This window comes from Gobius niger (genome assembly GCF_951799975.1).
Source record: "Gobius niger genome assembly, chromosome: 20".
NCBI lineage: Eukaryota > Metazoa > Chordata > Actinopteri > Gobiiformes > Gobiidae > Gobius > Gobius niger.
The window spans coordinates 911,325-1,033,220 of record NC_136871.1 but is presented as its reverse complement, the minus strand read 5'-3'; the positions used below and the strand labels follow the sequence as shown (position 1 = coordinate 1,033,220).

At 39.4% G+C, this 121,896-nt stretch overlaps 1 protein-coding gene across 1 annotated transcript; it reads right to left on the bottom strand.

Moving 5' to 3' along the window:
* Nucleotides 1-18,286: 18,286 nt before the first annotated feature.
* Nucleotides 18,287-79,414, bottom strand: slc6a6b (solute carrier family 6 member 6b; the record flags this gene model as incomplete). Its single annotated transcript, XM_079579270.1, has 14 exons — nucleotides 18,287-18,740; nucleotides 20,080-20,250; nucleotides 21,721-21,821; nucleotides 23,766-23,868; nucleotides 26,044-26,181; nucleotides 29,569-29,681; nucleotides 36,527-36,651; nucleotides 36,784-36,887; nucleotides 38,693-38,827; nucleotides 46,192-46,324; nucleotides 47,837-47,991; nucleotides 59,331-59,419; nucleotides 76,372-76,506; nucleotides 79,186-79,414. The coding sequence occupies 14 exons, from the start codon at nucleotides 79,412-79,414 to the stop codon at nucleotides 18,582-18,584; spliced, it is 1,890 nt and encodes a 629-aa protein (XP_079435396.1). The 3' UTR covers nucleotides 18,287-18,581.
* Nucleotides 79,415-121,896: the final 42,482 nt, after the last annotated feature.

Below are 121,896 nucleotides of genomic sequence, written 5' to 3'. Positions count from 1 at the left end.
TGATCGGACCAAGTTTGCTTTGCTTGTTTGAGGACATTTCAGACCAGTTCTAGGGTAAATCTCGCCTGAAATAAGAAAGTAAAATCGCCAATGAGATAAGACCAATTTTTTTTCCCCATTGGCAAAGAAAATGACCTGAAATAAGGACGAAATGTATCGAAACGAGTCAGAAACATCTCAGAACAAGTGAAATAATCTGGGACAAACGCCCAAGAACAACTTAACTAGACAAAACAACTAAAATCTGGATTATTATGCTCAAATTGAGATGTTTATGCTGATCTAGTTAAATACTTTTAATAAATAAATAAATGTCCATAATCCGGATCCTGAAGGTTTTTGGAATCAGGAGCCTTTTCTCCGACTCACACCCGGGACACAACAGTTCTACAAAATCTGAATAGGCAATCAGATGTTATCTTTTTATAATTTCACAATGCTGGGTTTTATTTCTTCTTGTGGGGAAATTGGTGTATAATTGTTACCCATATAAATGACTTGAATCCATTTAAATATCAAACTGATAATGAAATAAAACACTTTCCAAACCCTCAGTCCAGTTATAAACAGATCAGCTCCGGCTTCACACAGTCCCAGTCATAGAGGCCTCTTTGTCCAGTCACATGTTTGCAATTATCTAATCATAATGTGTTTTATGAAGCAGATGATTTCGTTATATCAGGAACAGAACAAGCTCCATGTGTGATGCGTTTTCAGCTCTTCTCGTCCCACAGAGACGATGCTCGTGTGAGATAAGGGTTTGAAACCGTCTCTGCTTTTTATTCCTTTGTGTTGTTGAAAACTGTCCAGGGAACGTAACACACTGTTTATATCAAATCACTCACAGGGCTGGGACCTGTAAACAAGGCAGTGTGGGATGAAAAAAAGTTCAAAATTCATAATATTGTCTCTTTTCTGGTTCTAGACAACACATATTTGAGTAGGTAAAGTATCATTCAGGTAAACCCTTGTTAAGGCAAACACACGTAACATTTTCTACTTTTACCCTCAGTAAAAACATGTTCCAATGAGCAGCTCAGCCCTGAAAATGCTGTTTTTTCCGTGGGTAATGAAAGATGGACCTGGATGAGGAATAACCTGTTTAAATCTCAAATCTCACAGCCTTTAGTCGAGATCTCCATGGAGACGAACCCACTCCTGTTGAAGTTCTGGAGTTCTGATGAAAAGATCTGTCATAAAATAACCGTAGCCCGTCTTAACACCAAAAATGTAAAGAAAACCTGTTTTTGTGTTTAGTTTTTGTTTATAATTATGAAACTAGACTCTCTAATACTTTATGTGGTTTTGGCAGCTCTGTGATGAACAGAAGTGAAATAAATGACAATCCATCCATTTTCTTCTGTTTATCCGGGGCCGGGTCGCGGAGGCAGCGTCTCAGCAGAGACGCCCAGACTTCCCGATCCACACACACCTCCTTTCTTTTTTTCTTTCTTTCTTTTTCCTTTTTTTCTTTTTTCCTTTTTTTCTTTTTCTCTGTTTTTCTTTATTTCTTTTTTCTGTTTTTCTTGTTTCCTTTTTTCCTTTTTTTCTCTTTTCTTTTTTCCTTTAATTTTTTTTACTTTTTTTCATTTTTTTTATTTTCCTTTTTTTCCTTTTTTCTTGTTTTCTCTTTTCTTTTTTCCTTTCTTTTTTATCTTTTTTTTTACTTGTTTTCCTTTTTTCTTTTATTCTACTTTCTTTTTTCCTGTTTTTTTTGGTTCTTTTTTCTTTCTTTTTTTCTTTTTCTTTCTTTCCTTTCTTTCAGACATTTCATTTATTATTGCGTTTCTTGTTGAGTCTGAGGGGGCGTGGTCTCTCTCTCTCTCTGGAGCGCGTTTGACAAAGCAGAGCGGCTTCACATGGACAGATCGAAGCAGTTAGTCCAAGGACGACTGAGAAACATCCTGTTAAAGTCTTCAATCCAAGCCTCTCCCTCTCTCCTCTATAGCTCCAAAACAGGTAGTAGTTCGAAATCCGCGCAGTAATCTTCACTTTACTGCGCGGATGCCAAACTACTCCTGGTATTATTACGCCTTACAATATAGTCCCCCCTTTTATTCGCTTAGAAAATCTACATTGTTTAATTGTGTGTAATTATACTTTGTAGTGGAACACTTCACGTAACCATATTTAAATAGGGGAAACGTGGAAGAGCTTGGTAGCTTCTATCTTGACCTGTTTTGGAGCTATAGAGGAGAGAGGGAGAGGCTAAATGCTAACGCCGTCTGCGCTGTGTTTACGTGACTGAAGATCAGACAGGTCCTAAAGAACTCGTCACAGCTCAGGTAAGAACATATCTCAGTGTGGAAAAACGCTGGCCTGTTCCTTTAAGGAAGTTGACAATGAACAACAAGTTTATTTATAGAGCAAAGGGTCAATTACAAGAAGCCAAATCAATCCATCAGACAAACATTTATCATGAATCCATTTCATTAAAAGTGTAAATCTAATCCTTTCAGCGTCATGAGCAGCTGAACAGAATGATAAAAACAGTTTCTCAGAGACGTGTTCAGTGGGAAAGCGAGCTCAGGATCCGTGTTGTGAAGCGAGCGGATGTTTTGTGTTTCCCGTAAACCCGGACTCCGGCTCGGACTTGGCGCTCCTTCACACGGCGAGGACGTCCATGTGATCAACGCCGGCTCCAACGCTGCATTACAGGATTAAAACGCTTCCTGATTTCTGTTTTGTGTTGGAAAAGTTTGGGTTACGTAACAGGCTTTGAGACTCGTGATGTGATTTTACGCAATCTGTTGTTTTTCTAAAGCCTGGATTGTCCCGGGTTCGCTCGTCTCCTCCATGAAAAGGAAAACAGTTTAATGAAGAATGAAGAATCAATCTAAAGTTTTTAACAATCAGATTGAACTGTTACATTAGTGTTTCTATAACATCAAACCAAATCAAATTTATCATTAAAAAAACCTTTATTCAAGCGACGTTAACCTCTTACCTCCTGCCTTAACCATTTACTTAAGTTCAGCTTTACCCAAATCCCAAAGCTTGCAGCTTATAGGCCAGTGTAGAGCTCCATTTGAAAAAGAAGACCTAAAAAACTCATTTAAACTGATCTTTTTCCTTTTTATGGCACTTTTCTGTTAGTCTTTGGTGGAATTTTGTCGCTTTTTACATCACATTTTCGTCACTTTTTTGTCACTTTTTCGTCACTTTTTCGTCACTTTTTCATCACTTTTCTGTCATTTTTTCGTCACTTTTTCATCATTTTTTTGTCACTTTTTCGTCACTTTTTCATCATTTTTCTGTCATTTTTTCGTCATTTTTCTGTCACTTTTTCATCACTTTTTCATCACTTTTTCATCACTTTTCGGTCATTTTTTTGTCACTTTTTCGTCACTTTTTCATCACTTTTCTGTCATTTTTTCGTCACTTTTTCATCATTTTTTTGTCACTTTTTCGTCACTTTTTCATCATTTTTCTGTCATTTTTTCGTCATTTTTCTGTCACTTTTTCATCACTTTTTCATCACTTTTTCATCACTTTTTCATCACTTTTCTGTCATTTTTTCGTCCTTTTTTTGTCACTTTTTCATCACTTTTCTGTCATTTTTTCATCACTTTTTCATCACTTTTTTGTCATTTTTTCATCACTTTTCTGTCATTTTTTCATCACTTTTTCATCACTTCTGTCATTTTTTCATCACTTTTCTGTCATTTTTTCATCACTTTTCTGTCATTTTTTTGTCACTTTTCTGTCATTTTTTTGTCACTTTTTCGTCACTTTTTCATCATTTTTCTGTCATTTTTTCGTCATTTTTCTGTCATTTTTTCATCACTTTTTCATCACTTTTTCATCACTTTTCTGTCATTTTTTCGTCCTTTTTTTGTCACTTTTTCATCACTTTTCTGTCATTTTTTCATCACTTTTTCATCACTTTTTTGTCATTTTTTCATCACTTTTCTGTCATTTTTTTGTCACTTTTTCGTCACTTTTTCATCACTTTTCTGTCATTTTTTCGTCACTTTTTCATCACTTTTCTGTCATTTTTTCGTCACTTTTTCATCATTTTTTTGTCACTTTTTCATCACTTTTTCATCACTTTTCTGTCATTTTTTCGTCCTTTTTTTGTCACTTTTTCATCACTTTTCTGTCATTTTTTCATCACTTTTTCATCACTTTTCTGTCATTTTTTCATCACTTTTCTGTCATTTTTTCATCACTTTTCTGTCATTTTTTCATCACTTTTCTGTCATTTTTTCATCACTTTTCTGTCATTTTTTCATCACTTTTCTGTCATTTTTTCGTCATTTTTTGTCACTTTTTTGTCATTTTTCTGTCATTTTTTCATCACTTTTCTGTCACTTTTTCATCACTTTTTCATCACTTTTCTGTCATTTTTTCGTCCTTTTTTTGTCACTTTTTCATCACTTTTCTGTCATTTTTTCATCACTTTTTCATCACTTTTTTGTCATTTTTTCATCACTTTTCTGTCATTTTTTCGTCCTTTTTTGACACTTTTTTGTCATTTTTTCATCACTTTTCTGTCACTTTTTCATCACTTTTTCATCACTTTTCTGTCATTTTTTCGTCCTTTTTTTGTCACTTTTTCATCACTTTTCTGTCATTTTTTCATCACTTTTTCATCACTTTTTTGTCATTTTTTCATCACTTCTGTCATTTTTTCATCACTTTTTCATCACTTTTCTGTCATTTTTTCATCACTTTTTCATCACTTTTCTGTCATTTTTTCATCACTTTTCTGTCATTTTTTCATCACTTTTCTGTCACTTTTTCATCATTTTTCTGTCATTTTTTCGTCATTTTTTTGTCACTTTTTTGTCATTTTTCTGTCATTTTTTCATCACTTTTCTGTCATTTTTTTCATCACTTTTTCATCACTTTTTTGTCATTTTTTCAAACCCCTTTCTGTTATTTTTTCGTCCTTTTTTGACACTTTTTCATCACTTTTCTGTCATTTTTTCATCACTTTTTCATCACTTTTTTGTCATTTTTTCATCACTTTTCTGTCATTTTTTCGTCCTTTTTTGACACTTTTTTGTCATTTTTTCATCACTTTTTTGTCACTTTTTCGTCACTTTTTGGTGGTCCAGTTCATGTGTATGTTTTTACATTGTGCTCTGATCGCTCCCACTTTACGCTTGTCTTCGATCAAACGTCCCCAATCACAACACAATTTATACATGTCTTGTTTAAAGCAGCACCTGTAACTTTTCACCCAATAAACAAAATAAAAAACAAGCATTTATTTTATTACAGAAGTTTTATTGTTGATGAAAATACCTTGAAATGACCAAACAAACGTGTCTCACTCAGAAGGTTTGACTCCACAGGGGGCGGGGCAGGTTCTAGAATGTGATGATGTCACCGGACCCACGGGGGGAGGAGCCAGTTTTTCCTATTAACAGCTTTACACTTTCACAAGTCGTATCTAAAAAGCAACACCCTCAGCACCCTGGGTTCCCACGGCCTTGTTGCTATGTTACCACATCACATAACTTAAGATATTAGTTCCAATTATGACTAAGATTTCTTTTCCTTTCACATTATTAGCTCCTGACAGGCCTGACAGAGCTCATCCTTTTACACTGTGAGAGGATTCATGTGGAAAAGTCACGTAAATAAAATGTACTTGGGCAAACGCTGTGTCTGCACGGGAGTGGTTCTCCCCCAGGTTTCTCTTTGTCCCGCTGTGGGTTTCCCTCGCCCTGTAGGAGAGTCTGAGGGCGTGGTTCTCCCCGAGGTTTCTCTTTTGTCCCGCTGTAGGTTTCCCTCGCCCTGTAGGAGAGCCTGAGGGCGTGGTTCTCCCCTTCTCGTCACCATCTGCCGCTGCCTCTTATTTGGACATTACATTTATAAAGCACTTTTCTTCCTCATCAGGCACGACATGGACATCACCCCTGCTGGACACTGTGGCTCGGACATGGCTTTGTTTTTTCTTTTGTTTCATTGTCTTTAATATTTGTTGTGAGGCAGCTGCTGCTGTGATATCGGACGACAAAACAGTTGACTGACTGATTGATTGATTGATTGATTGATTGATTACAATAGGTTCCAAACAGGCTATAGTTTAGCCTGTTTGGGAAACACAGTTTTTCACTCTTTTTAGCCATATTCATGGCGAAATAAAAAAAAAACATATATCACACACAGGTTAGCATAGCGCCTTTATTTTCCATCAGTTTTTTTTTCTTTTTACATTTCTGGTAGGTTTTCTTGACTTAACGTATGTCGTAACCTACCAGAATCCACCGCTCAATAATTTATCCTAGAGCGTCCTAGATGTCAACACTTATTGCTGATTGAATGGCCAAATAACCTACATTGATTTATCGGTAACGCTTTAGAATACAGCCCACAAGCTCCAGGTGTAAGTACGGGGAACAAGAAAGTAATTACACATGTAAGTACAGGGACTCTGACAACGTGTAACGGGGGAACAACGTGTAACAAGGAAGTACAGAGTGGTACAAGGGGGAATAATGTGTAACTTTGTACTTCCTTGTTACACATTGTCCCCCTGTTACACGTTGTAAGAGTACCTGTACTTACATGTGTAATTACTTTCTTGTTCCCGTACTTACACCTGGAGCTCACGGGTTGTATCTAAAGCGTTACCGATTTATTTTGTTTTTATTGAATCAATTAGTCAAAGTTTATTTCTAGAGCAGTCGTTCTCAACCTTTTGGAGCCACGACCCCCATTTTAACAGTGAAAGGGATTCGTGAGCCCCCACTCGGGTCACACCGTGAGGAATAGAAATAGTGGCCGACATAATTCTGAACCTCTTAACTCCCGCCTGAACCGAGAGGATCTTTTTCCTCACGTCATCACACTTTTTTTTTTGTCACATTTTTGTCATTATTTTTAAACATTTTTTATCACATTTTAATCACATTTTTGTCGCATTTTTGTCATTTTTTGTCCTTTTTTTTGTCTTTTTGGTCCTTTTTTTTGTCTTTTTAAAAAAAAAAAATTATCACATTTTTGTCATTTTTTTTTATCAATTTTTTATCACATTTTTGTTACATTTTTTGTCATTTTTTGTCATTTTTTGTCAATTTTTTATCACATTTTTATCACATTTTTGTCACATTTTTGTCAATTTTTATCACATTTTTGTCACATTTTTGTCACATTTTTGTCACATTTTTGTCACATTTTTGTCACATTTTGTCACATTTTTGTCACATTTTTATCACATTTTTGTCACATTTTTGTCACATTTTTGTCACATTTTTGTCACATTTTTGTCACATTTTTGTCACATTTTTGTCACATTTTTATCACATTTTTGTCACATTTTTGTCATTTTTTGTCATTTTGTTTGTCAAATTTTTGTCACATTTTTCTCACATTTTTGTCATTTTATTGTCACATTTTTTGTCACATTTTTTGTCGCATTTTTTGTCAATTTTTCGTCACTTCTTGTCAATGTTTTCTCACTTTTTTGTCCCATTTCCATCATTGCTCTTACCTGTTTTCCAGAAGCTTTTGGATTGGGGTAAAGCCAAACTGGAGAAAATGTGCTCGGTTCAGGTGGGAGTTAAGGGGTATAAAAAAAACGGCTAAAATGGCTAAAATGAAATTCATCAAACTACAAACAAACAATGTCCCTCTGGTAAAACAGCAAACACACATGACTATTCTCTGCATAGACTGAGCTTCAATAAAACAACAACACACTGGAAATACTTTCAGAAGACATTTTTTTATTATCAAATAAAAAGGTTTACATCTTTGTAAAACCTGTTCAAACACACATTTTTTTTTCTTAATTTTTGTAGCTTACAAGTTGGCCATTGAAAATAAAATAAAATCCTTTCGATTAAAAAAATGTTTTCAACAAGAATCAAAAACATTTCCCCGTTGTACATTCTCCAAAAGGGTCGAGCGGTTTCAACAGCTTTACAAAGGACAGACACACACCACAGTAGAGAATATCTAACAGCAGGACTCAGTTTCCCACAATCCCTAGCGAGGAGAATCTGTAACTGTTGCCGTAACTGCGGTTCTATGAGTAACGAAAGTCGCTGGATCGAGTCCGTTTGGAAATGTAATGTTTATAGAAACGCACTGAAAGTTACGTGAGAATATCATGTCGCGTATACAAACGGAAAAACATATCAAACAGTTTATTACAAATTTGAAAAGATTAAGAAGCAGCTTTTTCGTAGAAACTCAAGTCGCCTGCTGTCGTTTTCGATAACGCTCTAAGGCAGCAGTGTTACGTGAATCACGAGGAGTATGAAAGATGTCGGATGGCGATGACGGACAGAGTTGTTTTCCCCCAAAAGCGGCCATTTTGTTTTACAATGAATCCCAGCGTTACGTGAAATCTCCGATCCATTAAGCGTCGATAGACCTTTGTTTGTTGAAAATGTGTAAATAAATAAACACATTTTCACTCAGCAATCCACATTTTAGAAAGTTCCAATAAATAAGAAACTATAAAATTGGATTTAGATACAGACGTGTGGCCCGGCCGAGGGGGGAGAAGATGAAGATACAGTTAGCTTCCTGGTTAGCATTGTCCGTTTTCTGATGGATTTTAAACCTATTTATCAGACACCAATAAAGTCAAGTCTGAACCAGGTCCATATGGATGTTATGTACAGAGCCGTGGGAAGATGTGTTAGTTAGGGGGCGCTGAGGGACAAAATTTACCCCCAAAATACTTTTTCTGTGCATAAATCCTATTGATTAACCTCTTAACTCTCGCCTGAACCGAGAGCATTTTCTCCAGTTCAGCTTTACCCAAATCCTGTAGGCCAGTGTAACGCCTCATCTGAAAGACCTACAAAACTAAATGGATCTTTTTCCATCAAGGCAGATTTTTTTTTCATCACTTTTTTTGTTTGGCAGTCGACTCATTTTTGTCAAAGTTTAGTGACTTTTTTGTCACTTTTTCGTCAAATTATTTGCATTTTTTTGGCAAATTCTTAGCACTTTTTCGTCCTTTTTTTAGACATTTTTCTTCACTTTTTCGGCCATTTTTTATAAATTTTTGGTCAAATTTTTGTCCATTTTTGTAAATTTTTTGTCCATTTTCTCTCAATTTTTTTCACATTTCCATCATTGTTTTCGTCTAATTTTTGTCAAAGTTTCTTTTTTGTCACTTTTTCGTCAAATTTTTGTCCATTTTTTATAAATTTTTCGTCACTTTTTCGGCCATTTTTTCTCACTTTTTCTTCACTTTTTCAGCCATTTTTTCTCACTTTTTGGTCAAATTTTTCTCACTTTTTTGTCACATTTTTGTCAATTTTTGTCAATTTTTTGTCAATTTTTTCCTCATTTTTTTCACATTTCCATCATTGTTTTCGTCTCATTTTCGTCAAATTTTTCTCACTTTTTCGTCAAATTTTTCTCACTTTTTCGTCAAATTTTTCTCACTTTTTTGTCATTTTTTGTCAATTTTTTCTCAATTTTTTCTCCATTTTTCCACATTTCCATCTGTGTTTTCGTCTCAGTTTTGTTGCTATTTTCCCACCTTTTTTCCAGAAGCTTTCGGATTGGGGTAAAGCTGGAGAGTTAAGGGGTTAATATTGTCTGCAGTTCACAAACCATCCACCAGGGGGTTCCCACGGCCTTGGTTGTTTAACACCAGATTGTTCAATAGAAACGTAACTTACTAGCTAATGTTAGCATATGTAGCATGAAACTAGCGTTAGCTTCCTGGTTAGCATTGTCTGTTTAAGTATTCATGGGCTGCTCCGCTACATGTCTCTGTTTCTTTATTCAGTAGAAAAATATATTCATACTTCAGTGTTTGTTAAAGTAATGGTGGAGAAATGTGTTCTTCTTCTTCTTTGTTTCCCCCCTCTGGCCGCTTCCAACATGACCATATATGGGCAATTCCAAACACGTCGCCTGTATCTCTCGAGTCTACAAATCCCGACATAAATTTAACATTTTCTCGCAGATATTTAGAAACAACTCTGGTGTTGTTGTGGACGAGCTGCACAAGTGGAGTAGCTGCACTTCAGATCCCACAATGCTTTGCGAGACCGGACGGGATTCACGCGATTCACGTGGCTCGCTTTCGGGAAAACAAGCCTCTCGTAGCGCGTTAGCATAAACGAGACGGTCGTATGCAGCTACAGACAGCGGGCTTTAGTGGCAGTGTCTTTGCATTTCAAAATAAAAGCTTCTCCAAAACAAAAGCGATCAGAATGTTTTCCAGATTCAGGTTGATTTGCGTTTCAAAACTAGGACACGTTTGTTTTTTTTTGGTCGCAGAGTTTAAGCAGTGTTTAAAAACGGAACTCGAGTACCACGTGTTTTTGTGTGTGTGTTTTTTTTTTTGGAATAAACAGCTCGAACATTGAACGTTTTCTACAAAGTATTGCACATACAAGTTGCAGTTTTTTTGTTGTTTTGTTGATTGACAGTCTGATAAAAGAGGTACAAATATATTTGGAATACAAAAGGCAAACGCGCAAAAAGACACACGGTTTATAAATGACAAAACACAAAACAAATAGTTACCGAATATAAAATAAAAATGTTTTCGTCAGGCTAAAAAAAAGAAGAAGAAGAGAAAATAAATCTTTAGGAAACCCTTCGTCCACCCGGAGGCGACTTTCACATTTCGACATTCATGTGCATCGTTGCTAACTGCTAACGCTAATGCTTCAAAGAAATAAAAACGACGACGACAAATCCAAACGGGTTTAGGCTAATGCACGGGGAGTGTGTCAAGGCAAAGGCTTCTGAAAACACGGAGACTGCATTCGTGATGAGTCCGGCTCGGGTTTCGCGGTGGGAGATTATCGCACAAATGTGAAGAGATGGTTCAGTTTTCCACAAGTCTATGTTTCAAAACCAGTGGTTTCCAAAGTGTGGTCCGGGGACACTGCAGAGGGGAATATCAAGCATGGTCTTAAATGACTTGAATTGAGGAAATGTTTCTTGTTTTGAGCGGTTTTCACTCATTCAGACACTTTTCCTGATCAAGTTTGCTTTGCTTGTTTGAGGACATTTCAGACCAGTTCTAGGGTAAATCTCGCTTGAAATAAGAAAGTAAAATTGCCAATGAGATAAGACCAATTTTCTTTCCCCATTGGCAAAGAAAATGACCTGAAATAAGGACGAAATGTATCGAAACGAGTCAGAAACATCTCAGAACAAGTGAAATAATCCAGGACAAATGCCCAACAACTTCTTAACCAGTCACAACAACTAAAATCTGGATTATTGTGCTCAAACTGAGATGTTTATACTGATCTAGTTAATCACTTTTTACAGTGAAGGCCAGTGTTAATTTCGTCGACTAAAATATTTAGTCTTAATTTTAGTCAAAGTGATATTTTTGTGACTAAAATTGGACTAAAACTAAATTAAAAGTTTCTCACGAGACTAAAACTGTGACTAAAATGTCCAGATATTTTAGTCGACTAAAATAAGACTAAATAAAAATGAAAAGGAGAGACTAAAATTATCCAAACTTCTATTGTGTAATTTAGAACATTTTACGTCATCACATTTTTTTTTTTCACATTTTTTTTACATTTTTTATCACATTTTTATCAAATTTTTGTCGCATTTTTGTCATTTTTTGTCAATTTCTTGTGACATTTTTGTGACATTTTTGTGACATTTTTGCCACTTTTTCATCAATTTTTCGTCACTTTTTGTCAATGTTTTCTCACTTTTTTGTCCCATTTCCATCATTGCCTTTTTTCCAGAAGCTTTTGGATTGGGGTAAAGCCAAACTGGAGAAAATGTGCTCGGTTCAGGCGGGAGTTAAGGGGCAAAAAAAAAAACACTTTACTTAAATCAAGCGACATTTAAGTAAAATCTCCACAATGTTTCACTAAATAAGAATGTTTTCCTTAAATTATTCCATTTTCTGAGGACGTTTTGCTTAATTCTAGTTATTTATTTGCTTAAATTTAGTGTTTCTTTCTTGTTTTATGATGAGAAAAATATTCTAGAAACAAGAATTCTTAGCAAGAAAAAAATGCTGACCCATTGGCAGAATTTTTTCCGTAAAACAAGACAAAACGACTTATTTTAAGATTTTTTTCCTCGTTTTTAGTCGGGCACTACTTGTACCGTCAGTTGTTAATGATGTGGATCCAGGCTGATTCATGGGGCTCAAATTCACCTGTTTTCAGCGGAAGGCGAAACCAGAGCACCTTGGGAAAAAACCCTAAACAGTTTGTGCAAGAATCTCTTCAGTGAAACCAGAGTCGAACTGTAAAAAAAAAAAAAAAGTAGAATAAAAAAAAGAGTTGCAATGAGCTACACTGTCTCTGATGGAAAAAACGTCTGAAAAACGTGATTATGATATGAAAAAAGCTCATATGAATTGGTCTCAATGATTTTCTGTGCTCATAAATTGCTCCCCCCTCCCCCCCCCCCTTTATTATGTTCTTCTTCCAACAAGCAAAAGACCCTGATATTAGGACATGGCAGTGTCGCTGGCCTTCGATATGAATCCCGATTGCTCGAATAAGGTGCGACGACGACTCGACTCTCTCTGTGCTTCTGAACGTTTCCCTTCTGAACGTTTCTCTGGGACTTTCTGAACGTGGTGCAGGAGATACGAGAGCACAAGAGAGGAGCTCCTGAGAGATGGGCTGGTGACACTTAGGCAAATCAAAAACAAAACAGAAAATGCTCGATACAGAGATATAACATGAGCGCGTACATCAACGTCACAATGGTCGTTTTCCGTTCGTCGACACAGTTCGGACAAAGGTGGTTTCAGATCTTTGGCCACGTTGAAGGTTTGCTGGTTCATCCAAAGCACAATTTATTACGACGATTGCGATTGGATTTCTGTTGTAAAGGTTTGAGTGCAAGATTACGGGGGCTAACGCTAACGCTAACGCTGCTACGTGGAAGTTCTATGATTAGGCGCGTTGTGTGGTTAAGTTAAAGCGGACGTTTCATGCATGATTGAGGCGTTTCATGATTCAAAGCGATGTCTGTGCGAGGACAGGGCGGCGACGCTGAGACGAAGAGTGTTTCTGCTAACTTTCTGCTAAAGTGAGGACACAATAGGCGATTTTATCCGTCTTTAGAGATTTCGTAAACACAGGCAAATTGTGCGATTACAGAAAGGCATCAAGGACTGCTTTAAAGTAAGTGACTTGGTTGTTTCAGCTCAAATAAATGTTTCCCCCCCCCCTTTTTTGGACTATTTTTCCCCCTACAGGATGATGAAGATGAAGATGAAGTCACTTTTGCTTTGTTGTTATGGAACAGTTTCCGTGGCGACTGTGTTAATTTTGACATATTTTATTTTAGTTTTAGTTTTAGTCTTTTGACTAAAATGTAATTTAATTTTAGTCGAGATTTGGTCTATAGTTTAGATTGAGTGTATCTCAGATTCTGACGTTTAATCAAAGAAAACCGTGCTATTAGCATTAGCCTCAGCGGCCAATCAAAAGATGGCTGCCACGTCAAAGAGCATCATGTCCAGTGTTAATTTTGACATAACATATTTTATTTTAGTTTTAGTCTTAGTCTTATGACTAAAATGTAATTTAATTTTAGTCAAGATTTAGTCTAAAAAAACTTTTCAATTTTAGTCTAGTTTTAGTCGACTAAAATTCCATGTCAATTTTGTCGACTCAATTTAAGACTAATTTAGTGGACTTTGCATTGATAATATTGATTCTAATCATATTTAATCTTGTTCCTCTGCTTCATGGAGCTGCTCCACATGAACAAAGCTCAGAGCTGTTTGGATGATTTTAGTCTCTCCTTTTCATTTTTATTTAGTCTGATTTTAGTCGACTCAAATATCTGGACATTTTAGTCACAGTTTTAGTCTCATGAAAAACTTTTAATTTAGTTTTAGTCCAATTTTAGTCACAAAAATATCACTTTGACTAAAATTAAGACTAAATATTTTTGTCGACGAAATGAACACTGCATGGCGACAAGGCAAAGCACAAATTGTCCCTCTTTTTAGCCATTTCCTGGTGAAATATGAACTTATTTATCACATACAAATAAAGTCAAGTCTAAATCGGGTCCATATGGATGTTTATTCACAGCAGATTGTTCAGTAGAAGCAAAAAAACCTGCAGTTGTAGCCAGCACTAGCTAGCGTTAGCATTAGCACATTCTCCGTTATTCATGTATTTATGGGCTGTTGAACCACTTTGCTCCTCCCCATGTCTTTGTATCGTTATTTATTAGAAAACTATACACATAATTCAGCGTTTGTTTAAGTAGTTTTTGAATAATTAGAGAAAGTTTTCCCCCTTAAATGTTTTCCATTAATGAGTGATTCCAGAGACGGCGTCTGTATCTATGAATGAGCCTTAAGTTCCTCATTTTTTTTCAACATTTAACACAATTTCCCCCCATTTTTCACACATTTCTTGAGGATGAACCCGATATTGTACATTTGCACATCCTCTACACTTATTGTTCTGTTTTCTGGTTCTAGATAACGAATATTTTAGTAGAGGTAATGGAAAAAGCACTGTAAGGTTTCGAAAAACAAGTATCGTTGAAGTACTTTTTGAGGCAGTGTGAAAAATGGGGGAAATGAAGAAGTGGGACATATTTCCGGTGGATTTAATGAGACGAAAACGGATCGAAGGCTGGACATAAAATCAGCGCAGGAACAGAAGGAAGGAGGTGGATTTGTTTGTGCCGCTGTCATCATAGGGAAATGACAAGGGCGCGAGGACAAGCTGCCGTGTTCAGTCATTATCGGGTGTTATTGCTCCTCCTATGTGTCCACGTCTCTCCTTTGTGTCCGAATCCGGCGGCATAAGAAGCAGCGTGTCCTCTGCCCGAGCACAGAACTGCCATGACAGGAATTTCCGCGGGGCATCAACAGTCATCGAATCAACTGCGCTAAAAATAAGGCCTTAAATGTCATCAAAACACATTAACTTTGATTCCAAGAGGCCTCACATCTACATTGCTTTGGAAACTGTGACATCGCTCGACTCATCTCTGCATGAAACGTCCACTTTTAATTCCGCTCGGTCCGTCTAGGTCTCAAACAACATGGCGCTCGAACCAAATTTATCCAAACTGTGCCGCAAAGACATGCTTAGTTGATAGAACAAGGTCCAAAAAGCAGCTGCTTGGAGCATATCGGTTGCTGACAAGGTTAAGTGCCCTTCAAATCAAAATACTGTGCACTGGTATATATATATGTACAGAAAAACAAAAGCTTTAAACCCAAGTCCCCGGCACATTTATAGAGACAACGATTTGGACATTTCCCACGTCAGACTGATGGAGTTTTCCAACGGGCCGCCTCTGCAAAACGCACGGCAAAGCAAAAGACCTTTCTTCAGATGCAAAACTACAGTAATCATCATCAATAGTGAATATCAACAACATTATAGTCGTAAATATAAAAGTCTTAACATTGAAAGAGGACAAAAAGTAGTTGTAAAGATAACGATAATGTCCAAAGTTGTAAGCCGCGAAAGGAAAAGCCTATATCGTAAAACTTGTCTAGGGCGGAGAAAGATATAGAGAAAAATAGACATATCGACCGATAAGCTACGACTGTTACGTTTACGTCACAAATAGCCTACACTCAAGGGTTGGACCGCCACACTTCAAATCCTTTCGGAAAAAAAACGTCCCATTTCAGTGCTTTCCGTCGTCAGCAACAGAACAGGTGAGTACAGTAGAGTAAGGCGGTGGCAGATTGGTGCTAAGGTGCGATCGAGAACTTTCGGGGCTCGTAGCGGTGAAAGGGGCTTTTGTTTTGAAGGTCCCACAGGAATAGGGTTTGAATTTGTGGATGGAAAATGAATGATCGATTGCTGCATTCATGTGGCCCTGAAATCTGGAGAAGAAACGTCCTGATAACCAGATTAGGAACAGTTTTTAGCACTCGCCGCTAAATCTGTTAAGCTAATTATTTATTAATGTTTTATTAATGTTTGTGTTTTGTTTTTGTTTTTCTCTCGTGGAAGTCTGTAAACTGGGTTAGGCTTTATAAGTTTTCACTTCAGCCTAAACCCTTTCGGTCGTGTTGTTCACAAAGAATTGGAAATGTATTTACGTTTAAAGGAATGAACTGACCGAATAAACTACTACTACTACTAATATAGGCCAGATCAAGTTTTAGTAACTGACCGAGTAGCCAAGCTTGTAACTTGACAAAACTACAGTTATTTGCTTTTCAAAATCACATAGGAAGTTGTACAGTTCTTTGAAAAAGTGTATTTAGGCTAAAGGCTAAGTAAATTGCTAGTTTAGCACTTAGCATCTAAGCTATGTTCAACGCTAGCTCATAACTAGCTTCTAATTTGTTGCAACAGGAAAGGAGGCCACATGAATGAAGCAGAATCGGCATATTTGGTAAATGGAAAGTGAATGATCGATTGCTGCATTCATGTGGCCCTGAAATCTGGAGAAGAAACATCCTGATAACCAGATTAGAAACAGTAAAAAAAAAAAAGATGACGTTTTTTAGCACTCGCGGCTAAACCTGTTAAGCTAATACAGGCCAGATCAGGTTTTCGACCTAGTAGCCAAGCTTGTAACTTGACGAAACCATAGTTATTTGCTTTTCAAAATCACATTGGAAGTTGTACGGTGCTTTGAAAAAGTGTCATTTAGGCTAAAGGCTGAGTACGTTGCTAGTTTAGCACTTAGCGTACAAGCTACGTCCAACGCTAGCTCATAACTAGCTTCTAATTTGTTTGGTCGCAACATGAAAGGAGGCCACGTGAATGAAGCAGAATCGGCATATTTTCAGGGCTAGTTGCGGCAGAAGAGCTTTTATTTTGAAGGCCGTGAATGATGGATTGCTGCGTTCATGTGGCCTTTAAATCCTGAGAGGAAATGCCCTGAAATGAGTTGATAACCAGATTACAAACAGTCGAAAAGGGAAGTGAAGATTTTTAGCACAGCGCTAATCTTGCTATGCTAAAATATCTTGTTTAAGTACCTGATAATTTAGGCTTAAGTTGCTAGTTTTGCACTTAGCGTATGAGCTATGTCCAACGCTAGCTCATGACTAGCTTCTAGTTCATTTGGTTGCAACATGGAACCTACATTGTTTGGAAAAAGGAGTGGCAAAGGGGCTTTATTTTGAAGGTCCCATAGTAATAGGGTTTAAATTTAAAAGTGGAGAGTGAATGATTACTGAAAATAGTCAAAAACCTGATTACAAACATTTAACGTTTTTTAGAACTCACCGCTAATCTTGTTAAGCTAACCTATACCTATTTTTAGTAGGCAAGCTTGTAAAAAAATAACACAGGAAGTTGCACCGTTCTTTGTTGAAGCATAAAAGCACAACTAAAGAAGTGTAATTTAGGCTAAAAGTTAAATAAGTTGCTAGTTTAGCGCTTAGCAATGAAGCTATGTCCAACGCTAGCTCATAACTAGCTTCTAGTTCATTCGGTTGCAACATGGAGCTTACATTTTTGGAAAAAGGAGTGGCAAAGGGGCTTTTATTTTGAAGGTCTCATAGCAATAGGGTTTAAATTTAAAAGTGGAGAGTGAATGATTGCTGAAATTAGTCAAAAACCTGATTACAAACATTTTTTTCAAGTTTTTTAGAACTCACTGCTAATCTTGTTAAGCTAACATATACCTATTTTTAGTAGGCAAGCTTGTAAAAAAATAACACAGGAAGTTGCACAGTTCTTTGTTGAAGCATAAAAGCACAACTAAAGAAGTGTAATTTAGGCTAAAAGCTAAATAAGTTGCTAGTTTAGCGCTTAGCATTGAAGCTATGTCCAACGCTAGCTCGTAACTAGCTTCTAATTTGTTTGTTGTGGAAAAAGGAGACCACAAGAATGAAGCAAAATAGTCATATTTTCCATCATCGATCAATCGAAACTGCTTTTCAGCCTTTCGTGGTCCCAAAAGAATGGAATCGTCATGGCTTTGTTTCTGATTTCGTGTCATACATTCAATCACATGGCGGCAGAGTTTCTTTGGACGAAGCCGGTGGAACGTTTCTTTTTTTTTCTTCAAACTAGTGGCAAAGGTCAATCTTGCTCCTCCAAGAACATCACATATTTGTAGTGCTTTTTTTGAAATAAATTATTCATAAGATATGGCACGAGATTAGCGGTGGCCAAAACGTACAGCTCGGTAAACATCGTACAGTAGATCGGATTTAGCTGCTGCTGGTTTTTTGGGACTCGTTTCCCGGAAAACGAGTGCGGTTTAGTCAGATGTTTCAAAGAAGGGAACGACTTGAGTTCGAAATAGATTTGAAATGCGGTACCCTCATCATGGAGAACGCCCTCGCCTGACCAGCCACGGCGTGATTCGTTTTCGGTGGGATACGTGAAGTGTGACTGGACGCCTCTAGACGAACCGAAAACCTGTTTCTTTTTTGTTTGTTTGCAGTTTGGAAAAGGGAGATGTTTGGTCAGGCAAAAACACAACAGATTTCCATGATATCGTACAATGGGGGCCCCTTAAAAAAACGAATCGGTGACTGGTCAGGCTCACAGAAACTACCACTACTTTTCCAAACGATTATCCTAAGCATTTTTTTTAATATTTTTTTTTCCTAAACCCTTTTGAGTCCACCAAGACGCACAGACATGACATAAAGACAAAAGCTAGCTCCGAAAGCGAGGACAGAGGAGGAGGAGGAGGAGTTTTCTCACGGAGAGCGCCCCCTACAGCGGCGGTTGTCGGCGGGTCTACATCATGGTCTCGACGATGGTGTGGCTGGGCGCCTTGAGCAGCAGCCCCTTGTTCATGTTGGGGTCCAGCGGGTACTTGAGCTCCTTCAGCCCGCGGTGGCCTGCGGGACGAGAGCTGGCGCCACCGCGCACCGGGGCCGCCACCGCCTTGATCCTCTGCGGGGAGAGAGGGGGAGGCGTCAGAAGAGAAGGCTGGGCAAAATCGTATCATGGTTATACTGCTGTAGACAGAGCCGTGGGAAGATGTTTTAGTTAGGGGGCGCGGAGGGACAAAATTTACCCCCAAAATACTTTTTCTGTGCATAAATCCTATTTATTAACCTCTTAACTCCCGCCTGAACCGAGAGCATTTTCTCCAGTTCAGCTTTACCCAAATCCTGTAGGCCAGTGTAACGCCTCATGTGAAAAACCTACAAAACTAAATGGATCTTTTTCCTCACGTCAGATTTTTTTTCATCACTTTTTTTGTCGGACAGTCGACTCATTTTTGTCACATTTTCGTGACTTTTTTGCCACTTTTTCGTCAAAATTATTCGAATTTTTTTGTCACATTTTTGTCCATTTTTGTCATTTTTTGTACTTTTGTTTGTCACTTTTTCGTCCATTGTTTCCTCAATTTTTCGTCAAATTTTTCTCACTTTTTCGTCAAATTTTTGTCATTTTTTGTACATTTTTTGTCACTTTTTCGTAATTTTTTTCCTCCATTTTTCATCAATTTTTTCTCATTTTTTGTCAATTTTTTCGCATTTCTTTGTCAATTTCTTAAAAGTTTTTTGTCCATTTTTTCTCAATTTTTCGTCAAATTTTTCTCACTTTTTTGTCACTTTTTTATCACTTTTTTGTAAATGTTTTCTCACTTTTTTCACATTTTCATCATTGTTTTCGTCTCATATTTCAGCATTTGTTAAAGTAGTTTTTGAATAATTAAAGAAAGTTTAGATTTTTCTCCCCCTTCCCCTTAACTGTTTTCAAACATGACCATATATGGGCGATTCCAGAGATGCCGTCTGTATCTATAGCTTTCCTTATCACAGCAACAGACGTCACCATTTAAAAGTGATTAAAAGATAATAATATAATAACTGCTTGCTCTCGGTTGCCGTGACACCAGCAGCAGTGTTATCTTGCAGCCAAACACAAGCCACAAACACTTTTAAATGGCTTCCTTTTAAAGCCATTAAAAGGAATTCGCCCCATTTCCGGTGTCAATTTATTGCCAAATATACTGTATTGTTCTCATAATATCTCTCATTTACACCATGTTATAAACTTTAGGCCGGTCAGTTATACCTGAGACCACACTCAGACATGTTTTGACTGCGGAAGCAAAAGGTTGGCTCTTTTACATTGTTTATTAAAGACGGGGTAATCTCAAACTCGTCTCAATCACGATCTTACTCTTTGTTGGTAAGAAAATGAATATTAATGTAAATCTGCACTTCCTGATCTTCAAGCCCCTCCTCTTGCTCCCCTTGGCTGTGCAGCTGTTACTGACCTCGATGAGCGGCCCGTCGGAGCGGATGATCTTGATGACCACCACCATGGGGATGCAGATCATGGAGGCCAGGGCCAGAGTCCAGCCCAGACCAATGGCCCAGTCCGGGTACTCGTAGACCTTGTTGTACGTCAATGGCTTGTATCTGACCAAGGAGAAAATGAAGCACCCCTGCACACAGCAGCACGGCACGGCATGAGTATTTCAGCAAGGAAGTAAAAGTACAAGTAGTCAAGCAAAATCATTACTTTATGAGTGACAGAAGTTTCTCAAAGCGCTGCACTGTGACCTGCTCGACCGTCAGAGTCATTCATGCCCCAGATTGAATCAATTTAATGCTTTTTAATGACTTTAAGGCACAGTTAAAGGAACAGGCCAGCGTTTTTCCACACTGAGATATGTTCTTACCTGAGCTGTGACGAGTTCTTTAGGACCTGTCTGATCTTCAGTCACGTAAACACAGCGCAGACGGCGTTAGCATTTAGCCTCTCCCTCTCTCCTCTATAGCTCCAAAACAGGTCAAGATAGAAGCTACCAAGCTCTTCCACGTTTCCCCTATTTAAATATGGTTACGTGAAGTGTTACACTACAAAGTATAATTACACACAATTAAACAATGTGGATTTTCTAAGCGGATAAAAGGGGGAACTATATTGTAAGGCGTAATAATACCAGGAGTAGTTTGAATTTTTGTCCTTTTTTTGTCCTTTTTTTGTCCTTTTTTTGTCCTTTTTTTGTAGTTTTTTTCTAAAAAATGTTTCATTTTTTTTCATTTTTTGTTTGTCTTTTTTTTTATTTTTCGTCTTTTTTTTCTTCTTTTTTTTTGTAAATTTTTCGTCATTTTTGGTGTTTTTTTGTAATTTTTTTGTAAATTTTTTTTCTTTTCTTTTTTCTTTTTTTCGTCTTTTTTTTATTTATTTATTTATTTTTCATTTTTTTTTCATTTTTTTGGTCATTTTTTGTCCTTTTTTTTGTCATTTTTTTGTTATTTTTTTCTCATTTTTTTGTCCTTTTTTGGAAATTTTTTGTCATTTTTTTGTCAATTTTTTGGTTATTTTTTGGTCCGTTTTTTTTATAATTTTTTGTCCGTTTTTTTGTAATTTAGCATCTGCACAGTAAAGTGAAGATTACTGCGCGGATTTCAAACTACTCCTGGTATTATTACGCCTTACAATATAGTTCCCCCTTTTATCCGCTTAGAAAATCCACATTGTTTAATTGTGTGTAATTATACTTTGTAGTGGAACACTTCACGTAACCATATTTAAATAGAGAAAACGTGGAAGAGCTTGGTAGCTTCTATCTTGACCTGTTTTGGAGCTATAGAGGAGAGAGGGAGAGGCTAAATGCTAACGCCGTCTGCGCTGTGTTTACGTGACTGAAGATCAGACAGGTCCTAAAGAACTCGTCACAGCTCAGGTAAGAACATATCTCAGTATGGGAAAACGCTGGCCTGTTCCTTTAATTCATCTTCACACTTAATCATAACAAATTTCTTCAATAACTCTTTTCAAACTGAGGACTCTGCTAAACCCACACACCAAAACGTTTCCAAACATCTGGTGACACGTGCTCTGAAAAGGCAGTAAAGGAAGTGCAGGAGTAAACATCAGGCAGGAGCACGGGGGCCCCGACACGTACCACACACAGCAACGGAGTGATGACGGACCAGCTCCACTTCATCCAAGGGTTTGGTCTGTAGCCAATCATGTCCTCAATTGCATCATAGAAATTATCAACGCCTGCAACAAAGAATGAGTGATTATGTTCATGAGAGTTTGTGTCTTTGTAGAACCTCTTTGCAGATGATCAAATGCTACGAGCTCATGAGGGTGAGCAGAGCCGTGGGAGGATGTTTTAGTTAGGGGGCGCTGAGGGACAACATTTACCCCCAAAATACTTTTTCTGTGCATGAATCCTATTTATTAACCTCTTAACTCCCGCCTGAACCGAGAGCATTTTCTCCAGTTCAGCTTTACCCAAATCCTGTAGGCCAGTGTAACGCCTCATTTGAAAGACCTACAAAACTAAATGGATCTTTTTCCTCACGTCAGATTTTTTTGCATCACTTTTTTTGTCGGGCAGTCGACTCATTTATGTCAAAGTTTCGTCCATTTTATGTCACTTTTTTGTCAAATTATTCGCATTTTTTTGTCAAATTCTTATCACTTTTTTCGGCCATTTTTTCTCAATTTTTCGTCAAATTTTTGTCCATTTTATGTCACTTTTTCGTAAAATTTTTCTCACTTTTTTGTCAAATTTTTGTCATTTTTTCTCAATTTTTTGTCACTTTTTCGTCCATTTCTTCTCCATTTTTCGTCAAATTTTTCTCACTTTTTTGTCCATTTTTATCCATTTTTTCTCAATTTTTCGTCAAATTTTCGTCCATTTATGTCACTTTTTTGTCAATTTTTGGTCTTTTTTTCTACATTTTTTGTCACTTTTTTGTCAAATTATTCTCATTTTTTTGTTAAATTCTTGTCACTTTTTTGTCCTTTTTTTTGTGAAATTTTTCGTCAAATTATTCACATTTTTTTTTCCACATTTTTCTTACTTTTTCGTCCATTTTTTCCTCAATTTTTCATCAAATGTTTATCACTTTTTCCATCAAATTTTTGTCAATTTTTGTAAATGTTTTCTCACTTTTTTCACATTTTCATCCTTGTTTTCGTCTCAGTTTTGTCGCTATTTTCACCTTTTTTCCAGAAGCTTTTGGATTGGGGTAAAGCTGGAGAAAATGTGCTCGGTTCAGGTGGGAGTTAAGGGGTTGATATTGCCTGCAGTTCACAAACTATCCACCAAAAATAAATATCCACAGAGTATAACACATGAAGTATAAAATGTGTTTTCAATGTGGTTCTTGGAATTAAGTATCAAACAGAGCCCAGCGCGGTGATAAAAATGTACTTTCAGTGACTTCCCTGTGGTACGAGAACTCCAAAAGTACCACAGTTTACCTCTGTTTTTTCTACTTCTGTCATGGGCATTTCTATCCCACTTTGTACTTACTACTCAATTACTCAATTCAATTAGAAGCTTTTTTATTAAAATGAGATTTAAAGTGATAGTCTGTAAGTTTAAATGTTTTACACTTTTAATAGATCATGTATAATTGACTGTCTGGGCCTGAAATTTGACGTAACTTAAGTAATATTAAATAACAATATCTTTTCTAAAGTCCCTCCTTTCCTGCGAACTGGCCTGTCAGGTCCAATAGATACAGACGGCATCTCTGGAATCGCCCATATATGGTCATTTTTTAAAACAGTTAAGGGGGAAACAATTTAGAAAAAATCTAAACTTTCTCTAATTATTCAAAAACTACTTTAACAAATGCTGAATTATGAATATAGTTTCTACTAAATAAAGATACAAAGACATGGAGAGGAGCAAAGTGGTTCAACAGCCCATAAATACATGAATAACGGAGAATGCTAACTTGATGCTACATGTTAGCATCGGGCTAATGCTTACAGTTAGCTAGCGCTTGCTACAACTGCCGTTTTTTCACTGAGAAAATATCCATATGGGCCCGATTTACGCTTGACTTTATTTATGTGATAAATAAGTTCATATTCCACCAGAAAATGGCTAAAAAGAGGGAAAATTGTGTTTCTCTAAAGATGCCACGCCCCCTTCTGTGACGAGACGGCGTCTGTATCTATGGCTGTGGTGTGAGGACTCACCATAAACCCAGGCAACAGCGACGCATTCAAAGAATGCCACCCACAGGAGGCAAACACCGCTGGCTGCGTAGTAGTCGAACAGCTGGAACACATACATGCCACCCTGGGGGAGCAGGAGGCAAACGTCAGACACTCAGAGAAATACTCATTTAAAGGGATGTTTCAGGGTTTTTTACATCATGTCCTCGTTATCCAGAGTGTTGCTGATTTCTGGAGAGATTTTCTTTTATTGTACTTCATGCAGTTTTTATATTTGAAGAGTTTCGTGGTGCTAGGCTAGTGCAAGGCTAGTGCATGTCTATGGTATCAGCTAGCCTGCATTAAAAACAGTGTGACCCGCTCCACAGAGCACTTGAGGCAAATCACTTATAACACCAGACTAACCATATAAATGCCTGTCGATTTTCCCCATTTTTCTTTTTCAAACTACCCCTTTTTTTTCTCTTTTTCCCAATTATTTCCAATTTTTCCCCATTTTTTTCTTTTTTTTTAACTTCCCCCTTTTTTTGCTCCTCATTTTACCAATTATTCCACTTTTCCCCCAATTACTCCTCATTTTTCCCAATTTTTTTCCATGTTTTTTTTCAAATTTCCCTTTGTTCTTTCTCCTTTTTTTCCCCCATTTTTGCCACTTTTCCCCCCCATGTTTCTCTTGTTTATTTATTCAAATGTTCCCGTTTTATCGCTTCCACCAACGATATAAATGTTCGTGTCGATAGAATAATATAACTGACCTGCATCACATGAACGATCGCATTCTGAGGGACTATTTTCTCGCAGATCACTCCGCCGCTGCATAGCTTATACAACCACGAAGCTGATGCTGCTCAAATATAAGGTATTTTAAATGCAAAATGGTGGCGTTATCAGTGATTTGCCTCAGGTGCTCTGTGGAGCGGGTCAGGCTGTTTCTAATGCAGGCTAGCTGATACCATAGACATGCACTAGCCTAGCACTAGCCTAGCGCCACTAAGCTCTTCAAACATAACACTCTGGATAACGAGGAAATGAGGCCCTATGTCAAACATCCTGAAACATCCCTTTAACAACATTTATATAATTGCTACAGGGTTATTTGTGTTCAAGTCTTTACAGGAAGTGACATTTACATGAGAGGTTTGGTCAGAAAGGTCGTCTGGATGACGCTGGCGCTTCTTGCTTTGGTTAATGACGGGAATAAGAGAAAATAAAGTGTCTGGTTTTAGCGCATGTTGAACCTTTGTGCAGACGACGAGCACGACTAAGTCAGTGCCGTCTATTATTACACACGGCCGAGGGAAGTTCCCACGACTCCTTTAATTTCCCCCTTTTTTTTGCTCCTCCTTTTCCCAATTATTCCACTTTCCCCCAAATTTTCCCCTTTTTTTCCCATGTTTTTTTTTCTAATTTCACTTTGTTCTTTCTGCTCTTTTTCCCCAATTTTTTCCATGTTTTTACTGTTTCTTTTTTCCAAATTTCCCTACTTTTTTTTTGGTCCTCTTCCCCCCCAATTTTTCCCCCCATGTTTTTTTCATTTCCCTTTTTTTTGCTACTCTTTTTCCCAATTATTCCACTTTTCACCCCCAATTTTTCCCCACCCCCAAAATGGTTAAAATGACTCTATGGACACAGACATGTATATGGTTAGTCTGATGTTAGAAGTGATTTGCCTCAGTCACACTGTTTTTAATGCAGGCTAGCTGATACCATAGACATGCACTAGCCTTGCATTAGCCTAGCGCCACGAAACTCTTCAAATATAAAAACTGCATGAATTATCTGAAACATCCCTTTAACAACATTTATATAACTGCTACAGGGTTATTTGTGTTCAAGTCTTTACAGGAAGTGACATTTCCATGAGAGGTTTGGTCAGAAAGGTCGTCTGGATGATGCTGGCGCTTCTTGCTTTGTTTAGTGACGGGAATAAGAGAAAATAAAGTGTCTTGTTTTAGCGCATGTTGAACCTTTGTGCAGACGACGAGCACGACTAAGTCAGCGCCGTGTATTATTACACACGGCCGAGGGAAGTTCCCACGACTCCAATCCAAAACAGTCCCTCCCGGCGGACCCCAAACACGGCCTGTTTTTCCTACACGTCCAATTCTGCAGAAAAAAACGCCCAGTGATTTTCCATCCGCCTCGAGGAGCTTCATCTGCGGCGCCAAAATCCGAGACTTTACCAAACACTGAATAACTGAGCTGTTCCGTCGTGTGTGAATGTGAGAACTCGTGAGTCACCGTGGGGCGGCTGTTGCTATGATGCTGTTGCTATGATGCGGTTGCCGTGCTGCGTTACCTTGGTGACCATGGTGAGTCCGAGCAGGTAACTCATGCAGCAGAGCACAGCGATGAAGATCTCCCTGCGGTAACCCTTCCTTAGGAAGGACGGATACAGATCAACCAGAGAAGTGATCTGCCCTTCCACCTCCACAAACTGCAATACAAGAGAGGAGATACTTTAAATACTGAAGTACAAGTACTTTTATAACACTGCCCTTCCACCTCCACAAACTGCAACACAAGAGAGGAGATACTTTAAATACTGAAGTACAAGTACTTTTATAACACTGCCCTTCCACCTCCACAAACTGCAACACAAGAGAGGAGATACTTTAAATACTGAAGTACAAATACTTTTATAACACTGCCCTTCCACCTCCACAAACTGCAATACAGGAGAGGATATACTTTTAAAAAAGTATCTTGGACAAAAATTTGAGAAAAAAGTCAGAAAAAATTGACGAAAAATTGAGAAAAAGTGACAAAAAAGGGATGAGAATTTGACAAAAAAAATGTGAATAATTTGACGAAAAAGTGACAAAAAAATGGACAAAAAAATGACAAAAAATGACAAAAATTTGACGAAAAAGTGACAAAAAAATGGACAAAAAATTGAGAAAAAAGTCAGAAAAATTTGACGAAAATTGGCAACACAGGAGAGGATACTTTTAATACTGCGATAGAGAAGTACAAATACTTTTATAACCCTGCCCTTCCACCTCCACAAACTGCAATACAAGAGGAGATACTTTAAATACTGCGATAGAGAAGTACAAATACTTTTACAACACTGCCCTTCCACCTCCACAAGTGTCACATGTTCGGCATCGACAAACGCGAACAGAAATAACATAAAAGAAAGTTGATTTTTGCTTGGGATGAAAATGCAATAAACAAGTCACCAACTAAATCTGCCAGTTCAAGAGCTTCAGTTATATTTCCGTCATGATGATAATAATAAAAGTGACTCTGAAAGATCTCCCAGTCTCCCAGTTCATGTTGGTGACACTGAAGCAGCAGCTGTGAGCGTCTGCAGGAGCCGCCTCTGTCTCCTGTGCTGGGCTTTGTTGAACATTTATAGAGAGTGTTTTTGGGGGGGGGCGGCTAAGTTTAGACAGGCATTAACACGCTGGTATGTTTAGTCTGTAAGAACCCGTGTGCGCTGGAGCGAGAGGGAACACACGCCTCATCATCAGCCCCTTCAGCTCCACGTGGTCAAACTGGGCCCTGCTCCTGCTCTGCCCCGATTGGATCAAATTAGGGATGTTTGGGAAACCCTGTTGTGACATTGGCCTGTTCCAAAACGACACCGCTTAATCCCTTAACTCCCACCTGAACCCGAGCACATTTTCCCCAGCTTTACCCCAATCCAAAAGCTTCTGGAAAAAAAGGTGTGAAAATAGGGACAAAACTGAGACGAAAACAAGGATGAAAATGTGAAAAAAGCGACAAAAAAGTGACGAAAAATTGACAAAAAAATGAGAAGAAAAATTGAGAAAAAGTGACAAAAAAGTGATAAGAATTTGACAAAAAAATGGGAAGAAAAATTGAGAAAAAGTGACAAAAAAGTGATAAGAATTTGACAAAAAAATGCGAATAATTTGACAAAAAAGTGACAAAAAAATAATCTTGTGGGCCAATAGTTTGTGTTTCGAGCTCTTTTTCCTTTGTGGTAATTTACTGTATTTGCAATTTTTTCTTTATCTTTCTTTGTTTATTTCGGTGCTCACGGCCATAACCCATGGTCTGGAGCACAAGTTCACAAAAACAAAACAGAACAAAGTAATAATATCATTTTAACAGAAGAAGAACCTTTTTCAAAAAGGAACCAAATTTACTAATCACATTTTGACTTTGATTTTGCATAAGTGAAATTAATTTAAACATTGAAGGGTGTCTTACATAAAATGTTGACAAATATTTTTCTCTATTAATGACAACTTCCACATTTGAACATTCAAACAGTAAAGGAAACTCATCACCGACAACATTATCATTACAGAGATTACAATAACGATGCCTTTGTATCGGCCACTACTTTTGCCAGTCGATTATTTCCGGTTCTTACACAATGTGGCTACGCTAGTTCCTCTGACCTGAAGGTGTGAGCACCAGTACTTCCTGTCTATATTAGTATGTATATATGAAAAAGAGGCAAAAATGTGACAAAAAAAAAATGACGAAAAAATGACCAAAATGTGACCAAAATGCGATAAAACATTGACGAAAAAAAGGACAAAAATGTGATACAAATTTGACCCAAAAAATTGACAGAAAAGGACAAAATTTTGACAATTTTTTTTTTTTTTATGTGATAAAAAATGAACAAAAAAATGGCAAAAATTTGACTTAAAAAAAGACAAAAAAATGATTAAAAAAACATTACGAAAAAATAAAAACAAATGTGACAAAAAAAATGACAAAAAAGTTACAAAAATGAGTTTAATGCCCAACAAAAAAATGATGGAAAAAAAAATGTGATGACGTGAGGAAAAAGATCCTCTCGGTTCAGGCGGGAGTTACAGAGTTTAAATTAGCCTTTAGCTTCAAGACAAACTTACTGATCCTTATAAACATAAACATAAACGTCTCCTCTATGGAAATATTTCTACCAGGAACTCACCGGTCTGAGCTAATCTTAATGGAAATGAACACGAACAGGAAGTACTAGCGCCCACAGCTTCAGGTCAGAGGAACTAGCATAGCCATACCGTGCAACAAGCCGAAAAATCGGCTTGTTGCACAATGTGGCTACGCTAGTTCCTCTGACCTGAAGGTGTGAGCACCAGTACTTCCTGTCTGTATTAGTATGTATATATGAAAAAGAGGCAAAAATGTGACACAAAAAAAAGACGAAAAAATGACCAAAATGTGACAAAAATGCGATAAAACATTGACGAAAAAAAGGACAAAAATGTGATACAAATTTGACCCAGAAAAGGACAAAATTTTGACAATTTTTTTTAAAAAATGTGATAAAAAATGGACAAAAAAATGGCAAAAATTTGACTTAAAAAAAGACCAAAAAAATGATTAAAAAAACATTACGAAAAAATAAAAACAAATGTGACAAAAAAATGACAAAAAAGTTACAAAAATGAGTTTAATGCCCAACAAAAAAATGATGGAAAAAAAAATCTGATGACGTGAGGAAAAAGATCCTCTCGGTTCAGGCGGGAGTTACAAAGTTTAAATTAGCCTTTAGCTTCAAGACAAACTCCCTGATCCTTATAAACATAAACGTCTCCTCTATGGAAATATTTCTACCAGGAACTCACTGGTCTGAGCTAATCTTAATGGAAATTAATACAAACAGGAAGTACTAGCGCCCACAGCTTCAGCTCAGAGGAACTAGCGTAGCCACATTGTGCAACAAGCCGATTGCGTTCTTGAAGGAGCCGTTATAATTGAAGAGAACACCTAAATATTTAAAACATTGTACCATCTCCAGTCTTTCTCCATTGCATATAATACATTTAATTTTGTGCCCAAATACTGTTACTACTACCACTACTTCACCCAAACGAACAGTGCGACTCACCTGACTGTCGAGGCCAAGCAGCAGCAGCATAATAAAAAAGAGGATGGCCCAGACAGTCGGGAAAGGCATCATGGTGACTGCCTTGGGGTACGCGATGAACGCCAGCCCGGGACCTGAAGCGGGGGAGCCAGGAGGGGTGGGGGGGGGCGGGGCGAGGGAGGGAGCAAACAAACAAGAGAGAGAGAAAAAAAGCCACGTTAGCATCACGCGACGGGCTCATCTGATCTGCGGCCGCCGTCGGACCGAAGCCCGCGCAGCAGACGGGCAGACCAGACCGGACATGGTTAGGGCTAAACTCACTAGCATGTGGCTAACACGGCTAACTATTACACTACGGGGTAAAAAAAACATGTCTAACTGTACTTACCCAGAGTTCCCTACCAGGTACTTTAAATACAAAACTACATGGGCTACTACAGAGTCTGTGTCTTTGACTATATCAGTATTTTCAAAGGATGTTTGTTTAGCTGTGGAAGTAAGTACAGGTAAGTATAAGTACAATGGTTACACAAAGTACTTCAGCCAAAGTAAACAATAAAACAAACCCAATGAGCACAGTGATCTGGAAATAGTTGAGAGTTTTTGCCTCGGGACAGATATGGAAGCGTCAGTGTGGAGGAGGGACATGCGGGGCAGGGCTGCACAATTATTACAATCCAAGAGAAATCTCTGTTTAAACTATCTATGATCACACCCCAAAAAAATATTAATGACACTTTGCCAAGGGCTGGTACCGTTACATTGTCTTCGATACCAGTACTTTAACGATACTTGGTTTTCGATAACGATACCGGAACGATTATTAAAGTGTTAGTATAGTCATATAGAACAATAAAACAGATTAATATGTTCATTTCATTATCCTTTGATTGAATTTATTTACATTAGTATCATTTATTTGAGATTAAATGATCAACAGACATTCTTTAACTAACTAAACACTTTTCAACTTTTTTCTTAATTATTCCCCAAATTTCAAGCTATTTTTTTCTGTTTTTCCCAATTTTCTTTTTGTTCTTCTTTTTTTTCTCCATTTCCCTCTTAATTTGTTTTTCAATTTTCCACTTTTTTTATTTTTCCACTTTTTTTTTAATTTTCCACTTTTTTTCCCACTTTTTTTTTTTTCCAATTTTCCACTTTTTTTTAATTTTTTTAGTTTTTTTAATGGCTGCTCATAAAGGGCTGGCACCGTTACATTTTCTTCGATACCAGTACTTTAACGATACTTGGTTTTCGATACCGATACCGGAACGATAGTTTTTTCGATGCCTGTAGTGTAAAAGTACTAGCCTAGTCATATAGAACAATAAAACAGATTAATATGTTCATTTATTCATTTTTCTTTGATTGGATTTATTTACATTAGTATCATTTATTTGAGATTAAACGACCAACAAACATTCTTTCACTAAAAAAGGCACAAAAAACACTTTTTTTTTTCTGTTTTTTCCAGATTTTCTTTTTTTTTCTCCATGTCCCAATTATTATTATTATTTTTTTAAATTTTCCCCCAATTACTCCCCCTCTTAATTTGTTTTATTTTCTTCAAAATTGTCCCCTTTTTTTTATTTTTCCCCCTTTTTTTTCAATTTTTCACTTTTTTTTTCTCGATTTTTTTCCATCTTTTTTTTAAAATAAATTTTCCCCAAATTACCCCGCCCCCCTTTTTTCCCCCAATTTCTCTCAATTCTTTTTTTTTTTTTTCACTTTTTCCCCCAATGTTTTTCTTATCTATTTATTTAATTATTAGTATTTGTATTATTTATTTACAGAACATATTTCATTAGAACTGCTGGAACAAAAACTCTCAAAACTTTAAATATATTGAGAATCGATGCTTTAGAAAATATAACTATGACTCATTTAGCTGGAAAACATCTTTTGTAAAAACTATAATTTAATGAAGAAATGTTCGGCAGTTTGACTGGTTGGCACGGCAACACTTTTCATCCACTTCCTGTCCAATAAGGAAGGGTTAGTGTTAGATGTTCTGCTCTGGAGGGACAGTCTGCTGTGAAAACGTGAGATATCATGGCACAAATTAAGGTTAGGGCCAGGGAAATGATTAACCTCTTAACTCCCTCATTTTTGTAAATTTTTTGTCATTTTTAATCACATTTTTGTCATTTTTTCGTCACTTTTTTCGTCCATTTTTAATCAATTTTTTGTCACTTTTTTCGTATTTTTTGGTCATTTTTATCACATTTTTGTCATTTTTTCGTCAATTTTTCGTCCATTTTTCGTCAATGTTTTGTCACATTTTTGTCATTTTTTTGTCACTTTTTTCGTCCATTTTTAATCAATTTTTTGTCACATTTTTGTCACTTTTTTGTATTTTTTGGTCATTTTTATCACATTTTTGTCATTTTTTCGTCAATTTTTAATCAATTTTTTGTCACTTTTTTTGTCACATTTGTGTCATTTTTTTGTCAATTTCTTGTGACATTTTTGTGACATTTTTGCCACTTTTTCATAAATTTTTCATCCCTTTTTTGTCACATTTCCATCATTGTTTTGTTGCTATTTTCACACCATTTTTCCAGAAGCTTTTGGACTGGAGTAAAGCCAAACTGGAGAAAATGTGCTCGGTTCAGGCGGGAGTTAAGGGGTTAACTTTAAGGATTAGGATTATTTGTATTTTTAGACAAACCAGCTCATAGATCTATACAAACTCACAGCAGACCGTCCCTCCGGAGCAGACGATCTAGCACTAAACATAAGGAAGTGAAGCTGTAAACATCACAGAAATGGTCAAACTAAAAGAAAGCTGGTTTTATTCCTGCAGGATCTTTGGATCGATTAAGGTTTGCGATGTTTGGACTTTGGGAAAGCTTTGTCTGTGTTTGCATCTTTACATTTATCCTTCTTTTTAAGCTAAATTGTGCAGCCCTTATAAAGATGGATCTTCAAATTCAACAGTCACCAAGTGCAGTCACCAAATCCATAAATGTCTCAACTTCCAAAAACTCTGAACTATTCGAACACTAGAAAAACATCTTAAACTGTACAACAGATGCGTATGATTCACATTTCCCAGCGTTTGGAAAAAGTAAACCAGTTCATCAGAGCTCAGAGTCAAAGTAAGTCTCCACCTAAAGACTTCACTCCCACATTTTGCATCGTCCCAGTGTCGTGTTTAGGAGAAATGCAAAATGATGTTGGTAAAACAGCAGCAGATACAACTCGGGTCAAATGACATACGCCTTTTTTTTAAGCAATAGTTGTTTTTTCTTTCTTTCTTTCTTTCGTTCTTTTTTTTCTTTTAAATCAAAGGCGTAGTTTTGAGGTGTTGAAGTGAACCAAAGAAGTGAAGGACCATGAAGCAGACAGAGTTCACTTTTTGAGGCATCCATCCAACCAAACACCGCTGACTCACAGCACAATGTGACAGGGCTGTGTGAAACAGAGCAGCTCTGCTCAGTGCACTGTCAAAACAGGGTCATACTCAGGAGGTTACATGTTAAATACAAGGTTATTCAAGTACAAGGTGTATCCGTCCACTACAGACTAGCATACGGGCTAACAAACTGCTTTGGGGATTAAGAAAAACCTTTATTCGTCCCACAGTCGGAATAACTGACTTAACTCAAGGTAAATCGGCTTGTTGCACAATGTGGCTACGCTAGTTCCTCTGAGCTGAAGCTGTGGGCGCTAGCACTTCCTGTTTGTATTCATTTCCATTAGGATGAGCTCAGACCGGTGAGTTTCTGGTAGAAATATTTCCATAGAGGAGACTTTTATGTTTGTGAGGATCAGGGAGTTTGTCTTGAAGCTAAAGGCTAATTTAAACTCTTAACTCCCGCCTGAACCGAGAGGATCTTTTTTCCTCACGTCGTCAGATTATTTTTTTTCATCATTTTTGTCACTTTTTTGGTCACTTTATTTTTTTAATTTTTTTTTATTTTTTGTCAATTTTTTATCACATTTTTGTAATTTTTTTTGTCACATTTTTGCCATTTTTTGTCAATTTCTTGTGACATTTTTGTGACATTTTTGCCACTTTTTCATAAATTTTTCGTCACTTTTTTGGTCACTTTTTTGGTCACTTTTTTGGTAACTTTTTTTTTTTGTTTGTCAATTTTTTATCACATTTTTGTAATTTTTTTGTCACATTTTTGCCATTTTTTTGTCAAATTTGTATCAATTTTTTATCAAATTTTTGTCAATTTTTTGTGACATTTTTGCCACTTTTTCATCAATTTTTCGTCACTTTTTTTTTTCATTTTTTTGTCAAATTTTTATCACATTTTTATCATTTTTTGTCACATTTTTTTCATTTTTTTCATTTTTTTCTTCAATTTTTTATCACATTTTTTTCATTTTTTTTGTCACATTTTTGCCATTTTTTGTCCATTTTTTTTATCACATTTTTGTAATTTTTTGGTCATTTTTTTGTCACATTTTTGTCATTTTTCGTCAATTTTTTGTCAATTTCTTTGTGACATTTTTGCCACTTTTCCATCATTGTTTTCGTCGAGAAAATGTGCTCGGTTCAGGTGGGAGTTAAGGGGTTAATGCTTTACACAACTTGAAATAGTGCCTTTTTATATATTTTCATAGCATGTTAGCCTTTAGCTTCAAGACAAACTCTCGATCCTTCATGATCACAGGCGTCTCTGATCTGAACTTCATGATTTGAACACAGTAAATGATCGTCTACCGGGAACTCACCGCCCACAACGTAATCTTTAGAAAATATGATTATTATTCCAGGAAAAGAAAACAGACAGGAAGTCCAGGCGCTCACACCTTCAGGTCAGAGGAGCTAGCATAGCCACACCGCGCAACAAGCCAATTACAATCATACTGTTTTACTGAAATGCTGATCTATTCTTCAATGACTTAGAGAATAAATAACTCTAACATTTAACATAATTTGGGGGAACTATAGCCTACAGTTTGAGTAACATCTGATATTTCAGATGATTCAGTATTGACAATATGTACAAAAGTAATTCTAACCTTTCTTTTTCATCCTGTCACCCTCTGTCCACTTATCGCTTATTTGTATTAAAGGGATGTTTCAGGATGTTTGACATAGGGCCGCATTTCCTAGTTATCCAGAGTGTTGTTGATTTCTGGAGATGTTTTTTGTAATTCATGCAGTTCTTATATTTGAAGAGTGGAGCTAGGCTAGTGCAAGGCTAGCACATTTAGCGGTATCAGATACGTGTGACCCGCTCCACAGAGCACCTGAGGCAAATCACTTATAACGCCAGAGTAACCATATACATGTCTGTGTGGATTTCACCCATTTTTTTTTATTTCCCCCTTTTTTCTCCTCTTTTTCCCATTTTTTCCACTTTTACCCCCAATTTTTCCCAATTTTTTCCATGTTTTTTTTTTGTTTCCCCCTTTTTTTTGCTCTTCTTTTCATCCACTTTCCCCCCAAAATTTTCCCAACTTTTTCCATGTTTTTTTTATTTTTTATTTCCCACTTTTTTTTGTCCTCTTTTTCCCCATTTTTTCCATGTTTTTACTTTTTTTTCCTCAAAATTTCCCACTTTTTTTTGTACTTTTTTCCCCCATTTTTTCCACTTTTACCCCCAAATTTTCCCCATTTTTCCATGTATTTTTATTTTATTTCCCCCTTTTTTTTGCTCCTCCTTTTCCCAATTATTCCACTTTTTCCCCAATTTTCCCCCATTTTTTCCCCCATGTTTTTTTCATTTCCCTTTTTTTTGCCACTCTTTTTCCCAATTATTCCACTTTTCCCCAAAATGTCCCCCCTTTTTTTTCCATGTTTTTTTTTCTAATTTCACTTTATTCTTTCTGCTCTTTTCCCCAATTTTTTCCATGTTTTTACTTTTTTTTTTTTTTTTTTAAATTTCCCACTTTTTTTGGTCCTCTTCCCCCCCAATTTTTCCCCCATGTTTTTTTCATTTCCCTTTATTTTGCTACTCTTTTTCCTAATTATTCCACTTTTCACCCCCAATTTTTCCCCACCCCCAAAATGGTTAAAATGACTCTATGGACACAGACATTGATATGGTGAGTCTGGTGTTATCAGTGATTTGCCTCAGGTGCTTCACACTGTTTTTAATGCAGGCTAGCTGATACCATAGACATGCACTAGCCTTGCATTAGCCTAGCACCGCTAAGCTCTTCAAACATAAGAACTGCATGAACTACAAAAGAAACATCTCCATAAATCAGCAACACTCTGGATAACGAGTAAACGAGGCCCTGTGTCAAACACCCTTTAACTGTAAATGACTTTATATGGACATAATTAACACTTAGCTAAAGCTGCTACTGGAACGGTCGACTATAATTTGCATCCGCTCACCTAAGCTCCACCTACGGGGCTTTTTTTCCGTCTTTGTTTACTACAAAATGTATGAAGGAGCAATGGTATTTTAATACAAACACAGCATTTACATTTTATAATCACAAAGCAAAAAGCATGTGCTCATTAATGGGAAAGAACCACAGCAATGGAAAAAAAACACCAGTTCGAAAAAAAACAAGCTTTTTGTCGGCATCTGGCACAAGATGCACCGTGTCCTTTCGCCTACTCCGCTCGCGGCTAGCATCTACGCTAGCTCCGGCAAAAACGAAAAAACAACACAGCTTTTTTCCTCTCAGTTGTCATCGCTAAGTAACGGGTTCCTGCACCTCCTTTTTGTTTTGTTTTTGTCTGTCCTCCTTGGTTACTGCTTCTTCGCCTTCTGTTCTCGTTGCTGCTAAGCTAACGTGGCTAACATGCACTCTAAATTCGTCGAGGTGTTTGATTGCGGAAAACTTCCATATTCCGATGCCGTCATTTTTTTTGAATAGGATCCATTCATATCCAATGACCAAATGGTTTTGTTTTGTCTTTTCGTTGCTGTTTTTGTTTTGTTTTGTTTTTTTCTCTTTAAGCGTAGGGATTCACTTGTTATTTCATTAGTTGAACCAGGAAGCAGCGCCCACCACCGCTGCCGCCTTTTTTTTTTTTTTTTACAGACCCGCGTACCTGACTCTGCCACATCAGCAATGTCCACCCCTTGCTCTTGTGCCATGAAGCCCAGGACGGAAAATATTGCGAATCCAGACACAAAACTGGTACCACTGTTGAGGGCTCCCAGCAGCAAACAGTCCCTAAGTCACACATATGTCATGGAGGAGGATTTGTTAATGAACACAACAGTCACCCCTTTTAAACCCGCTAAATGGCTAATGCTAAACAGCCCCCGCTAATAGCACAGACCCCCCGCCCGAGCGATGCCTCACCTGTAGCAGTTGTATTTGTACTTGTTGTAGCTCCCCAGGGAGGTCATGGCACCCAAGCATATGGCGTAGGAGAAGAAGATCTGGGTGCCGGCGTCGATCCACACCTGCCGGGGAGGGGGGGGGGGGGGGGAGAGAGCGGGGACAAAAAGGCTGAGGCCTGCTGATGTGGGAGGCATAGAAGTCACAGCGCGAGCTATAGCTAACTGAGCCCAGGGGCCGGACTGGGACCGAAAACCGGCCCTGGACTCTGGTCGGCCTGGTCCAAATCAGTGTAAATGTGACACTTCCACAAATACATGTGTGAACCTCTGACTTAACCCAGAGCAGTTTCTCCAGTTCGGCTTTACCCAAATCTAAAAGCTTCTTGACTGGAGAGCAAATCTAGAAAAGTGACGGGAACTTTTTGTCACTTTTTCGCTGTGTTTTTGTCACTTTTTTGTTGCTGTTCCAGCGTATATTTGTTTTTGGATGATTTTCTCTTAACCCCTTAACCCCCACCTGAACCGAGCACATTTTCTCCAGTTTGGCTTTACCCCAATCCAAAAGCTTCTGGAAAAAAGTGTGGAAAATAGCGACAAAACTGAGACGAAAACAATGATGGAAATGTGACAAAAAAGTGACGAAAAATTGATGAAAAAAATGTGACAGTAATTTGATAAAAATAAAAAAAAATGACAAAAAATGACAAAAAGTAACAAAAAAATAAAATAAAAATGTGACAAAAATTTGACAAAAAACGACAAAAAACGATTAAAAAAATGACAAAAAAAAAAAAAGAAAAAAATTGAAAAAAGAAAAAAAAATGACAAAAATGACAAAAAAGAAAAAAAAAAGAAAAAAAAAATTATGAAAAAAAAGGAAAAAAACAAACAAAAAGGAAACAATGACAAAAAAAGTGACAAAAAATGAAAAAAATTACACAAATAAAAAAATGAAAAAAATGAAAAAAACATTAAATAAAAAAAATTACTAAAAAGTGACAAAAAATGACTAAAAAAAAATAAAAATCCAAAATAAACATAAAAACATTTTTTAAAAATAAACGACAAAAATAAATGATAAAAAAAAGGAAAAAAATAAAATAAAAAGAAAGGGACAAAAAAAAGAAAAAAAAATGAGTTACAAAAATGAGTTGAATACCCAACAAAAAAATGCTGGGAAAAAAATCAGATGACGTGAGGAAACAGATCCTCTCGGTTCAGGCGGGAGTTAAGAGGTTAAGCTTTTAGATTTGGGTAAAGCTCGGTTTCGCCCGGGGGTAAGGGTCAGGTAAAGTGAGAGGCCAGGCCGGTGGCCCTAGAGCCAGTGGCCCCTCTGTGCTCTTCCAGAATGGACATACGGCCAGTCCGCCCCTGCTATAGGATGAAGTTTAATGGCCACTGGATGTGTATCCGACCCCACCACAAAAAGTAGAAATGTAACATGTATACACTAATTCTTCACTAAAGTAAAATCTGAAAAGGTCTGTATACTTATTCACGTTTTCCCACAAGGCTTAAAGGCACTATACCTGATTTTTTTTTTCTCATAGTGGAACAAATTGTGCTTTGTCCTCCTTTAGTGTATTATGAAAAAGATCTATGTAATTACGAATCATTTGTATCAGTTTCATGAACTCTCAGGCGAGTTTTCTAGCATTTCTGCGAGAATATATTACAAATATGTTAGGAAAGTTAAGAATGAGTTTGGTTTAGTGGCCTCTTTCATTGTTTATAATAAAAAACAATCAGGTACAGGGCCTTTAATGTGGATGATGGGTTGACAACAGCTGAAAACCCCTGGATCGTTCATAGTTTGGGATGTTTGGTGGCTAAAAAGCAGGCTAACGAATGCACGATGTATTGAACGATAACCCTAACGTTTCTGCTGAAGCATTTTAGCTCCACGACCGACAGCGGGAGCTTCTTACCTCCGGATCCTTGAGACGGTTCAGGTCGGGGTACAGGTAAAACTTGATTCCTTCGGCAGCACCGGGCAAAGTCACCCCGCGGATCAGCAGCACGATCAGCATCACGAAGGGGAACGTGGCAGTGATGTAGACCACCTGCACAGACCCGGCAAAGAGGTTTGGAAAACGCTCACGGGGCTCGAAAACTGAGAAACACTATTCATGCAGCTTTGTTTTACATTTTAATGTCATCGTAAGCAAAAGATGACAAGTGTTCGGGCTGTTGAAGACTCTGGTGTAGAAGATCTGCAGCTGTGTGTAGCTAACGTCTAAACAATTAAAGGGGGGGTATTATGCAGAATCTACTGTTTCAAGCTTTCCATCCTGTTATTCTGTCACTCCCTCATTAAAAACATGGCTGAAGTGTTGCCTTGGCACATTCACGTATTTCTGAGTCATCTGTAAAAACTCTGATGGCGGCCATTTTAGGGATAGGTTTTTGTCACATTTTTGTTGAGTTTTTGTCATTTTTTTGTTGAGTTTTTGTCATTTTTTGTTGAATTTTTGTCACATTTTTGTTGAATTTTTGTCATTTTTTTGTTGAGTTTTTGTCATTTTTTTGTTTAATTTTTGTCATTTTTTTGTTTAATTTTTGTCATTTTTTTGTTTAATTTTTGTCATTTTTTTGTTGAATTTTTGTCATTTTTTTTGTTGAATTTTTGTCACATTTTTGTTGAATTTTTGTCATTGTTTTGTTGAATTTTTGTCATTTTTTTGTTGAATTTTTGTCATTTTTTGTTGAATAATTTTTGTCATTTTTTTGTTGAGTTTCTTTCATTTTTTTGTTGAATTTTTGTCACTTTTTAGTTGAATTTTTGTCACGTTTTTGTTGAATTTTTGGCTGACGGCGGCCATTTTAGGGATAGGTTTGCCTGAGTCCTCCTAGGAACGCCCCCACCTCCTGGAGACGCCTCCGAGCTTTGGTCACCAGCCGAGTAACCAACCACTGCTCCTCAGCAGAACCCCCTCCCCACTGATGCCACAGACAGCGTGTGGAGGGGGCGTGTCTAAAGGCTCAGAGGTTCTTAAAGAGACAGAGGCCTATTTCAAGACATTCACTACAGCCATTTTGAGAGAGACATTTTATACAAGGCAGTTATTCTAATTTACTGCATTTACAGACCAACAGAAGGTTTGTCATCATTGTAGTGTGATATAGACTGGTGCTGTGGGACTGAAACAAGCAGAACACCCCCTCTTTAAAGCAGAACACCCCCTCTTTAACACAAGAGAATGGGGATGGCGAAGGAAAAACAACTCTACTCAGTGCCATCATTACTATTTTCAGTTTGTATTTTACCAGAATGATTGGGGAATTTGCGATGGAAAACTGACCCAGGAAAACTTTACAGGCGTCTGGGAAACACCGAAACATCCTGAGCAAAGATTTCTCACTGTCTGTCGTTTTCGCCGTTCTTTACAAATCTAGAAAACAACGTGGATTGAGATTTATTGTGCTTTTGTGGTTTATAATCCTCCACAATCCTCCAGTCACTCCCAGATGTCTCTTTCTACAGCCTCAGTCTCGGTATTGATTAGTGGGACTGAGGCGAATGAACCAGATCAAGTGCGGTCACTTTTCAAGGGAAGACATTCTAGCGCGGGACGGCCTGCGCTTGGCCTTTCCTATGGTTTTGTTTTGCTTTTATAGTATTTTGTGACTGATCCCAAAGTGTTTGTTGATATGAATTGGCCCCTAAACTGAAAACTGTTGTTCAAAGTAGGGCTGAAACGACTAATCGATTATTGAAATAGTCGACAACTATTTCAGTAATCAAGTAATCGTTTTCTGGTTCACACAGACTCAAATAGAGAAATAATGACATGAAAATGTAGTATTTTTGATGAAAACCTACTTTGTTTTTCATAGTAAGGGTCTGTGGTGTTTTGTACATTGTAAATTTCATAAATATCCGTCTGTGTCTCGTCCAATCAGAAGCAGAATTAGCGCCAAGAGCCTCGAACAGACATTTACTTTAAGTTTCCTCCATCGTCCACTTTAGCGTTATGTGATAATTTCTTCTTTTGTTTTAAATCCAATTTTCCTACACCATTCACAGCCATCGCAAAAATATTCGATAGATTAATCGATGACAAAATAATCGTTAGTTGCAGCCCTAGTTCAAAGCATTGTATTGTTAAGATCCTTAAGAAAAGTCGAGATAGGACGTGGCGGCCATCTTGTGATTGGCCGCTGATGCTAATGGTAATAGCACGGTTTTCTTTGATTAAACGTCAGAATCTGAGATACACTCATTGATTTTGATTTGTTTTATCGCTGGCAAGTCTAGGTATCTGAGGTCTGACATATTTACTCTGAAACAACGACTTTTGTGTATCTTTATCCTTCTAAAGTCTAAAGTTAGGGCATGATTTACCAGGCGTTTGCTCATGTACAAAGTAACACGTGCAGATGTGGATCAGCAGCAAAGCCTTTTATGCAGTTTTTGCTCCCGCAGCAATCTCTCGTTTACATATCAGATTTCAATACTGTAACACAGGCAACATCAAATGGTAACTCAAGTAAAAGATGCCAACAAAATAGCTTGTTTTATTTTTCAGCCTGCACCTGCCATTTAGCACCTTTCTTGATGAATGACCCCCTTAGTGTATTCACTGTCTCCACTTGACTAATTTAACGAGCTAAATATTGGTCAAAGTCTGTCTCTTTACGTCTTTCAGCTTGTGCTTAAACAAACTAAAGGACTGTTTGAGAAGGAGCTTAATCGTATGTAATAATAAAATGCAATATGATTGTAAAAAGGTCAAATGTTTGCACTTACAGTATAATGTAATGTTGATGTAACCCACATAAAATCGTGCCTTTTTAGAATAAAATTAAATATAAAATTTCTAGTCTGCCGTGGCCGCAACACGTGACCACACCCGCGCGCACCTTTTTCCCTCGCGAGATGTCCGTAGCCAATCACATCACAGTAGGGCTCCTATACAAGCTTCCTGTTTCCTCTCTCCGGCAGAAGGTGGGAGAGAAGCAACAGGACGGCTGCAACAGGTTCGTAAACTCACTCTATTTCGCTGTAGTTTTCCGTTGATTTAAACTAAACCTCCGTTGTACATTTCACGCTTGTAGAGTCCGCTAACCGCCGCCGTAGACGCTGGGGTTCTCGCTGTGGGACAGATTATTGAGTGGAAATCGGTGAGTTGATGCATCAATGTGTTGTTTTGATGTAGCGCATTGCCTTGTTTTGAAACTGTCATGTTTGGATACCTGTAATGTTTATGTGTGTGCGCAACACACTTTGTAGGTGTTTTGAGACCCATGTTGTATGTTTGTGTACACTGGAAGAGAAAAAAGTCTAGCTAGCGTTCGTTTACGATGTTTACGATGTTTATTGATTTGGTCCTGTTTATCCGAACAGACCAGTTGCCCTGTCGAGTCCACTTGTGATGGCGAGCTGAGCCTAGAGCCCGGAGAAACAACCCAAACCTCTTCTGCGGTCTGGTAGGAGCCGTTGTGGCGCAGTCCTCTCCCACCTTTTCCTTCTCCGCCTTCCGCGTCCACACGAACTGAACTGTTAACGCGTATGGACTAACTCACACTTGGAAATAACCCCAATGGACACTAAGCCATTCTTTGTAATGGTGTAAGAATTCAAACTTATTGTGGACGTAGTGTCGGTTAGGCGGGAGCGACGCGTTTTGGGTTTTTTGGACTGACCTATTTTTGTTTTGTTTTGTTTGATGCTGGTTGTTGTTTGTTGAAATAACCATGCTGTCTAAGTAATGAAAACACATTGTACTTCTATACCATAGTTTGTCTATGTGCTCCTGCAGGAATGTAAATATGTACATTTTGTAAATGCCCCTTTTTCCACTTAATAAGGTATCACGTAAACGCAATAAGGCTCTGTGTATTGTTTCTGCACCTACACCTCCATGAGCGGATCTAGCTTCTGGTCCAGCCCAATTGAACCAGTATATTTAAATCATACATGCTACATTATACAATCATGTAATCCAGTTTGAAATAGTTTGCATGTTTATAAGAGGAAAATCTATGTCGAATGTAGTCAGTTAAAATGACAAAAGGTCTGTGCTACTGTCACAAAATGGCCGCCAGAGCAGTGTTAATGTCGTCGACTAAAATATTTAGCCTTAATTTTAGTCAAAGTGATATTTTTGTGACTAAAATTGGACTAAAACTAAATTAAAAGTTCCTCATGAGACTAAAACTGTGACTAAAATGTCCAGATATTTGAGTCGACTAAAATCAGACTAAATAAAGATGAAAAGGAGAGACTAAAATCATCCAAACTTGTATTGAGCGTCTGAAAGAGCCTCAGATCATGTTTAAAGGATCAGCTCTGAGCTTTGTTCATGTGGAGCAGAAACATGAAGCAGAGGAACAACATTAAACATGATTAGAATCAATATTATCAATGGAGTTTTATTGTATCGTCTCATATACAGAGTTCAGGACTGTGATGTCAAGTCGCAAAGCATCATTTTGCAGCAATAAACAAACTAATGGAGATTTTAAAAGGTAAAATACCGGCGTTATCGTTCACACATGAGTCATTTATCAAGAAAGTTGTTAAATAGTGGATGCAAGCTCAACAGTAACATCCTATTTTTAATTTACCTTTTGATAGACAAGTAATTCTGCTGGTCCACTTCTGTACAGTCTGTTTGGTAAATGACCACCTTAGATGTATTTACCAGTAGTGGCTCAGCAGCTAACGGAGTTGTTCCACAGCTTTTTTTCCTCCACCTTTTATACTGTTTTTAGCTCATGTTAGTCTGTGTGGAAAACATATGCTAATAGCCACAAACAGGGGTGGATCTCCGTGGCAACCGTGGATTTTCCTGAACTCTATTACTGTCCTGGTACATGTGGTCCAACGCTACAAAAACAAAACTTCAGAACGTCAGAACCACTGCCCGTTTCAAACATCCGTGTGCGGGACGTGTTTCTGGAGTCTGAGGGAGAGAGAGCCCGAAATAAATCTCATTCAGTGGGTGTCGGCGCAAATATGTGACTCATTAAGTGACCTCAAGTTCGTAAGTCGTCCCCAGGCCCAAAGCAACTGCATGAAAACAACTGTTGTTTACACAGGAGTAGGGCTGTGCAATTAATCGAAATTCGATTACGATTTCGATTACAACAGTAAACGATTACAAAATTAGCATAATCGCAAAAAATCGATTGTATTTTTTTTTTTTTTAAATTTTCAATTTTTTAAACTTTTTTTTTTTTTTTTTCACATTTTTTTCCTAATTTTAAATTTTTGGATTTTTGTCACTTTTTTGATGGATTTTTGTCTTTTCTGCTGGATTTTTGTAATTTTTTAGCTGGATTTTTTATCATTTTTTTGATGGATTTTTGTCATTTTTTTAATGGATTTTTGTCATTTTTTTTGCTGGATTTTTGTCATTTTTTTTGATGGATTTTTTTGCTGGATTTTTTATCATTTTTTTTGATGGGTTTTTTTGCTGGATTTTTTATCATTTTTTTTGATGGATTTTTGTCACTTTTTTTGCTGGATTTTTGTCATTTTTTGCTGGATTTTTTATCATTTTTTTGATGGATTTTTGTCATTTTTTTGATGGATTTTTGTCTTTTTTTGCTGGATTTTTGTCATTTTTTTGGCTGGATTTTTGTCTTTTTTTGCTGGATTTTTTATCATTTTTTTGATGGATTTTTGTCACTTTTTTGCTGGATTTTTGTCATTTTTTGCTGGATTTTTGTCACATTTTTGCTGGATTTTTGTCTTTTTTTGCTGGATTTTTGTCTTTTTTTTGCTGGATTTTTGTCTTTTTTTTATGGATTTTTGCCACTTTTTTGCTGGATTTTTGTCACTTTTTTGATGGATTTTTTTTAAAGGCAACAAATAATCGTTTGAATAATCGTGATTTCAATAATGACAAAAATAATCGTGATTATTATTTTTTCAATAATCGAGCAGCCCTAACACAGGAGCGAACGCAATCACTTCCTTTTAATATCAGACACACTGACACTCTCTTTTAAGAGGAAAATAACAAGCACAGAAGACTAGACTTACTGTACAGGAGGAACATCAACAGTGCAGTTTCAACTCTCTTCAATGAAACACATTAACAGTGCTTATGCTTTGTCCATGAAATTAAGAGTTTTTTGTAATAGTTTTGTGAATTGTAATCTTTATTTTACCCAGGACGACTTGTCCAGAGCTAATATACAGTAGATCCAGATCCAGAATAAGAATGACTTATATTAGACCTGTCACAATAGCACGATTTGTAGTTTGATACATCGCTCAGGATCCCCTTTTGAAGCCTTTTCCCAGCCGTGCTACGACCCTCCTCCACCCCTCTCTCCGCCTGGCCTCCACTCGGCTCCTCTTCCACCACCTCCAGGGTCCAGACTCCGGGGAAGAATCTGGCTATCGTTCATCAACGCCGTGCATTTCATGTTGTTCGTTCAGTCTGAGCCCCAATAATGATCCATGTTCGTTAATAAAACATTCTGTCTCTGAGTGTTTTCAGGTTGAATTGCTTTAGGTTATTTTTTTTGAAAAGGCTAAAATGTGCTTAAGCCTAATGTTTGGACACCTGTAGTCAAAGCAAAGCAGCAACATCTCCAAGGGCACGTCCTGCTTCCCGCAAAGCTACGCAAGTCAAGGGTTTCTCATTTGGAAGAAGCTGCTTTAAAGGAACAGGCCACCGTTTTTACATACTGAGAGATGACAAAAAAACCACAACAAAATTACAAAAAAATGACAAAAAATGACAAAAAAAATGACCAACAAAAAGACAAAAAATGATGAAAAAATGATGAAAAAATTATAAAAAATTATGAAAAATGACAAAAAAATGACAGAAAAATGACAAAAAATGACACAAAAAATGACGAAAAATGATGAAAAAATGACAAAAAAATGACAGAAAAATGACAAAAAAATGACAAAAAAAATGACACAAAATTTACAACAAAATGACAAAAAAAATGACAAAAAATGACAAAAAAATGACACAAAACACAAGTTGGAAATCCGCGCAGTAATCTTCACTTTACTGTGCGGATGCCAAACTACTCCTGGTATTATTACGCCTTACAATATAGTTCCCCTTTTATCCGCTTAGAAAATCCACATGGTTTAATTGTGTGTAATTATACTTTGTAGTGGAACACTTCACGTAACCATATTTAAATAGGGGAAACGTGGAAGAGCTTGGTAGCTTCTATCTTGACCTGTTTTGGAGCTATAGAGGAGAGAGGGAGAGGCTAAATGCTAACGCCGTCTGCGCTGTGTTTACGTGACTGAAGATCAGACAGGTCCTAAAGAACTCGTCACAGCTCAGGTAAGAACATATCTCAGTGTGGAGAAACAGTGGCCTAAGATAAACCCGTGCAGTCGACCACATTCATATGTAAAGTCTATTGTTCCAGGATTATGGGAGCTCCTGGTATGTTCCTCATGATTCCGATAAGATATAGATATGTCTGTGTGAAGTACCTTTCCGGTGGACTTGACCCCCTTCCAGATGCAGAAGAAGCAGATGACCCAGACCAGCAGCAGACACAGGGCCAGGTCCCATTTGATCGGACCAATATCCTCGATCCCATTGCTGATTCCCAGAACGTTGTGTCTGCAAAGTCAAACGCACAAGATCTCGTTTAGACCGGGGTCAAGACGCAGCACGGTCCTGGGTTTGTGTCCTCCAAGAATACAGACCAAACCAAAGCTGACGCCATTTGTTCTTGGTGTTTTCTCAATGAGCTGTTCATAGTTTTCTCAATTAACTACTAACAAACTATTAACCGTCTGTTGATAGTTTACCAGACTGTTAAGTTATTCATCCCTGGAATAGTTTAACCGTCGTAAAGCTCACCCTCCAATCATCCCTTTAATGCGAGACACTTTAGGTGAAAGTATTGATGTTTCCCGCAGTGGTGGAAGTGGAGATTTGTATCTGTTTTCCTCCCTTTACATCTTAGTTTTCATGTCAGATATAAAAATGATGATGTTTATTTGATGATGTTTTGTCTGCGAGGTGGGGGCGACCCGGAAGTAGAAAGGCCGTCTTTCCCGCGGGTTTTCATTCATAAATATTGACAGATTTGACATCCACGTGTCCTGCTAAGGGGCCCCGTGATGACGCTTTCACCCAAATATGGTGTTTTTCCTCCTACGAGACGCTGGAGCGGAAAAGTGGAAGAACGGGCCGAGCATGCGCACTCGCTACAAAACTTCAGGGCTGGTTTTCTCTGAATGAGAGAAGCCGCACTCGGGCAGAGCCTGAGCCCTTATAGAAGCTCCCCCAGACTCCACACTTTACAGGCTGAGACCTCACATTTTTGTCATTTAAACAAAACAAAAAAAACTTTTTTCTTTTCTTTTTTTTGTCACATTTTTTTGTCACATTTTTTTGTCACATTTTTGTCATTTTTTTTGTAATTTTTCTGTCAATTTTTGTCATTTTTTTTGTCATTTTTTTGTCATTTTTTTGTCATTTTTTTGTCATTTTTTTTGTCATTTTTTGTCATTTTTTGTCATTTTTTTGTCATTTTTTTGTAAATTTTTGTCATTTTTTTGTCATTTTTTTGTCATTTTTTGTCATTTTTTGTCAATTTTTTGTCCATTTTTTGTCCATTTTTTGTCCATTTTTTGTCATTTTTTACAGTCTGAGACCTAACAATATTCTGAAGGTTTTTTCAGAGGGATTTTTTAATATCTAATTCCTAGCCTGATTTATTCAGCTTTGAAACCAAAAAAACGGGCGGAATTTGTTTGTTTTCTTGCCTTAACACTTGTATTACCCTCACAGGGACTACGGAACTTACGGACTTATTTAGTACTGCTTTAATATGCCTCTACAAGTGCTATATATTTCTGAAAGAGTTTGACATGAGTATAAAAGACTGGCTCGGCCCAGCACTTGAAATGCAAAGAAGGATGGGTTCATTTTTATTCATTACTGAGGTTTAGAATAGAAAATCTAGTGGGAACTGAACCCGAAATGTTGTTGCTTTGAGGCGTGAAGAACAATAACTTACAAGGACATCGATACAACTCAAGCAATCCTCTCATACATTCAATCACTCTGAAACAGAATCACTTTCATGTCAGGACAGAGAGAAATGGGACGGGTTCGACTCACTCCCAGAACTCGGTGACGGGGGAGGTGAAGTTGGACAGGTTGGTGGCGTTGATGGCCATCCACAGGGATTTGTTCTTGCGTACGGTGTCCTCAACACAGCGGGGCGTGTTCCAGGGCTGGTTACAGCGAGCCCAGGGCAGCTCTGGCTGGAAGCACTGCGGAAACACAACAGACGAGAAGATGTGGGTCAAAATGAGACTGGACAGCAGCAACCATCGAAACAACCTTTGAACGTTTCTCCTGGTTTTATTACAACATCAAAAACTGTTCACATTTGAAAGGACAACTTAAGGTCAGCACACACTACAAGACTTTTCTAGTGGTAAACGATTTTATATAGAATGGGGGGTTCACACTACACGACTGAGAATCGTCAGAGCGACTCACGATTCTGACAAACAGCTGATGTTTTATAACACAGCGCGTCTGTCGTCTCTACGGCTTCAAAACTGAGCCCAGATCAGCAAAGACAGGCCTGTGTTTGTGAGCGCGGGATAACGTGCGTGTCCCGATCGGTCAACGGTGTCAACGATGTCACAACACCGCAGCGCTAGCTTACTGCTACTACCAAGCTTCAACTGGGCTATAGTTCTGTCACGTGGAGATAAAAGTCGGCGACAGGAAGAAGCGGGACGTGTTTCAGTGGATTTAATAAGAAAAGGAGACGGACCTCAGCCCAGAGATGGAGGAGACAGGTGAAGGTGAAGCTAAACAGTTCGTCTCCAAACTCAGTAAGAGCCGCTAAACTCTGCTCGTGGTTGAAATGTAGCTGGAAAAGGTGGTTGTGGTGAACTTTTGCTGATATAAAGTCGTGCTGTTTCGTGTGTGGGGCTGTGGCCGTGAAATGAGTCGTTTGTGCCGCTGGTTTAATAGAGAACTAGACGCGACTCGATTAGACTCGGCACGACTGAGAATCAGAGCGAAATCGGGCTTAAAAGTCGTGTAGTGTGAGCTGAGCTTTCGCAGCTTGAGTATCGTCGACATGAAGCTAATAACAGATCCCAAAAACATCAGGTCGACGTTGACGTTTGAAAAGCACGAGCCTTTTACAAACACAACTAATCTGTGGCTTCTGTAGACGCATATATTCTGCTCTGGGTTGAACACACAGATTTATGATTTTTGAACAGAAGAGGAAAGTGTCCGTGTGCTTCGGGGAGCGGGAGATGATGAAGAGTGAGTGCGGAGGCTAACAGCTCGATGCTAACCAGAGGAATCAGCAAAGATCTTCACAGTCACGGGGATGTAAGGTCTCCGATCCGGGGCGCCCGTGAATCGTACGTGGTTTAGTGAAGCACAAACATGTGGTGGACAGGAACAGGATGGACAATGAGAAGCAAAGGATCAGCTGCTCCGTCCGTCCAGAACCTTCCACTGCAGGGTGTTCTGAGTGAACTTTGAGTCAACTTCAGTGAAAGGATGGTGATCTGCTGACCGTTTGAGGAGCTCATCCTCCTTCCTTCCTTCCTTCCTTCCTGCCTTCCATTCATCCTTCCATCCTTCCTTCTGTCTGTCTATCCCAGTGTTTTTCAACCTCTTTTTGAGCCAAGGCACATTTTTTTCATCGAGCAAATCCCGAGGCACCACCACAATATAAAAAAACATAACCATGTAGCCTATATTCCATCGTTCACATCAAAGTGTCTTGAATAGGAACACTGTATAGTCTCACTACCCACAATGCCACAGTCACCGCCACCTGCCGCATCCATGCATCACTAATATCACCTAATATGGAGTATTTATTACATGGTTGCTCTGCTCCAGACAGAACAAACACTCCAAAACGGTACAATATTTGCGGAAAACAATGAATTTGTTTTCAAAAACAACTACACTGCAAAAAGTATTAACTAGATCAGTATAAACATCTCAATTTGAGCACAATAATCCAAATTTTAGTTGTTTTGACTGGTTAAGAAGTTGTTGGGCGTTTGTTCCAGATTATTTCACCTGTTCTGAGATGTTTCTGACTCGTTTCGATACATTTCGTCCTTATTTCAGGTCATTTTCTTTGTTCTTATCTCATTGGCAATTTTACTTTCTTATTTCAAGCGAGATTTACCCTAGAACTGGTCTGAAATGTCCTCAAACAAGCAAAGCAAACTCGGTCCGATCAGGAAAAGCGTCTAAATGAGTGAAGACCGCTCAAAACAAGAAACATTTCCTCAATTCAACTCATTTAAGACTTCCTTCCTTCCTTCTGTCTATCCATCTATCTATCCATCCTTCCTTCCTAACGTCCTTCCTTCCTTCCTTCCTTCCTTCCTTCCTTCCTTCCTTCCTTCCTTCCTCCGTGTTAGTGAAGGACTTCCTCTCCTCAGACCTGACTCCGGGACATCTGAAAGCTTCTCTCGGTTCTCGCCTTCGTGCTCTGAAACCTTCCCCTGCGTGGCTCGAGTATTATCTTATCTCAAACAAAGTACATTTCATATCATCAGAAAGATACACACCGCGTCCTTCCTTCCGTTCAGCGTCCTGATAAGTGCTGTTTTATGAAGCGCTCTAATCAAAGCTCCTCCACCTGTAAACAACACCTTTTTGAATGCTTTTGTTCTGGGCTTAGGGGCGGATCAGAGCCGCCTTTGTGCTCAGCGAGACCTGTGCCTTCAGAGAGGCTCGGCGTGTTTTTATTTGGATTAATGCTGCTCCATCAAAGAGAAGACATGGACGAGGCCTGCAATTTCTAACATGAAAGGCAGGCTCATCCCGGACGGAGAAAACACAATGTCTAATTCATAAAGAAAATCAACACGGCTTTGTACAATCAGCTCATTCACATCATCACTGAAGTCATTGTAACGCCAGGAGTTTATGGGCCAATAGTTATTTTATCTTATCTTGAGCCTGGGTTTTTCTTTCATCAGACCAGTGGAGCCGTGCACACCCAGAAGACACAGTGTTCCCATTGCTCTATCTGTTCCTGAGGTTGGAGTCTTGCGTTCCAACAATGGTGGAGACATGGTGTGCCAGTGTTAAAGAGCACGGGGGGAGAGTCCACGCTGGCGGAACGTGATCAAAACACCCACCGCCAACAGCCTTTGCGATGCCCAATCCCGCAATCCCGTCAGACCTGAAGCTCAGCAGGGAAGGGCCTGGTCGGTGCTTGGATGGGAGACCGTTTGGCGACACCGGGAAGCCTAACGAATGGAGTGAGTGAGTGAGTGGTTGGTGGTGGTCGGAGCGGCCGATGGCGCAGACTGGTTGCCTCGCTTCCGTCAGTCTACCCCAGGGCAGCTGTGGCTACAATAGTAGCTTACCACCACCGAGTATGGAGTGAATGAATAATGCAATGTAAAGTCTTTGAGTGTCCAGAAAAGCGCTAAATAAAACCAATGCATTATTTTTAATTTTAAATGTTGTTTATGTATTTAATTTCACATTAACATTGTTTAATTGACCAGTTAATTATATAAAAAGTTTTAGAAATGTATATTGATTGGAATACATTCACCCATATGAAATGACCAGTATCGGTATCGGTATCGTATCGACAAAAAAGACCCCAAAAGTATCAGTATCGCATCGATTCCAAAAAATGTGGTATCGCCCGTCCCTAATAGGGGCTGGTGCAATGTGATGTGGGCTCCAACAGCCGCCCCCACGACCCGGCAACGGAAAAGGATGGATGGATGCAATGTACAAACTATCCACCAGGGGCTGCTGCAGCACCCTCAGCACCCTGGGTTCCCACGGCCTTGTTTTTCAATCAAAAATACATCAATTTCAATGTTGTTTACAGGTAGAGGAGCTTTGATTAAAGCAGCACTTATCAGGACGCTGAACGGAAGGACGCGGTGTTTCTGATATGAAATGTACTTGGTTGTTTGAGATAAGATAATACTCGAGCCAGGCTGGGGACGGTTTCAGAGTGCGAGGGCGAGAACCGAGAGAAGCTTTCAGATGTCCCGCTTCCATCAGAGTTTGGAGTCAGGTCTGAGGAGAGGAAAGCCTTCACAAACACTGGATTTTGTAGTTTTTTTTTTTTACAGTTTTACAAAATGTAAAGAATATATAAAGAATATTATCTTGCAACCCCCACTCTGGGAACCACTGGACTCGACCTGGCTGGATGTTTTCCGATTCCTCCCCAAGCTTTATCTCACACAGTCCGTACCAGACGGGAATGTTTTAATAATAATAATAATGCATTGGTTTTATTTAGCGCTTTTCTGGACACTCAAAGACTTTACATTGCACTATTCATTCACTCCATACTTGGTGGTGGTAAGCTATTATTGTAGCCACAGCTGCCCTGGGGTAGACTGACGGAAGCGAGGCAACCAGTCTGCGCCATCGGCCGCTCCGACCACCACCACTCACTCACTCACTACATTCGCTAGGCTTCCTGGTGTTTCCCAAACCGTCTCCCATCCAAGCACCGACCAGGCCCTTCCCTGCTGAGCTTCCAAGGTCTGACGGGATTGGGCAGAGCAAAGACGGTCTGACATAAATACTTAATAATACTTAAATGACAAACAGAACCTAAACCAGAATGATCAGCCTGGCTCAGTTCGATCCTTTGCTGTTGTGACTGTTTGACTCAGAACAAAGAAATAAATCATCCGTTTGTGTTGATAATCGCTGCCCCGCCTTCTTTTTACATATGCAAATTAGTATCGATACTTTTTACCCAATATCGATACTTAAAAAGTAGCCGTTTGGTATCGATATATCAATACTTTGGTATCGATCCGCCCATCCCCAGCCCCTATGGCTCCTCCTGCAGGTGGTGGGTCCACAGAAGGACGGCCTCACGGTTCTAACCGGGCCTGTTGGTCTCTCATAAGGAGCTTCTGACCCGCTCTGTGTCTGACCCGTCACCGAGGACCTTGGGAGACTCTACAGGGGCACGAAGACCCCGACAACAGAGCTCCAGGATCAAACCCCTCCACCACGTTAAGATGGCGGCTCCAGGAGGGGACAGTGCAAGCAATAAAAAACAAACAGGAAATAAGCACTAAAAAGGCATTATTGGGGGCGATAATCATCTTTAACACCCACCTACCAAAATATGTTCCCACGGCTCTGTTGAAAAACTTATATTTTAGTGAAATTAAGCTATATATCAAAATACTGTATTCAAACTAACATCATTAAACCACATTTAAAATATTTGTGCACCTTATATTACTATATTCAAGTTACATTTTGCAGAGTTGGGTCCTGAGTTGTTGGTTGAGGGATTTTGGGGGTCGAGGCCTGAAAAGTTTGGGAACCCCTGGTCTAGTCTACAGTCGGCGTCTAGAAAGACAAGATCAGGCTCATTAACTTTTAGGCTCAGTGGTCACTGTGGTCAGTGTTTTCAGACTTTATTGGCCCCTTTAGGGTGAGACACTTAAGGTGAAAGTATTGCTGTTTCTCGCAGTGGTGGAATGCTGTTTCTCGCAGTGGTGGAAGTGGAGATTGTATCTGTTTTCCTCCCTTTACATCTTAGTTTTCATGTCAGATATAAAAATGATGATGTTTATTTGATGATGTTTTGTCTGCGAGGTGGGGGCGACCCGGAAGTAGAAAGGCACGTCTTTCCCGCGGGTTTTCATTCATAAATATTGACAGATTTTTACCTCCACGTGTCCTGCTAAGGGGCCCCGTGATGACGCTTTCACCCAAATATGGTGTTTTTCCTCCTACGAGACGCTGGAGCGGAAAAGTGGAAGAACGGGCCGAGCATGCGCACTCGCTACAAAAACTTCAGGGCTGGTTTTCTCTGAATGAGAGAAGCCGCACTCGGGCAGAGCCTGAGCCCTTATAGAAGCTCCCACAGACTCCACACTTTACAGGCTGAGACACAACAACATTCGGAAAGGTTTTTTGTCACATTTTGTCACATTTTTAAAATATTTTTTTTCATTTTTTTGTAATTTTTTTGGTCACATTTTTTTTTTCATTTTTTCGGGCGAATTTTTGTCATTTTTTGTCATTTTTTGTCATTTTTTGTCACATTTTTGTCATTTTTTTGTCGTTTTTTTGTAGTTTTTTTGACACATTTTTGTCATTTTTTTGTCTTTTTTTGTCTTTTTTGTCTATTTTTGTCAATTTTTTGTCATTTTCTTGTCATTTTTTGTCATTTTTTGTCAAATTTTTTGTCATTTTTTGGTCATTTTTCAGAGGGATTTTTTAATATCTAATTCCTCGCCTGATTTATTCAGCTTTGAAACCAAAAAAACAGGCGGAATTTGAGTTTTTACAGATTTTTTCACTGATGATTAGTTTATTGAAAAACTAAACAAAATATCCAAAATCCCCTCTGAGAAAATCTGTCACTAATATGTCAATAAAATAAAACCATAACATTTAATCTGGCCCAAAATATAGGCAATTTTGGCCATTTTAATGCTCAAAATGCCTTATTTTTATGTGAAAACATAAAATGACAGAAAAAATGCAATACTTTTTTTTCTCATATTTATATCTGTGATGTTCAGCAAAAGTTTCAAATTGAAATCACTACATTTATTTATTTTCCCTGTTCACCTGCAGTGTCTCACCTTAATGTGGGGAAAAATGTCTTCAGTCTTTAGTGTTGACATTATGCCTTTTTAATCTGTGAAACATGAACCTCCGCTAAAGGGGCCCAGGTGCTCCAGACTTTGCTGCTCTTTTGTATCTAAACGTTACGTTCATAAAGCCGTTTGTAGTAGTTGTTTCTTGGGCTCGACAGTTCTTGGAACCAGCGCCTCCGGAGACACCTGGAGCTCACGGATCCTCGGGGAGCTACACGCGCTACATTTAGCCTCGCTGTCGTACCTCGCAGTCTTACGGGACGAGGCCGTGAATATTAATGAGCGCTCGACATTTAGAAATAGCTGCAGATGTAAAAGTGAGCGCTCGGATCTCAGAATCGTCCAGTTCCTTTTCCATTGTTGCATCGTTGCCACAGCAATAAAGACTGCTGGGGATTTGTATTTACCAGATTATACCATATACAAACTCAACCTGGGTCTGGTAAAATGGCCGCTGTGGAGTTCTTCTGACAATGACTTTAGCTTTATACGTCTTATCACTGTTTAATTGAACAATACATGCTATACAGCTGATGATCTAAAGCAGTGGTTCTCAACCTTTTGGAGCCGCGGCCCCCATTATAACAGTTAAAGGGGTTCGCGACCCCCGTCCGGGTCACACCCTGAGAAAGAGGAACATTAGCCGACATCAGGGGGAGGCAGGTTTTCTTGGCGGAGGTCGATTTTCTTCATTGTAAAAAGACCAAGGGCCGGACTGTTATGGCACATTTAGTTAGTTAAGTTGGTGACCACACTGGCGTCCTGTTCTTGGGTCCCCTGCTGGGCCTTTGACTAAACTAGGTAGAGAGACCGGCCATTCCTGGACCCCAGACGAGGCCCTCGCACCTTTAGACAAAGGTCCCAAATGGCCCATCTCCCCAACAGCACAAAGATCTCCTTCTGCCTCCAAACGCCACCATGATTTCATTCCCATGTAAGTGTCTTTTGGTGGCTGCATTAACATCTCCAACTGTATTACCTTTTCTCTGTGTTTCTGGGCTTCCCTTTGTTGTGCATGACCCCTGTCCTGCTGCTCTGTCTGTGGCGCTCACCTATAAAGGTAATGCCAGGGCTGAGCAGAGCAGAGCTTAACATGAACTCGTGTCATGGGTAACTTCTCCGCAATGCATTGTGTAATAAAACTTCACATCTTGACTAGACAAACATCTCTTGAGCTTTATTAAGCAAGAAAATCCACAACAGGACCCAAAAGTAAAGCACCATTTTCTACAAACGCCAGCTTCTCTGTGCATGATCATGGCCGTACTGTTAAACAACACCAGTCTGGTATCGGGGGAAAAGTTTAGGTTCTACTGATCTAAAGCAGGTACCGAGAAAAAAACAAAAACAAAACAGGCTTCGATGCCGTTGCCAAGGACAACATTAAAGGAACACACTTTGTTGTTTCAGCTCAAATCAAATTATTTGTTTTTCCCATTTTTTTCCCCTATAGATACAGACGGCATCTCTGGAATCGCCCATATATGGTCATGTTTGAAAACAGTTAAGGGGGAAAACAATTTGGAGAAAAGTCTAAACTTTCTCTAATTATTCAAAAACTACTTCAACAAATGCAGAATTATGAATATAGTTTCTACTAAATAAAGATACAAAGACATGGGGAGGAGCAAAGTGGTTCAACAGCCCATAAATACATAAAAAACGGAGAAGGCTAACATGATGCTACAGGTTAGCATCGGGCTAATGCTAACGGTTAGCTAGCACTAGCTACAACTGTCGTTTTTTCGCTTCTACTGAACAATCTGCTGTGAGATAATATCCATATGGGCCCGATTTACACTTGACTTTATTTGTATGTGACAAATAAGTTGATATTCCACCAGAAAATGGCTAAAAAGAGGGAAAATTGTGTTTCTCTAAAGATTCTATTTTCCCCCTTGGCGAGGCCACGCCCCCTTCTATGACGAGATGCGTCTGTATCTATGTTTTCAATTTCTTTTTTCCCCATTTCACCCAATCTTTTTTTCTTTCTTATTTTTTTTAATTGTTTTTTCCGTCTTGCTAATTTTCCCAAATTGATTCCCTATTTTTTTCCCCTTTTTTCCCCAAAACAATTGTAACACATTTTTTCCTTTAGCCACATTTTCCTTCCACACATCATGGTTCTGTTTTCTGGTTCTCGACGCCACAATATTTTAATATCGATATTTAATAAAGCATCGTACCTGCCCTACACATGACCTAAGGGTGTTTTGCTTAGAAATTTGGAAAGATTTGACTTTGATTTTGCACATTATTAGAGTATTCAAACAGGAATCTGATTTGTGTAATATCATCTTCAAAATCATTAAGAAAAATCCTGAGGGCCAGAGCTTCTGTTGCAGCCCTACTCAAAACTGCATGAATATTGGTTTAAAGCTCAAGAAAGTCGATTTTGCAGGATGTGTCCACGTGAAGGAGTAATACAATTTTTCAAGATAAACAATAACAACTAGAAATGCAATGGCTGCGCCATTGCGATTGACTGCGGAATTGCGGGAAGCGAATGCAGAAATTGCATTAACTGTTCAAATTGCATAAATTGCCTAATTTGCATAATCGTATTTGCATAAACTGGTAAAATGCATAGAATGTCATGTTACATAAACTGTATAAACTGCATAAAGTGGTAAAATGCATGAATGGGATAATTCGCATAAATCCTAAATGGCATAAACTCTTAAGTTGCATAAACGCTTTAAAATGCATAAACTGGTTAAATCCCATAAAGTGGTTACTTTGCATAAATTATTAATGTTGCATAAACGTTTATATTCCATAAACTGGTCAAACTGTTGAAATGGCCTCAGTGCTTGATTGGCAGAAGCACAAATGGCTGAAAGGCCTGGAGTCTCCTGATTGGCTGGATTCGCACATACACACCAATGCAAAGATTTCAAACTCTCGTATAAAAAAACTGGAAATCTGCAGAAGGCTATTTTTTTCTCAAAACCCACAAGTTGCAGAAGCTGAACATGCACAAAGTGCAGAAATTGCATAAAATGCAGAAAAAAGTGCAGAAAAGCATGGATTTGCGGAAGCCCCATTATAAGTCAATGGGAAAAATCTCTGACATTTTGGCCGATTGCGGAAAAACCGTAAGTGGCAGAAGTCCCAAAAGTAACAGCACCTTCTCCTCAACATGAGGAACAAAAGTAACAGCACCTTCTCCTCAACATGCGGAACGTTTTGATGCATAACTTGCATAAATTGCACAAAGCATGAAGGTGCTGAAAGCTCTAGAAAATCGGGAAAAAGATGGAAGAGGAATAATAATAAAGAACATGAAAACCAATAATTGACTGCGGAAGAATTCCACAGTCAATCAATAACAATTGCACTACCAAGTCTTGCCAATGAAATCTATCCCACAAAGCCACATGGACCAAAGAAAACCCTGTCCTGTGCTTTTCCCCCCCACGCTGCTACTGTTTACGCTACGTGTGGACTTTCACCTCGCATTATCTAATCTCGATTAATCACTTCCAGAACGGTCACTGAGAAACTCCGCTGTTTTTATTGACTCGCTTTATCGGCACTAATGTGGTTCATGACCTGCAGTTTTCTCGGTTAATTACTAACGTCGGTAACTAATTGAGAACTGGCCCCGACGTGGAGAGATTTGCCGAAGTGTGACCGTAAAGTTACCTGAAAACTACGGAAAGTAATTAGCTAGCGCAGATGGTTTGAAAAAGGCATTTGGTCCCGTATGCACTTACTAAGTGACAGTGGCAATCTTTTGTCCTTTGAAGAGTTTTCTATGAAATATAGTTTGCAAACACACTACAAAAAGTCAATATCAAGCATTGGCTTAAATGACTTGAATTGAGGAAATGTTTCTTGTTTTGAGCGGTTTTCACTCATTTAGACACTTTTCCTGATCGGACCGAGTTTGCTTTGCTTGTTTGAGGACATTTCAGACCAGTTCTAGGGTAAATCTCGCTTGAAATAAGAAAGTAAAACTGTCAATGAGATAAGACCAATGTTCTTTCCCCATTGGCAAAGAAAATGACCTGAAATAAGGACGAAATGTATCGAAACGAGTCAGAAACATCTCAGAACAAGTGAAATAATCTGGGACAAACGCCCAACAACTTCTTAACCAGTCACAACAACTAAATTTGGATTATTATGCTCAAATTGAGATGTTTATACTGATCTAGTTAAATACTTTTTGCAGTGCAGAAAAGGAAAGATTACCTAAAAATCACTCAGGCCGTCCCCCAAAATACTTAGTCTACAGTTTCCTTCTTGTTTACTAATCCTAGCTGTAAATCCCTGTGTCTTCCTAAACTTTTGGTAAATGGAATTAACATTACTTCTCCAAACTGTAAAATTCAAAACCTCTTCACTAAGATCCTTTTCCCTTTTATCTCAAACAAGTACTTTCGGGCATTTCCCCGTCCAAAGACCTTCTTCGACATCGTTTTGGGGGAAGATAACTGTTGTACTTTTTGTGTTGTTGATATTGAATCTACAGAACACTTGTTTTATGACTGTATGTCCTCTTATGACATCCATTATTGGCTTTTCCCGAAGATTCCCAATTTACAGGACTTTTCAAGCAAGGACATTATTTTTGGAATTTTAAAAAAGGACAGCAATATAGAACTTGTTTTAAATGCTATCATTATATTGGGTCAATTCTTCATCCACAAATGTCGATTCTTAAAAACAAAACCATCATTTGTCACTTTTCACAAAGAACTGTCTCTATTTTTCTCCTCCGTTTCCTTCTTGGAAAAAAACACTGGTGTGAACCTGAAAAACATCATTGATGATCTGGACTTAATGAGCGACCGCTAGTATTGGAATTCACTTTTTTTTGTTTGTTTTGTTTTTGTGTTTATGTCCTGCTCTGACTTAACAATTTGTAATACATTCCTGCCATATTTGTTGTATTGCACATGTTAATAAAAAATAAATAAATAAATAAAAATTAGCTAGCGCAGCGTAGCATTTCACAAACAGACTGGTGTCAGACTTACCTGGAACAGATAGTAGACGCCCCAGGCCAGGATGACAATGTAGTAGATGTTGAGCAGAGACACGATCACGATGGAGGCGTAACCAATCCCTGTAAACACACAGAGAGCGGAAATGCTAGGTTAGCATCATCGTTAGCACTCCCGGTTTCATCCCATGTGAGGTTGGGGTTAGGTGTCAGGGATTAGGGTTATGATTAGGAACGGCAAATGGGATTCAAGTTGTGTTGTACTAGATCTTGCACATATTTTTAGAAGGTCTTGGCTTTCAAATGAGCGCTCGCACTCTCATATACGCTGTAAGCTCGACTGGCAATTAGAGAAAACAACTCTAAACCTCACCCTAACCTTAGGGTGCAGGCCGTCATCAGAACGGCCTGCAGATGGCGCTGAAACATGTAAAGGTAAAAGATCTTTAACATCTCTAACCTTAGTGTCTGACAAAACCAACCTAAAAAGTGAGACTAGAACACAAGTAGACACAATGAACGTTACGAAGTTTAGTTCTTTAAGTTTGGGAACCACTAGATTAGCCGCGAGTGCACAACCACACTCTGTGCCACGCCCTGATGTTGAAACATTCTCCTCTTTCTCCTCTTGTTTCTGTAGAGAACATAAAGATCTCAGGCCTGTGTCAGGGCCGGACTGGGACTGAAAAACAGCCCTGGACTCTGACCAGCCCGGCCCAAATTAGCGTAAATGCGACACTTCCATAAATACATATTTAAACCTCTTACCCCCCGCCTTAACATTAACGAGTGCATTTTCCCCAGGTCGACTTTTTATTTTTATTTATTTATTTATTACTTTATTTTTATCATCAGCAAAAAGAACAGGAAAGGTGGTCATAGAAACAGAAGCAAAATCATGAATAATAAATAATAACGGTCCCAAGATTGAACCTTGTGGTGCACCATACTCCACGGAATTCCTTTTAGATTCATGTTTTTTTATACCGGGCTTGTGACAAAGTGGGTTTGTCCCATTGTGTGTGTGTTTGTTATTTTTTGTTTTTTGTTTCGTTTGCAACACACACCAGCCAACAATAACCCTCAGATTCATGTATATGTTACTAATTTATATCACATTGTCCATTTAAAACGTTTATTAATTTACTCAGACATTTACCTGGACCATCTGGTGGGGAGAAAGGAAGGGGCGTGGTCTGTGTCGGCCATTTTAAAATCTTGGGCTGGACCATGTGGCCGGGGGAAACTGGTTAAACTTTGCTTTGTGTTTCCTTTTGTGTATGATTTTGATTTGTATCTTTGTTGTTTTGAACGCTTATCATTTGTCACTAAACTTATTCATTTTTTTGTACAAGGATCACTTGCCAGATAAAGTTATTGTTGGGACTCAATGAACTAATGGTACTTTCTGGTGGGAGGTCCGTTCCCATTAGGGGAGGAAGTATAAAACCGGACTGCTTCTAGTCACAGGGGGCCATTTTGTATCTGTGTGTCAGAAGTTCTGTTTGCGTGAGCAATAAATGTCTGGTGAGAACTCTACCTTTGTTAAGTCTGCCTGCCCATTTCAACCCCTCGTGGCCGGCTTCCCCACAGGGCTTTACCCAAATCTAAAAGCTTCTCGACTGGAGAGCAACAATGTAACGCCTCATTTGAAAGCTAAGACCTACAAAAGCGACGGAAAGTTTTTGTCACATCTTTTTGGCATATTTTTGTTGTTTTTTTTTCATTATTCTGGCACGGTAGCACAGCGGTTAGTGCTCTCGCTTCACAGCTAGAAGGTCCGGGTTCGATTCCCACCAGGGACGGGGCCTTTCTGTGTGGAGTTTACATGTTCTCCCCGTGTCTGCGTAGGTTTCCTCCGGGTACTCCGGTTTCCCCTACCACTAAAAACATGCACAATAGGCCAGGATGAATGGTGTGTGTGAGTGAATGTATGGTGGTGTCAGAGGGTCCGTTGGCGCCATAGACTGTAAAAAATAATGGACGTCTTATGCTCACTCCTCCGCGTTTACCAGAATGACCACGGCCGTGGGGCAATTCATGGCGGATTTACAGACTCCTCCTCCCCAGCTCTGATGAAGCATGTTCCTAAAAAGGGCATAAAGGCGGGATCTTCACCGTAGACTCGGCCCTTGCGTGACGTGTAGCTCGCGCTGCTCCAATGCTAACAGTCCGAGCCTCATTAAGGACCAGATTTCAAAAATTCATATTACGAAAACCAGCCTGGTTTCATATATTGTGATTAACCCAGTGTTATCTCAGGAGGAAGATCTAGCCTAGTCTAGTGTTGAAACAATTGAAACCAGGCTTTAAAGTAGTTTTTAACGTGTCTAAACTCCAATGCTTTTCAATGGGGGCCTAGCGGCGATATGGAGGTACTGCAGCAACGGCGGAGCAATGGCGGCCCCCACGTTTGTGGTCAAAAAGCAGGGCAGCCAGCGGCCATTGGTTGGCGCAGACGTATGTAGTCACGAAAGCGCTTCTGACAGTCTCCCCCAGGGGAAACTGATGCTACAAACGTAGCTTTCCACCACCGAGTATGGAGTGAATGTACAATTGTCTCATGTAAAGCGCTTTGTGACTATATGTCTGTGAAAGGCGCTATATAAATAAAGATCTTCTTCTTCTTCTTCTTCTTCTTCTTCTTTCTATCATTTTTTGTTGCCTTTTTATCACATTTTTTGTTGCTTTTCCGGCACATTTTTGTTTTGTTTTCATCCTCTCTTTCTCGCTATTTTGATGCTTTTCTTTTTAGCTTTTAGATTTGGGTAAAGCTCGGTTGAGGCGGGACCGGTGGCTCTAGAGACCGAGACGAGAGGGAAACTCCTTTTCGCCGACACAAATCCCGTGCTACGCTCGGTCGGGGATTTGAGGAAGAAACTTTAAAAAAAACTCCTCTGCTCGTGAAAGAGACCTTTAAAAAGCCGTGATGTCGTGATGTGACACACGCCTGACACAGCCGTGACTCTCAGGCTCGGGTCACGCTACCTTTTATTCAATACTGAAGATCGCATTCTTAATCCTGACCATTGTTTTCAGTCACAGGATTTTAGGACTTTTACAACAAAAACTAAACCAAACTGCCTCCATGCTGCATAACTAACATAGAGTTATTTTCCGTCCATGTCCTTTTGCCCTAAACAAATGAGAGACAAACATTCACTTCTGCTTTACAGTTTTACCGATCTTAAGACTGCTTCCTGTTTCACAACTTCTCCTTTTCTACTTCCTGTCACGGAACTGCATCTTGTAACTAAAATAAAATCAGCACTACTTTTTTTAGGTTTGGCTAAAGCAAGAGACACGGGTTTTTTCCACTTCATTATCCCTTTAAGGCGATTACATTTGAGATTTTCTACACTTGCATTCGATTTCTCCTCCCAAACAGTTACTCTGATGTGTGAGAGAAACAGCTCAGAGTCTCATCATTGACCGGTGATAAATCAGTGTTTTCCCTCCACGCGTCTCACCTTAACATATTCCAGGTATTTAAGACAGTTTGTGCCGCTCTCATTAACACATTAGTCACCGGCTGGAGAGCATCGTCATGAGAAGACTGTGATTTAAAAACATATTGATAAGAAGGAAAAACATGAACCTCTAAAAATCTGATGTTTGGTCGATTGATTTGTGTAAAATGTTAAAAACTAATGTTAAAGTCCATATGACAGGTTTAATGCTTCTGAAAATATGACTTATTTAAATGGAAAACATCAGCTGTAAGTTCAGTAGTTCCGTAATGATCATTTATTTCAGTGAAGCCGACATTTTAAAGGAGTAATGTTTAGATTTTTCTCCAAATTGTTTTCCCCCTTAACTGTTTTCAAACATGACCAGGGGGAAAACAATTTTGAAAAAATGTAAATTTTCTCTAATTATTCAAAAACTACTTATTCAAATGCTGAATTATGAATATAGTTTCTACTAAATAAAGATACAAAGACATGGGGAGGAGCAAAGTGGTTCAACAGCCCATAAATACATGAATACGGAGAATGCTAACTTGATGCTACATGTTAGCATCGGGCTAATGCTAACACTTGCTAGCGCTTGCTACAACTGCCGTTTTTTCGCTTCTACTGAACAATCTGCTGTGAGAAAATATCCATATGGACCCGATTTACACTTGACTTTATTTATGTGATAAATAAGTTCATATTCCACCAGAAAACGGCTAAAAAGAGTGAGAATTGTGTTTCTCTAAAGATTCTATTTTCCCCCTCGGCGAAGCCACGCCCCCTTCTATGACGAGATGCCGTCTGTGTCTATTTTCTGGTGGAATATGAACTTATTTATCACATAAATAAAGTCAGGTGTAAATCGGGCCCATATGGATATTTTCTCACAGCAGATTGTTCAGTAGAAGTGAAAAAACAGCGGTCATAGCAAGCGCTAGCTAACTGTTAGCATTAGCCCGATGCTAACATGTAGCATCAAGTTAGCATTCTCCGTTATTCATGTATTTATGGGCTGTTGAACCACTTTGCTCCTCCCCATGTCTTTGTATCTTTATTTAGTAGAAACTATTTTCATAATTCAGCATTTGTTAAAGTTTGAATAATTAGAGAAAGTTTAGATTTTTCTCCAACTTGTTTTCCCCCTTAACTGTTTTAAAAAATGACCATATATGGGCGATTCCAGAGATGCCGTCGGTATCTATACAGACGGCATCTCTGGAATCGCCCATATAAACAACAATTTGGAGAATAATCTAAACTTTCTCCAATAGGTATCGTTCACGTGACATCACAACATTCTAAAGAGCCGATAGTTTAACATGGAGGCGGAGCAACTGACGGTAACTATGGTAACTGTGGTAACTATGGTAACTGACCAAATGCATATTTTTATGTCTGTGTTTTTTGGCTCATATCTCAGTCATTACTGGAAGAATCCACATGAAACAAAAACTGTCACAAAGTCCATGATCTCCTCTGTCGGCTCATATGAACTAATGTACAATTAATTTCTCAGAAAAACATGAAAAAGTGGTGACAATATGCGAGAACATGAGCGTGATGTTGTCCAATAGAAAAGACTTTCAGACATAAAAATAATATCACAGGTTTGAGAATCCAATCAGATCAAACACTGATTTTAGTTTTGGAGATTTCTTACAAAAACTGCATTTCTTCCATAGAGTTGTATTGGCCCCGCCCTCCACCTGACATTATGACATCATCACATTCTAAATCGTGAACGCCGCGTATTATTCAAAAACTACTTTTATGCTGAATCATGAATAAAGTTTCTACTAAATAAAGATACAAAGACATGGAGAGGAGCAAAGTGAGTCAACAGCCCATAAACACATGAATAACAGAGATGCTAACATGACGCTACATGTGCTAATGAATAAACGTCCATATCCATTGCCAGAAAATGGCTAAAAAGAGTGACTGTGTTTCCCCCTTGGCGAGGCCCCGCCCCCTTCTATGACGCGATGCCGTTTGTATCTACATCACTTCCTGTCAGTGTCCAAAAAGGAAGTGAAAAAAACCACAATGGCCAAAAGAAAGCAACATAACAACAACGTGAAAAGGCGAGTGTGAAGCCTCATTTGAAAGCTAAGTCCAGCGAAACTCGTCTAAATGAATCCTTTTCCTCGCGTTGTCGTCATGTTAAAAAGTTTGAAACGTAACATTTGCCTCTTTGAAAGGTCCGGTGTTTTTCCGTTATCCTTGGGGGGAAGGTTGTCACCGCTGAGTTTATCTGGAGTATGTTGAAAATGCCGTTACCCTCGGCCTTGAGACGGAGATAAGTCTGAGATAAGAACTGTTGTGGTTCACACTGACACGGAGGCCGATAACACATGGAGGTAAATCACGCTTTCAAACAGATAAAGGCCGATAAAAGCTGCAAACTGGGCCTCTGCGCGTCAGGAGTGAGAGATCCAGCCAGAAGATTTGTCAAATATCTACATTTTTGTTTTGTGTGAGTGAGCAAAACACCCGATAGTTGTTTTTAAGCATCGGTTTGTCCTGAATGCATGAACTACACTGTGATAATGTCAGAAGAGAGTCCAAATAAAGGCCCTAAATGTCATTAAAAAGCATTCAATGGGATTCAAACTTTCATTAAATCTAATTTTCTTGAAAAGATGATGATATTCGACGATGTGATGGAGATAAGTATTTATATTTATCGAGGTTCGAGAGCCGGACCACACCTCCTATACGCCTCTTCCGCCCGCCGGCCTATTTAAGCCCCCCGACTACAAACCTCGTCCTCTCGTTCGGAGTTTCCGGCCCCTCCCTCCCTCCCTTCTAATATTTTTTCTGCTATTTCTACAGGTAGGGGACGAGAGCCCGTGAGCTTCCCCATCTGAAGCCCCAAAACGACTACGCCACGTTCTAAAATAAACATATTTTCATCACATCATACCTGAGGTTGTGGTTCTTGTGAGCGAAATGAAAGTAATGCACAAAAGTAGGGTCTGAAACTGATCATCTGCAGTTTTGGCTGAAATACGTTTTTCCTCTTAAGGCGAGACGCTGCAGGTGAACAGGGGAAAACAAATAAATGTAGAGATGTCAATTTGAAACTTTCGCTGAACATCACAGATATAAATGTGAGAAAAAAATGTGTTGCATAATGTCATTTTATGTTTTAAAAATAAGGCATTTTGAGCATTAAAATGGCCAAAATTGCCTATAATTTGGGAAATCAAAATAAAGAATTGATCCAGATTAAATGTTATGGTTTTATTTTATTGACATATTAGTAACTCACATTTTCTCAGAGGGGATTTTGGATATTTTGTTTAGTTTTTCAATAAACTAATCATCAGTGAAAAAATCTGTAAAAACTCAAATTCCGCCTGTTTTTTTTGTTTCAAAGCTGAATAAATCAGGCTAGGAATTAGATATTAAAAAATCCCTCTGAAAAAACCTTCAGACTCTTGTTGTGTCTCAGCCTGTAAAGTTTGGAGTCTGTGGGAGCTTCTATAAGGGCTCAGGCTCTGCCCGAGTGCGGCTTCTCTCATTCAGAGAAAACCAGCCCTGAAGTTTTGTAGCGAGTGCGCATGCTCGGCCCGTTCTTCCACTTTTCCGCTCCAGCGTCTCGTAGGAGGAAAAACACCATATTTGGGTGAAAGCGTCATCACGGGGCCCCTTAGCAGGACACGTGGATGTGACTCATTTTGTAACTTTTCTGTCATTTTTTTTGGTCATTTTTTGTCACATTTTTTTTTTATTTTTTGTCAATTTTTTGTATTTTTTGTGTCAAATTTTTATCACATTTTTTGTCATTTTTTCAATCAATTTTTTGTCAATTTTTTATCACATTTTTGTCACATTTTGTCATTTTTTTGGTCATTTTTTTGTCATTTTTTTGTCATTTTTTCGTCATTTTTTCGTCATTTTTTCGTCATTTTTTAAATCAAATTTTGTCATTTTTGTGCCAATTTTTATAAAATTTTGTCATTTTTTTGCCAATTTTCTGTCTCATTTTTTGTATTTTTTCCGTCAATTTTTTATCACATTTTTGTCACATTTTGTCATTTTTTTGTCATTTTTTCGTCATTTTTTTATCAAATTTTTGTCAAATTTTGTCTTTTTTTTTTGTCATTTTTTGTCAATATTTTGTCATTTTATCGTCATTTTATCGTCATTTTTTTAATCCATTTTTTGTAATATTTTTGTCATGCTCGGCCCGTTCTTCCACTTTTCCGCTCCAGCGTCTCGTAGGAGGAAAAACACCATATTTGGGTGAAAGCGTCATCACGGGGCCCCTTAGCAGGACACGTGGATGTCAAATCTGTCAATATTTATGAATGAAAACCCGCGGGAAAGACGGCCTTTCTACGCGGCGCAGCAGCTACTTCCGGGTTGTTTTCAGTGTATTATAGGAGTAAGAGCAGCCACTGGAGAAGACTCAAAGATTCCTCAAAGCTCGTTTCCCCCGGGTGGTGTGAGCTCTTCCCCGGCTCCTCTCAAGTGTGTGCTGATGCGTCCGACGGGTCACGTGACCACGGCGGGCCCGGGCCATTGGAGCTGCTCAAACAAACAGAGCAGTGTCCTCCATGATGTCACTGCGCGCTGACCCCGACTGACCCCCGCACTCGCCAAACATCTCGTCCAGACCCGGCTGAACAGAGACGACTGTGTACACACGGTCTGGAGTTTACAGTACGGGAAACATGTGGAGAGAGGAGGCAAGACCTGAAACTGCAGAGCTGCCGTGCAAAAAGTCATTTACTAGATTAGTTTAGATCTCAATTTGCGCATTATAATCCAATTTTTTGTTGTTTTCATTAGTTAAGATGTAGTTGGGCATTTGTCCTAGATTATTTCACTTGTTCTGAGATGTTTCTGACTCGTTTCGATACATTTCGTCCTTATTTCAGGTCATTTTCTTTGCCAATGGGGAAAGAAAAATGGTCTTGTCCCATTGGCAGTTCTACTTTCTGATTTCAAGCGAGATTTACCCTAGAACTGGTCTGAAATGTCCTCAAACAAGCAAAGCAAACTTGGTCAGATCAGGAAAAAGGTCTAAATGAGTGAAAACCGCTCAAAATAAGTTATATTTCCTCAATTCAAGTCAATGCTTGATATTCACTTTTTGTAGTGTACAGTGTAAAGCTTCATTTGAAAGATACAGACCGACAAAAGTGGTCGCAACTTTTTTGTCATGTTGTTGCCGCGACATTTTCGTCTCATTTTTGTCTCATTTTTGTCTCTTTAATGTCAAGTTTTTAACAGTTTACATGTTGCTTTTTCATCGCTTTTTTGTCCTGTTTTCGCCACTTTTTTGTTGAATTTTTGTGGCTTTATTGAACAGGTTTTTCTCACCTTTTTGTTGTGTTTTTGTGACTTTTTTCGTTGCTTTTGTCACGTTATTGCCATGTTTTCATCATCGTTGTTGCCGCGACATTTTCGTCTCATTTTTGTCTCATTTTTGTCTCATTTTTGCCTCTTTAATGTCAAGTTTTTAACGGTTTACATGTTGCTTTTTCATCGCTTTTTTGTTGAATTTTTGTAGCTTTATTTAACAGATTTTTGCGTCAATTTTTTGCCTTTCTTTACTGCTTTTTCATCCTGTTTTGGCCACTTTTTTGTTAAATCTTTGTAGCTTTATTGAAGAGATTTTTGTCACCTTTTTGTTGTGTTTTTGTGGCTTTATTTATAGATTTTTGCGTCACTTTTTGGCCTCTTTTTTTACTGCTTTTTTGTCCTGTTTTCGTCTCATTTTTGTCTCTTTAATGTCAAGTTTTTAGCGTTTTGCATGTTGCATTGTCATCGCTTTTTTATGCTTTTTTGTTGAATTTTTGTTGAATTTTTGTAGCTTTATTGAACAAGTTTTTGTCACCTTTTTGTTGTGTTTTTGTGACATTTTGTTGCTTTTTTTCATTGCTTTTTGTGACGTTATTGCCATGTTTTCATCATCGTTGTTGCCGCGACATTTTGGTCTCATTTTCGTCTCATTTTTGTCTCATTTTTGTCTCTTTAATGTCATGTTGCATTTTCATCGCTTTTTTATGCTTTGTGGTTGAATTTTTGTTGAATTTTTGCAGCTTTACTTTATAGATTTTAGCGTCACTTTTTGGCCTTTCTTTACTGCTTTTTTGTCCTGTTTTCACCACTTTTTTGTTGAATTTTTGTAGCTTTATTGAACAGGTTTTTGTCACCTTTTTGTTGTGTTTTTGTGACTTTTTTTGTTGCTTTTTTTCATTGCTTTTTGTCATGTTTTCATCATCGTTGTTGCCGCGACATTTTGGTCTCATTTTTGTCTCTTTAATGTCAAGTTTTTAACGTTTTACATGTTGCATCTTCATCGCTTTTTTATGCTTTGTGGTTGAATTTTTGTTGAATTTTTGCAGCTTTACTTTATAGATTTTTGCGTCACTTTTTGGCCTCTTTTTTACTGCTTTTTTGTCCTGTTTTCACCACTTTTTTGTTGAATTTTTGTAGCTTTATTGAACAGATTTTTGTCACCTTTTTGTTGTGTTTTTGTGACTTTTTTGTTGCTTTTTTTCATTGCTTTTTGTCGCATTATTGCCATGTTTTCATCATCGTTGTTGCCGCGACATTTTCGTCTCATTTTTGTCTCTTTGGTGTCAAGTTTTTAGCGGTTTACATGTTGCTTTTTCATCGCTTTTTTGTTGAATTTTTGTAGCTTTATTTAACAGATTTTTGCGTCACTTTTTAGCCTCTTTTTTACTGCTTTTTTGTCCTGTTTTCACCACTTTTTTGTTGAATTTCGTAGCTTTATTGAACAGGTTTTTCTCACCTGTTTTTTTGTCGCATTATTGCCATGTTTTGCTGCGTTTTCATCGCCGTTGTTGCTGCTGTTTTGATGCTTTTGTTGTTGTTGAAGCTTTTAGATTTGGGTAAAGCCAAACTATAGAAAATGTGCTGGGCTCAGGTGGGGGTTAAGAGGTTAAACAAGAAACTCATTGATTCACTGCTTCCAAAACTAACAGTTTAAGCTCAAACACTTTTGACTTTTACAGCTTTTAACCAGGAGGAAAAGGGTAGTGCAACTCGAACTGTCACTCTGGGGTGGGAGGGGCTTAAGGCGGCTCATTTTGAGAAGCAGGAAGTGAAACTACACCTTTGTTTTGTGGATTTTCTAACCAACACAGTGCTTGAAACATTATTATCAAATACAAAGCACATTACCCCCTGTTTATGTAGCAGTACTGAATACATTAGTACTAGCTTTTAATGCAGTTAGCTTTGCCCGCAAGCCTGTTAGCTTCTTCTTCGTGATTCAATTAGTGTGTATTGGTGACTCCGACCCAGAGGCAGGAAAGTTGCAATTGTGGTTTTCTGTCCAGAGACACGAGGGGGAGATGAAAGACCCCCAAAGCGTCCCATCAACACTTGTATCACCCCCAGAAATACATTGATTAAGGTAAACAAGTTATCACATTTTTGTAATTTTTTTGTCACATTTTTGTAATTTTTTTGTCACATTTTTGTCGTTTTTTTGTCGTTTTTTTGTCACATTTTTGTCACATTTTTGTCATTTTTTTGTCAAAATTTTGTCATTTTTTTGTCGAAATTTTGTCATTTTTTGTCACATTTTTGTCATTTTTTTGTCACATTTTTGTCATTTTTTTGTCATTTTTTTGTCACATTTTTGTCTTTTTTTTGTCACATTTTTGTCTTTTTTTTGTCATTTTTTGTCACATTTTCGTCATTTTTTTGTCACATTTTTGTCATTTTTTTGTCACATTTTTGTCATTTTTTGTCACATTTTTGTCTTTTTTTTGTCATATTCTTGTCATTTTTTGTCATTTTTTTATAAAATTTTTGCCACTTTTTCATCAATTTTTCATCACTTTTTTCTCAATGTTTTCTCACGTCTTTGTCACATTTCCATCATTGTTTTCGTCTCAGTTTTGTTGCTTTTTTTCCAGAAGCTTTTGGATTGGGGTAAAGCCAAACTGGAGAACATGTGCTCGGTTCAGGTGGGAGTTAAGGGGTTAAAGGGTCACTTTAATAGAATAGACACGCTAGTTCATAAAGTTGATACAAATGCTTTAAAATGAGATGCACAAATGTCTGAGTTTATAACATACGGAATAATAAAAAATAAAAATAGCATTTATATCCACGTTTTTCCTACAGTTCTACTCGAAGACACAATCCCAGTTTCTTCCTCTTCCCTTTCCAGATGCAACTGCGTTTCCCTCACACGGCCGCCTTATTCCTTAACTTCATTTTGGCTGTTGCTAGGCGACCGAACCAACCTCCTCCTCCTCCTCCTCCTCCTCCTCCTCCTCCTGCTGCTCCCGCAACAAAGACATGAAGTCGGTGTGTCAGAAACGCTCTGAAAAAAGGCCACCGGAGTCTGATTAAAGCCTCTCGTTACGCACAGATCCGGTGCACGCTCTGACTGCGTGTCCCGTCCATTCCCAACGCTCCGCCAAGCCTTTGTTTTCGCTTCCGCGCTCGCCAGTTGTTTCGCCGCGGAGCGATGTGTTGCCGCGCTGTTGCCAACGGCGACGGCAAACGGTCCGGGACATCGTGTACACGTCTGGAGCGTGAGCGTGTGTGTGTGTGTGTGTGTGTGTGTGAGTCAAAATGTCTCCGAAAAAAGAGGAGGAAATGTACAGCTTTACCCGGGACAAATCATCGCCACACACTGCGTTCCAAATGATTATGCAAATTGGATTTTTGTGTAAAAAAAAACAATAATAATAATGAAACTCATGGATGGTGTCGTGTCTTGGGGCTCTTTGAATCACTGACATTAATCTCAGAGACCTGGGATGATCAGTTTTCAGGTTAAGCCCAGTTAAGGGAAAAACTACTGAAAAAGGATGTTCCACTTTATTAAGCAGATCATCCTTTTCAAGCAATATGGGAAAGAAAAAGGGTCTTTCTGCTGAAGAAAAGTATGAAATAGGTATGAAAACCTTCGATATTTCATGAAAGATGAAGCGTAATCATCGAACTGATAAGAGATTTGTGGATGATTCAGACACACACTTTTTTTTGATTGAAATAGCTTTTGATTTCAGTAAATATGACCTAATGCGACATGACCATTTTCAGTTAAAGGAACAGGCCGGCGTTTTTCCACACTGAGATATGTTCTTACCTGAGCTGTGACGAGTTCTTTAGGACCTGTCTGATCTTCAGTCACGTAAACACAGCGCAGACGGCGTTAGCATTTAGCCTCTCCCTCTCTCCTCTATAGCTCCAAAACAGGTCAAGATAGAAGCTACCAAGCTCTTCCACGTTTCCCCTATTTAAATATGGTTACGTGAAGTGTTCCACTACAAAGTATAATTACACACAATTAAACAATGTGGATTTTCTAAGCGGATAAAAGGGGGAACTATATTGTAAGGCGTAATAATACCAGGAGTAGTTTGGCATCTGCACAGTAAAGTGAAGATTACTGCGCGGATTTCGAACTCGTGTTTTTAGTGATTTTTTTGTGTTTTTTTGTGATTTTTCGTCATTTTTTTTGTTATTTTTTTGTTATTTTTTTGTTATTTTTTTGTTATTTTTTGTTATTTTTCGTCATTTTTTTTGTTATTTTTTTGTTATTTTTTTGTTATTTTTTTGTTATTTTTTTGTTATTTTTTTGTTATTTTTTTGTGATTTTTTGTCACAAAGTTTATTGTTTTTTCATCATTTTTTTGTAAATTTGTTTTCATTTTTTTGTTAGTTTTTTTTGTCAGTTTTTTGTGATTTTTTGTGATTTTTTTGTGTTTTTTTTTTTCTTTTTCGTCATTTTTTCGTCCTTTTGTTGTGGTTTTTTGTCATCTCTCAGTATGGAAAAAACGGTGGCCTATTCCTTTAAAGCAGCTTCTTCCAAATTTCGAACTACTCCTGGTATTATTACGCCTTACAATATAGTCCCCCCTTTTATCCGCTTAGAAAATCCACATTGTTTAATTGTGTGTAATTATACTTTGTAGTGGAACACTTCACGTAACCATATTTAAATAGAGAAAACGTGGAAGAGCTTGGTAGCTTCTATCTTGACCTGTTTTGGAGCTATAGAGGAGAGAGGGAGAGGCTAAATGCTAACGCCGTCTGTGCTGTGTTTACGTGACTGAAGATCAGACAGGTCCTAAAGAACTCGTCACAGCTCAGGTAAGAACATATCTCAGTGTGGAGAAACGCTGGCCTCCTCAGTGACCGACTAGCGGCGTGAGCAGAAATCAAAGTGTGTCGGGCTTGATTTCGCGCTTTGGAGACGGCGTGCGTTTAGCGGAGGCTCTGCTTTCTCGCGGCGTTGAAAGGGAGGGTCACGTTCTGTCAGCTCGTGGCTCTTTCTCGGTGATCGAATTACAGAGACAGCGCTGGAGAAGATTCCGGTTACAATCTGCAAACAGCAGGAGGGAAAAGGCCGACGATTTGACCCAACGAGTCTCAGACGAGATCAAACGTTGCAGACAAACACAGACCCATTCTCTCATTGGAAAACGACTGAGCGTCTCTGGGAACCCCCCTTAACTGTAATCACGGCTTAACAGTGTAGCTCTAACGCGATCGCTGCACACAATACTTTATAATTGGTCTGTAATTACTCGTGAATGGGGCTAAATTGCCTCGTGTTGGGCCTCTCTCCGCCTCTCCTCCCCCCCCCCGTGCACGCCGGAAACGAGGTCAATGCGTTCGCTACTATGTCCCGCCCCCTCGTGTAATATTCATAAACAAGCGTTCACGTCCAGCGGCGTTTGTGCATCCGCCACATCGTCTCCGTGCAATATCAGGCTCTCACGACTGTCTGTTCTCATGTTTAAAGGGATATTTCAGGATTTTTGACACAGGGCCTCATTTATATCACTTATATCATCAGTCTGGTGTTATCAGTGATTTGCCTCAGGTGCTCTGGAGCGGGACAGACTGTTTTTAATGCAGGCGAGCTCAGTGTTTTTCCACCACTGTGTGCCGTGAGATATTGTCTGCTGTGCCGTGGGAAATGATCCAATCTCACCTCGATGTTTTTTTTTTAAAACAAATGCATTATTATCCACAAATAATGCACCGTTTTCGAGTGTCTGTGCCGTCTAGTGATCAGCAGAGTAACCATATTATACTCTTCCATATTTCTTTGAGACAAGAGGGCGGCTGTTAGGGCGGCTGGGGGCGGGTTTGTTGATGGGGAGGTCCTGCCCTCTTCAACTGGCCCGCTCTACACCCGGCTTTTTAACGCACCACTCGACGTAGGGGTCACATCATACACTGTACATAATAAAAGATATATAAATAATAATAATACATTAAAAATGCACATAGATTAAAATTGTGTTGAGCCTGGTAATGACGACTGGAGCAACAAGAACACGGACTATAATACGTGTATTAATGTGCCCTTATGTCATGAAAACTAGTGAACGTGGCTGATATTTGGCATTAGAAACTGAAAGAAACATATGAATGGTCGCTTTGTTACTTGCTTTGTAGCGATCTTGCAGGAAATAGTAATAGTGTAATAGTGTTTGCTTCTGTTATTATGTGAATAGTTCAAACAGTGGTTGTGAGTCAAAAAGCTGTTCTGAAAGGAAACGAGCTCTACATTTTTTGTTTTGCTTCTTTGCTCTTGTTCCTTGTTGTTGTTTTGTTTACACTGATTATACTGTGAGAAATGAAAAGTTCATCATTTTGAGTTGGGAGGAGGCGCTCATAAGCTTTTGCTTCAGCCGACTCCTTTTGAGCAAAATGTGTGCTCAAATAAAGTGAGTTAGTGATGTATTGAGGCGTTGTGGCGAGTGAGACTATACGGTGTTCCGAGTCAAGACACTTTGATGAGAACATTTTCTGCTGCTGGTGCCTCGTGATTATTTCAATGAAAACAATGCGCCTTGGCTCAACAAACGCTCAAACAAAAACATTGGACTAGCTGATATCGTAGACATGCGCTAGCCTTGCATTAGCCTTGCATTAGCCTAGCGCCACGAAACTCTTCAAATAGAAGAACTGCATGAATTACTAAACAATAAAGATCTCCATAAATCAGCAACACTCTGGATAATGAGGAAATGAGGCCCTATATCAAACATGAAACATCCCTTTAAGCCTCATTTCTACATTACATCTTCCCCTTATGTGTCACTGCTGGACACACAATATCTGATTTAATTGTGTGTAATCTTGATCTAGGGCTCGGTTCAGTCGGATGTTGGTCATATCCATAGAAATCACAGAAACTCTGTTAGCTAAGCCTGTTCCTACAAATGGTGAAATGTCCTTTTTGTAACATTTATATGATTTCCGTGGTTTCTCCATCATTGTCATGTTATGAGATAATGTCTGGTGGCCGTTGGCTGTGTGTCCGACGCCACAAAAAGCAGGAATTTAAAGGAACAGGCCACCGTTTTTACATACTGAGATATGTTCTTACCTAACCTTAGTGGAGTTAATATATCCCCGTCTGGTCTTTGTCCGTGCGCTCACACATACGCAGCCTCTCCCACATGTCACATAGCTCCAAAAAAGCTCACGATAGAAGCTACCAAGCTCTTCCACGTGTTCCCTATTTAAATAAAGTTACGTCAAGTGTTTTCATGCCAAGTATATTTACACAGAAATGTAACATGTGGATTTTATAAGCAGATAAAAAGGGGGACTATATTGTGAGGCGTAATGATACAGGAGCAGTAACTCCTAAAGACTTCCCGCTCACTTCCGTCAGTAGAAGCTGCGTGACTTGTAGAGCAGCAGAACAGTTGAAGAAGCCTGGATAACTTGTGAACGATGCCTTTTACGTGCATCGTGCCGGGCTGTGATAACAAGCAGAAAGTATATAGTGTAGTAATGTTTCACAGATTTCCAACTCACCCCGGACGACGACACAGGACTCAGGAGCTCCACCATGAGGTAGGAATGTGCAGCACTTTCCCAAAATATATTTTCTGCTTGTTGTAAAAGGCTCTGTACAAGTCACGCAGCTTCTACTGACGGAAGTGAGCGGGGAAGTCTTTAGGAGTTACTGCGCGGACGCTGTGCTCCTGTATCATTACGCCTCACAATATAGTTCCCTTTTATAAAATCCACATGTTACATTTCTGTGTAAATATACTTGGCATGAAAACACTTCACGTAACTTTATTTAAATAGGGAACACGTGGAAGAGCTTGGTAGCTTCTATGGTGAGCTTTAACTCGACTAAGGTTAGGTAAGAGCATATCTCAGTATGTAAAAACGGTGGCCTGTTCCTTTAAAGGTGGGGCAACATTGTTTTGGTTGACAGTTTATTTTGTACTTAACTCAACCGGGCGTTCGAGGTTTCCAACACACAGCTGCGTTATGTATCTGCACACAAACGTCGCTCAAGTATTCATTGAACTATTGCCAACTTTAGGTTTAACTAAGGTTTTGATAACTCGTTCTTCCTGTTTGTGGTATTCACCTGTGATTTAGCATTTAGGCCACATTTACGGTGGTTCATAACTAACGTCAAATCTCAAAAGGTCTGTACGTTCATTCATGATTTCTGACCAGGCTTTGACATCACCAGCAGCTAAAACATGTGGAGCGTTTAGCGTCGGCTAACGGCTAACGGCTATAGGAAAAACAGACTGAGCGGGCTAACGAACAGTGAAAGGTTTCCCGGTCCACATTCGTATTGTACTGTGTGTATCATCGAGACTTGAGAGCACGTACCGGTGAAGATGGGGCAGAGCTTCTCCCAGCAGGTGATGCCCCCCTCGGAGGTGAACTGTCCCAGGGCAACCTCCAGGAAGAAGACCGGCAGCCCTCCACCAAACAGGAAGATGAAGTAGGGGATGAGGAATGCACCTGTGGGGTCAGAGGGCGAGGGGTCAAGGGTCAGACGAGAACCGATGTTGACTAAAATAACTGTTAGCCTGAGGTTAGCGTGAGGCTAAAGGGCAGATCAGCTGTTGGAAAAGGTCGATCTTAAATCTCCGTTCCGTGGTGCACAAAATACACAAAACTATAACTTATGTTCTCAGTTCTTAATCCAAACAAGTCTGATTGATGTTTTAACAAGCAGTTTCTTATTTTAACATTTAGTTGTGCTACATTTGAACAATTACCATCCAAAAACCTCATGTTGTCGTGAGTTGGTGACATTGATGGTCACTGACAGAGCCGTGGGAAGATGTTTTAGTTAGGGGGCGCTGAGGGACAAAATTTACCCCCAAAATACTTTTTTTGTGCATAAATCCTATTTATTAACCTCTTGACTCCTGCCTGAACCGAGAGCATTTTCTCCAGTTCAGCTTTACCCAAATCCTGTAGGCCAGTGTGACGCCTCATTTGAAAGCTAAGATCTACAAATCTAAATGGATCTTTTTCCTCACATCAGATTTTTTTCATCACTTTTTTTTGTTGGGCAGTCGACTCATTTTTGTCACTTTTTCGTGACTTTTTTGTCACTTTTTTGTCAAATTATTCACATTTTTTCGTCAAATTCTCATCACTTTTTCGTCCTTTTTTCCGCATTTTTGTCATTTTTTTGTCAATTTTTTTGTGCATTTTTTGAAAAAAAATTGTCACTTTTTTGTCCTTTTGTCGCAATTTTTCATCAAAATTTTCTCTCTTTTTTGTCCATTTTTTGTCCATTTTTGTCATTTAAAAAAAAAACAACAACACTTTTTCGTCTTTTTTTTCCACATTTTTAGTCATTTTTTGGTCATTTTTTTGTAAATTTTTTGTCACTTTTTCGTCTCATTTTTGTCACATTTTCGTGACTTTTTTGGCACATTTTTATCATTTTTTGTCACTTTTTTTTCAAATTTTTCTCACTTTTTTTTAAATTTTTCTCACTTTTTTAAAAAAAAATTCTCACTTTTTTGTAAATTTTTTGTCACTTTTTCGTCCATTTTTTCTAAATTTTTCGTAAAATTTTTCTCACTTTTTGTATTTTTTTTCGTCAATGTTTTCTCACTTTTTTCACATTTTCATCCTTGTTTTCGTCTCAGTTGTGTTGCTATTTTCTCAATCTTTTGGATTGGGGTAAAGCCAAACTGGAGAAAATGTGCTCGGTTCAGGTGGGAGTTAGGGGGTTAATATTGCCTGCAGTTCACAATCCACCAGGGGGTGCTGCAGCGCCCTCAGCACCCTGGGTTCCCACGGCCTTGGTCACTGACTCTCGACAAAGGAAGCAGGTTTGTCCCCTTCGTGTTGCCGTACGCGGGACAAACTAAGATGCAGATTTTTTTTCGTCTTCAAAAAGTTATTATTCTCAATATTATCAATTAGTTGTACTTTCCACTTTGAGTACAGTAAGATTATTTCATCTCCTCCCACTAACGGAACAACGAAGAAGAAGCTAACACGCTAACGGGCAAAGCTAACTGATATTTCCATTGTGTAATTAGAGGTACAATATCCCTCTCTCCCTCTATCTTTTCTGTCAGCGTAGTATTTACTCTCACGGACAATTAATAAGTAAAACAGTAAACAACAACATGACACTCAATGGCCTCTAGGGGCATGAGTTACTTAGTGCTGCTTTAAAGGAATCATTTTACTGAACTAAATTCTATTAGAGTTCAGTATGACCCGTGTATGTTGTTACTTCAAAAACTTTGACCATCAGTGTGCTAAAGTTATAACTGTAGACTGTAAAAAAGATGGACGTAGCATTGCTATTAGCTGCTGAAGCCAGTGTTAGACCAGGCTCCGGAGGTTTCTGGAGAAGACTGTTCATTCAAACTTTTTTGCCCCTGTTTAAAGGAACAGGCCAGCGTTTTTCCACACTGAGATATGTTCTTACCTGAGCTGTGACGAGTTCTTTAGGACCTGTCTGATCTTCAGTCACGTAAACACAGCGCAGACGGCGTTAGCATTTAGCCTCTCCCTCTCTCCTCTATAGCTCCAAAACAGGTCAAGATAGAAGCTACCAAGCTCTTCCACGTTTTCCCTATTTAAATATGGTTACGTGAAGTGTTCCACTACAAAGTATAATTACACACAATTAAACAATGTGGATTTTCTAAGTGAAGATTACTGCGCGGATTTCGAACTTGTGTTTTTTGTAATTTTTTTGTAAATTTTTTGTCATATTTTTTTGTTTTTTGTCATTTTTTTGTCATTTTTTGTCAATTTTTTGTGTAATTTTTTTTGTCATTTTTGTAATTTTTCGCCATTTTTTTGTCATTTTTTGTCATTTTTGTCATATTTTTCGCCATTTTTTTGTCATTTTTCGTCATTTTTCGTCATTTTTTTGTCATTTTTTGGTAGAGAGAGGGAGAGGCTAAATGCTAACGCCGTCTGCGCTGTGTTTACGTGACTGAAGGCACGGGGGAAGATCAGACAGGTCCTAAAGAACTCGTCACAGCTCAGGTAAGAACATATCTCAGTATGGAAAAACGCTGGCCTGTTCCTTTAACATGCACAAGAAATAGGAGGAGGTGGCTCCAAAAAACCGCCACATTGCTAGCATGAACGAGCTTCGCTGAGCGCTCTGGGGAAAGTCCATCATTATTCTTCATCTTGTGTAAGTCTTACCTCCGCCGTTCTTGTAGCAGAGGTAGGGGAAGCGCCACACGTTGCCTAAGCCCACGAATCCCCCGGCCACGGACAGGACAAAGTCCAGTTTGCTGGCCCACTTCTCCCTCTGCGGGTGCTTCCCTTCGGCCTCATCCTCCGGCCGGGTCCCGGGACTCTTCCCTGGGGACGGCTTCAGAGTGTCCTTATGGAAGTCCTTCAGGCACTGCAGCTTCTCCTTCTGAGACATTCTGAGGAGCACAAAGGAAGACACATCTCAGTGGATCAGGGGTGGAATAGAACAGCACGATTGTCAAAAATAAAGTGTAATCGATTAGATTTGCAGTGTACATTTTCTACCTTATAAAAAACTAAATGCAGAACTTTGGGAATGGGCCAGACAGACACCAATGGAAAAGGAGGATTAGTCACTTAGGTGAAGAGGCCGACCACACAACACCTGGAGACAAGAGCTCGAAATAGACGTGAGGGAAATGAAAACCTCCAGGGGCGACTCATGAAAACTACCCGAGTCCAGACCCGCTGGAGAGCTGCCTGTGCTCTGAGAAGACAGAAGCGAGACCACCTGATAAGATGTTTGACCTTGAAAGCACCACCAGGCCAAGGCCAAAATCAAATCAGAAAAGAGTCTGAGATACATCTAAAGTTAAAGAGGGGGTGTTCTGCTTTTTTCAGTCCCATAGCACCAATCTATATCACACTACAATGATGACAAACCTTCTGCTGGTCTGTAAATGCAGTAAAAAACATGACAAAAAAATGACAAAAAAGTGACAAAAAATGACAAAAAAATTACAAAAAATGGACAAAAAAATTACAAAAATGTGACAAAAAATGACAAAAAAAATATGACAAAAAAGTTACAAAAATGAGAGCAGAAGAGTTCCACCTGAAGAAGTACAATTGCTCATTTTGAGAACCAGTGGTCTCTTGCTAACTGCACACATTCAAACTGAAATTTCGATTTGATTGCAATACAGTTCGGCAACTGTAAACTAATGGAGATTTCCAAAGTTAAAACACTGGAGTTATTGTTCACATTAAAACACTTGGACACCACAGTGAAGTATTTACCAGCAGTAACTCAGCAGTAACGGAGTTGTCTTTGTATAATGTTTTTATCTAATGTCAGTCAATGGAAATGCAGCTGCAAAGATGGCGGATCTGTGGAATTTCCTCTATCACATGTGCAAACCTACAGTTAGACTTACAAGACACTCCGAGAGATTAGGAGGAAACAAAAATCAGATTGCAAGTTTTCTGACAAGCCTGGCCGTTATTCATCTATTTATCTATTTCTTCAAGTCAAGATAAGGCTCTCGGTGCACATTTGATCTGTAGTTTGAAAGCACATCGAACCAGGAACTTAAAAACTGACGCAAGAATCATTTTCACATCTGTTTGTAGAGGTTTAAAACACAGGGTTAGCAGGTGTAGATGATAAGATCCATGGACGACAGGATGCTTCATTCTCTAAGGAGTTTGGATTAGAAAAGGCACCGTTTCCCAACCAGGGGGCCTTTGGATTCACTAATTGTGCCTATTTCATTGATTGACTGCGGAATTCTTCCGCAGTCAATTATTGGTTTTCATGTTCTTTATTATTATTCCTCTTCCATCTTTTTCCCGATTTTCTCCAGCTTTCAGCACCTTCATGCTTTGTGCAATTTATGCAAGTTATGTATCAAAACGTTCCTCATGTTGAGGAGAAGGTGCTGTTACTTTTGGGACTTCTGCAACTTATGTTTTTTCCGCAATCGGCCAAAATGTCGGAGATTTTTCCCATTGACTTATAATGGGGCTGCCGCAAATCCATGCTTTTCTGCACTTTTTTCTGCATTTTATGCAATTTCTGCACTTTGTGCATGTTCAGCTTCTGCAACTTGTGGGTTTTGAGAAAAAATTGTCCTTCTGCAATTTTCCAGTTTTTATATACGAGAGTTTGAAATGTTTGCATTGGTGTGTATGGGGGAATCCAGCCAATGGGGAAACTCCAGGACTTTCAGCCATTTGTGCTTCTGCCAATCAAGCACTGAGGCCATTTCAACAGTTTGACCAGTTTATGGAATATAAAAGTTTATGCAATATTAACAATTTATGCAAATTAACCACTTTATGCATTTTAAAGCGTTTATGCAACTTAAGAGTTTATGCCATTTAGGATTTATGAATTTTAAAGAGTTTATGCAATTTACATAATTTATGCAAATTAACCCATTCATGCATTTTACCACTTTATGCAGTTTTTCCAGTTTATGCAACATGACATTTTATGCATTTTACCACTTTATGCAAATTAGATTATGCAAATTAAGCAATTTATGCAATTTGAACAGTTTATGCAATTCGCTTCCCGCAATTCCACAGTCAATCGCAATGGCGCAGCCATTGCATTTCTAGTTTTTATTCATTTTCATTGATTTAATATAATGAGAATAAAAAACATGTTGAGATAGTAAACAGCTGCTAAACTAAATCCAGCAACAAGACGTCAAAGTGCCTCGTATGTGAAGGCAGTTTAAAGGAACAGGCCACCATTTTTCCATACTTTTTTTTGTCATTTTTGTGTCATTTTTGTGTATTTTTTTATTTTTATTTTTTTGTAATTTTTTGTAAATGTTTTGTCATTTTTTGTAAATTTGTTCGTCATTTTTTTGTAATTTTTTTGTAATTTTTTTGTAATTTTTTTGTAATTTTTTTGTAATTTTTTGTCCTTTTTTTGTCCTTTTTTTGTCCTTTTTTTGTCCTTTTTTTCGTCATTTTTTGTCATTTTTTTGTTAATTTTTTGTCATTTTTTGTCATTTTGTTGTGTTTTTTTGGTCATTTTTTTTTGTAATTTAGCATCCGCACAGTAAAGTGAAGATCACTGCGCGGATTTCGAACTACTCCTGGTATTATTCCGCCTTACAATATAGTCCCCCTTTTATCCGCTTAGAAAATCCACATTCTTTAATTGTGTGTAATTATACTTTGTAGTGGAACACTTCACGTAACCATATTTAAATAGGGAAAACGTGGAAGAGCTTGGTAGCTTCTATCTTGACCTGTTTTGGAGCTATAGAGGAGAGAGGGAGAGGCTAAATGCTAACGCCGTCTGCGCTGTGTTTACGTGACTGAAGATCAGACAGGTCCTAAAGAACTCGTCACAGCTCAGGTAAGAACATATCTCAGTGTGGAAAAACGCTGGCCTGTTCCTTTAAGCTCATGAAATAAAAGTAAAAACATATTCTTGGTTTTGTCCTGGTTTGGATTTGAGTCTATAGCGCTGGCACGGACATGGTTTAGTCCCATTGTCGTCTTTTATCTTCCTCCATCTGCTCCTCTTCGCCCCGAGGCTCGTGCTTTCACTCAATCCCCTTTTTATCTCAATTTGATTCATTTCGCAGAATACGCTCACAAAGGGACTGCGGCTAAAAGACACAGAGACAGATGCTTAAAATGTCATATATTGCTTTGGGTTTGAGTCAAAGTTACAACCAGAGGTGACAAAGCAAATACTAAAGTTTTCGAGGATGTGTGTTTTACGTGAGCAGTATTTTTGTTAAGAACTTTCTACTTTTATGCCACTTCATTTAAAATAGTACTTTCTACTTCACAGCATTTCTAAAAAGGGCCACAGTAAAAAGTATCACAACTCTATTACCAAGGCTTCCTGATCCACCTACATCATGCAGATTCAGATTTGATTTATTTGGACATTTAGACCAGGGATTCTCAACCTGGGGGTCGTGACCCACTAGGGGGTTGCCAGAGCATATAGTTAAATATGTATTTACATATTGTTATTATGCTGTTTTACCAGGGTGCCATTATTTGTTCTAAATTGAATTCATTTTTGTTTTTTTCTTTGTTTTTAAAGAGTTATATAGGTTAACCTCTTAACTCCCGCCTGAACCGAGAAGATCTTTTTCCTCACGTCACCGGATTTTTTTTCCATCATTTTTTTGTTGGATATTCAACTCATTTTTGTAACTTTTTCATCATTTTTTGGTCATTTTTTTGGTCAATTTGTTATCAATTTTTTGTCATTTTTTGTCACATTTTTTTTATTTTTTCGTCAATTTTTTATCAATTTTTTTTCATTTTTTTGGTCACATTTTTATCACATTTTTGTCATTTTTTATCACATTTTTTTTAATTTTTTTATTTTTATCACATTTTTTGTCATTTTTTCGTCAATTTTTTATCTTTTTTTTTTCATTTTTGTGTCACTTTTTTTTTTTTTTTTCTTCAATTTTTTATCAAATTTTTTCATTTTTTTTGTCACATTTTTATCACATTTTTGTCATTTTTTCTCACATTTTCTCACTTTTTTCACACATTTCCATCCTTATTTTCGTCTCACTTCTGTCGCTATTTTCTCCCCTTTTTTCCAGAAGCTTTTGGATTGGTGTAAATCCAAACTGGAGAAAATGTGCTCGGTTCCGGCGGGACTTAAGGGGTTAATGTCCCTGTTTTCCCCTGGTCTGACCCGGGTGGGGGTCACGATCCTAATTAACTGTTTAACGGGGGTCGCGGCTCTAAAAGTTCGAGAACCACAGACATTTTCCATGTAAAAATGTACATGAAGTCAAAGAGGAACAGGCAGAAACAAAGGCTTATCGTGCCCGTCCCAGTGACAGTACAGTGACCTCAGTGCAGTGTTGTAAAAATGTTCTATTTCCTTCCAAGAAACACTCCTGCACTTCCTGTATCAAACCCTTCCACCTCTTTAGTCACTCTCACACACTCTCGAACAGCTTGATTCTTATTGTACAGTCGGAGGGACAAACAGTCTTTTGTGTCAGAGAGCCTTCTGGATTAAAAAAAAAACGAAGATTAATTTGCTCAACTCAACAGACGTGCCTTTGTGTCGTGAAAGTCTGAGGCGTGTGTGAGCATTTCCTCTTTCACGCCCGCGGATAATTCTGGAGATAAGAGCCCCGAGCGGCCGAGATCCACTCGCGGGGCAGACGCTGCTGACTCATACGCAGGCCTGGTTAAAAATGCATTAGTGAAGAGCATGGCAGGCGTTTGAGGAACAAAAATACCTCTTACTATGGTTATCTATCGACTTCCTATCAAACTGCAGTGCTCGATATACTCTGTTAAGACTGAGCTAGATGTGTAAAATATGGCGTATAAAATGTATTGCTCAAAAGAGAAACTACGGATGATTCAAAGACAGTTTTACTTTCAGAATGACGCAGGGTTAGCAGGTATTATGTAGATGATAAGACCCATGGACGACAGGATGCATCATTCTCTAAGGAGTTTGGATTAGAAAAGGCACCGTTTCCCAACCAGGGGGCCTTTGGATTCACTAATTGTGCCTATTTCATTTTTATTCATTTTCATTCATTTAATATAAAGAGAATAAAAAACATGTTGAGATAGTAAACAGCTGCTAAACTAAATCCAGCAACAAGACGTCAAAGTGCCTCGAATGTGAAGGCAGTTTAAAGGAACAGGCCAGCGATTTTCCATCCTTTTTTTGGTCATTTTGTGTCATTTTTTTTTAAAAATTTTTGTAAATTTTTTTGTCATTTTTTGTCCTTTTTGTGTCTTATTTTTTTCTTTCAATTTTTTTTGAAATTTGTATTTTCTTTTTTTTAATTTTTTTTTTTTTTTTAGTAATTTTTTTTGTCATTTTGTGTCATTTTTTTATTTTTTTTTTGTCCTTTTTTTTGTCTTTTTTTGTCTTTTTTTGTCCTTTTTTGTCATTTTTTTGTAAATTTTTTTGTCATTTTTTTTGTCTTTTTTTGTAAACATTTTTTTATTTTTTTTGTCATTTTTTTTGTCATTTTTTGTCATTTTGTTGTGGGTTTTTTTTGTCATTTTTTGCAATTTTTTTGTAATTTTTTGTAATTTTTTTTGTCTTTTTTTGTCCTTTTTTTTGTCTTTTTTTGTCATTTTTTTGTCATTTTTTTTGTCATTTTTTGTCCTTTTTTGTCATTTTGTTGTGGGGTTTTTTTGTCATTTTTTTGTCATTTTTTTTTGTAGTTTGGCATCCGCACAGTAAAGTGAAGATTACTGCGCGGATTTCGAACTACTCCTGGTATTATTACGCCTTACAATATAGTCCCCCCTTTTATCCGCTTAGAAAATCCACATTGTTTAATTGTGTGTAATTATACTCATACGCGGCCTGGTTAAAAATGCATTAGTGAAGAGCATGGCGGGCGCTTGAGGAACAAAAATACCTCTTACTGTGGTTATATATCGACTTCCTATCAAACTGCAGTGCTCGATATACTCTATTAAGACTGAGCTAGATGTGTAAAATATAGCGTATAAAATGTATTGCTCAAAAGAGAAACTACGGATGATTCAAAGACAGTTTTACTTTCAGAATGATGCAGCCACAAGGTCGAAGTTTGATGGATAATCTTTTACTTACAGGGTTGTGACCTGCGTAGGGACTAATCGATTATTGAAATAGTCGACAACTATTTTAGTAATCGATTAATCGTTTTCTGGTTCACACAGACTCAAATGGAGCAAATATGAAATAAAAAATGTAGTATTTTTGATGAAAACCTACTTTGATTTTATATTTAGGGTCTGTAGTGTTTTGTACATTGTAAATTTCATTAATAAAGCCTCCAACAAACATTTCCCTTTAGTTTACTCCATCAACACGTCCTCAAACAGCGCCACTTAAGCTCTAATGTGATAAAAAAAAAATGAAAAAATAAAACTTTCCTACACCATTCACAGCCAAGCGATTAATCGTAAAAATAATCGATAGTTGCAGCTCTACTTTGCTCAGTGGGACAACAGGAGTGAGGACAAGTTGCCAACAAGCAGAGGAAAGATTTACCCACAGCAGCCATTCATTTGTGTTTGTCGTCCCAGTTTTATAGAATTAATAGCGGACCTAAGATGGAGCCTTGTGGGACACCATCCTTCTCTAATTATTACCAGTGGCACATGTTGGAACTTTGCTTTTGTGGAACTTCTTCGTGTGAACTTTCGCCTTTTGTTCTTTCTGAAATCTATGACGGCCGACTGAAAAGGGTTTTAACTGACCAGACTCATCCTGCAAAGACATTTTTCAGTCTCCTGTCCTTTAGCAAAAGGCTGAGGAAGGCTGAGCGACCCGGCCCCGGATAAAGCGGAAGAAAATGGATGGATGGATATTTATAATATTCATTATAATCATATTTAATCAAGGTCCTCGACTTAATGGAGCTGCTCCACATGAATAAAGCTCAGAGCTGATCATTTGGCAGTGAATTTAAATGATATGAGGCTTTTTCAGAAGTTTGGATGATTTTAGTCTCTCCTTTTCATTTTTATTTAGTCTTATTTTCGTCGACTAAAATATCTGGACATTTTAGTCACAGTTTTAGTCTCATGAGAAACTTTTAATTTAGTTTTAGTCCAATTTTAGTCACAAAAATATCACTTTGACTAAAATTCAGACTAAATATTTTAGTCGACGAAATTAACACTGCTTCTGAGGAGACTGAGGTCGTTCGGAGTAAGCCGGCCTCTGCTCTGCTCTGTTCTAGTTTTTATCCTGTTTTTATTGTTGTATCTCTGCTGCTTGTTGTACATGGGAGACCTCGTGTTTATTCTATTTCACTGGTTGCACCTTTTCCTGTCTGTTTTTGCACAACCCTGAGTGATCTTCTTGAACGCCGACTGTAACAAGTGAATTTCTCCTTTGTGAGATCAATAAAGGATTATCTTATCTTATCATTACTGTTGTTCTGTGTGAAGATACTGACTGAAATAAACTAAACTAAACTAAACAACTGGTGGGAGTGTCATGTCGGTTAAGGCCGAGCCACGACTTGCCTATCAAACATTTTAATCAGAATTCTCCGGGTGCAAACTGCCAGCGTTACACCATCTGCACTGTAGAACGGTCTCGCATCACTCGAATCGCTGCTCTGGCTGGAATGCAAACCCCACAAAGACGTCTCCGTAAAGTTCACCCGTGTGGAGGCTCGTGTTTCACGCGTTGCGAGCGACCCTGAGTAAATCCCCCGTCAGAGCGGCGGCTAAAGTTACAGGCGGCGCATTCCCCCGCTGACAGCTGAGATGAATGCGGACGCCGGGATCGGGCCCGGTCCAGCGTCTGAGGAACAGCTGAAGACACGGAGACGGAGGTGGTTTCAAAGGAGAAGCACTGCCTCCATGGGTGCGTGTTACTACACTATTTACTACTTGTAATTCATAAGGTGTGCGGGGGATCAACTGTACGTCGCACTGTAGGGCTGAGAGACGAGTCACTGGCTCAGGGAACTGTGAATGGCTGGGTGTCCGTCCGTTTCCAGACTCTATGTGGCTTTATTGTGGATAAACCTGGCAAACTTACACGCTTACTTACTTCTTTGACTTATTGTGCAGTAAATTATAGACGAACAACACATATAGTAGCGTTTCTATGGCCTCCATATTTACATCAATTCAAAAGTCACTTAAAGGAACAGGCCGGCGTTTTTCCACACTGAGATATGTTCTTACCTGAGCTGTGACGAGTTCTTTAGGACCTGTCTGATCTTCAGTCACGTAAACACAGCGCAGACGGCGTTAGCATTTAGCCTCTCCCTCTCTCCTCTATAGCTCCAAAACAGGTCAAGATAGAAGCTACCAAGCTCTTCCACGTTTTCCCGATTTAAATATGGTTACGTGAAGTGTTCCACTACAAAGTATAATTACACAAAATTAAACAATGTGGATTTTCTAAGTGAAGATTACTGCGCGGATTTCGGACTTGTGTTTTTTGTAAATTTTTGTAAATTTTTTGTAAATTTTTGTAAATTTTTTGTAAATGTTTTGTCATTTTTTTCTCATTTTTTTCTCATTTTTTGTAAAAAAAAAAAAAAATGTGTAATTTTTTTGTAATTTATTTAGTAATTTTTTATTAATTTTTTTTAATTTTTTTTACATATTTTTATTTTTTATTTTTATTTTTTTGTCATTTTTTGTCATTTTTTTCTCATTTTTTTCTCATTTTTTGTAAAAAAAAATATTTTTTGGTAATTTTTTGGTAATTTTTTGGTAATTTTTTTTTAAATTTTATTTATTTATTTTTTTTTTTACTCATTTTTTTCTCATTTTTTTCTCATTTTTTTCTCATTTTTTGTAAAAAAAAAAAAAAATTGTAATTTTTTTGTAATTTTTTTTGTCATTTTTTGTCATTTTTTTTATCATTTTTTTGTCATTTTTTTGTCATTTTTTTGTCATTTTTTTTGTAGTTTGGCATCTGCACAGTAAAGTGAAGATTACTGCGTGGATTTCCAACTACTCCTGGTATTATTACGCCTTACAATATAGTCCCCCCTTTTATCCGCTTAGAAAATCCACATTGTTTAATTGTGTGTAATTATACTTTGTAGTGGAACACTTCACGTAACCATATTTAAATAGGGAAAACGTGGAAGAGCTTGGTAGCTTCTATCTTGACCTGTTTTGGAGCTATAGAGGAGAGAGGGAGAGGCTAAATGCTAACGCCGTCTGTGTTTACGTGACTGAAGATCAGACAGGTCCTAAAGAACTCGTCACAGCTCAGGTAAGAACATATCTCAGTGTGTAAAAACGCTGGCCTGTTCCTTTAATACAAGATTTAGAACGAGGCGGACTCTGGTTTTCATGCATTAGAGTCGCAGTTTCAGGGATTTTCAACCTTCAGTAAAGTTATCCATCATCGTGCTTGCATTTGTTTAGTCTTTTTAAGTCTCCTTCAAAATTGTAACGCTCCTGTATGTTATTATGTTCAATTTTAAGACTTCTCTAATGGGGCGTCCAGAAAAAGCTCTGTCTCCTTTTAAAAACCCATTAGAGCTCATAACAAAGTGGAGCAGTTTATAGGACTGTATTTTCTTTACCCGGAGCCTCCCTCCGCTCGCTGGCCTTACATAAGCAGGCCCTATTTTAGGCCCATGTGCATTTCCACTGCTCCTCAATGCACTCGGCAGATTCCTTAACCTCATTCCCTCATATGGCCTTGTCTTCTGTCCATCAGGGATTACAGGCTTTATATATATATACGCATTAAAAGAAGTCATTTCTTTATGTTATTATTGTACAGTGGACGTGAGCCAGAGCAGTGTCAGTAACTCACACAAACCATTGTCCCTATTGTCGTATTTCATTCTGGGCTGCAGGTAGGGCTGCTCGATTATTGAAAAAATAATAATCACGATTATTTTTGTCATAATTGAAATCACGATTATTCAAACGATTATTTGTTGCCTTTAAAAAAATCCAGCAAAAAAGTGACAAAAATCCATCAAAAAAGTGACAAAAATCCAGCAAAAAAAGACAAAAATCCAGCAAAAAAAAGACAAAAATCCAGCAAAAAAAAGACAAAAATCCAGCAAAAAAAAAGACAAAAATCCATTAAAAAAAAGTGACAAAAATCCATTAAAAAAAAGACAAAAATCCATCAAAAAAAGACAAAAATCCATCAAAAAAAGACAAAAATCCAGCAAAAAAAGACAAAAATCCAGCAAAAAAAAGACAAAAATCCATTAAAAAAAGTGACAAAAATCCAGCAAAAAAAGACAAAAATCCAGCAAAAAAAGACAAAAATCCATCAAAAAAGACAAAAATCCATCAAAAAAGACAAAAATCCAGCAAAAAAGTGACAAAAATCCATCAAAAAAAGACAAAAATCCATCAAAAAAAGACAAAAATCCATCAAAAAAAGACAAAAATCCAGCAAAAAAAGTGACAAAAATCCAGCAAAAAAAGACAAAAATCCATTAAAAAAAGTGACAAAAATCCATTAAAAAAAAGACAAAAATCCATTAAAAAAAGTGACAAAAATCCAGCAAAAAAAGACAAAAATCCATCAAAAAAAGACAAAAATCCAGCAAAAAAAAAGACAAAAATCCATTAAAAAAGACAAAAATCCATTAAAAAAGTGACAAAAATCCATTAAAAAAAAAGACAAAAATCCAGCAAAAATAGTGACAAAAATCCCAAAATTAAAAATTACAAAAAAAAAGAAACAAAAAAAAATTGAAAAAAAAAATTGAAAAATTGAAACAAATAATTAAGATCGATTTTTTGCGATTATGCTAATTTTGTAATCGTTTACTGTTGTAATCGAAATCGTAATCGAATTTTGATTAATTGCACAGCCCTATGCTGCAGGTATATATAGCATTATCAAATACTTTGAGTATCAGCACCGGGTAATGAGGATCGATACAAATTAATCTATGCAAAATAAAAGCCTCGGTGGCATTAGATGCATTTTGTTTAAGTGATCACTCTAGCACAGTTGAATAACGTTCTACAATAACAGCGTCATAAGCACCTCATGAATAATGTAAATGATTGACCTTCATTTAACCAGGATAGTCCCAAGGATGTCATAAATTGTTTGTCAGAATTGTTTAATCTTAAAACACCACTTTGTGCCAAACTTTGTGTACTGGGAATGTATCCTACAGGTTTCTCACAAACAAAGAAACAAACTGGATTATTGGACTTTGCTACATGCCAGAAGAGCCATTGCTTTGACCTGGAAGAGCTGGAAGCACCTTCTATAAAACACTGGATAAAAGAACTTTCAGAGTGTGTTGGACTGGAGAGACTGACTTATATCTCCAAGGGTAAAATGAAGGACTTTGTAGAATTATGGGAGCCGTACATGATTATTATATCATCTGTAAAGTAGGGACATACCACTTTTTACTTTATTTTTTAATTTATTTTGATTTTTGTATTATTATTTTGAATTTGAATTCCTTGTAACTTAAAACTTTACACAGTAATATGTATACTTTATTTATGTGATAGGTGCAGGTCTCTGATGGTGTGAATGTGTGTGCGAGTGATACTGTATATATTTTTTATTGTATTTTTTCTATTATATTTGTTGTTATAAGAAAATTAATAAAAATATTTGTAAAAAAAAAAAAAACAACAACAACAGGATAGTCCCACTGAGAGGGGGGGGGGGGGGGGGTTTAAGAATTATGTCGGCTAATGTTCCAATTTCTCACAGTGTGACCCGGGCGGGGGGTCACGAACCCCTTTAACTGTTATAATGGGGGTCGCGGCTCCAAAAGGCTGAGAACCACTGCTCTAAAGGGGCGAGATGCAAGTCCGCCATTTTATACTCACTACTGCCACCTCAGGCCATACGTGTAACTGCAGCTTCTACATTAAGCTCGTGCAGGAGACAATGTGGATTTTCTAAGTGATTTTGGACTTGTGTTTTTTGTAATTTTTTGTAATTTTTTTGTAAATTGTTTGTATTTTTTTACTTATTTTTTGTAATTTTTGTATTTTTTTGTAATTTTTTGTAATTTTTTGTAATTTTTTGTCATTTTTTTGTCATTTTTTTTGTCATTTATTGTCATTTTTTTGTGTTTTTTTTGTCATTTTTTTGTCATTTTTTTGTCATTTTTTTGTCATTTTTTGTCATTTTTTTGGTCATTTTTTGGTCATTTTTTGTCAGTTTTTTTGTAATTTGACATCCGCACAGTAAAGTGAAGATTACTGCGCGGATTTCCAACTACTCCTGGTATTATTAGGCCTTACAATTCAAACCTCAATTAACACCTTTCTGAGCGACAGAGCAGGATTTTAGAGGCAGTTGTGGTGAACAGGTCTGAGCTCCTTCTACACATGAGGACATGGAGGAACATGTAGGAGGAAAATACTTCTTTTTAACATGTTTAAACTCTGTATAGTCCCTTTAAGGTCTGGTGGTTTTCCTTCAGACTCTTCCTGTAAAAACGGCGCCTTAGTTTGGCGGATACTGCCTGGAGCATTAATCATGATTTTGTTTCAGTACAGTGGCAGTTTAATGAAGAAAAGTTGGGGGGAAAACGTTTCTCAGTCACTGACAGACAGAGGAAAAGTTCTGACTCACTCATTCGTCATTGTCATAACACGGTTGGCATGGCAACAGCCGAAAACGCCCTCCTCTGTCGCCGCCCGGGGCCCGCACACGTCCAATAAGGAAGTGAAACAACAACAAAAACTATAGACTTCAGCACAAATCGCAAATTGTGTTAAAACAAGACTTTAAAGAAAAAAGGGCCAAACAAGCAGGAAGGAAAATCAGAACTAAACAGAACTTTTGCAAATGTCTGGTCTCTGGTGACAGAAAAAAAAAGTCTCGATCTCAGTCAAATGGAAGATTTTGTGATATAGAGCAGGGGTTCTCAACCTGGGGGTCGCCAGACAAATTTGGGGGGTCGCCAGAGAGTATAGATAAAATATATATTTTAATATTATGATCATGGCGTCGTAGCAAACATGCTGTTTTACCAGGGTGCCGTTATTTGTTCAAAATTTAATTCATTTATGTTTTAGCCGTTGTTTTTTCTTTGTTTTTTAAGAGTTGTATAGTTTAATCTCTGAACTCCCGCCTGAACCCAGAGGATCTTTTTCCTCACGTCATCACATTTGTTTTCCATCATTTTTTTGTTGGGTATTCAACTCATTTTTGTAGCTTTTTCATCTTTTTTTGTCATTTTTTGTCATTTTCTTTTTCACATTTTTGGTCATTTTTTCGTCAATTTCATGTGACATTTTTGCCACTTTTTCATATATTTTCCGTTACTTTTGTCTCACATTTCCATCATTCTTTTTCATCCAATTTTTGTCCATTTTTGTAAATTTTTTGTAATTTTTTGTCACTTTCTCGTCAAATTTATCGCATTTTTTTGTCAAATTCTTATCGCTTTTTCGTCCTTTTTTTCACAATTTTTCGTCAAATTTTTCTCACTTTTTCATCACATTTTTGTCCATTTTTGTAAATTTTTTGTCACTTTTTCGTCAATGTTTTCTCACTTTTTTCACACATTTCCATCCTTGTTTTCGTCTCAGTTTTGTCACTATTTTCCCACCTTTTTTCACAGAAGCTTTTGGATTGGGGTAAAGCCAAACTGGAGAAACTGTGCTCGGTTCAGGCGGGAGTTAAGAGGTTGATGTCCCTGTGTTTCCCATGGTCTGACCCGGGTGGGGGTCACGATCCTAATTAACTGTTACAATGGGGGTCGCGGCTCTAAAAGGTCGAGAACCACTGACATAGAGAAATCACATAACCTAATGTATTTCTGTATTTCTGTATCAGGACTGGACTAGAGTGGACTTTTTGGACTGTTGTGTTTTTGGGAAGTCCAAGCCCACCTTTACAGCCTCTTATTAAGTCCTAACATCAGAGAGAAGACTGCGAAGTCTCGATCCGTGCCAGGTCCAGCTTAAGGACAACCAGCTCTTCCCTTCCCTCTGCCAGTGTTCATTTTGACAACATGTTTGATTTTAGCTTTAGTCTAAAGGCTCATTCATACTTCCCAAGACGCAAGAAGTTCTTGTTCTTGCACCCTGAGCTGCAGAACAAAATGAAGTCACTTTTGCCTTGTCGCCATGGAAATGTTGTAAGTTACAAAACGTTTCTATGGCGACAAGGCAAAAGTGACTTCATTTTGTTCTGCAGCTCAGGGTGCAAGAACAAGAACTTCTTGCGTCTTGGGAAGTATGAATGAGCCCTTAGTCTTTTGACTAAAATGTAATGTAATTTTAGTCGAGATTTAGTCAAAAAAATATCTTCAATTTAGTCTAGTTTTAGTCGACTAAATTTAAGACTAATTGAGTGGACTTTGCATTGATAATATTGATTCTAATCATGTTTAATGTTGTTCCTCTGCTTCATGTTTCTGCTCCACATGAACAAAGCTCAGAGCTGATCCTTTAAACATGATCTGAGGCTCTTTCAGACGCTCAATACAAGTTTGGATGATTTTAGTCTCTCCTTTTCATTTTTATTTAGTCTTATTTTAGTCGACTGAAATATCTGGACATTTTAGTCACAGTTTTAGTCTCATGAGAAACTTTTCATTTAGTTTTAGTCCAATTTTAGTCACAAAAACATCACTTTGACTAAAATGAAGACGTAATATTTTAGTCGACGACATTAACACTTCCCTCTGCTGCCTCCCATATTGTGTAAAGCATTTGAAATGGTATTGTCTTTTGCACCAAAGGTTCGAGAGGATGTTCTATTTGTGCAAAAACACACTAAAGAAAACTGAACTGACGCGTAAAAGGGACGGCTTTCATACATTGTTTTACACATGGGGAAGAGAAATGACTGTAAAAAAAAGAATCGATAGTGCATCCAACGAGCGTATTAGAGCAGCTAAGAGTTTACAATCCCTACAATTATCCAGACACAACGTCACAACACCTGTCAAAGAGTTAAGCAGCCGTATCTTCTCTAACTGTTCTCCAGGTCGGGGATTTTTCTTTGCTTTTACAAGTTTACACAGTTATCTTTCCCTTTACGACGACTGCTTATCAGTGTCTCTGTGTTTGCTCTGCAGTCGACCTCAGTCCACATCATCTGACTCTGTGTTCAGTTGTTACGCCGGATGCACTTCCTGGAGCGGTGCAAAACCAGGAAAACGGCAACACATATCAATAAAATACATAATCCTTTACTAACTTCAAAGCCTCTCTCCAACTCTCATTCCAATCTTTTATTCCGCCGCGTGCTGGAAATAACACAAGTATTTCATCATGTTGTGCTAAGCCAAACTTTCCATGTAACTCTACGCTCCCTCCACAGTGGGGCGCCGGCTGCATCGCTGGACCGCAGCCTCGTGTGAATTCCGTTTAATAAAATCCCCATAATTCCTCCCACGAGTCTCCTTTTCCAAACCCCACAGGCTCCTTCCCCCGATCCCACCGCAATTAACCGTTTGTCTTACAGCAGGGTTAACCGTTACCGTGCCCGATGTGGAGAGAAACCACCACTTAAGGTCAGCACAGACTACAAGACTTTTCTAGTAAAGGATTTTATATAGAATGGGGGGGTCCACTTTTATAACACAGCGCGTCTGTCGTCTCTACGGCTTCAAAAACTGAGCCCAGATCAGCAAAGACAGGCCTGTGTTTGTGAGCGCGGGATAACGTGTGTGTCCCGATTGGTCAACGGTGTCAACAATGTCACAACACCGCAGCGCTAGCTTACGGCTACTACCAAGCTTCAACTGGGCTATAGTTCTGTCACATGGAGATAAAAGTCGGCGACAGGAAGAAGCGGGACGTGTTTCAGTGGATTTAATAAGAAAAGGAGACGGGCGTCGACCTCAGGATGGAGGAGAAAGGTGAAGGTGAAGCTAAACAGTTCGTCTCCAAACTCAGTAAGAGCCGCTAAACTCTGCTCGTGGTTGAAATGTCGCTGGAAAAGGTGGTCGTCGTGAACTTTCGCTGATATAAAGTTGCGCTGTGGCCATGAAATGAGTCGTTTGTGCCGCTGGTTTAACAGAGAAGTGACGGCGGTGTTTCCCTGTCTTTATATCACTCTGTCATTCACATTTGTGTCGGTAAAATCACCCACGTTTCTCCCGTGCGTCGTGTAGTGTGTGCTGACCTTTAATTTATATGATTTACCCCGTTTTAAGGCTTGTGCTGAAAGAGTGGGTTCGGTGCAATAGTGAATGTTGTAGACACAGACAGATCCCCGTCATCACTCGCTCATATTGCACGATGGATGAAGTGTTTTGCCCAAAGACAAAACCACAGCATGAACTCGCTTAACCGGATTCCAACCACCAACCCTGTGTTTATCGACAGCTGAGCCACTTGTTCGATTTGGAGGCGGCTTCAATTCCCCACAAGCTCAGTCCAGTCGAGACCACCATGGGAGTGACCAACAGGTGGTGCTGTGGGGCTGCGTTCAAGCTGACGGACAAAGTACTTCCTGTTTACTTCAACTCCTCTGCTTCATTAAAACAAATGCATGATGTAATGGATTAAACTATCTGTCCAAACGCTTTATTAAAAAGAGTTGCGTCGTTTGTGTTCTCGAAGCGACTGGAAAAAGCTGTTGCTAATGAGCTAGCTTTGTGTTGCTGAACATTTACCCGGGCGAATGTTTCCCTGCACTGATCCCAGGCCTTCCACACCTTTTGACTTCCATATGTGGCCCTCGATGAAGGTTGATGGAGCTGTATTTGTAACCAATCAACCGTTCATGTATTTGATATGGACGTAGCAATAGCACTGGACTGACGAGATGCTAATTTTCAACACTTGTCCATAGGAGGCTTTTAGAAACATGTGTACAGTATATTAATATTACAAAGTTTACATTTCTTACAGCATTATTTTGTGTGCAACTTTAGCCTGACTTCTGCCAGTGTTGTTTGTTGCCGACTTTTCCAGTAGCCCCGAGGACTAGGTCAAGGCAAGTTTGCTTGATGGAGCAGCACGGGAGCGGAGAGGTTAGCACATTATGTCGGTCCCGGGTTTCATTCCCACCTGGACGGGACATTTCTGTGTGGCGCTATATGTGCCATTGGCCTCCGCCACCTGCAGGGGGCGTCACAAGAGGAGGCGACTGCACTGATGGAAACACGGCTGACATTCACTTCCTGGTTTACATTGCGCTGTCTTGCGTTCTTTCTTAAGCCTTAGGCTCTCACAGGTCAAACTAAAAACTTTATTTACCCCATCGTGAGCTAAACCATCGTGAGCTAAACCATCGTGAGCTAAACCATGGTGAGCTAAACCATCGTGAGCTAAACCATCGTGAGCTAAACCATCGTGAGCTAAACCATCGTGAGCTAAACCATCGTGAGCTAAACCATCGTGAGCTAAACCATCGTGAGCTAAACCATCGTGAGCTAAACCATCGTGAGCTAAACCATCGTGAGCTAAACCATCGTGAGCTAAACCATCATGAGCTAAACCATCGTGAGCTAAACCATCGTGAGCTAAACCATCGTGAGCTAAACCATCGTGAGCTAAACCATCGTGAGCTAAACCATCATGAGCTAAACCATCGTGAGCTAAACCATCGTGAGCTAAACCATCATGAGCTAAACCATCGTGAGCTAAACCATGGTGAGCTAAACCATGGTGAGCTAAACCATCGTGAGCTAAACCATCGTGAGCTAAACCATCGTGAGCTAAACCATGGTGAGCTAAACCATCGTGAGCTAAACCATCGTGAGCTAAACCATCGTGAGCTAAACCATGGTGAGCTAAACCATCGTGAGCTAAACCATCGTGAGCTAAACCATCGTGAGCTAAACCATCGTGAGCTAAACCATCGTGAGCTAAACCATCGTGAGCTAAACCATCGTGAGCTAAACCATCGTGAGCTAAACCATCGTGAGCTAAACCATCGTGAGCTAAACCATCGTGAGCTAAACCATCGTGAGCTAAACCATCGTGAGCTAAACCATCGTGAGCTAAACCATCGTGAGCTAAACCATCGTGAGCTAAACCATCGTGAGCTAAACCATCATGAGCTAAACCATCGTGAGCTAAACCATCGTGAGCTAAACCATCATGAGCTAAACCATCGTGAGCTAAACCATCGTGAGCTAAACCATCATGAGCTAAACCATCGTGAGCTAAACCATCGTGAGCTAAACCATCGTGAGCTAAACCATCGTGAGCTAAACCATCGTGAGCTAAACCATCGTGAGCTAAACCATGTTCACGTCTCCAGAGAAAAAGAGCTACAGCGTCCGCTGTGGCGAAGGATCGGCCGCGCTCGGCGTGAACGCGAAGCAAAACAAAAGCACATGTTCACCCCCCACTCCCACACAACCACTCTCCTGGAGGCGGAGTCGATCTGGTTGGAGGAAAATGTGTGTCTCCACCCACTTAAATGCGCTAAGTCTGGAGTGGCAAGATCACAAAGTGCTGCTACTGAGGCAACATGTCACGCTATCGTCTGCGTTTTGATGCACAAGATCGGGCCCCTGGTCTTAATCGGGGTGTGCACTGTTCGACTTGGGCCGACAAACGATCACTCGTTCGGGGGGAAACTCTTTAGTCGTAGCTGAAAATCTCAGGTCGTAGATCATTCGTTGAGACGGGGACAAAGATTTAAAATAGAACCGTCGTACGACCAAAGACGAGCTGGGACCGACATCAGGCAGTGTCTGATATTTCTTAAGGCTCCTTCACGTGGAAAGGAGCAGCTGATGTGGCTCGGGCATCTGTTTTGGATGCCTCCTTGTCGCCTCCCGCGGGAGGTGTTCCAAGCATGTCCTATCAATCAATCAATCAATCAAACTTTATTTATAAAGCGCTTTTCATACCGAAAGGTTTCACAAAGTGCTTTACAGATTACAACATTTAAAACAATGCGCCTGGGACAACCTCCCATATATATATTTTATATATTAGGATTAAATAAATAGATTAGTCAGTTAAAGGCTAAGCTAAAAAGGTGGGCTGCTCTTAAAAACATGAGCGTTCTCTGCAGCCCTGAGCTCCTCCTCAGGTAGTTCCAGAGGCGAGGGCCGTAATATTGAGTCTTTTTGTTGACTTTAGGAATAACTAGGAGACCCCTGAGGAGGAGCGAAGGGGCTGTGAAGGTTCGTAAGGTAAAAGCAATTCTGAAAGATAAGAAGGGACAAGGCCTCGTGGAAGACCCAGGACACGCTGGTGGGACTATGTCTCCGAGCTGGCCTGGTGTGGCCTCGGGGTCAGAACAGCTGGAGGAGGTGTGGCCTCGGGGTCAGAACAGCTGGAGGAGGTGTGGCCTCGGGGTCAGAACAGCTGGAGGAGGTGTGTGTGGATCGGGAAGTCTGGGCATCTCTGCTGAGACGCTGCCCCCACGACCCGGTCCCGGATAAACAGAAGAAAATGGATGGATGGATGATGGATAGTCTTAGAGTGAGCCTCCTCTCGTGTTGCTGTAAAAAGGATCTCTGTTAGCGTCCTGTCAACACTGCACCGCTGCCAGAGTAATGAACAACAGAGACCATGAATGAGCGAGTCCAACTCCACATTTTACAGGACTTTCGCCACACTTTTCCGGGGAAATAAACCTCGCCAGCATGCAGCACATGCCTCAGCTAAACACACGGCGTCTGTAGCCTGACAGACGCTGAGATAAACTTTGTTCGTAGCTACGATTCTCTCTTTGAACCATCGCACAGTGGGGACGAGAGCAGCTCACGATTCTACAATCCCCACTTCCTGCAATATCTAAAACTCTTAGAACACAGTGTACACCAGCCATTACAAATGTCCCACAGGTTGCCCCAGTGGCGTGGCAGTGTTGTACGTCATATATGACTTCATTGGAACTTCACAGGAACTGGCAAAGCTCTGAAAGCTGTAGACCATTTTGCAGAAGTGACTTTGGATGTTTGGGTTTATGCAGCGGAAGCACCTGCGAAATGCTCCATGCCGCTCCTATCGAGAGACCCATGTGCTGCGAGTCGTAGTTGTTGTGGGAGTAAAAAGTACTACGACCCCATGTGAACATTGCGTGTTTTATTGTGTATCTATGTGGGTCAGTGGCGCGCGTTGGTTAATATGTGCTGTAACATGCTAAGAGCAGACGGGTCGTAAAAGGGAGAGGGGCACTCTACGAGGTCTGTGTCAATACTGTACAGTAACCGAATACTTTTACTTGTGTACTTGACTTTAGCAGATCGATCGACTCATGACGTTTCGAGCATTCGGATTGGGAAGATCGGACCTTTCCTGGCTGGAAGATGAGCTGCTGTGCATGTGTTGGGTGGAGGGGGTGAAGAAAAGCACCTGGAAGAAACTCATCCAGACGGAGCAGGCAAACCCCACGCAGGAGAGAGTCTGTGCGATTGTCAAAGGAGGTGTTTGGAACCAAGAGACCTTCATCTCCCCCAAATCATTCATCTTTCTGCAGTCCAAGAATTGAGGAGTGTTTGGATCCTGCATCATTTAGACCCAGCTTCATCAATCTTAACAGATGTCCATGGTGTTGCTCCTCTGTGTTGTTTTCTTTGCTTTGTTTAGTCCCATGTCGCCACTGTCGTAACGTTCAGACTCCAGCTCTTGGTCAGACTTTAAAGATTGCTTTGTTTTTTGATCCAGGCTTAGCTCTTTTTGGTTTCGATGTCCGACGGTTGCCTGTCGATCTCACCACAATCATTCTGAACATTACGTGAAGTGCAGATAATATACAAACACATAGACACAAACAACTGACTCACTGATAGGCCGTCACCCTCTCTGCGCAGAGAAGTGAAAGACTGGGATCAACGGAGGTCTGGACTTCACTTCTTCTCTTTCTCTGAAGTCACCAGCTGGTTATGCTGCTTTGTAACTGGGAACAACGGCAATAAAAGCCTTATCTTCGAGACGACTTCTATCTCCAGCGTCTGCTTTGGCTATATCCAAAAACTGTCCTCGCGTGATACAAAAGAACCAGATCCTAACACCACGTACCGTCGGCACACTGGGAAAAAACTGCCGTCTTATCGTTGAAAAATGGCTCGAAATGTGCTTGAATTAAGACACGTAACGCTGAGAAGATTTGCACTTCCTTAACAAGAGATCGCCAATGGAATAAGCATTGATTCGATGAAAAAAAAGTGTAAGTGTAAGAACTCTACAACAATAAAAGAGTCCAAGCCAAGTTCCAATAATTCAAGCACTTTTATTCCAATGCACTTGGACACTTGGACACTTGGACACTTGGACACTTGGACACTTGGACACTTGGACACTTGGACACTTGGACACTTGGACACTTGGACGATGTACCTTATCAAGTGGAAGATTTGGTCGACCATTTGGAGGAATTGTTTTAAGAACTATGAAAAGAAAAAAACAAACCCAGCAACGTCGACGCCAAAGTGTTCAAAGCACAATGAACGAGCTCGTCGTCCCACGCACCCCATGAGGCTTTCATTTATACTCCCGAGTGCGGCCTAACTCGAGGATCCTGCCACAATACCAACACGATGAGCAACTTCACATAGATGATTCAGTATTTAGTAGAGTGTTATGTTAAAAGTATAACTAAAACACCCTTCAAGTCAAACCCGTTACAGAAAAACATCACCACAACTCACTTTTCTTCAAATTCTACTCAGTTTCACCTGAAGTTGAGCCAAGTAACATCTTCCAAAATGCTTAAAGGAACAGGCCACCGCTTATACATCTTGAGATATGTTCTTACCTGAGCTTAGACGAGTTGATGCGTACCTGTCTGGTCTTTGTTGTGTTTGTTTGGCCTCAATGTATTTGAAACAGGGTGAAGTTGGAAGCTACCTCGCTCATCCACGGGCACAAATACCAGACAGTTACGCATCAACTCGTCTAAACTCAGGTAAGAACATATCTCAGTGTGGAAAAACGGTGGCCTGTTCCTTTAAGTACCCCCAGGGGTCACCATACCCCCGGTTGGGAACCACTGAACTAGCTCACACAAGGCCACTTTCAGTGCACATAATATACAGAACAGCGTCAACAAATATGTAAGGGATAATGTATAGAACGCTGGTCTTTATCGGGAAAATAATGACCAGCGTTCTATACATTTTCCCGCTTATTATTCGGCCATTTGCAACTGAACACACAACATAAACTTCGTACACTTTTATGAAGGCCCAAAGGTTTATTTAATGACTTCCGCGACAAATAGTTTCCAAAAGTTTGCGCGTTTGGCTAGGCTAGAAGCAGCGAGGCTAGCAACTTAGATGAAGGCGCAGTTGGAGGAATGGTGGTGAATCTCTGGGTAAGTTGAAAGTCAGACTCACGCTAACTTCACGAGCGATTCCCCGACTTCTCTCTCAGTGACGGGACAGATAGTGTCGCTGCTACGTACGAATATCGAGCATTGGCTTAAATGACTTGAATTGAGGAAATGTTTCTTGTTTTGAGCGGTTTTCACTCATTTAGACACTTTTCCTGATCGGACCGAGTTTGCTTTGCTTGTTTGAGGACATTTCAGACCAGTTCTAGGGTAAATCTCGCTTGAAATAAGAAAGTAAAATTGCCAATGAGACAAGACCAACTTTCTTTCCCCATTGGCAAAGAAAATGACCTGAAATAAGGACGAAATGTATCGAAACGAGTCAGAAACATCTCAGAACAAGTGAAATAATCTGGGACAAACGCCCAACAACTTCTTAACCAGTCAAAACAACTAAAATCTGGATTATTGTGCTCAAACTGAGATGTTTATACTGATCTAGTTAGTTAGTTTTTGCAGTGTTGGCAGCGTCGTTATTTTTCTCAGACGTCCTTTATCAGAAAATCCCATTCAAATCAACGGAGCTTCTACTTACGTTTGAAGAGCCGTGTAATAAGTAATGATATTTATCCATTCGTCACCATCGTCACCAAAGTTGTAGCAAAAACCAAGATGTAAAATGGATAAATAAAGTTGTAATTCAATAAAAGGAGTGGAAAAGGTAAATCTAACAAAGGCTATTTTACAGTATTTACAAAAAGGTCAAACCAAAACAATATTAGTCGAACTAAACGGACGAAATCAGGCCGAGCAAAACCAAACAAAGTCACGACGAGACAAAGAGCGTCACTTTATTATCGCGAACATCCCAAGAAGTGACACAAACGAAACAGAAGGTCCCTGGACACACAACAACATCCTTCACAACACAAAATGGCACAAAGACCAGCAGCCCCGAATGAGCCCAGGTCCTTTCACAGGAGTGACTGGAATCGTTTCGTTTCCTGCTTTTGTCTGTCTAAAAAAACACGAATTACCGGCAAATCGAACATCTGAATTTGTGCAGAAAGACCCACTGAAGGTGAACGACGCCAAACACTATCAGAAACTGTAACGGCGAGACAAAGGAAACAAGGAGGTTACTGTGCCTCCAACAAGGAGCGTCACAGAAAGTACATTCACAGCGTCACATATTAACCGAACTGTACGGCGTAATCTCGCTTTTTACACTGTGCTGGAAAGACGTTTGAACGCAGCACATGTTTAAACACATGATTCCACCCGATTGGCCTGTGGTTCTCGAACTTCTCCTACACCGACCACCTCATGATGAAATATTTATGAAGCATTTGACCTTCTGAGCACCACCGGGCCTGGATCAAGCTCAAATCAGGTCCAGAATAGACCAACGCTGGACTAAATGGCGTCTAAACTGGGTGTAAACCAGATAAAAACTCATTTGCATTGCATTGATAGAGAAGTTCAAATCAATCCATCTTTCATTTAAGCAAAATTGAAGATTGCCCCATGAATAAGTCCAAGCCAGTTTGATTTTTACCAGTTAATGAGTAGCCAATCTATAAACCAGGGTTGGGTTTTTTACGAGAATCAAAACAAGGCATGAAAAATGACTAGTACCTTTGTGTGTCCGCTCAAAGCAACAGCAATAAAAAAAAAGCAGCCCCAAAGCAGTGAAGGCAAATGGAAATCTACCATCGTGTGGCCAATGGGGACACTGTCAAGGAGAAGGGGTTTGCACAATTCACTCCAGATCGCGACGGCTGATATAATTAAACCCTCTCTCCTCTTGCTCCATGGAGTCATGTGTGTTTTTTTAATAGAAAACACCTAAATGCTTTCTGAAATGCGTGATTCTGACGTGGGTGCGTTCGTTTAATTGGTGCGAAATGAAACAGAATGGCAAATCCACGCGCGTTGTTTGTCGGATGGATGGCAGCCCAATTTGTCCGGACAATGTAGGCGTTCTTGGTTCGCATCAAGGTGAGGAAAAGGAGAGAGCGGGACGCGGGGCAGACTGGCCGCGTGCCTCGCCTCGAAGCATCACCCAACACACCGCCCCAATAACACTTCCCCTATTCCTCACGCGAGCGCGCTCTAACGGGGCTCGCAAACACAGCCTTTCCCCGCCGCCCGTGCGCCTTTACGCCGCCTTTACGCACGGCGGGCACAGGCAGGTGTCCGCATCCGTCCTGCTTTACGGGGGGAACTTATCAAAAAATGTGTGTGAATATTGAAGGGAGGTGTGATGGGCGCGCGGCTGGTGCGCACGGAACGAGGAAGGAGCAGGTAGCGGCGGACAAAAGAGGCACGGTTAACGGAATCACACGCGCGTATACGAGGAAATGGATGGAGAGAAAGGGCAAAATGATTTACGCGCGTGAGGGGTGGGTTTCTCCCGTTGAGAGGGTGGATTATGTTTTTGCAGAAGGTGTCGAAACGAACGCACGAGCCGACTGTGTGTTTGAAAACGTGCGTAAAAAAAGCGTGCGCCTTACCTGAGTGGATGCGATCGCGACTGGTTTCGTCCCGTAAACAGTGATGTCCCGTGTCCGTGCGCGTTCCTTTATTTCTCATATATATATTTGTTAATTTAAAGTATAAATATTGTTTGTTTGTTTTTCCTTTCAACGTAGCGCTCGTGCTGCGTAGTCCGCCTCGCTCCGTGTCCGCGCGACAGACTGTTGGCTCCGCACGCGCCGCTCGCCTATTATAAGCTCGTCTCGTTGTGACCTTTGTATCGAGACGGGGGTTTGAGGAGAGGCATCAGCGGCAGTGGAAAATCACCGGCCTGCCTCTCGCGCTCGAGCCCCCCCCCTCCCTCCTCCCTCCTCCCTCACTCAGCTCCCTCCTCCCTCAGAGCAACAGGAGAGCCGCGTGGAGGGAGGCGGCGTTCACGAGCCGCGCACACGGTGGGAAATGGCAGCGTTACGAGTGAGAGGCGCGTTCGCGGTCTGTTGTGGATGTAAAAATATGTTTATGCCTATGATGGGAAATAGATAGATAGATAGATAGATAGATAGATAGATAGATAGATAGATAGATAGATAGATAGATAGATAGATAGATAGATAGATAGATAGATAGATAGATAGATAGATAGATAGATAGATAGATAGATAGATAGATAGATAGATAGATAGAAGTGCTCTTCTGTCCTCTTTTGAAAGCTAAGACCCACAAAACTGACCTTTTTCCTCGCTGTTGCTGTGTTGTGTCGCCTTTTGTATGTTTTTTTTTTGTCATTTTTGTTGAATTTTTGTTGAATTTTTGTTGAATTTTTGTCTCTTTTTTTTCCTCATTTTTGTTGAATTTTTGTCACATTTTTGTCGAGTTTTTGTTGAATTTTTGTCACATTTTTGTCTCTTTTTTTCTCTAATTTTTGTTGAATTTTTGTCACATTTTTGTCTCATTTTTGTCTAATTTTTGTTGAATGTTCGTTGAGTTTTTGTTGAATATTTGTCTCTTTTTTTCTCTCATTTTTGTCACATTTTTGTTGAATTTTTGTCACATTTTTGTTGATTTTTTGTTGAATTTTTGTTGAATTTTTGTTGAATTTTTGTTGAATTTTTGTCTCATTTTTGTCTCTTTTTTGTTGAATTTTTGTTGAGTTTTTGTCACATTTTGTCACAGCTCCATGAAGCAGAGGAACCAGATTAAATATGATTACAATGAATATTATCAATGCAAAGTCCACGAAATTCGTCTTAATTTTAGTCGACTAAAACTAGACTAAAATTGAATTACATTTTAAAGTAAATTAAAATATGTTGTGAAAATTAACACACGACTATTGTAGCCACAGCCGCCCTAGGACAGACTGTCCATTTACCACTTGGCTATAATGTGTTGTTTATATCCTGATCTCCAGTTATGTCACTGCCCTCTGCTGGACACGTGTGGAATCCTTTCCTTTTTTTAGATTTAAAGCAGTCCCTGTGGGGGTAATACAAGTGTTTATGGGATGATTGGAGGGTCTTTCATCGCCCCCTGGTGTCTCTGGCCAGAAAACCACAATTGCAGCTTGTCTGCCACCGGACCGGAGACACCAATACACACTAATGGAATCACGAAGAAGAACGGGCAAAGCTAACTGTGGGCTAGCGTCACTTTAAACAGTATTTACAGCCAAGTTTGTTTTTCCAGTGTGGATGTACAGTATCCGTCTCTCCCTTCGCCTTTTCTGTCAGCGTCGTATTTACTCCAATTAATAAGTTAAAAAATCACAACTTGCCACGACACCTGCAGTTGTGCTGACGGCCTTACTTAGTACTGCTTTAGAGAATTGGTCCTTAAAAATTCATAACTCGCACACAGGGGCGGACTGGCCATGTGTCCGTTCTGGAAGAGCACAGAGGGGCCACCGGTCCCGCCTCAACCGAGCTTTACCCAAATCTAAAAGCTAAAAAGAAAAGCATCAAAATAGCGAAAAATGTGATGAAAAGTCAACAAAAACACGACAACAAAGCAACGAAAAGGCCACAAAAACGTGAGAGAACCATAACAAAAAAATGATAGAAAAAAAGTGACAAAAAATCAACAAAAATGTGACAAAAATGTGACAAAAATTCAACAAAAATTCAACAAAAAGTGACAAAAATTCTACAAAAAGTGACAAAAATTCAACAAAAACTCAACAAAAATGTGACAAAAACTCAACAAAAATATGACAAAAATTCAACAAAAATCCAACAAAAACTCAACAAAAATTCAACAAAAATTCAACAAAAATTCAACAAAAATTCAACAAAAATTCAACAAAAAATCAACAAAAAGTGACAAAAAATCAACAAAAATTCAACAAAAAGTGACAAAAAATCAACAAAAATAAACAAAAAAGTGACAAAAATTCAACAAAAAATCAACAAAAATTCAACAAAAACACGACAAAAATTCAACAAAAAATCAACAAAATAAACAAAAAATCAACAAAAATTCAACAAAAAATCAACAAAAAGTGACAAAAATTCAACAAAAATTCAACAAAAATTCAACAAAAAAGTGACAAAAATTCAACAAACTATGAAAAGAGTTGCAGGCGGGTGGAAAGTGTCACATTTACGGTAATTTGGGCCGGGCTGGTCAGAGTCCAGGGCTGTTTTTCAGTCCCAGTCCGCCCCTGCTCGCACATGAATGGGCGAGAGACACTTTTGTTAGTGACAAACTCAGGACTTTGTGCTTTACAAGTCGTGGGCCGGATTCAATCATCTCGCGGGCCTGAAGTGGCCCGTGGGCCGCATGTTGGAGACCCCTGCGCTATGCAAATAAAGTCCTTTCCTGTCTTACGATGCATGGCCATTGTCAGTGAACACACAACTATAAGGGCATGCATGAGAATAGAATAAGATAAAAAATAATAATCAAAATAACAAGATCTTTCCCACCAAGGCGAGTCCTGTGGAGCGGGGTCGTCCATAGACGGCATGAGGTCGGTGAAGCCAGTTCTGGGAGACTGCGTTTATCAAAATGGCGTCTCTGTCACCGCCCTTGGAGCACTGTGATTGGCTACCCACACGTACATGTAGGGAAATGAGGCGAATGAAAACTTACTTTGTTTTTAAATTCAGGGTCTGCAGTGTTTTGTATGTTGAAAATGTCATGAATAACCGCAGGGGCCGGACTGGGACTGAAAAACAGCCCTGGACTCTGGTCGGCCTGGACCAAATGAGCGTAAATGTGACACTTCCACAAATACACATGTTAACCTCTTAAACCCCACCTTAACCGAGAGCATTTTCTCCAGTTCGGCTTTGCCCAAATCTAAAAGCTTCTTGCCTGGAGAGCAACACTGTAACGTCTCACTTTTTTGTTGCTTTTTCGTCACTTTTTTGTCACTTTTTCGTTGTGTTTTCGTCTCTTGTTTTTCTGGGTTTTTTTCATGTCATTGTTGTTTTTTCTTCGCTTTTTTCATCGCTTTGTCGTGACAAAAAAATGACAAAAAAATGACAAAAAATGACAAAAAAGTGACAAAAAAGTGACAAAAAAATGACAAAAAAATGACAAAAAAGTGACAAAAAAGTGACAAAAAAATGACAAAAAAGTGACAAAAAAGTGACAAAAAAATGACAAAAAAATGACAAAAAATGACAAAAAAAATGACAAAAAAATGACAAAAAAATTACTAAAATGTGACAAAAATTTGACAGAAATTAGACGGAAAAAAAAAATGACAATAAAATGAGTGACAAAATGAGTTGAATACCCAACAAAAAAATGATGGAAAAAAAATCTGACAACGTGAGGAAAAAGATCCTCTCGGTTCAGGCTGGAGTTAAGAGGTTAAGCTTTTAGATTTGGGTAAAGCTCGGTTACGCCCGGGGGTGAGGGTAAGGTAAAGTCAGAGGCCAGACCGGTGGCCCTAGAGCCTGTGGTCCTTCTGTGCTCTTCCAGAACAGACATATGGCCAGTCCGCCCCTGAATAACCGTCTGTGTCTCACCCAATCAGAAAGCAGAATTAGCGCCAACAAACATTCACTTTCAGTTTACTCCATCAACATGTCCTGGAGCGACGCCCCCACACACCACTCACAGCAAAGCCATTCAGCGATTCATCATGAAAAGTATCGGTAGATTCATCGATTACCAAATCATCATTAGTTGTCGCCCTGTGTTACTGAATCAGCTGGATATCGAGAGCTTCTGCTGAACAAACTTCTTTGTGACATAAACAGAAATAAAAAGGCGACGGGACTATGAGACGACGCCACATGGCGTTTGAACAGAGACTGAGGCGTTTTGTTTACAACTGCAGCTACGAACACTTCCCAGAGAGCCAGAACATCACACAGAGGGTGTGTGATGTTCTGGCTGTGCAGGGGCTTCACCCTTTCACTCTGGGTTTATTATTTTGATTCTTAGAGCTTAGATCTTTAGATCTTGGCGTTTGGTGCAGATTTGAGCCCCGCCCACTCTGAGTCTCTGTGATGTGATTGGCTTCAGAGTGACGGTGTCTGACTGTAGGTAACATGACGCTAACAGTGAGCTCTTTGTTTCCAGTAAAAAGGCTGAGGCCTCATTGCTCTTGAGTCACAGACTGAGAAATGAAGAAGGAAGTCATGGAGCTTCTGCTTTAGAACACTACACTTCTGCTGGATTTAACAACAAAAGATTGAAATTTGATAATTCCTTGACGGTAAGTGTGAAAATCCTGAATTTATGTGATTAAAATGTCAATGTTCATTATTAGTGACTCTCATTCTACAAAAACAAACCCTTGTCATTTGTATCTGCTGTAAAGTCATGTTTGTCCCAGTTCCTCTGAGTCGTGGTGCAGCAGGACTGATGTGGACAGATGTTACAGAAGAAGCTTGTGAGGTTCTTTTCTTCAACAGTTGCTGTAGGAACTTTGTTCTCCAAAGTAAAAGTAGATCTACCACAGTCCTGTCCACATCTGTCATGGACTGAGACAACTCTATATCAACCTTTATAAGTGATTTAAACTTTTTTTTTTGTTTTAATAATTAGAACTTTCATTTCATTTATTTACTTCATACTTTAGTTTCAGAATTGTCCTCTTTACAGCAGAAGTCTGAAGTTCTGTCTAAAGCAGAAGCTCCATGACTTCCTTCTTCACTTCTCAGTCTGTGACTGAAGAGCATTGAGGCCTCAGCCTGAGCAATAGTCGCCCAGTGTGGGTCATGTTGGTGTGGGTCCACCTCACATCCACATCAGAGCTGTAATATCATCACACAGCTGAAGATGACACATCTCAGAGCACACGTTGTCGCTCTCTTTGTGATTGTGTCTCTCTAAGCCACACTTCCATAAATGTGGGGAGACTCGAGCGTCACCGACCGGGACATGTGGATCCAGATCTTTGTGCCTCGGACGGACGGGACGTTCTGAGGGAAGAGGAGATGGTGGAGCTTCACAATCTCCTCTGACATCGGCCTGAGTCACTCGTGTAGAGTCACTGACAGATTTCTGCTGGATGAACTCATTCACTGGAGGAGGGAGGGGTCAAACCACCAAATTATTTATACAACAAGTCCTTGCAGCAATTTAAATGAGTAAAAAATAACATTAAAGGGGGGTATTCTGCAAAATGGACTTTTTCAAGCTTTCCATCATGTTATTCTGTCACTCCCTCATTAAAAACATGGCTGAAGTGTTGCCTTGGCACATTCACGTATTTCTGAGTCATCTGTAAAAACTCTGATGGCGGCCATTTTAGGGATAGGTTTGCCTGAGTCCTCCTAGGAACGCCCCCACCTCCTGGAGACGCCTCCGAGCTTTGGTCACCAGCCGAGTAACCAACCACTGCTCCTCAGCAGAACCCCCTCCCCACTGATGCCACAGACAGCGTGTGGAGGGGGCGTGTCTAAAGGCTCAGAGGTTCTTAAAGAGACAGAGGCCTATTTCAAGACATTCACTACAGCCATTTTGAGAGAGACATTTTATACAAGGCAGTTATTCTAATTTACTGCATTTACAGACCAACAGAAGGTTTGTCATCATTGTAGTGTGATATAGACTGGTGCTGTGGGGCTGACAAAAGCAGAACACCCCCTCTTTAAAGCAGAACACCCCCTCTTTAAAGCAGAACACCCCCTCTTTAAAGCAGAACACGCCCTCTTTAAAGCAGAACACCCCCTCTTTAAAGCAGAACACCCCCTCTTTAAAGCAGAACACCCCCTCTTTAAAGCAGAACACGCCCTCTTTAAAGCAGAACACCCCCTCTTTAAAGCAGAACACCCCCTCTTTAAAGCAGAACACCCCCTCTTTAAAGCACAACACCCCCTCTTTAAAGCAGAACACCCCCTCTTTAAAGCAGAACACGCCCTCTTTAAAGCAGAACACCCCCTCTTTAAAGCAGAACACGCCCTCTTTAAGGCAGAACACCCCCTCTTTAAAGCAGAACACCCCCTCTTTAAAGCAGAACACCCCCTCTTTAACCTCTTAACTCCCGCCTGAACCGAGAGGATCTTTTTCCTCACGTCATCAGATTTTTTTCCCATCATTTTTTTGTTGGGTTTTCAACTCATTTGTGTTACTTTCTTGTCACATTTTTGTCATTTTTTTGGTCATTTTTTGTCAAATGTTTGTAATTTTTTTTGTCAAATTTTTATCAAATTTTTGTCATTTTTTTAAATATTTTTTGGTTACATTTTTATCCCATTTTTTTCCTTTTTTTGTCATTTTTTGGTCAAATTTGTGTCAAATTTTTATCATTTTTTTGTCTTTTTTTGTCACATTTGTAATATATTTTTTGTTACATTTTTATCCCATTTTGTCCCATTTTTTGTCACAGTTTAGTCATTTTTTTGTATTTTTTTGTCAAATTTTTGTCCAATTTTTATCAAATTTTTGTCATTTTTTGTCACATTTTTGTCACATTATTGTCATATTTTTGCAATTTTTTTGGTCATTTTTTGTCAATTTTTTATTTTATTTTAGTTACATTTTTATCCCAGTTTTGTCATTTTTTCGTCACTTTTTGTCACATTTCCATCATTGTTTTCGTCTCATTTTATACAAGGCAGTTATTCTAATTTACTGCATTTACAGACCAACAGAAGGTTTGTCATCATTGTAGTGAGATATAGACTGGTGCTATGGGACTGAAAGAGGGAGAGAGAGGGAGGGAGGGAGAGAAAGGGGGGAGAGAGACGAGGAGAGAGAGAGGGAGGGGGAGAAAGGGAGGGAGCAACAGGGGAGAGGGAGAGAGAGGGACTTTGCACATGCTTTCAAACCAATATCATTTAAATCATCCGTTTACTTTAGAGTCCCGTAACTGCCACACCTCCAGAACTTTACACACACAGAACTAACCCCCCCCCCCCCCCCCCCCCAACCAGGGAGGGGGGGAGAGAGAACAAAAGAGAGAGAGAGTTACCGTCACTGTTGTGTTAAGCTGCGACGCCGAAAAAGCTGAGACTGTCCTTGCCCCAAGTTAAAATACATTTGTGCAGTTACAGTATAATCACTTTTTCTGTATTTTCTTTAAAAAAAAACAATTCAACGCAGCTTCTTTCCTCTTGGCTGCACCTGAAGAGTCAAATATTACCTCAGACAATATTTGAAGTTCCAGCTCTATGTTAGGACTGGCTGATGTTAACGAAAATGAATATCTCAGTGTTTAACCCCTTAACTCCCGCCTGAACCGAGCACATTTACTCCAGTTTGGCTTTACCCCAATCCAAAAGCTTCTGGGAAAAAGGGGAGAAAATAGCGACAAAACTGAGACGAAAATAATTGTAAAGTTTGGACTAGTGGTTAGGGTAGGAGCACTACAGACGACTCCGGTCAGAGAATCTTTCTTCAACTTTATTTCAGCAGCGAGGAGTATACAGGGTTTCCACGTGCGTATGTGTGTGTGTGGCCTGAGTTTCATAAACGCACACAAAGTAAAGGAAAAGTGGTCCTGTCATTTGCTCTCATCTCTGAGCACGAACTGAACAGCGCACTAGCTGTACATGCGCTGCTCACATGATGGGGCGTTCAAGCACACTTCGGAAAACTCAGTGCTGAACAAATAGGCTTTCAGACAAAGCCGCCCCCAACTGTCCGCACGGCAGTTGAAAGAATAGGAGAAAGTCTATTTGGTGGTTTCTTCTTCGTCTTTGTCCTCAAGAGCTGGGAGCAGGATGAGCCGGGCGACTGGACGAACGTAGGTGCGGTCCTTCACTTGAACGCTGGCAGTCCGTACACGTCCATCTGCTCCTGGATGGGTCTGGGTAATCCGGCCTACAGGCCACGACGCTCGGGGGTGTTGAGGATCCACGATTAAGACAACGTCGCCTGTGGAGAGTGCCTTACCGTCTTTCCTCCACTTACTGCGCTCCTGCAACCCTGGAAGGTAGTGACTGATGAAGGATGACCAGAAGCGATCGGCGATGGCTTGGCTGTGCCTCCAACGTCTTCTCCCGAGGTCACTGGGGTCGTAAACAGCTTGAGGAAGAGACGAGTCGTGACGGCCCATAAGGAGGAGGTTAGGCGTGACCGGGTCTGGATCAGAAGCATCTGATGACAAGTAGCCTAGGGGTTTCGCATTCATTATGCCTTCGACCTCCACTAGGGTTGTCATCAGGACTGGTTCAGGAACAGTCTGGTAGTTTAGGACAACGCGAAGTGCAGTCTTGATAGATTTCACTTCCCTCTCCCATGTGCCACCAAAGTGAGGAGCACTCGGAGGATTGAATCGGAAGGATATCTGCTGTCCAGCAAGTTGCTCTCTCCACTGAGGTGCCATGGCAGCGACGGCTTCACGCAACTCTCTCTCTCCACCGACAAAGTTGGTACCATTGTCCATGAGGAGTTCGAACGGTTTGCCACGTCGAGAGATGAATCTTCTTAGGGACAGCAGGAAAGCGTCTGTATCAAGGCTCTCCAACAGATCCAGATGCACCGAGCGAGTTGTCATGCATTTGTAGACAATGCCCCACCTTTTTTCAGTGCGGCGACCGATCCTCACTTGGAAAGGTCCAAAGCAATCAACTCCGGTTGAATAGAATGGTGGCTTATGGAGTCGTAGTCGAGCTGGTGGATAATCGGCCATCTTCGGCACGTCAGGTTTTGCTCTCCAACGTTGGCACTCCAGACATGAATGTTGATGTTTCCGAATGGCCTCTCTGCCGCGGATGATCCAAAACCTGCGTCTGAGCTCGGCAAGAACTCGTTCTGGCCCAGGGTGCAGTAGTGACTCATCAGTATCCTTGATGATAAGCTTCGTTAGGATGACTTGGGTCCAGGATAACTGGGTGGATGGTATCCAGATCTAGTCCTTCAGCATGCCTCAACCTGCCACCGACTCTGAGTAGCTCTGTGGCTACATCGTACTCTGGTGACAGAGATGAGAGACGACTGTTTGAAGGCAGGGTATGTCCAGCTCTGAGAGCCCTGTATTCTTCAGCAAAGAGGTCCTCTTGAGCCCTTCGTAACATCAACTTCTCTGCTTGCAGAAAATCGGCAGCAGGACATGGTGCTGTAGTACTGGCATCAGCCGCCCCATGAAGGGAGCTAGCGGTTTCCTGAAGAAGCTCTTTCCAGGTGGAGAACTTACTGGAGTCAGGAAGTTGTGTGGGAAAGATGCTGGAGACAGTTCCCACGAAGGCAGACTTTCTTAACTCTACGGTGTCTGGTTCTGACTCAGATGCTGGCATGGTGGGCCACTCTCTCTCTGACAGACGGAGGAAATGTGGACCTTTGTTCCAGCGATGATCTTGTACCATCTCTTGCAGAGTGAGTCCGCGGGTTATGTCATCAGCTGGATTGCTTAGAGTGTCAACATACCGCCATTGACCAGGGTTGGTCAGATTCTGGATTTCTGCGACACGTGTTCCCACGAACACTTTGTAACGACAGGATTCTGATTTGATCCAATACAGAACGGTTGTGGAATCTGACCAAAGAGTGATGTCCTCCGGTGATACTTCAAGCTCTGTCTCTATCACTCTAGCCAGCTGAGCGCCTGTAAGTGCAGCACTGAGCTCGAGACGCGGGATGGACAGCTGCTTACGGGGTGCGACTCTCGATCTGGCAAAAACGAAGGAGACATAGATTTGTTGACTGTCATCTGTCGTCTGCATGTAGGCTACTGATCCATAGGCGCGCTCCGAGGCATCACAGAAGATGTGGATGTGACGTGTTGCATTTGCAGTGTCGGCGGTGGCTGGTGCATAAGGACGAGGCAGCTTGAGATGTTGCAGAGTGGGAATTTCCTGCACCCAACTTGACCATTTCTCCAGAAGATCATCGGGTTGGATCTTGTCGTCCCAGCCAATGTTTGCCTTCCACATGTCCTGAACAAGCACTTTACATCTTGTGGTGAATGGCACGATGTAGCCCAATGGGTCGTAAAGCTTGGCAAGGACACTGTAGACGTTGCGAAGGGTGGCGGCTGATGGCTCGGAGTGACGATGCTTGTAACTCAGAGTGTCGTTCAAACAATCCCAGCAGAGTCCAAGCGTGGGCTCTTGGAGGTTGTCACTGGCCTTGGATAACCATAGCTCACTGCTAGCCGACTGTGCTTCAGGAGGTAGGTATGCGACAACGTCAGGCACGTTACTAGCCCATTGCCGAATCTCGAAACCTCCCTTGCTCAGAAGTGCTCGCAGATCATCGACCAGAGCCTTGGCTTCTTCAGCTTTCCTCACACTGTGAAGGCAATTGTCGACATAGAACGAGTGCTCGATCACATGCATGAGTGGAGAGTCTGGTGGTTCATGGTCCCTGACGTGTTGCTGCAGAGCAAAGACGGCGCAACAGGGACTGCACGTCGTTCCGAATGGTAGCACCTCCCATTGGAATATGTGTGGTTCAGATGTCCTCTGCATGTCCCGCCACAGGAAGCGTAGGAGTGGTTTATCACTGGGCAGCAAGCGGATCTGGTGGAACATCGACTTAATATCTCCACTTATGGCTACAGCATGACATCGGAACCGCATCAGGACTCCAATCATGGTCGGGCCAAGCGTTGGTCCTGGCAGGAGTTGGTCATTAAGGGACAGGCCATTGAAGGAAAAGGAACAGTTGAAGACTACTCTGTCCTTTCCATTGTGGTGCACCATATGATGGGGTACATACCACGCCTCTGTAGACTTGGCTGCCTCTTCTGTAGAGATCTCTGCGACATAACCTGACTGAACGAGTTTATCCATCTCCTTGCAGTATGAGGCTGCTCGAACCGTGTCCTTAGCCAACCGGCGTTCAGTGCTGCGTAGGTTGGGCATCACGGCCTCTTGCGGAGCACAGAGTGGGATGACTGGTTGACGACGCAACAGTGGAGTAGCGTAGCGCTGGGTACCGTCGACAGATACACGTTCGGAGGCTGTCTGTAGAAGGATGAGGGCCTGCTGGTCTTGCTTGGAACGCGTTGCAGTCTTCTCACTGACGTAAGGGACTGTGTCAATGTGCCAAAGGCGTTCCACATTCCTGAGGAGTTCAGTATATGAAGACTCAGTGGCGATGTGCAGACAGGAAGGCTGGTGAGACGAGACTGGCAGGATGTCAGAAGGACCTTGCAAGGACCAGCCTAGCCTAGTGCAGATTGCCATGGGACCACTAGCTGGACCTGCTCTGACTGGCTGTGTCGGAGTGAGGAGCTGAGGCATATCTGAGCCGATGAGGAGTAGAGGTTGGGCTCTGTGGATAGGCGTCAAAGGAAGTCCTTTGAGATGCTCATAGCGCTTCTGGAGAGCTGCTACTGGATACGTGTGCTCAGATAAGCTCAGACTTTCTGCAGTGAAAGCCTGCTGAATCCAAAACTTCTTGTTTGGTTTGAAGATGGGGGATACATGAAGGCTGACTGAGGAACCTTTCAGCTCCTTAACCTCTTGCTGGACTGTTCTCAGATGAAGTGTCTCTGGATGTTTAGAGAGTTGTAGTTGCTTTACAGCTTGTGGGAGGATAATCGTTCTCTCCGAACCATCATCGAGCACTGCAAATGTCTCTAAGACGCGATCGCCATGATGCAGAAGCACTTTGACAACTTTCAGCAACACTCTCTGAGGGCTTCTGGGCTGCTCAATGTAGACAGTGGGCTTTGGATTACTGACCATCAGCACTTTCTGCGATGACTCTTGGATGGCGTCATGTAAAACTGTAAGGTGTTTTTCTTTGCAAGTCCTACATGGGCGTTTGAGTGTACAGGCAGTAGCTTTGTGGTTTCGGCCGCATTTCCAACATCTGTCACCTTCCTGGATCCACTTCTTAATCTCAGTGATAGACAATTTCTTGAAGTCGAGGCATGAGTTAAGGTAGTGCTCCTTATTGTTGCAGAATGGGCAATAAGGACTGGGTTTGAAAGTTTGGGACTTTGACTGAGAGGTATCCTTGTCGGCTGTCTCTCCTGAGCAGAGGAAGACTGACGCTGTCTTATCTTTGGGCTTTGAACTACGTTGGTCTCTCTTTGGAGGGGAAGGCCCTGTAGAGTTGTAGAGAAGAGTAGCTCGACTGGCAAGACGCTTGGCTTGAGCTTTCATCTGGAGCCACGCAGCGAGGTCGGGCAGAGAGTAGGTGAGCTCTGAACCTGGCTGCAGGATGCCACGAACGAGACAATATTCCACAAATCCATCTCTGTGGGAAGGAGACATCTTGCTTAAGAGACGGTCGACATGGGAACCACACTTGAGCTCGTATCCAACAGGTCCCTCTAAAGTGCGCAGCATACCGACAAGCGACTGGACTGAGAGGGCGAAGGAGTCGAATGCCTCGGCGTCTCCTGACTTGATGGCTGGTGAGTTGAGTATTGCCCCTAGTTCACTTTGGACCAGTTGTCTTGGCTGGCCATATTTGTCTTGCAGAGCTCCCAATGCAGCTGTGTACGGTGCGGGGTCATACATGTATGATTTGGCCAACTGCAGAGCACTCTGGAGCTTGAGCTGACTCAGGAGAACTTGATATTTATAGTGCTCGCTGAGATGGGGGTGACTATTCATCAAGTTGTCGAGCGCCATCTTCAAAAGTGCGAAATCGCTTTCTTTACCACTCTCGAAGAAGGGAAGTGTCGGTTTGGGAATGCCGTAAGACGTAGCAATCAGGGTCTCCATCCCTGAGTAGGTCCAGGGTGGTGCCGCAGGAACTGGTGTTGCAGCTGGTATACTAGAGTGAGCATACTGTACTGCAGGAGGTGGCGGTGCCACTGTAACTGCTCGTGGTGGCATTAGGAAACCTCCACCGGTAGCCGGAACTCCTAGGTACTGAGATGGGAGAGTAGTTGTAACAGCGGACCTCGTTGTTGGTGGTGCTCCAACTGCCTGGGTAGTTACCGTGGGGATCACGGGCACGAATGAGACAGATGCCGGGGGAAGTACAGAAACTGGTGCTGTGATAGCAGGAACACTGGGCTGGGCACTCATGACGGGATTAGCAGGTGGTGCTAATATCTGTGCGGAAACAGTGGAGAGAGGTGGTACCTGATTTAGTGTTGGATTCGGCTGTTGCGCAGGTGGATGCTGCGTGAGGACCAATGGCACCGGAGGTGGCTGTTGACCAAATTGTGACACAGGTAGCTGGGAGAACGAAGCGGGAGCCGACGCAGTAGACAAGGCATCATCATTCGTCTCTGATAAGTAGGTCTTTACAAGACTGGCAATGTGTACCTCCTTCTCAAGCTTCTTCAAGCGTCTGCGTCTTCCCATCTCTCTAGCTATTCTCTCTTTAGCCAGATGTGCTTCCTCTTGTAGCCGCTGTCCTTCTCTGGCTTGTGCATCCAATGCTGCAGCCTCCAAGTCAGCTTTCCTCTCCTCTTCTATTTCCTCTTGAAGGTCGGCGAGCTCCAATCCTTTGATCTCCTCCTCTAACGCAGCTGCATGTATATCAGACGTACTTCGAAATATAGTATGGAGACCATGAGATGCTTGAGAGGACCGTCGTGAATGTGCAGCTGACCGGAAACTTTTCACACTCTTAGCTCTGATTGACTGAGCCTGGCCTGGTTGTCCTACTGGGGTAGAGGAGGCTTGGGCCACAGGCTCTTGAGAGGGCAGAAGAGTGATTTCATAATCGGCCAAATGTACAGGTGGACGAGTGTCCCTCTTCCGTCGGACTGATGACTCCGACTGCTGACCATCAGTTGCTGATTCCATAGTGACGGGGGAACCCTAATCCGGCTCGAAGGACCATGTAAAGTTTGGACTAGTGGTTAGGGTAGGAGCACTACAGACGACTCCGGTCAGAGAATCTTTCTTCAACTTTATTTCAGCAGCGAGGAGTATACAGGGTTTCCACGTGCGTATGTGTGTGTGTGGCCTGAGTTTCATAAACGCACACAAAGTAAAGGAAAAGTGGTCCTGTCATTTGCTCTCATCTCTGAGCACGAACTGAACAGCGCACTAGCTGTACATGCGCTGCTCACATGATGGGGCGTTCAAGCACACTTCGGAAAACTCAGTGCTGAACAAATAGGCTTTCAGACAATAATGATGGAAATGTCATAAAAATGTCACAAGAAATTGACCAAAATGTGATGAAAAAATGACAAAAAATGACAAAAATGTGACAAAATGTGACAAAAGTGTGATGAAAATTTGACAAGAAAATTCCAAAAAATGGACAAAAAAATGACAAAAATGTGACAAAAAAATTACAAAAAAATTACAAAAAAATGACAAAAATGTGACAAGAAAATTAGAAAAATTTGACGAAAAAATTGATGAAAAAATGACGAAAAAATGATGAAAAAATGATGAAAAAATGACGAAAAATGATGAAAAAATGACAAAAAAATGATGAAAATGTGACAAAAATGTGATACAAATGTGACAAGAAAATTAGAAACATTTGACAAAAAAATGACAAAAAAAATGACAAAAATGTGACAAAATGTGACAAAAGTGTGATGAAAATTTGACAAGAAAATTCCAAAAAATTAACAAAAAAATGACAAAAATGTGACAAAAAAATTACAAAAAAATTACAAACAAATTACAAAAATGTGACAAAATGTGACAAGAAAATTAGAAAAATTTGACGAAAAAATTGATGAAAAAATGATGAAAAAATGACGAAAAAATGATGAAAAAATGATGAAAAAATGACGAAAAAATGATGAAAAAATGAAAAAAAAATGATGAAAAAATGACAAAAAATGATGAAAATGTGACAAAAATGTGATACAAATGTGACAAGAAAATTAGAAAAAAATGATGAAGAAATTGATGAAAAAATGACGAAAAAATGATGAAAAAATGATGAAAAAATGACGAAAAAATGACGAAAAAATGATGAAAAAATGACAAAAAATGATGAAAATGTGACAAAAATATTACAAAAAATATTACAAAAATGTGACAAGAAAATTAGAAAAATTTGACTAAAAAATGACTAAAAAATTGATGAAAAAATGACAAAAAAAAGTTACAAAAATGAGTTGAATACCCAACAAAAAAATGATGGAAAAAAAACCTGACGACGTGAGGAAAACGATCTCTGGGTTCAGGCGGGAGTTAAGAGGTTAATGTTGATAAAGCTGTTATGACTCGGCTCTTTTGGATCACGCGAGGACAGATATTTGGATATAGCCAAAGCAAACGCTGGAGATAGAAGTCAGCTCAAAGATAAGGCGTTTATTGCCGTTGTTCCTGGTTACAAAGCAGCTGGTGCCTTCACTGCCCATCAGTGAGTCAGTTGTGTTGTATTGTGTTGTACTGTATGTGCATAATGACTGTGGGGATCGTGTCTCCGCTAACATGGTCTTCATGTTCTGTAGTGAACAAGCAAAGCATGAGTCAGAAGCTTGTTCAGATTCAGATATTTTTGCAAACCATCAGAAATCTGCAACAACACAGCATGGTGCCAAACTCCAAAAGAGAATTTACTACAAAAGGGCAGAAAAAACACTTTCCCCATTATGTCCCAGTTGTTTCTTAATTTTGTCCATTTTTTATCACATTTTGGTCATTTTTCTGTCATTTTTTCGTACATTTTTTACCACATATTTGTCACATTTTTGTCACATTTTTGTCACATTTTTGTCATTTTTTTTGTCACATTTTTGTCATTTTTTTTGTCACATTTTTGTCATTTTTTCGTCAATTTTTTGTCACATTTTTGTCACTAGCTTTTGTATAATACCTGCGAATCAGACCATTTATGTTTTGTTTTTTTTTGTCTACTTTTTGTATTTGAAGAAAGGGGCACTTAGCATAAGCGTTGTCTTCATTGTGCTCCTTTTCAATCATGTATAAAAAAAGCATGTATAGTTGTTGAAATGTGAAAACATGTAACTAACATGACTGAAATAAATAAATAAATAAATAAAAAAATTTGTCACATTTTTGTCACATTTTTGTCACATTTTTGTCACATTTTTGTCATTTTTTTGTCACATTTTTGTCACATTTTTGTCATGTTTTTTGTCACATTTTTGTCATTTTTTCATCATTTTTTCGCCAATTTTTTGTTACATTTTTGTCACATTTTTGTCATTTTTTCATCATTTTTTTGTCCATTTTTTATCACATTTTTATCACATTTTTGTCACATTTTTGTCACATTTTTGTCACATTTTTGTCATTTTTTCATCATTTTTTTGTCCATTTTTTATCACATTTTTATCACATTTTTGTCACATTTTTATCACATTTTTGTCACATTTTTATCACATTTTTGTCACATTTTTGTCACATTTTTGTCACATTTTTATCACATTTTTGTCACATTTTTATCACATTTTTTATCACATTTTTATCACATTTTTATCACATTTTTATCACATTTTTATCACATTTTTGTCACATTTTTGTCACATTTTTATCACATTTTTGTCACATTTTTATCACATTTTTTATCACATTTTTATCACATTTTTGTCACATTTTTATCACATTTTTGTCACATTTTTATCACATTTTTGTCACATTTTTGTCACATTTTTGTCACATTTTTGTCATTTTTTTGTCATTTTTTGTCACTTTTTTGTCACATTTTTGTCATTTTTTTTGTCACATTTTTGTCATTTTTTTTGTCACATTTTTGTCATTTTTTCGTCAATTTTTTGTCACATTTTTGTCACTAGCTTTTGTATAATACCTGCGAATCAGACCATTTATGTTTTGTTTTTTTTTGTCTACTTTTTGTATTTGAAGAAAGGGGCACTTAGCATAAGCGTTGTCTTCATTGTGCTCCTTTTCAATCATGTATAAAAAAAGCATGTATAGTTGTTGAAATGTGAAAACATGTAACTAACATGACTGAAATAAATAAATAAATAAATAAAAAAAATTGTCACATTTTTGTCACATTTTTGTCACATTTTTGTCACATTTTTGTCATTTTTTTGGTCACATTTTTGTCATTTTTTCATCATTTTTTCGCCAATTTTTTGTTACATTTTTGTCACATTTTTGTCATTTTTTCATCATTTTTTTGTCCATTTTTTATCACATTTTTGTCACATTTTTGTCACATTTTTGTCACATTTTTGTCATTTTTTTGTCATTTTTTGTCACTTTTTTGTCACTTTTTTGTCATTTTTTTTGTCATTTTTTCGTCAATTTTTATCACGTTTTTGTCTTTTTTTTTTTTTATTTAATTCTTATCCAACCCCCGCCCCATATATGTCCACATTCCATGACATTGGTGATAAAACTCCATATTGTAAATTTGCATGATTTCCCTTAAAGCTATTGGCCAATCTCAAACTGTCGGTAAACTCGCGTCTCCACCTCTGATGTGGATTTGTGTTGCTTTACACAAGAACAAATACAAAGTGTTGTGAAAATGCTGTCTTTCAAACTCTCGATCCTGCCCTGTTTGCTCTGGTTTGTGTCCGAAAGTGACCCCAATGAAGATAATGCAGTTCACAAATACATCTCAGGTCAATGAACCCAAAGGGCCTGTGGTTCCGAACGCAGGCT